The 131,956-nt window shown below is 41.9% G+C and overlaps 4 protein-coding genes across 9 annotated transcripts; 2 read left to right on the plus strand and 2 right to left on the minus strand.

The window, feature by feature from the left end:
- Window positions 1-34,149: 34,149 nt before the first annotated feature.
- GNE (glucosamine (UDP-N-acetyl)-2-epimerase/N-acetylmannosamine kinase) lies at window positions 34,150-68,655 on the plus strand. Of its 4 annotated transcripts, none has more exons than XM_036403969.2 (12): window positions 34,157-34,290; window positions 47,049-47,257; window positions 48,920-49,371; window positions 50,366-50,518; window positions 50,968-51,180; window positions 51,419-51,506; window positions 59,132-59,342; window positions 61,703-61,832; window positions 63,603-63,824; window positions 64,699-64,881; window positions 65,470-65,586; window positions 66,301-68,655. In XM_036403969.2, exons 1-12 carry the CDS (start codon window positions 34,240-34,242, stop codon window positions 66,534-66,536), a joined length of 2,265 nt encoding a protein of 754 aa, XP_036259862.1. In that variant the 5' UTR covers window positions 34,157-34,239; the 3' UTR covers window positions 66,537-68,655. The 4 variants fall into 4 exon arrangements, with proteins under 4 accessions (XP_036259865.1, XP_036259862.1, XP_036259863.1 ...); XM_036403970.2 differs by lacking the exon at window positions 34,157-34,290 and adding an exon at window positions 43,096-43,131; XM_036403971.2 differs by lacking the exon at window positions 34,157-34,290 and adding an exon at window positions 45,465-45,519.
- Window positions 68,656-72,266: 3,611 nt separating this feature from the next.
- Window positions 72,267-86,610, minus strand: CLTA (clathrin light chain A). 3 transcript variants are annotated; one of them, XM_036403973.1, is made up of 7 exons: window positions 86,352-86,610; window positions 79,885-79,922; window positions 77,897-78,014; window positions 76,437-76,548; window positions 74,978-75,031; window positions 73,768-73,803; window positions 72,267-72,710 (listed from the first exon to the last, which is right to left on the minus strand). In XM_036403973.1, exons 1-7 carry the CDS (start codon window positions 86,551-86,553, stop codon window positions 72,539-72,541), a joined length of 732 nt encoding a protein of 243 aa, XP_036259866.1. In that variant the 5' UTR covers window positions 86,554-86,610; the 3' UTR covers window positions 72,267-72,538. The 3 variants fall into 3 exon arrangements, with proteins under 3 accessions (XP_036259866.1, XP_036259867.1, XP_036259868.1); XM_036403974.1 differs by lacking the exon at window positions 73,768-73,803; XM_036403975.1 differs by lacking the exons at window positions 73,768-73,803; window positions 74,978-75,031.
- A 13,370-nt stretch (window positions 86,611-99,980) lies between these two features.
- On the plus strand, window positions 99,981-110,502 carry NANS (N-acetylneuraminate synthase). The gene is made up of 6 exons (XM_036403854.2): window positions 99,981-100,129; window positions 101,415-101,630; window positions 104,699-104,798; window positions 105,051-105,205; window positions 106,236-106,502; window positions 107,576-110,502. Exons 1-6 carry the CDS (start codon window positions 99,998-100,000, stop codon window positions 107,783-107,785), a joined length of 1,080 nt encoding a protein of 359 aa, XP_036259747.1. The 5' UTR covers window positions 99,981-99,997; the 3' UTR covers window positions 107,786-110,502.
- Window positions 110,503-111,670: 1,168 nt separating this feature from the next.
- Window positions 111,671-121,072, minus strand: TRIM14 (tripartite motif containing 14). Its single transcript, XM_036403763.1, is given in 7 exon segments — window positions 111,671-112,206; window positions 113,280-113,374; window positions 114,438-114,598; window positions 115,632-115,865; window positions 116,787-116,882; window positions 120,912-120,964; window positions 120,967-121,072. Coding segments are annotated over 7 exon segments (1,281 nt in total).
- Between the last annotated feature and the right edge of the window lie 10,884 nt (window positions 121,073-131,956).

Genomic DNA, 131,956 nt, shown 5'->3' on the forward strand with positions numbered 1-131,956 from the left:
CTCAGGCCCAGAAGCTCTTCAAAATCTCACTGGACACAGTCCTGGAAAACCTGCTTCCACTGACAGTGCTTAGGCAGAGGTGTTGGAGTGGAAGTGATGTGTGACAGTATAACAGTTCCTGTTATAACAGGTGTTGACTAGAGAAAGTGTACAGAATCTGCCAGGTTAGACTGTAATTTTGTAGAAAGTTGTCCTCCTGCTAGGACATAACAATTTTCTCAAAGTGAAAAGAAAAAGGGACAAAATCTACTGATGATCAGACAGTTTGCAATTTGTGGTTAAATACTTGCCTGCTAATGCAGGATAAGTTGGTCTGTATACAGCATAGTGTCCTCCCCAAGGTTTGCCAAGATGTTCTGGGCAGCTCTCTGGTACATTGCTACAAATTGCCACCATTTCTTTTGCCTCTTGCTGGGGTTATAAACTGTGTACAGCTAGTTTAGAGGTGTTATTTCCTTTGCACACACTCGGTTACTCAGATCTGACCTTTCATCTTCCAGAGATGTTTTGTTCTCATATAGCCTACAGCAGGCACTTGATTCCACAGTTCCCAGGTGACTAAAGAAATTTGTTTCTGACAGTTTTTCTTCAATAGCTGAGAGAGGTCACAAGGAGTTAAAAGAGTTTTTTTGCAGAGCTTGTGAGGTAAATACATCCTATATTTAATGTACCTGTGAATGCACCAAGGGCATGAAGGCAGGCAGATGAAGGTGGAGTTCACCTGGGAAGTGTTTTCCGAATTTACTTAATGTAAATTCGGCCACCGGGTGTCACTGCTACTCCGCCAGAGATGATTGCCTGAGCAGTAACCAGAATTGGTAATTCCAGTCTGGAAATTCAGCTGTGCTCGTGCTGTCACAGTCAAAGAGAACAAGAAACAGGCAGTTCAGGGACTTCTGCACCTGCTGAAAGCAAATACTGCTGCATATCGGCATGCAAAACAGTCCCCACAGAGTGATAAGGCCAGAAACATTTATTAGAAAAGCATCCACTTTTTATAATATTTTTACCATCAGATTAAAATAACATGCCTCTGGATAGCCAATAGAATAAATGATTCAAGTATCAGACCATATCTTTCAAAACAAGAATTTTTTTATAGCTTATTGCAAACTATTGTGGTTCTGTTATATTTTAGAAACTTTGTTGCATCTTTTCCCCAGCTCAGTGGAACAAGCTTCTTTTATTTAACCAAGCAGTCTTTGCTCTTCTATTACTAAGCCTCCTTTGTTTTCTCACCCTATGTATCCCCCCTTTTTATTTATTAATGGTTGTAAAGCCATTACTGTGTGTATAAATTAGCCTTACTCGCTTCAAGTTTTGATTGATAAGCCATTGAATATAAGGAAAGATACATGGCAAACACAACATGATCACCAAAAGAGCTACAGTTTTCCATTATTGCTATGGCAACTACACGTTTAACCTAAGGTCCAAAATTGAAACTTCCCAGCCAAGAAAACAAGCCAAAAGGATCGATCCCATCCCTGGTTTTTCTGCCGTTATCCAGACAGTTCCATCAATTTCTCGATATTTTGTGAATGGATTCAGAATGGTCACTCAGGTTCACACAGCACATTCCCTCAAAGTCTTCACATCTGTGTCCTTGGGCTAACAGCAATAAGCATTGCTGTTCTGTTTTCCAGTGTTTCATGACATACAGACTCAACATCTGTTAACAGTCCTGTTAAAGCATTACTAGTAGCTTTACTCTCCTTTGCAAGCCAATGACCCAGCTTATCAATTGTGCTCAAGGCATGCCACAACTACCAACAGAAGCAACTAAAGAACTAAAAAATCTTTTTGTAGGGTTCCAGAATTTGATCTCAAAGTACAATCAGGGCTAAATGACTCAGCATCACGTTTATTTCACCTATGTCATAGTGTCCAATTAGTTAGAGTTTCGAGACTGGGGTAAAACATGGTTAAATGACTGAAAGAGGGACATGGACCTCCCACTGCTTTCCCTGGAATGCCTTTCCATGCTCCGTCACCACATAATAGAAAAATGTTATCTGGCAGACTTATTGCATTGATTTTCGTGGTGACATGTGAGGGAGCAGTAAAACTACACCAGGCGGAGGCATTATGGTAAATGCCAGTGCCACTTATATTGACTCCTGTGTGGTCTGTGTTTGTACTGTTAGCATAATTGACATAAAAACATAAAGGAGCGTTTATAGAGCTTAGTACAACTAACTCTTAAGGCTGCAGGGTGAGAGCAGGGAAGTTACTTGCTTTTCTCGTGCCTCCATCAGTATTGCCCATATACCATCCCACAGACTGGTCAGCATTAGACTGCCATGATCCCAAATATCATGATGATCTACGCTTACCTGGAGTTGTACAATCATGTGGAACTGTTTGATTGTACAATTTGTCCAATTTGTCCTCCAACATGATGCTAAAGCATCATAGGAAAAACTTTTTTCACTTGCTGTTTTGTTATCAAATCTGGCAATATTTAAGAAATTTAAAACAAATGTTGCTTTGTCCAATTGTTCCTGAGGTGTTATACAAAGGGGATTCCTCCCTTTTTTTCTTTAAAAAGCATATTCTTTAAAAGGGCATGGGTTCATTCCACAACAGCTTGACCTATTGAGGAATGAGGTCTACCAGTTAAGTGATGTATACACCAGCAATGAAAATTTCATTGGTTGTGAAACATATGCTGCACCACTTTCATCAGTTTTCACTACTTTACTTCATCAGTTTGCATCAGTTTTCACTACTTTAAGGACTTTTAAAGTAGCAATAGTTTGCAACATGTGCCAATGACATCTCTTGCCTTTTTCTCTTTATGAGCAGAGGCAACAAAAATTTGGAATATGTGTCAACTGATACATGCACATATTTTAAGGTGCTAAAAGAGGAAATGTGTGTAACATCCATCTGTCAAATTTCATTGGCACCTAATGTTTTTTTGGTTTGTAATTATTGTAGTAGGTAAAGGGTGTTAAGCTAAACAATCAGGGCAGCAATGAACAATTTGTTTAACTTGAAAAAAAGTAAGATTAAATAGTTTACTTAAAGTTTTTGCATTCTGGTGATAAAAGTCATGTGATAACTTTTCTTGTGTAATTTGATTCACAACTGTTGCCATCATCATCAGAATGTCAGCAACTGCGTTGCCTTTCACCAGAGGTCCAGGCAATGACGAGTGAGACCTAAGACGCATAACATAAAAACAGTGAGATCTGCATCAAACAAAATCAAAGTAGATAACAACTTTAAAACATTTATGTTGTGTACTTCTTTTAGAAAGGAATGTTCTATTTGGTTTAAAATATCAACTACATACAAGGAATTTGATATTAAGTGGAAGGGCTCATTTTTGAACAATCTAAAGGCCTCCACAGTAGTTGCTAATTTGACCAGCTGTGTTAATCCTGGCTGAAAAATCACAGAGTTTTCCCAATTCCCTGACAAACCTTTCCAGGCAATAACTGCTTTCTGAGTTTTCTCAGAGCCATTGATGAAAAATGTCTTTACATCAGACAGGGGCTGTGACAATGTTAAAAAATGTGGCAGTAAAGAAAGATCTTTTAAAGATTGCAAAGGTTTATTTTTAGGTAAAGAATTAACAATGTTTCCCAAGAATTCTGTCAGGGCCATCTGTAAAGATAATGACTCTTGGAACATATCCTGAAAAATGTTTGCAGGTAAAGGAATGTGAATGTGAAAAGGATCTTCCCTACATAGGGTCTGGCATCATTTTCATCCAGTGGAAATAAGTCTAACAATCATGTCAAGCAATGTAGTTACTGCTGTTGAAAATGTGTGAGGTAAAAATACCCACTCTATTATCCACAATTGTTGTGTATACAACACTGTGCTGTTACTGTATATAGTTGGAATTCAGCCAGGATTAGAAAAAGCCTGAGTGGTAACTCTCCTTGTTGTCTGGATACAAAAGAGGTCTGAATTGCATTCAGAGTTCCAATGCTTCATGGGCTTCTGCATCCAGCTTGTGAGGAGAGGAGATATTAAATCTGTGCCTCCCTTAAGTAAATTAAACAAGGATGACAAGTCAACAGTGGAGATACCAAGGGTAGGTCTGAGACAATTAATAGTTCCTAATAATTTTTGCAAATCATTTAGTGTTTTAATAGAGATCCACAGCACAATGGGCTGAGGAACAATTTTCCATTCAAATAATAGAAACCCTAGGGATTTCCATGGACAGTTTGAACCTTGTCTGCTGCAATACAAAGACCAAATTTATCAAGAGAAAAACACAAATGGGCAAAACAATTCTGCAGTACTATAGAGTGATCTGCTGCTAGCTTTATATCATCCATACCATGACACAGGAAAAGCTTTGACAAGTGCTGCCACGCCAATTGTAAAACACTCGCTACCACAAACTGACATATTTTAGGACTGTTTTTCATCCTTGTGTAACACAATCCAGTGATACCTTTGCATCGGTTCACTGTTGTTCAAGGATGATAATGAAAAACCAAACAAGGTGCAGCATCAGGGTGCAATGCAATTGTGAGAAAACAATCTTTTAAGGCAATGATTAATAATTCCCATGTTTCAGGGATCATTGCTTGATTAGGAATTCCAGTGCCCATCAAGGCTATTAGTGCACTGATAGCCATATCTTGTAAGAGCCTTCATTTGTCTTTTTTGGAATCACAAATATTGGGGTGTTCCACAGGCTTGTAGAAGGAATTATATTTGCCAGATCAAATCATTCTTTGACCAGTTTTTGTGCTTGTTGCAGTGGCTCCTCTCTGAGGGGCCACTCATCCACCCACAAAGGAGTGTTCTTGTTCCATGTGAGCTTAAGTCTCGGCTGCACATCAGAGGTTCCTTTTAAAAATCTTTTGTCAGTGTCAGTCCCCACTGTGGTAACAGGTCTCTTCCCCACAGTGTGGAGTAGCAGAAAGTACATGTGGTTTGAGCTGTGCTTGTTTCCCTTCTGGCCCATATACTATGAGTTCCTTAGCTAACTGCTGTGGCATCTGCTGACCTCTGATGCCTGTGACAATCGCTGATGGTGTTGACAAGGGCCAGGTAGTGGCCATTCATATTCACTGACGATGGTTCTGTCAGCTCTGGTATCTATTAATCTATTAATCTCATATTAGACTTGCCACCTACAACACAGGTTAGAAAAGGTTGTTGCACTGAAATAAGTTTAGACCAGTAAATGTGAGGAGTGCCTGTGCTCCCAAAACCTCCAGTGTCCCTGTCAGCATTGACAGATGGTATTGATTCGGTATCTGGCAATATAGGAAGTGGGATGAGTTGAGCAATGCATGATCTTGATGGAATAGTAAAAGATGGGTTAGGAGTCAAGCTATGATTTTTATTTCACCCTTAGAATCAGCTTTGATGATTCCCGGTAAAATAGAAAGTCCACTTTTGGATGATGAGGATCTCCCAAGTAACAATGCATGACATTTAAAAGGAAGGGGTCCATTTAAACCTGTAGGTATAAAGTTGTAAGTGAACCAATGTGTCATTTATTGTGGTTTTGGTGGAAACTATCAAGTCCAAGCCAGCAACTGCCTGGGGTTCCCCTGATATAGCTTGAGCTGTGGGGAGTAGCTGTGGCTGGGTCTTTTTGTTGAGGGGTGCAGATTCCCAAGCCACTCTTCGAGTTTCCCTGCTTTGGCAGAGGTCGTCCATCTTGGTCAAATTTAGAACAGCATTGGCTCTACCAGCGATAGCTTTTTTTGCATCTGGGGCATGGCCTGCTAGGTTTTTTATTCCTTTGCGCATTCTTTGGGCACTGCTTTCTCACATCACCTTCCTCTTCACGGTCAAAGCATTTAATTTTTTTAATTGTTGCCCAAGCCACTTGTAGCTGTTGAGCCAAAGCAGCTGCCAACAAATCTGCTCTGTATTTTTCTGCACCAATATGTGCATAGGTTTTGACAAAGTCAGTTATAGTAATATCAGGTTTGTTTCTGATTGGATCAATTGCCTTTTGACAGCCAGTATTAGCATTTTCCTAGACTTAGGATTTCAATAAAGCTTCTGCTGTAGCTGGTAATTCAACTCACCTGTTCACAGCTGTTTGCAAACAATCAATAAAGGTGATGGAAGCCTCTCAGAGTCCTTGCATTATGGTGAAAAAGCCAGGCTCAGTCTTATTAGCATCCAGCACTCTTCTCAGAGCTTTCATAACCAGCCCTCTCACTTGGTTAAATGTTTCTGGGGGCATTCTTAATTGATCCCTTATAGATGCCTGAGGTTCCATCCCTGCCCGATGATCCCTTATGTTATTTCAGCATTGTAAGTGTTCAAATTTGCCAGTGCCTGTTCTTGACATACATCTTGGCATTCAGACCACACACAATTGAATACTCTCCTGGAGTCATAACCAATTTAAATAAAGCTTTCCAATCAGCCGGTAACATTATACAGCTTTCTGCAACAGATTCTGTAAGTCCCATCATATGGGAAGATTGCAGACCTTTTACACTCATAGAGTTTTTTAACTCCTTAGCCATATCATAAGAAATTTGTTCATGACAAGATGCTTGTTGTGATAAATTACAGGCATAGAAGCAGTGAGAAGTTCAACATCCCCTTGATCGATCCACTTGTTTTCAGCAAGTATCTAAAAAGTGTTTTGGCTCAGAGGACAGCAAAGCTTCATTATCCGTCACATAGGGCAGAGGCTTTAATTGCTGTTTTAGCAGCTTTGTGTCACTAGATGGTACTGCAGCCATAGCTTTCGTTGGCTGTGGCTTTACAGTAGGCTGTAAATTACAGTCTTTTAAATTTATGGGATCGCCCTCTGATTCCTCCTCATTAATTCCCTCCTTCATTTGCAAAACTACCGGATCATGACGCGATAGTTGTGGTGTTGATTCAGAAGAAGAATCTGCCAACAGATCTACTGTGAGCTGATCAATTTCATCCAAGTCATGAAAAGACTGTAGGGCAAAATAAACAATTTGCCATGTAATAAATTTATCAGGATTAACCTCATGGTTCTCTGATTGATGAATCTTGATGAGTCTTTAAAGAATCACCCACTCACTTACAGTTTTCAAGGTTATATAATTCCTTTACTTCATACTACAGACAGTTAGCCTTCACCCACATAAGGAGTTGCATAAGCTTTCTTTCTTGAATTCTATAACCTCACTTCCTTATGATACATAATAAACAGGTTTTATGAAGGGTTTCTAATTTACTTGTATTATTCCCCATCCTATATATATATAAATATATATATTAGATATATATATATATATATAGAGAGAGAGAGAGAGAGAGAGAGAAAGAGAGAGAGAGAGAGAAAGAGAGAGAGAGAGAGAGAGGGAGAGAGAGTTTGGAGTTTTGTTTATTTGCTTACTTATTTGTTTGTGATTTTTTGTTTATCTATAAAATTTAATTTTTTCCCCAACAGCTCACAAGGCTGACCTGCAATTTTTCCTTAGCCCACAACAAGAAGGACGTCCTCAACAATTCTCGAAATCCACCCTTTGGTTCAGTTGGGAATAGTCTCAGAAAATTCGGGTCCCTGTTAAGCAGGTGCCATTTTGCAGCATATCAGCACACAAAGAATGGTCCCCAGACAGTGATAAGGCCAGAAATATTTATTGTAAAGCATATACTATTTATAATAGTTTTACCATCAGATTAAAATACATGCCTCTAGACAGCCAATAGAATAAATTATTCGAGCATCAGACCACTTCTTTCAGAAGTGTTTTGTTATAGCGTACTGCAAATTACTGAGGTTCTATCTGTTATATTTTAGAAACTTTGTTACATCTTTTTCCCAGCTTCTTTTATTTAATCAAGCAGTCTTTGTTCTTCTTTTACTAAGCCTCCTTTGTTTTCTCACCCTACAAGATAAAAGGGCTGTGACAGCTTGATGAGAAGTGAAGGTGAATTGGAAAGGATTAAGCCCTTCCAAGAAAAGAGAGCTCCTTATGAACTAGGAATGGGCTAGAGGGATTCCCAGAGAGCACTGGATTTCAAGGTGGGGTAAATGTTAACCCTAGTTTAGAGAATGGGGGTTTCAAGCAGGTCATCAGCAGATAAACTGGAAAGCCAGACACACAGTTTAGGAGACTGCAGCCTTGCTGTCACCATTCCTCAGTTCTGTGTGTGTGCTCACACTTCCCATCACAGCACAGGCTGTGCTGTCTCTCACCCAGACAGGCTGCAGCCATGCCCTTGCTCAGGCTGGCCTCTTGCTCACAGGGACACAGACTGCATCTCCTCAAGCCCAGATCTAGCCACTGTACCAGCCCGTCTAGCCCGTGGAGCAAAAGGTCCAACTTGCTGCCCACAGTCCTGGCATGTCAAGGGACTCTTGCTGAAGGCCTCAAAAGGTGCATCTGACACTCTCAATCCACCATTCCTTGCCCATGACCTACCATCTCCTTTCAATATATCTTTCTTTAACTGTAAAATATCCCCTCCTAACGTATGATAACAAGGGTTCCCAGAATCGTTCCATATTCTTGGGAATTAATGGGCAGCAACATTCTAGAGATGCCCATCACTCAGACAAGAGCAACACTCTGACAAATTAATGCAGGGCACCAACCTTGCAAGCATAATTTTTATTTGTACCAAGCAGATCTCAAAATGGCAATCAGTTAGAGTGATGGTAGAATGGTGAGATGGTGAGATTCATCTCTGTGGTGAATGACCACAAGCCTGAACAAAAGCTGGTTTTGGATTCTGTTATGTGAAAAGTTAAAGGTGGCTGGCAATGGCATGTAGATTCTCTTTTCCTGACAATAGTTTAGTTCCACAGTTTGTAAACCTTATTTTGTAGACCAAAAGCCGTGGGAGATCAGAGGTGACTACTGTACTAAATAACAAAACATAAGGAGGCAGAAGAACCCAAAATATAAGAACGACATTCTTGATGGAATACATGGATCCAAATTGTCACCTAATAGGAGCCAGCCTAGCTTCAGTTTCACAAGTTTGGATCAGCTCAGCCTTTCACTCCAGAGTTTTATTTACCTACAGCTTCTGTCAGTATATATTTGCCTTGTATAACAGAAGTACCTTGCTAAAACCTAGAGCTTTGACAAGTACTTCCATTAGAAATAGAAGGGATGTGGGGAGGAAGGTAACTCAATTTCCAAAGGAGACACAAAGAATATATGAAATAAGAAATGGGAGTGTTAACCAAAATGACTCACATTAGCCAGCTCTTAAACCATATCTCTCTGTTTCTTCTTGCTTCAGGTCCCCCACCCCTATACACCTCCCAAGACAGGACACCATGCACAGTTTCACCTTTCCCACAGCCTGGGTGTGGGTCAGAATATGTCCCCGTCTAGTGTGGATGACACTTTTGTTCCAGTTTTCTGACTCCATCAGGGAGTCCGGCTGTCAGAAGGGTGGTGACCAGAACTGCCTTGAAGCCCAGTCTAGCCATTATGTGGTTTGTTAAAGGCCATGGTCCAAGTAATGTTCAGGGCAGATCTTCAGGATAATGGGAGGATGAAGGGTCTCCTGTCCAGACTCTCTCTTTCATCCACCTTTTCTACAAGAGCAGGAAACCCAAGGAAGGGGGGTATTCTGAACTGGCCTGAGCTGTCTGGTTTCTGTACCTTCTTTGTCTTGGCACACTGTTTTGTTGCACTTCCCCACAGCTGGTGAAAGCTGAACCTGCCTGCTTCTCTTGGCTGCAGAAATAAGGATTTCTTGCTCTTTCTGATTGAAAGCCAAATGAGACATCCCCAGACTCAGTGTGTCAAGGGAGGATTCTAACTCACAGGAACTGAGTCTTACTTTTCCTTCACTGTCTGAAGTGCCTTACACCTCTCCCAGTGTCCTACAAGCTGCTCTGTCCCACCCAGGAGTCTCTTCTCTACAATTTAAAAGTTAATCTACAGACATTTCCTTAGGCTCCCCACCCCAGCTCTCTAATCCTAGTGTTGTTTAATGTTCTCAAATAGCTAACATTCAAAGGGAACAGAAACACCCTTCCCCACCTCAGAACTAAGATACACACACACAGTCCCCTAAAACAACACCATTCATCTGTCTGCAACTGGTTTCACACATAGGGTGAATTTTTAAGAAAATCTCGAGTCCAGTTTGGAGAACAACTCTGCTTTCTCAAAAAAAAAAATTAAAAGAAAGCAAATAAAACAGACAAGATTTGGCACAGCTGACAGTGAAGAGAAAGTTTCTGAGACATCAGAATTAAGTGGGCTGAATGTCCTTTTTGAGCACTCGTCAATAGTTTTTGAAAGGCTGAGGTAGGAGGAACTACAAGTTGTCAGCTGGGCAGGAAGTCAGCTTTCCCAAAAGAAATAGAAAGTTTCAACTTTATCGAAACCAAAAAATATCTTGACTCACAGCAACAAACTGAAAAGGACAAAAACAAATTTGCAAACTGTTCCATTTTGCTAGAATTACCCCTCAAAATATTTTAAGTTCAGTTTATGCATACCTAAACAACCTTCCTAAAGCAAGGAGCAAAGAAATCTCTGAAAATGCTCCCTCTTCCTCTAGTTTACAAAACAGAGGTGCTGACAGCAAATCCCCAGAAGTCCAGCACTTCTCAGATTGAAACCACAACAAACTGATGAACCCCTCAACTTTCAAGGTCTTTGGCCCTGAGCAAGCTCCTTCCATCCCCCACCTGTCCCTATGGCATGGGTTTGTTTATGTGCTCATGATGAGCACATAATGTGGCCCAAATGAGCACCACTCCCTCTAAACCCCACCCCAACATCCAGAAAACCAAAGCAGCATTTAGGCACTTATGCAATTTCCCCATGCTTGCTAAATTGATGTAGGCTTAGATCCCCTCTGACCACCACATCCTCAATGCCTTTCACCCATAGAGAAACATTTTGTGGGCAGTAACCCCCATCTCTGGTGGCACCAGCAGGGTTAAAAAAGACTGACACTGGGTTCAGAGGGTGGCACAGTAAGAAACTCTCTTGTTGGAAGCATCACTGTTTTCTCCTTTCTCCTTATGTAGGAATATTCAGTAGTATGCAGGCTTCCACAGGTCTGCTTCTTCCCTATGGTCACTCTCTTATTTTTATTAGATAAGGAGGGGTTGATGGTATCAATAAAGCCTAATATTTACACTAGGCTCTCGTAGACCAGTTGAGCCAGTTTGATTACAATGACCGCACAGTGCATGTGATACTGCCATACTCTCTGCACACACCTCATGCTTTTATCTTTGTTAGGGCATGCACAAATTACTTGAGGCATTTTCTGCAATATTGAGTACAATTTCATGCCACCTCTGGTCTAAAAAAAACCACCCCCAAATTTCAGTCACATTTCTCAAGCGAATCTATAATAGCAAACAGAGTTGTCTGCTGAGTAGGAGAAATAAACTGCAGAAAGCAAAAAAAGAATAAAGTATCACTGAAAATAAGAAAAAGAAAAATAAAATCATTATCTAATTTTGAAGAAATCTTCCTTTTTAAATATCAGTATTTCATGACACCAGTTTATAAAAAAGTTTAGGCAACAAAGGAGAGCAGATGCTTTGAAAGAATCCCACTACTCCATACAAAAAGAGGAATAACATAAAATCCAATGGAAGTTCAGGGATTTCACTCTCTCAGGACCCCTCAAAAGTAGGTGGTACCTACTGAGTAGGTTGAAATTGTCATGTGACAAGATAACTGTCCATCAAAAAGTGAAATGAGCCTTGTCTGTTTTTCTCACTGGTCCATCTGGATAAAAGCTGGTGTCCTGCCTACAAAGTTTAGCTTTTCTCTGGGCCTGATCTAGATAACCAAATAGTTTCTTGTGCAACTTCTGCCTTGATTAGACATATGAGAAATATGATGCTTTTCTTGGAAAAAAGGAGGAAAATAAATGCTTTTTGGCCCATACACAACCAACTCAGTTTGTGTATCTGAAAATTATTTATGCCTAAGGAGGTGTGGGCTATCAGCCACCATTCCCTGCTATTCACCAAAGAACACCAAGGAACACAGCTGGTTCCCAATAAATCCCCTTCACAGCCTGAAGTCAGATGCCCATGCTGTGATATTATCTCTACTGGATTTAATTTGATCTTCAACCTTTGGACTTTTGTAATCACTTGAAGAAGCCTGCCAGCTCTAGCTTCAACATACAGGTGTCAAACATCAGAAAAAGCTCTGCTAGGGCCAAGTGTGACCATCCAGGACTCGTGGTTATCAGGATCACCCTTGAAAGATGATCCCAGAGTCACTTGAGAAGTACCCAGGCTCTACCAGCTTGACAGACCCATCATCTTTGCATCACTGCCATCATTGTCTAGCCTGCCTGCTTTCAGCTGAACAAGATAACCAATGACAGCCTCATTTTCTACAAGAGTTGGAAATATTATGCTGTGTGCTACTGCATGATATTGTGAATGGATTTTGGCATAAAAAAAAGGAAATATTCATTGCTGTGGACACAGCATAGAAAGAAGGGAAGAAAGAAAAATCAAGCCTTGTTTTAGTGTTTCTTTCCTTACTCAAAGGACTTAGCCTTTCAGGGCTTAAAAATTAAATTCTGTGGTAAGTATATCTTGCAACATGAGACAGTAGTTGCAACCTTGCTGTTATTCTAAGTTATTCTAAGTGCTGTATAATGAAGCATTCCATTGGACCTTCTTTTCTAGGAAAGCAGATGGATTTTCAGGAATACTCTGCTATACTGACTCAGACCTACAACAAAAAGAAAACCTTGGGAAATGCTTGACATTTCATATTTCATACTCATATATTCATCTCAAATTGAGATAAAAGACATCTATTAGAAACCCAATTTATGTTTTTAGTTTCTATGAATTCTAAGCACCTTTCTACAACATTTACCCACTTACTTCTTCAACTGATTTTGGTTAAATTAAACTGAGTCACATGAAAAAACACAGCTTTTAGGAACAATTTTTATTTATATTTGGGGGTTTTTTCAACTAAACTTTATTGAATTTAGTGGATCATTTTACTTCCCTTAAAACTTTATTTCCCAGAGGGTATTACTCCAATGGAAATGTTCCACGAAGTTCTGCTCTGTGGTCTATCAGTAGAAAAAAAGGCCACCAACAAAGGTATCTCATTTCCTACCTAGTGAACATGGTGACATTTTGCTGGAAACCTAGGCCACCAAACATACCAATTTGATTTACAGCAAAATGGATTTCTTCAGGTGCATGTGATTACAGTGGCTTTGGACCCAATCTCGGTTATTCATTGTTATAGCATCCAGTAGAACAATGACAGATTTCTGTTACAAGCTTTCAAAAAATATACTGCAGCATTGGACACATGAAAAAATCTCATTTATGTTTCACTGGACTTGTCTACAAATTTCTCACACACGTTGCAAAGCATTTTGGTGGAAATCCTACTTATCTTCCTGGGAACGGCTCATTCCCACTCCCTGTAAGCTGAGTTTAGAATGAATGAGTTGTCACTGAAGAATGTAGTAAGAATGGAAGACTGAAGTAAATACCAAAGAGCCTAATCCTTCTTCTATAACACCACAAGTCTCTGCCTACCATCCCTACTATGTCTGCAACAACATCGTACCCGGGGGATGATAACAGAGGAATTGCAGGAATGAGACTCAAATTAGAGGAATGGATTCCTCTCCCACCCTGGGTGAAAATGAGTGAGAGAAAGCCAACACTATTCTCCAATTCCACTGCAGATAAATAACAAGGTCAATTCAGCTTTCTCTTCAGTGCTAGGACTGTGTCAGGGTTTGGTTGGTTTTTACCACGGCCAAACAGGAATGTCTGCCCCATACATAAAAAGGAGCACTCCGTGCAGAGTTGCTCAATTTGTGATTTATACAACCAACCTCTGAGGCACATTGCCTTCTGAGCAGATAACTCAGGCCATGCCAGGAGACTGATGTGGAGCCTCAAATGCAGTTGTTACAGTTTGAAGACAGAGGATTCAATTAACTATACTGGCAAGTACTGTGGTTTTGCTTTAAGTCCCAGATAGTGCAGTAATTATCTGACTTCCTCCTTATTAATAAAAAAATTAAGATTCTTGTTTTCAGAGTGGCAGAGAAAATCTTGTAAAATAGGGGCATACAAAAGACTCAAACACCAAAAAAAGACAGTAAGAAGGCAAAATACATTGATTTATGGTTTTAAGTAAATATCAGTAGCTTTTCAATATAAAAAACTGAAAATACTTTTCAAAGCAAAGAATTTAACCCTACTTCACAAAATAACTGATGCTTTCTGAACTCTTAGAGATTAGAGAGACACAGATTTGCCCAATTTCTTTAGTAGGAACTGAAAGTTAACTTATACCAGGAAACTCTGTAAACTGACTCTCAATTTATAGATAAGGGTTTCTAGGCCAAATTTTGCAATACCCTTTGAACAGAACATGATAATAAAGCACTGTTTAAATGCCCTTTTCAGAGTGAAAAGTTTTCCCTCTTCCAAACGACTGACTACAACAGACCCATTCACAAACTCTGAGCAATATAGTACTTTGTGGCACATGCTCTCTGGGTTAATACTGGTAGAGGATGTTTTTGGAGCATCTGACACACAAACCAAAACACTAAAGGATCATAAGCTACACAGAAACTCCTGAGTTAACATACCCCAGGCCTGTCAGAAGGTAAAAAAAACTCTCAAGATAAGATTCCTATTAGGCTTGAAGACATGGGAATTTGGGAGAATGCTGTTAGTGACATAGTGCCCCAGGTTACAAAGGTGTGCTGTTTAGCCAGCACTTGCAGGACTGACTTCTGAGACTGTTGCAAGACTGTACATCTCCTGCAGAATTTCCACTGCAGGAGCAAGAAGCACTTCTTGAAGGAATACCAAGGTGCTTGCTGCACTTTTTAGATATGTCAATAACAGTGGAGCTCCTTTGTGCCTTTGGCACTACCTCCTTCATCATCCTACTCATTCCTTCAATCCACCAGACCATTCCCTCTCTGGAGCAATCACAATGAATCAAGCCATCCTGGTCCACCTAAAAATAAAAAGCCTAGTGTCGTACACATCTATTTTCCCTCAACAATTCCTGGTTGCTAAATGTGAAATTGTAACAGTGCTTAGTCAGGATTTGCCTACAGGAAGAGGAAAGGAAGTCCCATGGGTGTATCCTTGCCCTGTAATAATGTATAATTTTTCCAAACAGACTCAACCACTGGAATGTTCTCTGACCTCCCACTGTCTCACTTGGTAGCTTTTTGTCTTGAACAGAAAATCATATGAAATAACTGCATAGGTTTGGTTGGGTTGATTACACATGATTCTTTTCATTGTTGAGAGACAGCTTTTTATATCACATCACCATCCCTGAATTTACAGAGACTAGAACATAGTTCAACAAGACACTCTTAGATTTGCCATGTCAGGCAGGATTGTAGCAGCTGTTCCCAGAAGGACCTTGTGAATGTTTTCCTTAAGCCCCATCTGAAAAGTCAAATGAAACAAAAATATCTGACTTTTTTCTGAGAAAGGAAAAAAAAATAGTTTGTTCAAATGCAAATCCATATGGTCTGCAAGAAAGAAGTTTTTGTTTTTCTTTCAAGATGTTATAAAAAAATCCACTTTCAGCACTCATTGCTTTAGTTCAGCTGAATATTTAACTAACAAAAATGGAGAGCCATGCTGTGCTTTTGACTGTGCTTTGTCCCAGAAGAAAACTCTTAATGGGAATTGGCTGCTCAGCAAGACAGAAATTTTTATTTGGTCCGTGAGGTGTCAGTCAACATAAAATGGAAACATTTATCAGCTTGGCTTGTATATCAATATAAAAATCTCTGTTGAGTTTTGAGGATGAGTAGTCATTTCACTATGAAATACTCCATTTCTAGTGAAGTCCACAATCCCAGGCCAACTGTGGTGGGTTATATACAAGTCTGCAAGGTAGAAATAAATTTCTTGCTCTGGAATCAGGATTCCAACCTGCTAATTCCCAGAAATACTATGGGAACCTCAAGAACCTGTAGTGACTACAGCGAGAATACAAGTTTGAAAAGACAGTCTGAATAAAAAAATCTCATTAATTGGCAAACCAACCATACAGGAATAGAAGAAATAGATGAAAAGCGCAAATATATGCACGGGAGCTTTAATGATATAGCCTCAGCCAGCTCTGACTAATACCTTACCAAGATGTGATAGAAAATTTCGTGAGTGACTTGATAAACACCTTTTAGTCTCCTTGTTTAAAACAGATGGTGTTCTCAGAACTACTGCAACACATTTATTTTTAACTAAGGGAGTTCAATAATTGACTGCTTTAAGGTGAAGGATAGCAGAGTGGAAAGATTCTTACAGTCACAGTAGCCCCAATAGCTGAACACTGCTCAGAGGCAGGAATGAATGTGCAAAACATAGCATTTTGGAACCCTTTCACATGCTTTCTAAACAACTGACCATTGTCCACATGGCCTCCTGCCAACGTCCATATGTTATTTCATTCTCTTCTCTTCACCTCACATCTGGCGTATCCCTATGACAGCAGCACTAATACTGAATATGATTGCTATCTGAGGTAGCAACAGGGCCCTGAATTTCCTGTCAGTATCCTGCACCACAGGACACCATCATCATCATCTTCAGAAATATGAGGCTAGTAAAACCCAGACTGGAAAACAAATGTAGCTCTACACTTACAAGTGGGATCAACTAATCAATACAAAAAATGTAGAGATAAAGAAACATCTGAGAACATCAAGAAAAACAATTTTTTTGGAGGAGAAAACAATTTTTTTTGCCTTGATGTATTACAGTTTTAGCATGTGCTAAGACTACATATGTCTCCACAGGCTTAGATGGAGATTTTTGTATGAAGCACTCTGCTTTCTTAGAAGGGGGAGTGGCAGTTCCTGTTTGCAAATCTAAGTTACTTATGAGTGCTGAATTTATCACTTACGTATACAGTTCCATTACCGCTTTGCTCATTAACTGTCCTGGAAACAGAAGAAAGATACTGAAGAAAGAATACCAAGCCCATAAGTTCCAAGCACACGTTGTTTCACACTGAAGTGCCCTCCAAGCCCTGAAGTAGTATCACTGAAGTTTTCCTGTTATACATTGCTTGCAGCTGGAGTTGGAACAAAATCTCGGGCTGGCAGATGAAAGGAGCAGTGGTAAAGTGTTTGGGTTAGTCGTCTCTCAGTATGCAAGCCCCATAACAAGCTGCTTCTCTCAGCATACTAGGCTGTGAGTCTCACCATTCTGTCAGTGAATTGTACTCCTGGAGTACATGATGTCTCTTCCATATCAGAGGGGTATACATGAGAGATCCAAAGGTCCAGCACATGGATTTCAATTTTGTCTTGAAGGCTGGCATTTGCTTCAGTCAGGACTGGAAAGTATGGGCAGCAAATGAGGATTTGTCAGCCAGGGATGCAACAGAATAGGATCACAGAAATGCCAATCTGTCTCAGATTGACTTTTGGCTTTTTAAATTATTTCAAGTCTTTTTAGGTCTTACCTTTCCCCTTACCTTCAGAGAAAATTTCTCAAATCCCAGGCCCAAGAGTTATAGATTTATTTTGACACTTTCTTAAAGTCCAAACTCAGATCAAGTACCACGGGACTGGCATTTAGAGCTCTAGCATAGACAATACGATGCACCTCTAGCTTGGCAATACCATGCACCTCTCCTTGGAAGACAACTCACCTAACACAACCCAAAGTTCTCAAATGTGAAAGACTCAGCTTGATTCAGGTAAAGCTGACTGCAGCTTCCCTTGATACCCGGCTTTCTGTCCATAACCTGTCCTCTGATGTTCCAAGGAGGCCATGCTTACCTTGATGTGTCATGACACCCATGTTGGTTTCAAATGCTGTCCTCATTGCAGGGATACCCAGTGGCTGTGGTGAACTCTTCCAGGAAGACTGCATTGGCCTGCACTGACCTGTGCTCAGCCATGTCGAGAAAGAGGTACCCAATTTAAAGGGGTCTGGGCTTTCTCTACTCTTAAAGTCATTTCTTTCTGGTCCCTTCACTGCTGCTATAGATGAATTCTGGACACTTGTGTACAGCTCTCTTCAGTGCTTGCACACAAAGCTTTGCCTTGACTTCTTACATCCTAGCACAGTTTACTTGGTAAGACCTGAATAAATCACACCATGAAGCTTCAGAGAGACACCCCAATGACCCACACAGGTACCTCCCCTGCTGATTTGCACCTGTGGTAGACCACAACATCAGTTGTTTTGACTAGTTCAGAATATTTCATTCTGATACGGAAGTCCCCACCTAAAGTTATCAAACGGCATTTCTCAGAGCAATCTTTTCTGCAAAGGGCCATGGTAAAGGCCTGTGGCCTTCCTCACTGTCTCTAAGCTTAGCTGATTAAGAAATCACTGAAGGACTCCCTTGCTCTTGCAAATGTCTGCATGCAGACTCCTAAGACACAGCACAGATTTTGATAGTCTGCCTAGGTCATAGGGTCCTCACAGTCTCAGGAAATTCACTTTCCAAAGAAGAACAAAGTACAAATGAACTGAAGGAGAGCAGTGGAAAGTGGAGAGAGAGGAGAGAGTCCCAGACACTTTATTTTTATTGTCTTATTCACTAAAAAGACAAAGGAAGATTTTGATGCCATGTATTTCAGATTTTCTTACTTTGATCTGCTTCTTCCTGACTGTTTGAGGCATGCTCTGTAAGCTATTTTTGACTTGTTCTTATCTGTATTTTCAAGAAGGGAAAGACTGGTCTATGTCAGGTATAATATGCCACAGATTTTAGCTAAATACTGGCAGTCTTGAGTTCTTTAGTTCTGGGTATGCCATTCTCACATATGTACTGCAGCTTTCTTCCCTGGCAGCAGACTTTTACCACACAGCTTATTCTCTGCTGCTCCTTCATTGAGAGAATTGTGTGCTCTTGAGTTCTGCAGCTTAAACAGAGACCAAGGAAAGCCCAGTCACACACTGGAAGCAAAAGCACAAATAGACATTTTTATTCCAAGCCATTAAACTGGCTGCAGAACACTCTGCAACAGTTTGCTAAGCAGTGTACTCCTGTGGGACTCCATGCTCCAGAGGGTGGAGTTGTGGCTTGGAGTGAGAACTGTATCTCTTTGTTAAAACAACTATGTAACCTAAAGGGAACAAGGGACCAGAAGACATGCTGTTCACCACGCTCTGCCTCCTGCTGTGCCATGATATGGCACCCTTGGAAGTCCTCTGACACAAAAGAGGCAAGAGCCCACACAGGTTGTGCCAAGTCCCAAAGTCTGGCGAGGCAGGTTTGTAGGTTTGCTAATACTTTCCCTACCTTTGGCCAGCGATGAAGTCGAGAATGAATGCACTCTTAGTTTCTTAACAGCCTCAGAAATTATGTTTCAGGCCACCACTCCTGTTCCAGGAAAAAACTGGACATCACACTGTCAGCTTCTCAAAAACACTGAGGTCCACATATGAGCGGAGGAAGGTGTTGGTCGAGTTAGATCCCAGTTGGCTAGATACTGGAGGGAAAGGAGTTCTGAATCTTATCCCCTTCCAATGCATGTTCAAAATTCCTAGTGGTGTCTTCATATACTTTAAGTGCCAAAGTACCTTTAAAGAGCTGACATTCCTCAGTTAAAATCCAGCAAGCCCTGCCTGCCAAAAGTGGCTTTCAAACTAGACTGAGAAGAGTCCAGCTAGGCCTTTTACAATTTTCAGCACCTCTGACTTTCTTTATTGTAGATAACTTCCTCAAACAAAATCTCTTTCAGCCTGCAATTTTGCACTCTACTCTCTCAGAGGTGATTTATTTTCCTGATTTATGAAGAATTTCAGTTTGGCTTTTTGGGGGTAACTGATGTAGAACATCAGAACAGAGCATTTTCAAAAACCTTTCAGATACCAGCAAGCCAATATACAGATAATTGCAACACATATGAAGCACTAAAACTTTCAATAGGTTTAATGCTAGGAATTTTTTGAACTTGTGCACTCCACACACACTTTCTCGTGCTTTCTAGAAGCATGTGTGACATTTATGAAGATAGACAACCTGAAGCACTGGGAAAAAATTCTGCTTTGAAGGCTTAGAGGGGAATTTGTCTTAAGTTTCTCTGTGCAGAGAGTCTGTACAGAAGTGAATGTCACTGCAGAATTTGTGAAAGAGATATCACTCGCACACTACAACTGTGTTTCCTAAACTCTCCCTTCACAGTAGGTTGCTGGCCTCACCCAAACAAAGGAATATGCTAGGGTCCTCACTTGGAGTAAAAACCCAATTAAAACAAAATGTAAGCTAGAATGTCCTCCAGAGCCTTCCTGTCTCTGTTTTGCTCTTGGAGTAAAAGGATAAAAGTTTATGGCATATTGACTCACAGAACTGCACTGATGCCAAAGCACTTTGCTGGTAGATAGACCATCTCATAATTTGGATGAGCAAAGTGCTGAAGTAAGTAGGGATCTCCTTTATTCATCAGGTAAACTAAAATAAAAACTAGCCTCAGTATGTGAGCAGGATTTTTATTATCTTTGCAGCAGACTGCCAGCTGCACAGCTCATTATAAATACATTTGCCAAGAACAAAAAGTCCTGCCCTGTTCCCTGCTCATCTCAAAGTATGAACTCACCTTCAGGACTGCTCTCACACAGTACAATCTGCGTTTCTCCCCTTGCATTTAGCAAGAACAGTAACTTGCAAGAAGATGGCTCTTTTTGCCTTCCAAGGAAAACTTGCTTAATAAACACTCCTTTGAGTGTGGCTCTATATATTCCCTTCTGTGTGATCCCTCAGATATTTCTACTTTATCCTTTATATATAGGAAATCTGCGTAATTTACATCTTGTTTTCCTACCCCTGGATTTTCAATGATCTGTTGCAGTTGTGAATCCAGCACATTTCAGACCCAACATATTTCAGATCCTCATTTAAACTCTCATGTCAGAATTTGGCCTTTTGGTTCCAGGACAGTAAAAAGTGGTCACACAAGCAAAGATGTCCTGTCAATCATAGTTTGAACCAGGGAGAAAAAGCAAATCAAACAGAGATCTGTATTTCTTCAAGAGAAGAACACAGCAAAATGGTATTATAAGCAGTAACTTTCTGTGATAATTTATCTTACAGTCAGAAACAGGCAGGATGAGATTGCAGGTGATCTGGGATTGAAAACTAGCATGCCTGTACATGCAGCAGCAGTACAATCCTGAAAATTTTCTCTCATCGGTAAAAGGGTTTTTTCTTGCTACTCCAAATGCCAACTGGACTCTAAGCCTAGGTTCTCAACTGAAGGACAGCAGTGACTAAACCTGACTTCTGTCAAAGTCTCCTGATGCAGACCTCTCCAAAAACATGAAGTCCCAAATCCCAAGCACTTGGCTCAGGACCACCCAGACTGTATTCTCCACCTCTGAAGTATCAAGCAGCAAGGTTCAGATCTGTAAGAGTCCTCAGGTTCCCAGATCCTTGCTACCTTGATACTTGAGGTCATATATTTTAAAGTGTCCCATGCCACCACAAATCTAAACAAATATCTGGTCTGACAAAACTGCAAAACAGTAGAATCAAAAACTGACCCAAAAAAAAAGAAAAATCAACTGTAAAAAGTTCATTCCTGGGGAAAAAATACAGGAATGTCTGTAATGCATAATTTCACACCAAACAAGCCAACACCTTTAAGATAAATATGCTCTTCCTCTTCAACAGGATCCACATCCTGCTCCTGCCCATCCACAGATACAACATTGAATGGAATATGTTTACTCTGTGTAAAAGTTACTGCCAAGACACTAAGGAGTAACTCAGGAATTTAAACACAGGCATCTGATGTACTTTAGAGACCTTTAAGTAACCCTTAGTTATCAGCACACACTCTGTAGGAACTTTTATGTCTTTAGTATTTTATGACGTCTATCACAGAATCTTAGAATGGCGGAGGTTGGAAGCAATCTCTGGAGTTCATCTGGTCCAACCACCCTGCTGAAACAAGGCCAGGACTACACTCAGATGACCTCTGAAGATCCTCAAGGCAGGAGAATCCACCACCTTGATCACTCACACAGTAAAAAAGTCTTACCTGATGTTCAGAGGAAAATTCAAGCATTTGAGTTTGTGCTCCTTGTCTGTCACTGGGCATCACCAAAAAGAGTCTGGGTAGTCTGGGTCCTTCTTCTTTTTGCTCTCCTTTCAGATTTTGAAGCACACTGATGAGATTTCCCCATGAGCCTTCTCTGAGAAAAAGTACCAGCTCTCTTGGACTTTCCTCATATGAAAGATGCTCCAGGCCTTTAATCATCTTTGGAGCCCTTCTGGACCCTCCCAGCAGCTCCATATCTCTGCTGTACTGGGAAGCCCAGAGCTCACCACAGCACTCCAGGTGTGACCTTACCAGTACTGAATAGAGGAGAAATATCACTCTCTCAGCCTGCTGGTAGCACTCTTCCTAATGTAGCTCAGGGTACTGTTCAGCTGCATTGGCACAAGGGCATGTTGATGCCTCTTGTTCAACTTGCTGCCCACCAGGACATTGGGTCCTTTCCCACAAAGTTGTTTTGGCCAATTGATCTCCAACAAGTACTAGTTCTGGTTGTTCCTCCCCAGATGCGGGATGTTACACTTCCCTTGGCTGAACTGTATGATGTCAAAATCCCACTAAAGAGCAGAACCACCCTCTGGTGTGTCAGCCATTCCTCCCAGTTTGGTGTCAGCAGTGATCTTGCTGTGGGTGCACTCTGTTCCATCATCCAGATCGTTAACGAAGATGTTTAAAGAGTGTTGGACCCAGTATTGACCCCTGGGGAGCACTACCAGTTACTGGCCTCAAACTTCATGCCGTTGAACTTCAAACTTCATGCCCTCTGGGCCCAGCCTTCAACCAGTTTTCAATCCACCACACTGTCTGCTCATCAAACCCATGTGACAGCAGTTTATCCATTAATTTTATGGGAGTATCCAAAGCCTTACTGAAATCAAGGTAGGCAGTATCTAGTGCTATCCCCTCATATATCAAATTAGTAATTTCATCATGGAAGGTTATTGACTTCAATAAGCAGGACTTCCTCTTTGTATATCCATGCTGCCTAATCCAAATCACCTTCTTTCCAGGAATAAATAGTTTCCAGAAAGTTGCTTCACCATCATGTCAGGAGACAGAGAACCACAGAAAGAGTTGAAAGAGACACTAAGTATCTATTTCCAACCTCCTTGCCATGGGCAGGGACAATTTCCACTAGACCAGATTGCTCAAAGCCCTCTCCAGACTGGCCTGGAACATGCTCAGGGACTGGGCATCAAAAGCTTCTTTGGGCAACCTGTTCCCGTGCTTCACCACTCTGACAGTAAAGAATTTGTTCCTAACATGTAATCTAAACCCACTCTCTAACAATTTGAAGACATTCCCTCTTGTCCTGTCATTACATGCCCTTGTAAAAAGTACCTTTCCATTTTTCTTGTAGGCTCTCTTCAAGCACTATAAGGTCAGAGTTAGGTCATCCCAAAGCCTTCTCTTTTCCAGGCTGAACAATCCCAGTTCTCTCAGTCTTTCCTTATAGGTGAGGGTTTCCCTCTTCCTAGTCATCTTGGTGGCCTCCTCTGGACTCACTCCAACAGTTCCATGACCTCCCTGTGCTGGGGCCCCAGAGCTGGATGCAGGGTTCCAGGTGGGCTCTCCCCAGAGCAGAGCAGAGGGGCAGAATCCCCTCCCTCCCCTGCTGCCCACGCTGCTCTGGATGCAGCCCAGGACACGTTTGGCTCTCTGGGCTGGGAGTGCCCATGGCTGGGTCATGTCCAGCCTCTCACCCACCAGCACCCCCAAGTCCTGCTCACAGGGCTGCTCTCCATCTGTTTGTTCATCCCCAGCCTGTCCCCTGATACTGGAGATTGTCCTGGCCCAGGTGCAGCACCGTGAACTTGGTCTTCTTAAACCTCATGAGATTCCTATATGTCCACTTTTCAACCTTGACCAGCCTCCTCTTGATGACATCCCATCCTTTTAGGAGTGTCAACAGCACCACTCAGCTTGGTATCATCAGCAAGTTTGCTGAGGGTGCACTTCATCCCTCCTACTAATGAGCCAGGATGGGGGTGACTGACCTATAGTTGCCTGGCTATGCTTTCTTGTCCTCTTTGAAGACAAGAAAGATGGGAGTGACATTCTTTTTCCTTCAGGTCTCAGGAACCTCTCCCAGTCACTATGATCAGTACAAGATAATTCAGAGTGGCCTCACAATTATATCTGCCAGCTCCCTCTGCACTCATGGGTACACAACTATCAGGGCCCATGGCCTTAGGTAGTAATTTAGTTAAGTATTCCCTAATTTGAATCTCTTCCAACAAAAAGAGTACTAAATCCTCCTCCCTTCAGACTTCCCCCCACTCTCACTGATATTTAAACTAGTTAATGCCTACAGTGCTTGACAAGCAAGCAGTCATATTGTGGCCAAACCACTCCTTGTAAGCCATGAGGAAGCCATTGTTTACTGATACAGACCAAGGCAGGCAAGGTACAGAGGTGTCTTCTAAGTGGTGGCAATACATGAATGGTGTCTCCAGTCTCCCGTGTCAAATTCTGAGCTCCTTGGTTTGTTATTTGGCACCCAAGTGAGATAGTTTTTATTGTTGCCAAGTGCTGGGAATTGAACAAATACACTAGCATCAATAACACAATTAAACAGCAATAGAAGAATAGGGTTGTTTCTTGTGTGTGCCTGTGTGTACTCAGCATGACACTTTCCAGACAGGGCTTGGGCAGGGTTTATCACTAACTGAGATGACCATTCTTAGAGAAGAGATCCATGTATGGATGTGGATCAGTGCTGTTTTCTGATGGGAGTGTGTTTTTTCTCTTGTCTATCTGCTACTAACCAAAAACCTCTATATTTTGATCCTTAGCTGTCCTCTCCTGCTCTGATAATTTAAGCTGTGGAAGAAAATCTTCAGTTTCCCCTGCTCTGACCAAAGACAGAGGGTGAGCAGTTGTCAGGGTTATATCAGAACAGCTGGCTAAATCTTCCCAGAGCAGCTTTCAAGCCTAGACATATGATGACACACCTCACCTCAGAGTGGGAACAGAGCAATCAGTGCCTCTCATTGCTCTGTCAGGGAAGATATGACAGGTAGCTCTGAGAACACCAGCCAGAGCTCTCTCATGCACCTGATGACAGCGCATCCTTCATAAACAGCCAGCTCTGTGAAGAACCAGGGTTTATTGGAAAGTGCTGAATATTGACTGGTTCCCCTGGTACCTCATCACAGCCCTGAGGTAGAAGGCAGGTAAAGGCATTTTCCCAACATTTGGTTAAGGGCAGAGGCTGTCTAAGGACCATTCTAAGACAGGTATGTTCTGTCCAAAATAAGCAAGTGCTCTTTTCTGTCAAAAGTCAGATCTGACCTGGCCTAACAGTCACGTGGATTTGTTTCCTTAATTAAATCTCATTACTCCTGCATAATGGTCACAGGCCTCCTTAGAAAATTCTAAGATCCACATGACTTTCCTGGAGCTAATCACTCACCTTCCTCAAAATATTTGTTGCTCTCATTTCCCTGCTGGGGCACCAAAACAAGCATCAATCTAATTACAGAATCACAGAATCACAGAATTTCTAGGTTGGAAGAGACCCTTAAGATCATCGACCCATGTTCTAACACCTCAACTAGATCATGGCACCAAGTGCCACATCCAGTCTTTTTTTAAACACATCGAGGAATGGTGACCACCACCTCCCTGGGTAGATCATTCCAGTATTTGACCACTCTTTCTGTGAAAAACTTCCTCCTTAATTCTAGCCTGTATCTCCCTTGGCACAGTTTGAGACTGTGTCCTCTTGTTCTGCCTGTTGTTGCCTGGAGAAAGAGACCGACACCCAGCTCACCACAGTCACCCTTCAGGAAGTTGAAGAGAGTGATAAGGTCACCTCTGAGTCTCCTTTTCTCCAGGCTGAACAACCCCAGCTCCCTCAGTAGTTCTTCATACGGCTTGTGTTCCAAGCCCCTCACCAGCCTCGTTGCTCTCCTTTGGATATGCTCAAGCATCTCGACGTCCCTCCTAAACTGAGGGGCCCAGAACTGGATGCAATACTCAAGGTGTGGCCTCATCAGTGCCAAGTACAGGGGAAGAATCACCTCCCTGCTCCTGCTGGCGACACTATTCCTGACACAGGCCAGGATGCCCTTGGACTTCTTGGCCACCTGGGCACACTGCTGGCTCATGTTCAGCTGTCAACCAGCGCGCCCAGGTCCCTTTCCTCCTGAGCACTGTCCAGCCACACCATCCCCAGCCTATAACGTTGCAGGGGGTTATTGTGGCCAAAGTGCAGGACTCGGCATTTGGACTTATTGAACTTCATCCCATTAGATTCTGCCCATCCATCCAACTGTTCCAAGTCCCTCTGCAAAGCCCTCCGTCCCTCTAACAGATCGACACACGCTCCCAGCTTAGTGTCATCTGCAAATTTGCTAATGAAACACTCTAAACCCTCATGCATGTCATCAAAAAAAATATTGAACAGAACTGGCCCCAGCACAGACCCCTGAGGGACACCCCTGGTGACTGGCCCCAGGTGGATGCAGCACCGTTCACCAGAACTCTCTGGGCCCAGCCATCCAGCCAGTTCCTAACCCAGCAAAGAATGCTCCTGTCCAAGCCACGGGCTGCCAGCTTTTCCAGGAGTGTGCTGTGGGAGACAGTGTCAAAGCCCTTGCTGAAATCCAAATAAACAACATCTACAGCCTTCCCTGCATCAACTAGGTGGGTTACCTGGTCATAAAAGGTGACCAGGTTGGTCAAACATGACCTACCCCTCCTAAACCCATGCTGACTGGGTCTGATACCCTGGCCATCCTGTAAATTCTGTGTGATGGCACTTAATATAAACTGTTGCATTATCTTGCCAGGTACTGAGGTCAGGCTGACTGGTCTATAATTACCAGGATCCTCCTTTGCGCCCTTTTTGTGAATGGGTATCACATTGGCCAGTTTCCAGTCATCCGGAACCTCACCAGTGAGCCAGGACTGTTGGTAAATGATGGAGAGTGGCTTTGCAAGCTCATTTGCCAGCTCTCTCATTACCCTGGGGTGGATCCCATCTGGTCCCATCGATTTATGAACATCCAAGCATTTCAGCATTGACTGCCTCTTCTTGGATAATGGGGGGACCATTCTGCTCCCTGACACCATCAACCATTCCAGGCGGGCAAGTGTCTTGAGGGCAAGTCATCTTCCCACTAAAAACTGAGGCAAAGTAGGCATTAAGCACTTCTGCCTTCTCCTCATCTGCAGATGCTAAGTTCCCTCCCCTGTCCAATAAAGAACAAAGGCTGGTCTGACCCTTCCTTCTAGCATTAAGGTATTTGTAAAAACATTTTTTATTATCCTTTACAGAAGTCACCATTCTAAGTTCAAAATGAGCTTTGCCCTCCCTAAATTTTTTTCTGCATGCTCCAGCAGCCTTCTTGAATACTTCTTTAGAGACCTGACCCTCCTTCCAACGCTGATACATCCTCTTTTTATTCCTAAGTACCTCCAAAACCTCCTTGCCCAGCCAGGCTGGACGTTTACCCCATTGACCGATCTTTCGGCACACAGGGACAGTCTGTTCCTGTGCCCTCAAGATCTCTGTTTTGAGGCATGCCCACCTTTCCTGAACTCCTTTGTTTTTAAGGGCTGTTTCCCAAGGGACGCTTTGAATAAATCTCCTAAACAGGCCAAAGTCTGCCCTCTGGAAGTTCAATGTAAGAGTCTTACTGGTGCTCCTCCTGACTTCACCAAATATTGAGAACTCCTATTATTTCATGATCACTCTGCCCCAAGTGACCTCCAACCACCACATCTCCCACCAGCCCATCTCTATTTGCAAACAGCAGATCTAACATAGCCCCTCCCCTGGTGGGTTCACCCACCAGCTGCAACAGAAAGTTGTCCTCCGTACATTCTAAGAATTTCCTGGACTGCCTCTTTACTGCTGTATTAAGTTTCCAGCAGATGTCTGGTAGGTTGAAGTCACCCACAAGAACAAGGGCTGATGATCTTGAAACATTACCTAGCTGCTTATAGAATAAGTCATCTACCTCTTCTTCCTGGTTGGGTGGATGGTAACAGACTCCCAGTAGGGTGTCAGCCTTGTTGGCCTTCCCCTTAATTCTTACCCATAGACATTCAACTCCATCTTCCTTTGTTTCAATTTCTACGGCATTGAAAGTCTGCTCAATATAAAGGGCCACCCCTCCTCCTCTTGTTCCTTTCCTGTCTCTTCTGAGGAGCTTGTATCCATCCACTGCAGTACTCCAGGTATGTGAGTCATCCCACCATGTTTCCGTGATGGCAACTACATCATAGCTCTGCAGTTGCACCATGGCCTCCAGCTCTTCTTGTTTGTTGCCCAAGCTGTGTGCATTGGTATACATGCACTTCAGCTGGGCTACTGACTTCACCCCTGATTTAGCCTTGCAACCCTTGGGCCTGCTTCCAGATAGCTCAGCTGCTTCCCCTTCCCCCTTCAAACCTAGTTTAAAGCCCTCTCAATGAGGTCTGCCAGTTCAAGAGCTAAAAACCTTTTGCCCTTAACAGAGAGACATACCCCATCTGGTTCTAGCAGAGCAGATGCTGTAAAAGTCTCCCCATGATCAAAGAATCCAAAATTTTGCCGATGACACCAATCCTTAAGCCACTTGTTGATGATGCAGATTCTTCTGTTTCTTTCTTCATTTTCCTCCGCCACCAAAGGGACTGACCAGAACACTACCTGTGCTTCTGCCCTATCAACTACCTGACCCAGTACCCTGAAGTCCTTTCTAATCGCCTTGACACTCCTCTTTTCAGTCTCATCACTGCCAGCCTGGAGTATCAGCAGTGGGTAATAATCAGAGGGCGGAATCAGCCCAGGAAGTCTCTCAGTGATATTTTGTACCCGGGCCCCAGGGAGGCAACAGACCTCCCTGTAGGATGGGTCTGGTCAACATATGGGGCCCTCAGCTCCCTTCAGAAGGGAATCACCTACTACGATTATCCTTCTTTTCTTCTTGATGTTAGAGGTAGTGATCCATCTTACAGATGAATCATAATTGGGGGGTTCACGGGGCAGACAATTTTCTCCTAAATCACCTAGTTGGGTCTGTAGATCCAGGACCCCATACCTATTCTGAAGTGGTACCTGGCTGGATGATGGGGATGGGGAGGAGTTTTTGTTATTAAATCCCTTGTAATTAACCAAGGGATCTGAAATTTTCACAGGTAAAAAGTTGTAAGTAAAATGTGACCTTCTTTAAATACAGGGCACCAGACAGGCCTTTCTTGTTTTCTAGGTAAACACTCCATACCATCTCAAATGAATCCTTCCTTCAGCCTGCTTCCATACATATTAGCTATATAAATCTAGTGTGTCCAGACTCCTGCTTTCAATAAAATGTAGGGATTGCAGTTTATTTTTGCCTGAACAGTCAGAAGATGATCACCATACAAATACTTCACTGCACTCCATTTGTGCAGGATCCTTCAGAGCTTGAAGCTTTTGAAATTAGAAAAGCAGGGGTAAATGTTTTCCTCTAACACCACATAGCTTGTGTACTAAACCTTTACTCTGAGAACTTTGTTACATACAGCCACATTACTGGGATACAGCAGAGGACTTAGTCAAAAACTGGCTAAGGAGTAAGATCTGAATTCACTGCATGTTGTAACAGGCTGTGAACTTGTAACAAATGTGATGTTGCTACTGCTAGCAGAAAGATGCCATTATACTGTGGAGGCTACTGGTTTTATTTTAATGAGTTGTGTTCAACTAAAAGTATTAACTATTTACCATACTGTATGTTACTAGCTATAGAAACTCTCAACATTAACACATTGGACTTTTATGAGTACTGGTCTTTTTATTAAATATCAGTAAGGTCTTTTCATCCTCATCTGTTTGAATCTGTGTAAAATACTGGGTCTTACTAAGTCTGCAAACCTGAGGATTTTCTACACAGAGCTTTTCCATTCACCTCCCTCTTGACACAGAGTCTCGGCTGTTGTGGGTCCAGGATCCACATTCCTCTTCTTTCAGACAGCCTGGTCAGGCACTCATGCAGCAGATGAAAAGGGCAGGGGAAGGGCCCCAGCTCATCTGCCTCATCCACAGTCCCTCGTGGCAGTGGCTGGCAGAAATCACCTATATTTCTGTCATTCTGGAAGTTAGACCTTCCTTTCTCCTTCAGCAACTTTACTGTGCTAATTGTTGTACTGAATTCCTCCAGTGTTTGTGGTGACATTTTCAGCTGAGCCTGCATGAACTATATAACAGTAGTCTGCTTTTTCTTAGTGGATGTTCGTCACATGCTTTTTTACAGGAACAGCCTGGAGGCAAATAAAGGAGGGTAGAGCAAGAAAATGTAGTAAAGCAAGGTTAATTGTTTAATCAGAGATTACTTGAAAAGTTTCTTCTGTCCCTCCTTGCCCTAAAGCAGAGAGAAGTAAGTATATCCTAGAAGGGGTCAGAGGACTTAACATTTGCTCTCAGCTGCAACACCACCTCAGTGCTCTGAATGCCCACAAAAGAGCAGAAAAAAACTTCTACAAATCATCCATGTCCACACTTCAGCTTCCTCCACACTAATACCTCATCACTTGGTCAGGGCGTAAGTCTCCAGACTGTATAAACTGCCAAGAGATCAAGTAAACCTGTAAGATCTTGTTGAAATCCCAGGCAATACTAGCAGGAAAAGGGTGATGCTACCTCCTTTTCAATAGGAAAGGTCAGAAAAGATGTGTGGAAAACAGACATGGCTGTGTGAAGTCATACGAATATGTCTTATGTATGACTATACTCATTTTAATATGACATACAACTTTACAAAGACAAAGCCTTTTTTATTCCCCTTTCACTATCAAGCAGCCAGGCTGCTGTCAGCAATGTGTCAGCTGTCCAGCAGAACGCAATGCAAGTTCCCTGTGCAGTCCCCTCTTCCTCAGAACACTCTGTTCAATGGCGTTATTGCAACTTGCAAGTCACTGGTCTCATCAAAGCAGGGGAAGAGAGGGAGAAATTTAAACTTCTGTCAAATTGATTAAAATTGACCGATATGTTATTTAAAATGTAATATTTCTTTTAGACTGTAGGCAGAGGTGACATTGTGCAACAGCATTTTACCAAGACTTGTTCCTTAAAGGAGAGGCCAGAAGACAAGATAAGGCACTTTAAGGTCTGGTTTTGTGTGAGAAGGCAGGAGCTCAGTTAGGTCCAAGTAGCTTGCACAACCTCAGGTGTCTCGCAAGCCTACTGAAGATTAAGGAGAACACAATCCTCTCCATTAGTCTTGTGTGCAGAGAAGGAGTGGTGGACAGTTGTGGTTTAACCCCAGTTGGCAATGAAGCACCACACAGCTGCTCATTCAGTCCACTCTCTCATCAGGAAGGGGCAGAGAATCAGCAGACTCAGGCTTTACATAAGGACAGTTTAATGGGGACAGAGAGAACATATTAATAATGACGGTGGTGATGATTCATAATAACAAGAACAACAACAACAACAATTATAATAGTAGTTAGAATATATAAAAGAGTGAGTGAAGCACAAAGAAATGCTCACTGTCTGCTCACTGATCCTGCCACTAATTCTGCCACTTCCCAAGCAGCAGACCCCAGACAACTTTCCTCCCCAGTTCATATACTAAGCATGACATCATACGGTATGGAATATCCCTTTGGCCAGTTGGGATCAGCTGTCCTGGCTGTGTCCTCTCCCAGCTTCTTGTGTTCTGTCAGCCTTCTTGATGGCAGGGCAGGAGAAGCTGAAAATTCCCCGACTTAGTATAAACACTACTATAAACTTAGTAACAACTGAAAATATAAGTCTGTTATCAACATTATTCTTATACTAAATCCAGAACGCAACACTATACCACCTACTCAGACGAAAATTAAATTATCCCATCTAAAACTAGGGCACGGACATATTACAGAAATTACCTGTTGCTATTCTAAATCAAGGGATAGTAAGGGAAAACCTCACTATCTCACCTAAAGGTTCGCTTTATGCAGCCCCTGCCATCCCTCCTGAATAAAGCCTTACACTTATGAATTATTGCACCTACACAGGTGTGTCTGTAGAGGGTGGCTGAGAATAACAATCATCTTTCAGCTGGAGAGGCCAGGACAAAGGTTTATAATACTGAGAGCCTCAAACACCTTGGGGATACTTTACTGCACCTCCAAAGACATGATTTTCTGCACACTGGGTAAAACACCAGTACAAATCACATGGCACACGGGACCAGGACAGGAACACTTGACTGCCCCTACAAGCACTCAGGTGTGCTCATTTGTCTGAAGGAGATGGTGAGTTTTCAGAGGAGACTCAATAAAGTCCCAGGTTGACATCCCAGACTCTTGGGCTCCTGCTTTTGCTAAGTTTCAGGAAAAGTAAGAAGTCCTGTAGCACAACAGACACAGTTCCTGGCAGATGAGAATTTCCTGCACTGCTACAGAATACAGTACTAAAGGAAAAAAAATGAGCTAAATAAATGAAGTTGCATTTGTATCAATCCAAAACAAAGGCCCATCTCTAAGGGTACTAATCATCAGAAGAGTAGGAAGAAAAGGTCCCATGCCAAACAAATGATCAGTGACATTTGAAGAAGCAGGATGACAAATGTTTGCAAAAGTGGAAAAGTACAGTAAGAAAGGAATGCTGTTTGGAGAAGCCCAAGGGAATTTGAGCTTTCCTTTTTAGTAGTGTTGTCCCAGAGGAAAAAGAGCCTCAAGTTCTAAATCTAAGGCTCTCTTTTTGTCAACAACAGAGAAATTTTAGAAACCAAGTATCTCACAAAGGGAAATTTCAAAACAATGAGATTGTTTTCTCGCACAACCAGCAAATATATTTAAAACCTATATACCTACATATATGTTTAAGTGTATGCCTACACATATGCATCAGTGTGATGCAGCCCTGGGAGAAGAAAATCAGTTAATAGGATGTTTCAATGCTGAGAAGAAATAAGAGCTGAAAATACATATGTGCAGGATGAGACTTCAGTAGAACACAGTGTAACACTTTGGGTTTCAGATTAGACTAGAGACAGAAAAAAAAAGTATATTTCTGAGACAAAGAAAGAATACAATAGCAAAGAACTCACAATGAAAATATATAGAAAAAAGAACCACACAGATCTGCACACTGTGTAAAATGGGGGGAAAATCCAATGTACAGTTCAGACCGAACTAAGAAAATGACTCCTTTTCCAATTCTACAAATGCCCACCTTTTTAGAGTCTTTTGTGCTGTTTCATTGTCCTTCCTTTTGTTCTGATGTTTTATTTAGTAACTTAACTTGTAGACATCTAACAGATTAAAATAAGCAGCTAGGAAAACATTGTGGCAACAGAATGGCCACTACTGTTGAATTGTTTGTGTACAGGTGTAAATCTGGTCACAGAGAAAAAGCCAGTCAGCAAAATTTACAGTGCTGTGTGCTGACCTGCTTACTAGAGTAAAGTATTATAAATTTATGTGTTGCTTTGAACATCTGTGTTCCAGGAAAAACAAGCAGGAAAGGAGAGAATGGCTGGAGACAAGCAGTTTCTCCACAAACACTAAGGCAGACATCTCAAAAATCAAAAGACATGCACAAAAAAATTGCAAGCACCCCAAGATGACCCAGAAATTTGTGGTCACACAGGTGTCTACAGCAGCTTGGGGCTCTGCATGAGAAGGGTAACTCCAGGGCTCCCTTGGGATAGGGTGGACACATGCAGGCCCCAGGACTTCCAAGGGGCCAGAGGTACAGCTACAAGACACAGCATGCCACTGCCTTGAAGCATTGTCTTGGGACAAGAAGAAACTGGAATCAGGCTTGTGAAGCTCTGGCTGCTGCTGTCTTCCTGTGTTAGGGAAGACTCACTTGACAGGTTCCTTGCCTTGAGACAGCTGCAGATTCCTGTTGTTCTGACCGGATCTGGGTAGTCTTGGTGATGTTAAACACACAAGGTGTCATGGATATTAGCGGGTAGCATCCACAGAGATGCTTGGTAGTAGTAAAGCTGCCTGCATTTCCTCACCGCTGAGTGCTCTGAGGGTACCCAGCAGGGGAGCGGCTCCCCGAGGCACAGGGGAGCGCAAGGAGGTGATACCGGGGAATACCCGGAGTAGGACCCCGCTTCCCACGCCGCCCTGCGGGGATACCGCACGGCCTTAGCGCACGCAGTGCTAAAGCTTCGCACGCCGGGACCACCCCGGAATACGGAGCAGCCTCAGCACAGCCCCTCATCCCTCGACCCTCCAGCGCCTTCCAGCGCACACCCCTCCCGGCGGCGGGCGGAGGGCGGCGCTTGCAGGGCGGTCCCGGCCCCGGCCCCGGCCGCGGGTGTCTCTCGGCTTGGAAGCGGCAGAGCCGGCCCGGCAAAGCGGCGGGGACCGGCGGCCGCCATGGGGACGAACGCGCCGCTGCGCCGGGAGCCGCTGGCCCGCGGCCCCCACGTAAGTCAGGGCTGGGCGCGAAGGGGGCCGCGGGCGGGCCGAGGGCGCTGCGGGGCCGTGCCGCGGCTGAGCCCCGCGGGGCGGCCGGGCAGGCAGCGCTCCGCCGAGCCCTGCGCCGAGCCGGCTCCCGGCACGGGGCGATGCACCCGGGAGGGAGCTGCCTGCCCGCTCGGCGAGGATGTCACCGCAGGCGCCGTCTCCAGGGCCATCGCGGGACCCGCCTCTGTATCTCCGTGTCTTCAGCGGGCACACGGGATTTGGGGCCGTGCCGGCTGATGTTCTGGGCGTTTAGAAGTTCTCGTTAGACCTGTGCTGAATGGTTGCCCTGGGCTGAATTTGTGCCCTTTCTCTCTGGGTTCTTTTCATTACCCAGTCCATAGCAAGCTGTGGGGAGCCAGTGACCTTTTCCAAAGCTAGCACACTGTTCCTTGTAACTGTGACTATCGTTCTTCTATTTGGGAGATGAGAAATTAGATTCACCTACATTAGGTTCACCCATCCTGGAAGGTGGTCTCGGCAAGGGTCTAGAATAATTTTCAGTTTTATTTTGTTGATGTACCTGTGACAATGATGAATGCCTGACCTTCCAGGTGCTATACTAGTACAAGGAAAAAAGACATGCATGCTCCAAGGATTCACTTTCAAGCAGGATGTGGACAGGGTTTGGATGAATACAGGCAGGATAACAAGGGGACTTGAGCTCTGTGGGCTAATTTTTCTGGTAGGTTTTCTCAGAAGGCGTTCAGCCAACAAGTGAAGTCAACACAACATTGAGGAGAAGGCAGAGGAGAGCTGTACAGCAGGGAGGATAGCAAGTGCAGAAAGGCTGGAAATATGGCACTAGAGAGAGGGCCGAGACTCTTGGGAGGGAGGGGTCCAGAATCCTTGCTCTTTCACCAGCAGTGCCACTGCAGGAAGCAGTTCCTGCTTATGCTGTTGCCCCAGGCCATTGACTTTGACACCTGTAGAGCAGGTTTTGTGGCTGACTGACAGCTGGTTTTAACCACTAGGAGCTATAGCTCTCTGCATGCTTGAAGAGTGCAACAGATATCAGAGGTGATATCTGAAAATACAAAACAAAAGGTGTGTGCCTATCATGGAAAGAAGGCCTGTCCCATTTCAATCTGAATGTCCTGCCATGTCAGTTGTTTCTCTGAAGCTTTTCTTTTCCTATTCTCCCTTTCCCCTTGTGTTCCAGTCAGCTTTGACTTCAGATTTGGCACCAGATCTCCCTGAGATCTGGAGGTGTTGAGAAATACCACCTTGGATATTCACCAGTGAAGGTATCCATCTAGGACTCAGATACAGGCTTTAAAGAAACTGATATCCAAAAAGCACTGAAAATATATCTGTTGTATTTATTTTTAAGTAAGAAATTAATTTACATTTTTTGCTGTCTAGTAGCACTGTTTTCCTTTGGTGCTCTGAGTCCAAATCTGAAATCACCATGTCAGCATATCAGATACTGAAGAGTAAACCAACTCAGAGACAAAACTGAAAATTAACAAATCTCCCCATTCATATTAAGGAAATCAAGGGTGCTGATGGAAATTATACAATGTTTGCATATCCCCCAAGATTTTAAATGAGAATGTCAGTACACAGAAACTATGTGGATTGTTTGACTTGGGAGCACTCTTCTACCAGAAGATTTCTCACCTCTGATATGTGTGATGTGCTCTTTAAGCATATCACACTTAACAAGACTACCTGCAGCCTGGAGATTTTTAACTAGTAAGAAGGTTGGGGGCCCAACACTCAGGAACATGAGTCCCATCAACACTGTGCTGCCTGGGGAAGGCAGATTTGTATGGGCTATGTAAAACTGACACTAGGGCAGAGTCAAGGACACCCATAATATTTTCTGCAAATAAGCATGATTTCATGTGGTAGAAGCTAATCACAGGGATTTTTCCACTAAGTACTTAGTACTAAGGATTGTCCTTTCCAAAATTGTGTTCAAATTTTATGCTTTTTCTTACAACTGTAATCAAATTTTAATTCTAATCAAAAGATTGAGTTGGATCATTAGATCTTTGTTTGAGAAAATACAGGCATGACATAATGACACACAATGCCAGTATTTCATAATTGCCTTTCAGAGACACACAAGAGGATTTCAAAAAGCACAGGAAAAGTAAGAGGAAGAGCCTTTCACAACCTGGAGTCTCATTGTCAGATACATTCAGGCTGAATTTTTTATAAATACTGCCTCAGCAGCCAGGCCAGTCAAAAAGTGGTCTGTGTCCACGTGATTCTGAGTAACCTCCTACACCCTGGCACACAGAAGGCCTTGGGAAAAGAGGCTGCTATTCTCTTAATAGTGTATGGTCTTTCCCAGAGGGACTCGGCACAGCCTAAGGACATGGGTGTCTATTAGAACGTCTCTTGTAGACTTGCTCTTTCTGCAAAAATCAAGGAATATTTTAGCAGTTATATATCTCTGTAATTCTGGACAATTTTTCATTAAAACATCTGGTACTAAATCAAAGCTTTAATAAAAGAACATGGATAGCAAATCCAGCTGAGAAAATCAGACTATTCTAGAATAACAGCTGACTCAGGCGCTCTGCATGTGGTTGTTTTTCCAGACTAGTATCAGAAAGCCGGAAGGAAATAAGTAAATGGCAATTTAGCATGTGGGGCTTTTTAGGTTTTTTACTAAATGTCATCCTGAATTCCAAAGATTTACTCTTCATCATCAAGATCTTGATTTACTGTCCAATCAAAGCAAATTTACTGATGGTTTGTTGGTTGATGGCTTTAGAAACAGAACCTCTTTTTAAAATTGTGTGCTTGTTTTTACTTTTCCTTGACTTTTATTTGTTGTTTGGAAAAAACAAACTTTTTCTGGACATTTCTGGTAATGAAAATAAGGCCTACAGATACTTCAAAAAACAAGGAGACTTTATTCTTTATTCCAGAATTAAAATCACAGATGTACTTTTGTGGAATACCTGATACCACTGTGCTTTTGACTGGCACTTAAGCCTTCTGTTGCATCTCTACAAGCTTCTTCAAATGGAAAATCCGAAATTGTTTCAGGGAATTATAGTAGCCATGTAATAGATGAAGATTTAAGATTCCTCTGAGAGTCACATGTTTAAAGGAGACATTTGAATAACTCACCTAATAATACCTAGTGTGTTGAAAGACAGGAGAATCCAGACTTAGTGAAGGGTACCTACTGCTACACCTGTCCATTTTATATTGTCTCACAAAATTTCCTCACCTGTCTTAGTAAATGTAAACTGACTATCTGCTTTGTACTGTAACTTTACAATCTCATTTTCTTCTTTCATCATATTTTTTGTCTTAGTTAATAGCCAAAATCCACAAACTACACATGAAAGAAATTATTTTAATATGGCAGAAAGGGTAGAAATGCATGTTTCCTATTATAATTCTTTAATCCTGATAATGGATCACTTCTTAATGGATTTTTTTTGTAATTATGTAGTAGAATTAGTACTCCTTAAAATTAGAAATTAGCAATTACCAGAGAAGATATAATAATTCAAATATTGGTAATCTAATAGTCACATTGAAAAACACAGTTGCATTCAAGTAGGATGCCAAAGAGCCTCAAAAGGATTAGGAGAGATGAAAAAAAAGAACATAACAGTTGGACAGGAACAGCAAAGAGGAATCTCTAGACCAGTGTGCAACATGGCAGGTATTTATTAATAGCGAGAAGTGGCCAGAGTTTGATTCCTCCTTCCTGCCAGACTTTTAACTTTCTTTCAGCACTTCATGTCAATTTGAAGTGAAAAAAGTAGGCAGTCTTAATGTCAGAACTGGTAAAGCTGAACAGAACTTTCTTTCCAGACTTTCACAAATGAGAGGCATTTACATCTTTGGCTGTTGCAGAGTTGGCTCTTTTTCTTCATGGTTTCCTTGACCAGGTATTTATATATATATCTGAGGTGGAAATTGGGATCTTGTATTTGGCAAAGTTACCCACTGTCTTACCTAGTGATGAGGTAAGCTTCCAATCAAGTTCATTCTGCACTGGATCACATCCAAATATTCTGAGTATGTAGAGCAACTCTACTCATTCCATTTTGAACATACCCCAAGTTGTTTTAAGAGAACCACATTGTCTACTGATCCAGAGGTGTAGATGCACAGCACCACAAGAGGAAGAATTGCACCACAAGAACCACCCCAGCCTAGGCAGCCATCATTGTTCAAGACCAACTGGTTTGAAGCCAGCTTGGGTATGTTGAACTGCATCAGATTTCCCAGTGGATGTCTGATGTGTGTCAAAAAATCACCAGCAGCAATCATTCCAGTAGGACTGAACAAGAAGTGGAGCTTCAGAAGAAACAGACAAGCTGTAACCCTAACAGCATTGGTTACAAGTGAAGAAAACAGACCCATTTGAAGAATTAAACGGATCACATAAGCAGAGTTAGTCACATGATGAAAGCAAAAAGTGGGTCAGTTCCACTATTTTTAGATAGAGTGGGAAGGAAAAGTTTTGTGGTGGTTTTTTTTAGCAGAAGTTAAGATAAACGCTCAAGACATTGAATGAACTGGGAATAAAAACCCCAACTATTGAGGTTTCCAGTACTCTTTCCACTGCTTTACATGGGTTTCACGTGGATATTATCCTAGCCTACACTACACACACACACCGACCTGATCAAGGAATTCTCTACAAAGAGGTTGCTTTTTATGCCATGTATCTATCACATTCCACAACTCTACCTAGTTACAATAAACTTTACTCACATTTTATAGCATATATGCAAATGCCATTGTTTTGTAACACACCAGACACCAAAATATGCCATCTTTCCAATAAGGAAGAAAAAGGTACTGTAATCTATTACAGAACATTGGAAACTCTTGGAAAAAAAAGTATAGAATGTTTTTTACCTAATTCCTAATTACTTCAATGAGATTCACAATTCTGCTTCTTACTTGGGTTTTTGAAGCACCTAATTTTAACACTGACTTGTGGAATATTTAGATTGGAAAAGAACCTTAAGGTCATCAAGTCCATTAATACAGCACTGCCAAATCCAAAATTAAATCATGTTCCTAAGTGCCACATCTATGTGCCTTTTACATAATTCTAGGGATGATAACTCCAGGACTTCCTTGGGCAGTTGCTTATGATGTTTGATAACCCTTTCAGTGAATAAATATTTCTGAATATCCAAGAATAAACCTTCACTGAGGGCACACCCTGAGGTCATTTCCTCTTGTCTGTCATTGTTACTTGGGAAAAGAAACTGATCCCCACCTTGCTACTCATAAGATAGCTCCCTGCACCAGCTTCAATGATTTCTTTGGACAGTATCTTTCCAGAGACAAAGAACAAATTTTCACATAGTTATTGATTTCTTCTCCCTTAGCTGGGAATTCTGTGTCTTACAATGTTAGATGCCCATTTTGTGGGCATAAGACACTGAGCAAAGATGTAAGAGATCTGTGTTGTGATGAGAAAAAAATAAATCTCCAAATTTCCCTCTTAATAGCATCTATGGCATTGTCTTATCCTTGATCTCTTCCCCTCCTCTGGAACATCAGATATGAACTGTGATATGGTTGCCCACAATTGCTGTTAACTGCACACCTCACCTGGTAGTTTTCACCAGGAAGAACAAACAGGAAAATGCAGGAAGGTAAAATTTATTAGGCTTTCCCTACTGTGTGTAACTGTTTATATTCTCCTTATATCATGTAGTGCACGGTACTTGGTCTCTTCCTGCAAGGGATATTTATAATGTAGTGCATTCTCAGTAGCTGAACACTACCATGACAGAATCTTCAGAGGTTATCAGTTTGGCTGTGTCAAAAGGGCCTGCTTTTCTGAAAGCCCTGATCTTTAAAATTCAAGTTGCTTTCAGGTTTTAGGCTGGACAGTACAGAATTGATATGTTCAGCTGCTTTGAAAACCTTAGTGGAAGTTTTTTTACTCTCAGCATGTGTCTTTGACATAAATAAAATGGACATAAATGAAAAATTAAGGAGAAGTAATAAAGATTCACATCATGAAGATGTTGAAAAGTCATAAAGCTCTGCTTTCAGAAGGTAATAAGTAATACACAGTGCTTAGCACCAGTGCAGAAGATCAGAGTGGTACTGATTCTGTCTGTCCACACTATCCATCTCCTGGCCACCGTCATGCACCAACCATCCCAGTTAAGCACCTTTCACCTTTTGCAGATGGGTTTCCAGCAAATTCAAACCAGCTGCAAACCAAACCCACTCTTCTGTTCAGATCTTAAGCAACATGACTTCTCCCAAAATTAGTAAGCTCCTCATCTCCAACATTTCCCAACACTTTGACACTAATGACCATTTAGTCTCTGCAGAGCCTTTACTATTCCTGCAGAGATTTCTAAAGAGGGAAGTGCCAATGAATTTTCTGGATACTGAGACCCTGCTCCTCTAATGAACCCCTTCACAGCCACAGGCCTTGTCAAGGCCTTCTTCACAGTGTCATTGGAGATTTTGAGCAGCAAAGCATAAAACCAACTGGAACAGGCAGATTATGGGCTGAGACTTCTCCTCCCATCTCATCATCTCATCTCATCTCATCTCATCTCATCTCATCTCATCTCATCTCATCTCATCTCATCTCATCTCATCTCTCTGCACAGCATTTGTCTCTCTGCTGAGAAGCCTTGAGGCAGGGCTCACTCAGTAACAAGAAAAATTTAATCTTGTTTATGAAATATGTAAGGTCTGTGAGAAATAACCAAAAGGAACATAAACTTTCTTGTTTCTTCTGCACCTTTTACTGCAACATGCTGAAACACCATTAGAACATTTACAGAAAAAAATCACATGAAGAGATGCACTGATGGTGTTGTAAAGGTAATTAACTCTCAATGTGGTTGCTTCTAGCTGTGTTAGTACTAGTATAAACCGGAGTCTGCCCATATGTTCACACTTCCATACACTCATGCTCAAATATGATTCAGGCTCTTCTTCAGTGTTTCAGTGAAACCAAACATAGATATGCTGGCAAGCTTATCATAACCTGAAAGCATTTACAGCAGACAATTCAAATTTATTTAATATGGCATTTCCAGAATGTACATGGGTTTTTTAGCGATGTGCATAAAGTAAATCTAGTGATGCAGAGAAGAATGAAAATAATTTAAATTGGACATGAATTGAAACTAAGGTGCCTATCAGTTGCTATTACTGCATGTGGTCAGTATTGCAAGCAAAGATGCCTGGTAATTTCAGAAGTGGGTGTGCTGCAATATTCTCAAAACACTGAGTCTTTGCAGAGCTGTGACTCATTGAACCACAGCTGTCTGAGGACTTTCTGAATGTCAGCATAGGATAAGATCCTTTCTACCTCTCTTGGGAAATAGTCAGATCATCACTTTAAATTCCCAAGGGCAAGTCGTTAAGGGTTTTTACTTTAATAATCACTCTTGAAGATATTTTTTCTTTTAGCTGAAAACTTCAGTAATTGTTTCTTAAAATATTTTTAAACAAATATTTGTAACTGCTAGGAAAGTCAACCTTTTTCTCCCTGATAAAGGGCAGAAATGCAGTTATCTCATTCCTTGCACCTACTTTATTCTAAGTATGTCAGACAAGAGTCACTCTTACAGCTAAGAATTTTTCTAAGAATTAAAGGGCAAAGCTAGAAGGGATATGAGACCCCTCAGGTATTATATGGAGAAACAAAGATACAATCTGGACTGAAAAACTGTGGCAAAGTTCAGGTACCAAATAGCTGAATGTTGTACAGGCTTGTTCCAATGTATGGCCCTACCACACTAGACTCAGGTTTCAGCCACACAAATGTGAAATCAGAGAAATAAAAATGGGCAAAGAATTATCCTTTTACTAGGACTGCGTGACACCATTTCAGCTACTGAAATGTTTTAGGTAGTTTCATAGCAGAATATAGTGGGCACAGGTTGCTGATGTTATACATGGTGCCTCAGGTATTGAGCTAGGATCCAAGTCACAGTCACTTCACTAATGTGAGACTTGATCTCGAAACGCCTCCAGCTTGAGAAAACAAACCACATCTCTTTTACAGTCAACTGGAACGCAGATGACAGCAACACCTGGTAGTTGGTTTAACAGCTTTTTTGATTGTGCTGCATGCCAATGAAGTTGTCATTTGGTGACGCCCTGGGCTGAGTTAATGCCAAAATTATAAAATTCTGCCTCACGCCCAGTCACTCTTCATGGGCTACTGGCAGGTGCTCTGACTGGGGGGCTGTAGTTCCTCACAGCCTGCACCATCAGGCTAATGCTTCCATACACCCCTGTAGGCTGTTTGTCCGAACTGTGCATCTCCTACAGCACCCCCACAGCCCCTCGTTCCCTGACAGCCCTCACTTTAAAAGGTCTTAACACGATGGCAGTCGCCACTGAAGCCGTGAGATCATCCAGCGGTTTTAATTAGCTACCTCAGATGTGTATATATGGAGTATTCCATATATAAAACGACACTGAGGTGGGACAGTATGTTCTTATAGACGATATGGCTCCTCTTTAGGAGGAATTTCTTCACAGAAAGCCCGATGAGACATTGGAACGGGCTGCCATTGTAATGGAGTCACCGTCCATTTTTTAAGGAAAGACTGGATGTGGCACTCAGTGCCATGGTGTCGTTGACAGGGAGGTGTTGGCTCCTAAGCTGGACTCGGTGACCTCAGAGGTCTTTTCCAAGCTAATTGGTTCTGTGGTTCTGTGATGGCAAACCCGCACGCGGCCCTACGGGCGTGCCGGGGGCTGCCCGGGCCTCGGGCCAGCGGGGCGCGGCCGGGGCAGACCCCTCCTCTGCGCTCACTTCCTGCGGGGCGGGGCTTGCTGCCTGCGGATGCGAGCGGCCCTGGCGCCGGCAAGGTGACTGTGGGGCGGCCGCGCAGGGCCGGGCCGGGCCCACCTCTCCGCCGCCGATGTGCGGGGAGGCGGCAGCAGCGGGAGCGCGGCGGGGCGGGAGCGCGGCTGTGCCTGGGGGCGGGGCGGGGCGCGTCTCCGCGGAATGCGGGGATCCAGAGCCCCGGAGATGCGGTACGGGTCCCCGGGAAAAGCGGGATCCAGAGCCCCCGCAGGGGAAAGGCGCGCACGGGGACACTGTCCAGAGAAGCAGAGAGAGCGGCGGGCCGCTGGCGTGGCTTGTCCCCGTGGCTTGTGCGGAAGCGGGGGAGTACCAGGACAGCCTTGTGTAACAAGTGAATGGCCTGAAGTGTCAGGGCGGGTTTAGATTGGATATTACGAAAAGGCACTTCAGCCAGAGGATGGCTTGGACGGACTCCCTAAGGAAGTGGTCACAGCACCAGCCTAACAGGGTTCAATGCTCTCGGGCACATGCATGCTTGGGTTGTCCTGTGCAGGAGTAAGAGTTGGACTCAATGATCTTTGTGGTTCCCTTCCAGTTCAGCATTGCAGTAATCATATTCTGTGATTCTTATCAATATTTGGAGAAGCACAGGGGTTGATCCCTTGCACCAGGAAGGGGTCTGTTGGAGACATCAGCCACATTCATGGGGGGAATGGTGGAGAGCATTTTTTGCCTTAAAACATGTGCAGGGCGATGGATGCTTTTCCACCCTCACAGAGGTGTTTGAGGGTGTCATTTGATGTTTGGTCAGCTGCACTCGGCTCTAGGAAGAGGCCCTGGGTGTGTGTGCACACAGGCGATGTAGTAACCGATGGCTCAGCAGATGAGTGGAGAAGGGTGGTGGGAATACACATACTGGTAAACGGTGTGGGAAGAGCTCAGGGTACAATAACCTGTGTGCCACACAGCAAAGCAGTTGGGAAGATGAAATTGCCTTCAACGCATGGGCATACACAGAGTGTAGAGACGGGGTCTTTGATTTTATAAGCCAGTGTTTCAGAGGTGTGAATGTAGAGTATAGAGTATACAGGTGGCGTCATTTGTTTGTGAAACAGTGATCGAGGGGTGTCTCATACTCTGGTGCCTGCTAAGAGAAATAGTATCTGCTTGGCTGCTGTAAAGTCTGGTCAGGAATTTCCCAGTCTCAAAAAGTCCTTGAAGCTGTAATAATCTAAAAGCTTTAGGATGGAATATAGAAGAGCAGCAGACCAAAGCACATGGAGATTAAGTATTTCAAGTAGTCCTTCATGGAAGACTGTTTTATTTCTTTACCCTTCTGCTAAAGATTGCTAGTTCCTGCAAGGTGGAAGAGATAGACCTTGGAACAGGAGGATCCCCAGCTAGAGAGTTCTAAGTAGATCAAACTCAGTATATCGTTAAATGTCTAGAAACTAAGAGGCAAATGGCAGTGATTCATTATTTCATATAATTTTGGTGAACAGTCCTGAAAAGAGATGACTTGCTTGCAAAAGCAAGCAATAATAAATTCTAAAACCACAGTGGTAACAAAATTTTGTAACTTGGGCATCACAGCTATGCTTGAAGGAATTTGCTGTTAATGGCTGAAGGGACTTGGCCATTGCTTTTTGACAGTGAATACTGTCTGAAATTAAGAATTATTTTTCCATTTAGGCTCAGAAAAGTTTGGAGTCAGGATAGAATAATGTCTATTATTAAACTGTGATGTAGCAATATATCAGATGTTTAGGAAACATCCAAGTTATCCTAGAAAACAATAAACCAATTTAATTAGTGGCAAATTTCCACATGCAGTTGATAATTATACTGCATTGTTACCTACTTTATACTAGGGTAAATATTTTGGTTCTTTAGATAAGCAGGTGTTTAAAATTAAAAAGCAATAGAAAACCTGTCTGCGCCAAGGCCAATGTCTGCACTTGGCAGCTTTTTGAAGCTACTGGGTTACAGAGTTTTAAGGCAGTACTGGAAATAATTCTGCTTTGAAATATGTTAACAGAAGTTGAAATGGACAAATATCAGGAATTTCCTTTGATTCTAGTCAATTCAGACAGCTTTGAAGTGTCTCCACATCTACGTCTAAAATTATTTCAAGAGACCATTACTACAGCCAGATACTAACTGTAATTAAATGAGATCTTCATGGCTGGAAAGATATGTGGGCTAGTGATTCAGTCCTGTTGGATCTGTGAAAAAATGGTGGAAAAAGATTTTATTTTTTCTCAACTTACAGACCCTCTGTTTTAGGAGATGGTATGTTCTGTGTCTGGATGGAAGGTTTTTAGAATTTCAGACAATGCTTGAAGAAAAAAAGAAGGACAGAAAACTATTCTGCTTCTTAAAAGACTGTTTTGCATAAATGAAGAGAAACTGCTTTGTCAGAGGGGTCATGGTGGTCCTAGCTCAGACAGGTAACTTGGAGTTAGCAGACTTTGGTTTAGTTTGCTTTGTCACTTCCTTATTTTGCAGTTTTTTACTTTGGCTTCTTGTTTTATATAGTATAGAATATGTATGCAGCAGTGACCAACTTGAAGAGTTTTGTGAGAGGTTTGGCTCTAGTTATACTAATATTGTTCATGCAGTTTCAAAGAACAAGCTTATAGGTGTGTCAAAAGTGGCATTCACATCTTGATCACCATTTTATTTGAATCAGTGGCTAGTTTTACTTAAATAATGACAGGACGTCATGCTCAGAACCACCTCTGAAGAGAGGTTGTTTTAGAAATGAGGAAAAACAGTGGGGTCTGTTAGATCTGAGTCTGGCTGGTGTCACTGCCAGTGATAGTCACTGATAGTTTTCTCTGATAGTTTCCGCTGGTAGTTTTGCAGAGCCGTAATGGATTGCAAGTGGACTAGAGATACTAGGTTGCCTTTGACAACTTGGCACAGATTCCTGATCACCCTGATGTTGCTATTACACCAAAGCATTGTATGGTCATGTGTGATGAAACCTAAACTAATGTCTTAAAAATAGGGAAATCTTGAAATTTTGTAAGTTGAATCTTGATTTTGAAAGTTTCATGAGAGTGTGATATTACAGTAGCCTTTCTTTTAGAACTTTACTGAAAAAATCTGAATGCAGTCTAAAAGGAGCATGGAATTGCTCCTCTTAATATTATCATGTATTGTCACACTTTTCTAGCTGGCAAAATCAGTAGAGAGATTGATACTGCTTTGAGTCAAGGATAAGCAAGCCTTGTCTATTAATCCAGAAGAAGTTGCATCTGCAGAGTGGAGCAAAAATCTGATATAACATCAAATTTATATCAAAAAGATGGTGTTTACTTAAACTCTTGCTAACACCTTAGTAATTTCTGTTTGGGAGGAGAAGAAATTGGGTTATTTTGATGTTTTGTATTATTGATTTTCCTAATGTACTTTGGCCTACAAAAGGGTATGTAGGGTTTTGGAAATAAATGTTTAACTTGCTTTGCCTCACCAAAATGTGTTTAATGGAGATACATAGGCTGTCTTAGTCAAAAACTTCTTATTTTTGTTTACAGAGTCTGTCAGTGGATGCATCTAGGCAATTTATTCCATTCTTTTATTTGGAATACGAGATTTTCTTTCTTTCATTTACTAAGGCAGAATAGTTTTTCTACTTATGCAGAGGTTTCCATCAGAACAGGGAGAAGTAATTTTACTGTTTGATTACAGCTGAACTTCATAACACTTAAATATTGTTAATACAGAATTTTTATATACGTTTTGTAGAAATAGAAGCACTAAAATTGAGTTTTAACTGGAAAAAAAAAGTTTCTATTCTAAATTTTGGAAAGAGATCCCATTTGTTTTGTTAGGTACTAGATGTTCATTATAAGTGTGGTAGTATCCATATTTGGGGCTGCACTTGTGTGTATTGTTCATGAAGTGATTATCATTTGACGTAAGTAAATTACTATTATTAATGACACACTTCTTGTTTTCTCTGTTATGTCAGGAGGTGTACTTCAAGAATCTTTCAAAACAGAAGCAAAAGGAAGTAATGGAGAAGAATGGAAACAATCACAAACTTCGTGTTTGTGTTGCTACTTGCAACCGTGCTGATTATTCAAAATTAGCTCCCATTATGTTTGGTATTAAGGCAGAACCACAGTTTTTTGAGCTTGATGTGGTAGTGCTTGGTTCCCACCTGATTGATGATTATGGGTAAGGTGAATTTTTATCTACCAGTATATTTCTGAGGTGTTAGCATTGATAATATGAACATTATGTAAAACAAACTCTTGGCATCATGAGTGCAGACAACAAAGTTTTACTTTTTTTTTCCAGAATTTTATTTTGCAGCTCCTTATGAGATTGCATATTTTATGCAATCATTTTTTTCAGACAGTCTTTGAATTGTAGAAAGTTTTGTGCAAATGCTGTAACTGAGACCCCAAAAAGAATCACAGGCTGTATGAAGTGAGAAAGTGATGTAGTGGATTTTTCCCTGAAACCTGGTGATTATCAAATGGAAATGTGCTACAGTTTTTTAGTTTTCATAGAGAAAAGAGCCTCCTCAGTCATGTTAAATTGCAGCTCTTCTGCTTTACAGTTATTGGAGAAAGTACATATTGCATATGCCAGGAGGACACTATTAGTTCTTACTTCCAGTGTTGTGGAGGCAGGAAACTGTCGTCAAATGTTTCTGACAAAATGAATGACAAAATTTAATAACAAAATGATAGCTGTATGGTTGTCTGGTCATGTATGGGTAGGTGGGAGAGAACTAGTAAGACAGGATGTTCCACTGGTGACTGTTGTCTCTATGCACATTACAGCACTCTGTTCCTTGCTTTGTACTGGACATTGTTTCCATCCAGTAACATGGCAAGGTGAATTCAACATCACAAAAGTGACCTGATTCAAAAAAAAAAAAAACAGTTTAACTTCTTGACAGGTTAGTATGTTGAATTGCACCCTTTCTGATTGGAGAAATAAAGTAGTTCCATGTCATTTGCCATAAACGACAAACGTGGCCCTGATTTCTCCATATCACATAACCTTTTGCTGTCTGCAAGACTTGTGCAAAGTAGTACAAAATACTACTTTTCCAGTTCCAAGGTGTTTAACATTTGTCTCTGTATTGTGAATGATTTGTAATGCACAAAGCAAACAGTAGAGATTTTGATCTGGCAAACATGAATGCACAGTCTCGCTTGTCTCCTAGATTTTCACCTTTCAAAAAGCAAAGAATACAGAAACAAAGAGAAAAAAAGTTTTCTGAGATGAATGTACATAATCAGGAAGATGGTAGGTCTGTGGAGGATATTTGTAAATGGAGTTGGAAATTTAATGAAATTTATGCTCTATAAATGCGAGCCCTTTTACTCAGTAAAATAAAAAGGATATGCCTTAAAAAAACACAGAATCTGAAATAATATATGCTACCTGCAGAATGTTTTCTTTAAACATACAGGCCTCAGCTTTGCATCACATTGGTTGTTGTATTTATAGAGTTGTCCACAGAAAAGTCAATAAACATACCCTTTCTGACAGGAAGTCATGCTATATCTATTCTCTGTAAGTCTCGGTGGACATATGAACAAAGAGTTTGATTTCTGAGGATTTCCACAATGTGTTCAGCACAGTTCTTCCTTAATGGTGTCTAGAAAAACTGGATGTTTGGAATATTAGGGAGGATCTTCACATAGATGAGAAGATTCTGTTAAAATCTTAAAAGCTGCTTTCCTCAGTGAAGAAGATGTGGAAAGCAAGTATTTTTTCAACCCCAGTACAGCTGTTGTAATTCATGTTTATTTTGTGAAGCAATATTGCTGTAAAATCAAGTTGTATTTACTCTAATAATGCTTTTTCTCTGACCTTCAGTAATACCTATCGTATGATTGAACAAGATGACTTTGATATTCATACAAGACTGCACACCATCGTGAGAGGGGAGGATGAGGCAGCTATGGTGGAGTCAGTGGGCCTTGCATTAGTCAAGTTACCTGATGTCCTCAACCGCCTGAAACCTGACATAATGATAGTTCATGGGGACAGATTCGATGCTTTGGCCCTGGCCACGTCCGCAGCCCTGATGAACATTCGCATTCTTCACATTGAAGGTGGGGAAGTCAGCGGGACCATCGATGACTCCATCAGACATGCCATAACCAAACTGGCCCATTACCACGTGTGCTGCACGAGGAGTGCAGAGCAGCACCTGATAGCCATGTGTGAAGACCATGACCGCATCCTTTTAGCAGGCTGTCCCTCGTATGACAAGCTTCTCTCTGCCAAAAACAAAGACTACATGAGTATTATTAGCATGTGGCTAGGTAAGCGGGCCACTTCTTATGTTTTTCTCACATGCCTTTGAACACTAGACAAACTCAGTAAGTAGGCTATCAGTCAAAAAATAATATATATTTTTAATAGTACTTGGTATTTCTTTCTACATTTACTTTCATTCTGCCACATACAACTGAAAAGCTACAAATCTATTTTACTGAACACTTCCAGACCTTTTGCCAAGTCAAAAAATAATTCTTTAAATGGGTAATTTCTCTGAGCTGAACAATTTAAAAGCAGAACAGTCTTACATGAGCAGTTACTTTGGTGTAGTAGAGTTTTAGTTAAATAGAATCAAAGCTGTTCAGGCCTAATATAAAAAAATCATACAGAATTTGTATTATGAACCTTTTTTTGAGGAATGCACTGCAACAGGACAACATGCACCAAAGGCTTTTGGTGTTTAATACTGACTGACTTAGAAATAATTCCTGTAAACAGTGTGGTTTTATGTTTGCTTTTTATCTTTGACAAAGCAGTGTCCTGTATGGCTACCATGTGTAGAAGCAGGAATCTTTTTCAATCAGTATGTTTTGCAGATAAATGTTTATCAAATGTACTAAGACAAGTGTGACTGCCTGTTTTAAAACAGTGGAAATGAGGTCTTTGCTTGAGAATGGACCACTGACAGAAAATCAGAGCAGCTTTAGGAGTTAGTCCAGATTTATAGTGGTGTGAGAACAGTGTCTTATCTCCTGGTATAGTCTTGGAAAGCTTCAGAAGTAGGCTTGCAAGTTAACAGTTTGTAGACATTTAGGCAGTGGTCTCTAAAATTATGAGACGTGCTTAGGCCAATAACAAGCTAGGCTACCCTGTAAGTCCCTTGATTTTTATTCTAGCATTTTGCCTATGTGTTAGATATATCCCATTTGGTGCCTCAACTTTTCAGGGTTTCACATCTGTAGTTCTAAAAGTATGTCCTTTCTTCCTCTTGCTATTCTACGCCAATGAAAAAACTTCTCTTGCCCTCCATTTGGACAGGTGAAGATGTCAAAACCAGAGATTATATAGTTGCTCTGCAGCATCCTGTAACCACAGATATTAAACATTCCATAAAGATGTTTGAGCTGACACTAGATGCACTCATCTCCTTCAACAAGAGAACACTTGTTCTATTCCCTAATGTGGATGCAGGTGAGTAGAATACCTTCATGACAGAGTGACACATAACAGATTGTCTTCAAAAGAGTGCTTTTATCCCAGGTCCTCCAGCCAGATGGAAATAGCTGGATTGTGTCAGCCTCGTGGGTGCGTCTGCTGCAGCTCTATGTTCACATTGCTAGAGGACATTTCAGTTTTTCAGTGTGGGAAGGAAAATGAGGAGAAACCAGGTGACATGGAGGAGCAATATTAGTGCCTCTTAAATTAGCTTAAAACTACAAAGACACTTTTGCAGTGAATTCTTGTATCAAACTTTGGCATATGTGCTGAGTGAAATGATTTACAGTGTAAGGATAAAAAGAGCAAAAACCTGTTCAGAGCTGGCAACTCAGTGAATGGCTGGCTACTATATTCTTTGTGTGCCTGGACTTTGATTTTAAAAGTAGAACTTAAATCATTTATTGTACTTTGCTTTTCTGTAGGAAGCAAAGAGATGGTTCGTGTGATGAGGAAGAAGGGCATTGAACATCATCCCAATTTTCGGGCAGTGAAGCATGTGCCATTTGACCAGTTCATTCAGCTAGTTGCTCACGCTGGTTGTATGATTGGTAACAGCAGTTGTGGTGTCAGAGAGGTGGGAGCGTTTGGCACACCTGTTATCAACCTGGGGACACGGCAGACAGGAAGAGAAACAGGTACATGTTTGCTTAAATGTGTTTTGTAGTGCAGGACAGTGTCTCAGAGGTGTCACCATTGCTTTAGTGGGAGCAAGGGGAGGCACAGAACTGATGAAGAGTGATGTCAATCTGATGGGCATCTTGCTCTCACAGAGGAAATAAAAACTTTTTTTTTTTTTCATTTCTAAAGCAGCTCATACTCTAATGTAATTTGAGCATCTGATCTGTCCTATTACCTTAATTTTTTGTTGTCTAGGTGAAAATGTTCTTCATGTTCGTGATGCTGATACACAGGATAAGATTCTTCATGCTCTACAGCTGCAGTTTGGGAAGCAATATCCATGGTGAGTACACTTATCTTAATTCATTGAAGGGGATGTTAAAGCAGTAGAGTAAAAGGCATTTAGTCCTAAGGTGTTTCATCATATTTGATTGGAGTGCATTTAAGACACTGATTGGAGGTTACAAATGATTTTTCATTTCAGAACCATAATGTGGTGTCCGGTATGCAGTAGTATTTATACAGCAAAATGTTACTAGTAATGTTTCAATACAAGTTCATTTAACATGTTCATGTTTCAATACGTGTTCATTTAACATCCAACAGAAAGTCAAGAAGACAAAATTTATATTAACCTAGACCAGTGATTAAGAGAGCTTGTTCTTTAGGAGCAGCATGGGGAAGAACATCCTGTCTGCCTACTTTGGCTTGTGCCTTAAAGACACTTTGTGTAGGTACAAATGATACTGAGAGCCAAAAAAAGGCCAGGATCAAGGAAGACTATAAAGCCCTGGTGAGGCACATGAAAAACATCTCTGCCCAAGTCATCTCCTCATGTATCCTACCAGTCAGAGAAATCAGGACAGTCAGAGGCAGACACATTGTGCAGAGCAGCATCTGGGTTTGTGGCTGGTGCTATCAAGAAGGTTTTGGCTTTTATAACAGTGCGTTGTGTTTTTATTATTTTTAGCCTGTTAAAGGGGAATTGGATCCCTTGGCTAAAAAGGGCATAAAAAGGGCAGTGTGTCTTTGGCAGCAGGCTGGCCAGTCTGGTGAGATGGACTTTAAACTGAAGGACCTGGGAGGCAGGGTGCAAATGGCAACGATTGTGCCATTGCTTCCTCCTGGGGACCAGGTCATAGCAACCGCTGCAGAGTCAGATGTACCTTGGCTGCAGCTCAGATTGAAGATCTGTCTCATTTTGAGGAAATTTAAAGAGATGGGCACTCTGAAATGAGTAACTTCCCCCTTGATTCCAACCAATCCCTTTCCACCAATAAGGAACAACACACCAGTAAATGCAAGTGAAAAAATAAGTTTATTAACAAACAGGATGCCTGCAGGTTGGGCGTGGGGGGAGGAAGTAAATAACTGTTAGATACCAAACTGCTAAATCTCACAACCCCATGGGAACAGAGAGAGACCTGAAATGCCGGAAATAAATGTTCCTGAAGTGGTGCCTGCCAGAGGTAGCTGCATGGCTGAAGGACAAAGGGAAACGGGCATCACACCTTTCCCTTCCAAGGTGGTGCCTCCCAGGTGACCACACATTTGCAGGAACAAAGAGGCAAGATGGTGAGAACCCCCACTGGGAAGGCAGAAGTCTGCAGAGCAGTTCTGGAGGCAGATGGAAACTTTCTGGTGGCAGTGGCTGCTGCCACTTCCTGCTGTCCGTGGGCTCTGCCAGCGCTGCTGCTGTGCTCTGCACCATGGTTCTGGGATGGGCTGGTGGGGAAGGAGCAGTCCATCCGCACTGGCACAGGGTGCCTGACCCCAGGAACTTTCTGGCTTATTTGCTGCCAGCAGACCTTGCAAAGTTCCCTTTGAAACAGTTTCTGACTGCAAAATGCAGTTTTTAGAATAGCAAGCCCAAGGCTGCCATAAAAGGGAGAAGCTCTACTCCCATAGTCTTCTCTCCTGGAGCAGCTCAGACTGAGGCGGGGCCAGCCCCTCCCTGCAGCAGCAGGATGGCCCATACGGACTTCGCCCCAGGACAGCCCAGAAACACCAGCTGGAGTCTGTCTGAGGCAAGGTGGATAAACAATCTCCAACCACATTCCAAAGCATCAAAACACAAGAGAAGCAATCAAATAATTACTGTTTTCATTATTCTCTGAGACTTCTCAGCTTCCCAGGTGAAGAAATCCTGGTGAAGGAATTTTTCAGAAAATATGACAGTGACAAGACAGTAATGATTTTTTGGCACAGATAGTTGTGGAATACAGCATTATAGATCACTCCAGGACAGAATCATAGGGCAAAACACATCAAGGGTTTTTATGACTGTGGTGTTCATGACTCTCACACCCCTTCAAGCAGCCTGGTTGTTCGATCTTCTGTGAAGTGCCTGTATACCAATGCACTCAGCAGGTGGTATAAACAAGGTAATCTAATAAACTAGAAATCGCTGTGAGGTTGCAGAGCCATGATCTCATTGGAATTACGGCAACATACCTGGAATGTTGTCATGGATGGCTATGTATAGAGATAAATGTTGTCATGGATGGCTATATCTAGAGAGGACAGGTCAGAGAAGCAAGGTGGTGGACTTGCTCTTCGTGTGAGAGAGCAAGTGGACTGTATCAGGCTCTACTCAGGGACAGATGAACAAGTTGAGAGTTTATGGATGAGAATTAAGTGACAGGCTAATATGGGTGACACTGTTGTGGGTATTTTTGTGTGGGCAACTGAAATAGCGTCACAGGCCCTGATTCTCCTGGGAGATTTGTACCTGATATTTGTTAAGAGTGACAACACAGCTTGGCACACAGTTCAGGAAGTTCCTGCAGATCAGTGACGATAATTTTGATGCAATGGTGGAGAAGCCAGGGAGGAAAGATGTGTTCTGGACCTTTTACTAACAAACCAAGAGGCACTGGTTGAAGATGTGAAGGCTGGGGACAGCATTGGCTGAAGTGACCATTAGAAACTCAGAATCCTCCCCTGGGGAAGCAAAACAGCAAGCAAGATTAGAACCCTAAACTTGCAAAAAGCTAACTTTAACCTCTTCAAGGGCCTATTTGGAGGAATCTGATGGGTTAGGACTCCAGATGAGGAGGGTATCCAAAGAGCTTGTCAGTATTCAAGCATCACTTCCTCTGACCTAAAGACCAGTGCATCCCTATGATCCAGAAATCAGGCAGAGAGGGCTGGAGCCCTAAATAGATGAGATTTTAGTAAAACTCAAACAGAAGAAAGAAATTTACAGGATGTGAAAAAAGGGACAGGCCACATGGGAGGACTCTAGGAACATTGTCACAATATGCAGGGATGTGAGAAGGAAGGCCAGAGGCCACTTGGAATTCAGTCTGGCCAGCAATATAAAGGACAGCAAGAAGGACTTCTACAAATTCATCAGCAGCAACAGGAAGAACAGGGGAAATGTGTGGCTGCTGCTGGATCATATGGGTGTCCTGGTATTGGAGGACACTGAGAAGGCCAAATTATTGAATGCCTTCTTTGCTTCAGTGTTTACTGCTGAGAACAGCCTTCAGGAATCCCAGACATCAGAGGTAAGAAGAAAAGGTTGGAGAATGGAAGACTTGCTTGTAGAGGGTTGGGTTAGAGATCAGCTAGGCAGATTAAACACCCATAAATCTACAGACCTGATGGGATGCACCCATGTGTGCTGTGGGAACTAGCAGATGTTGCTAAGCCAGCCTCCATTATCTTTGAAAAGTCATGGAGTGGTAAAGATGCCTAATAACTGGAGGAAAGCCAGCGATCTTCAAAAAGGGCAACAGAGAAGGGCTGGTGGGAGATATGATTGTTGGGATATATGGCCATTTGGGATACAGTGATCATGAAATAATAGAATTCTCAATAACTGGTGAAACAAGGAGGGGCACCAAGAAAACTTCCACTGGACTTCCAAACTGGACTTCCAGAGGGCAGACTTTGGCCTATTCAAGAAGCTGATTCGGAAAGATCCTTAGGAAGCAGCCCTTAAAAACAAGAGGGTACAGAAAGAAAGTAATCTTGAAAGCACAGGAGCAGGCTGTCCCTATGTGCCGAAAGATGAGCTGTTGGAGAAGATGACTGATCTGGATGAAAAAAGAACTTCTGAAGGAACTAAGGGAGAAAAAGACGATGACCTCTGCAAAAAGGGGCAGGTAATTCAGGAAATATTTAAGGAAGTGGCTAGGTCTAGTAGGAAAAAAAATCTAGGGAGGTAAAAGCCCAATTAAAACTTAATCTGGTCACTTCTATGAAGAATAATAAAAATACTTTTATAAATACATTAATGGCAAAAGGAGAGGCAAGGATAATCTCCATTCATTATTAGATGGGGTATTACAGTATTTAGTAACTAAGGGTGAAGAGGCAGACATACTTAACACCTTCTTTGCCTCAATTTTCAAGAGAAAGACAGGTTGTCCTCAGGACTGTCCTCCTGGGCTGGTAGATGGGGACAGGGAGCAGAATGGTCCCCTGTTATCCAGGAGGAGGCAGTCAGAGACCTGTGGAGCCACTTAGATGCTCACAAGTCTATGGGCCCAGGTAGCCATCCCAGGGGGAGGAGGGAGCTGGCAGATGAGCTTGTGAATCCACTCTCCATCATTTACCAGCAGTCCTGGCTCACTGGGGAGGTCCCAGATGACTGGAAGCTGGTCAATGTGATGTCCATCCACAAAAAGGGCAGGAAGGAAGATCCAGGACACTACAGACCTGTCAGCCTGACCTCTGTGCCTGGCAGGAGAATGGCACAGATCATCCCAAGTGTGGTCACATGGCACCTCCAGGATGGCCCAGGGCTCAGATGCAGCCAGCATGGATTTAGGAGGGGCAGGTCCTGCCTGACCAACCTGATCTCCTTTTATAACCAGGTGACCCACCTGGTGGATGAGGGCAAGGCTGTGGATGTTCTCTACCTGACCTTCAGCAACGCCTTTGACACCATCTCTCCACAGGACTTCCACTCCTGGAAAAAGGTGGCAGCCCAAGGCTTGGACAGGAGCACTCTTTGCTGGGTTCAGAACTGGCTGGATGGCCGGGCCCAGAGAGTGGAGCTGAATTGTGTCACATCCAGTTGGGGGGCAGTCACCAGTGGTGTCCCTCAGGGGTCTGTGCTGGGACCAGTTCTGTTTCATGTCTTCATTGATGATCAGGACAAGGGGATTGAGTTCACCATCAGTAAATTTGCAGATGACATCAAGCTGGGAGCAAGTATTGATCTGTTAGAGGGTAGGAGGGCTCTGCAGAGGGACCTGGACAGGCTGGATAGATGGGCCGAGTCCAAGGATATGAGGTTTAACAAGTCCAAGTCCCAGGTCCCAGACCTGAGTCACTACAATCTGCAGCACCACAGGCTGGGGATGGTGTGGCTGGACAGTGCCCAGGCAGAAAGAGACCCGGGGGTGCTGGTCCACAGCTGACTGAACATGAGCCAGCAGTGTGCCCTGGGGGCCAAGAAGGCCAAGGGCATCCTGGCCTGTATCAGGAACAGTGTGGCCAGCAGGAGCAGGGAGGTGATTCTTCCCCTGTACTCAGCACTGGTGAGGGCACACCTTGAGTGCTGTGTCCAGTTCCTCAATTTAGGAAGGATGCTGAGATGCTTGAATTCATGCAGAGAAGGGCAACAAGGCTGGTGAAGGGCCTGGAATACAGATCCTATGAGGAATGGCTGAGGGAGCTGGGAGTTTAGCCCGGAAAAAAGGAGGCTTAAGGAGACCTTATCACTCTCTACAACTCCTTGACAAGAGGCTGTAGCCAGGTGGAAGTTTAGGCTAGATATTAGAAAGAATTCTTCACAGAAAGAGTGGTTTAGCATTGGAATGTGCTACCCAGGTGTGAAAGACAGTATGAAGTTCCCCTCATTTGCCTCATGACCGTCCCAAGGACAGACATCTGGAACCTGATTGGAATTCTGGCTGCTGGTGGTGGATGAACTTCCAAAAATCCTGAGGCCTCTGAGCAGAGTTCTGGCCTGCCAAGTGATTGTTCACAACTGTGTCTACAGTGACTGCTTCTAGCAGGGCCTGCCAAGGGGCAACGCACCCTATATGCTTGCACCTGCTTCACGACCCTAGCCCAGGAATTCTCCCACCTCTTGGCCAGATGAACTTGCTGGGGCAACTTTGATAGCCCCCCCATGGAAAATCCTTCATCTGCTCCACTACCACCATGATGGACAGAGATTGAAGCCCCCTCTCCCAAGGACTGAGACTGAGACCCCCATAATTCTGATCCAGGGGTCCTGGCCTGACTGAAGCAGGATGCCTGCTAAGTGCTGCCTGCAGATGTGTTCACTGGACCTAGACTGGTTTCCCATAGAAACCAGTGCTGAAACACAATGGGTCCTGCTCACTGCTGACATTGACTTATCCTGCTGAGAACATGGACTGTCTGTACCCTTTTTCAATATCTTTTTCCCCTCAGCCATTTCAATAGACTTACTTCAAGATCTGTTCCCCCTCTCAGCAATGGACTATAGTAGAACCCCGAGATAACCAGGACTTTGAGATCTCCCCGACACAGCAGGCGGATCCTTGGCCGGACTGCAAAGGATTTCCTCTCTACGTTTGGTAGCTATAACCCCCCTGCTTTCTCTCTCCCCCTTTCTCTATATTTTTTCTCTCCCTTAATCCCTCTATCGCATTTGCTGTGGTCATTCAATAAAAGGTGCATTTGTTTTGATTAATACAGAAATCCCCACTGTGTTGTGTTTTGCATTCTGAACCATCACGACTCCTGTTTGTATGAGCGGATCGTGACACCAGGGAGGTGGTTGAGCTGCTGCCCCTGGAGGTGTTTAAAAAAAAGACTCGATGAGGCATTCAGTGCCATGGTTAAGCTGATAATGTTAGGTAACAGGTTGGATTCGATTGTGTCAAAGGTCTTTTCCAGCCTAGTTTATTCTGTGATTCTGTTATTTGGGGTCTGGAGCATCTCTCTTATGAGAAGAGAGAGAATGTGGAAGCTGGCCCTGTCTAGACAAAGACAGGACAACTGAGAGGGGGGATCTCTTCAATACATAACAATGTCTCCAAGGCGGGTGCCCAGAGGATGGTGCCAGACTCCTCTCAGTGGTTCCCAGCAATAGGACAAGGAGTAATGGCCAATAACCAAAACACAAGTTACATCTCAACTTGAAGAAGAGCTTTACATTGCAGGTGGCAGACCCCAGGCAAAGACTGCTCAGGTATGTCGTGGAGTCTCCCTCCTTGGAGACATTAAAATCCCACCTGGATTGAGTTCCTGTCACCTCATCTAGACCTGCCTTGGCCTAGGTGATCTCAAGAGGTCACTTCCAACTCCAGCTATTCTGTGCTTCTGTGACACAATACTCAATAGCTGATTTGACCTCATGATGCATAGAGAGTCCTGAGTGCAAGCTTCCAGGGAAGCTGCAGAATTCTGGCAAGGTGCTTTTCCTTATTCCTCAGCCCTAATGAGTACTGACTCTGATTCCTCTAACATTTTAAGTTCTTATAAAGTTTGATAGATACTTGTTCAACTAAGGACAAGGCTAAAAAGAGTATTTCTTAAGAATCTAAACTGAACAGTAAAACTGAATTCTTTAATACCAAGTATCTGATGCCGTGTATGATATTTTAGAAACAGCCATGTTGAAAACTGACGTGAATGTACGGTTTATTATTACATAGTTGGCATCTGTGCAATAAGTACATCTTACTTGATTTGTAGCACATAAACTGTCCATATTTTTATTTTTGCTTCATTAAACCGAATTTTACAGGGGTTTTGGTATCATTAGTTTCCAGTTTTCTACATTCCAGTTTCATATTCCAAAATGGAGCTAATGCCAGACTTGAAAGATCTGTGTGTGTTCTTTAAACTACTGTCACTATCTACCATGTCTCATGACAGTCTGTCATAGTGTGAGCTGCCAGTGTGAGTAGCCAGATCATAATATTGTAATGATACTGTTACACTCTTCTGCCATACGAAGAACTTTATAGATTCCAGTGTTATTTCAAATTACATGAATTCTTTTTTGTATTATAGCTCAAAAATATATGGAGATGGTAATGCTGTTCCGAGGATTTTGAAGTTCCTTAAATCTATTGACCTCAAAGAACCATTGCAAAAGAAATTCTGTTTTCCTCCTGTCAAAGATAATATCTCTCAAGATATTGACCATATTCTAGAGACACAGAGTGCTCTGGCAGTGGATCTAGGTGGAACAAATCTCCGAGTAGCAATCGTCAGTATGAAGGTAAATATTCTGTTGTGCTTCTAGATATTCTGCCAGCTCCACTGGGCTTTGTGGATACGGGCTTGTGATGCCAAATAGCTCCAAAACAAAGCAGTCTATCAACTTGTGTTGAGGGACAAAGAAGATTTCTCACCTTCTTTCCTGCCTCTCATACAGTCCTGATAAAACTTGCTTATTGCTTTGCTCTTCTAAGACTGATGTTAAACTAGCAATGCCCATTTGCTGGTGCAAGGTTTTAGCTGCTTCTTTGTGGGTTGACTACAGACTTTTGCATGTGTTGGTTCTTCTTAAAAGGTGACTCGGTTCAACCTGCAAGGTTTTGTATGTCAAGCATAACATGGAGGGCTGCAGTATTAGATTTTTTGCTTCCCCACTGCCTTACACTTCCATGTAATCGACACAAGACCATTCTGAGCAACAACCAGCATCTAGCAAATCAATTTACTGAACTCTGCAGCATTTCAAAGATGTTAATAAAATTAATGATGAGAAGTCTTATGCTTTTGTTCTCAACAGTACTGGACAGCTACACCTACAGTTACACTTCATATTTGCAGATAACTAGATCAGTTCAATAATAATTGCCCAGAAGGCAGAATAAGGTGCCTGAAGCATGAAGGGTTATGCAAACTGACCTGACACAGTCTACAATTTTCACATTAAGAGAAAATTTTCATTTCAGAGATGTTTGACAGATCTTCAAGGTCTTTAAAGACAGCTTTTAAAAGTGTAATATTTTTAGAAGCAAAATTGACACCACATTTTTTCCTATGAGTCAACACAGACTGGAAAAAAAATGTAAAAAAATTCTGCCCACTTTACAGATCTTGAAGTTACATTTGTGAAAATTGAAATGCTAGCAAATCAGAGTGAAAACAATCAGACTTCCATAATAAAATTTACACAACAGATGTAAGTATTTAACAGCCAGTGGCAGAATATGAGATTTAATTTTATTTTCACAAAAAAAAGAAGATTTAAAAATTCCTCTTAGGAGGCCTTATGTCTTCTGATAATATTTGCTGCAATCTTGTCTTCCAAAACAAGTTCTCTGATGCACCCTCAAACCTAAAAGTGAAGAAGAAACTAAGCGTCCAAAATCCACAAACTGTCGCTTATGTGATACTGAGATGGTGGGACCCAGTCCTCAAACTCATTATCCGTGTGGAATTTTCCAAGTTCTTTGGCAATAATGACTCAGCCATGTTGTTTATAGACTGTCTTTGTTACTTCTCTTTACTGAGTTGCATTAATTCAGTGCAGTTCACTGAGATACATGGTACAGGGGATTTAACAGGGAGAATAACACTGTTACACAGGATACCTTCAGCAGTCTCCTGGCTTACTCCTGCCATGTAAACATTGAATTAATATCAGTTCCTTAGTACCTATAGATTCCAAGCATGCATCATGAATACTTTCATTACACAGCAGGAATAGGGTTGAAAATAATCTTCATGGCCCCTCCCCACTCTCTCCAAAGTATTTACAAGGGCATATAGTGACAGGAAAAGGGGGAATGCCTTCAGCCTGAAAGAGGGTGGGTTTAGATTAGATATTAGGAAGATGTTCTTTGTTGTGAGGGTGGGGAGGCACTGGAACAGGTTGTCTAGAGAGTCTGGGGTGCTGCATCCCTGGAAGTGTTCAAGGCCAGGTTCGATGGAGCTCTGAGCAACCTGGTTTGGTTCAGTGTCCCTTCCCATGGTAGGAAGTTGGAACTGGATGACCTTTGAGGTCCCTTTGAACCCAGACTATTCTGGGTCCAAGTGTCATGATGTATGACACTTGATGGTACTCTACAGATATTGCAAGTAACTCAGAAGTGTAATCACTTAAAAGATATTTCTGAAAGTATAGTCAATTTTGCCTTGAAATTTCTAGCATTTCTGTCTGATTCTGCTTTTTTGGTGCAGAAACCTTTCATGCAGTCAGATTGGAAAGATTTTATTTTTAAAGCACTGTGAGTTTTCTGTCCTTTTTAAGCAATTGTTACTCTCTTTTTTTAACACAGTGTTGAGCTTAAGTACATTGCTCTGTCATGGTTTATGCCTAACAACAGTTGCAGCAGCTCTGGTGATACTTCCTCACATAAGCTATGTGTTCCTTAAAATGTGTATTTAATTTCAGATGGAAGGTTGATTACAGAAGCAGAATGCAATGCCTAATCTTGCAAACTTAAACTCAAGAGCTGTCAGAACGCTGCCTGCAGGCCCAAAAACTAAAGTATAGCATCTGTGTTTTTTTTTAAAGAGATAAGTTATGGCTCTCTATTTTCAAATTGACCTGTAATTTATATGGAAGAGAAATTTCATCATGACATACATTTCTCTAGGGCATGTTTTGTTGTTTTTAATTTCTAGGGTGAAATAGTTAAGAAGTATACCCAGCTCAACCCTAAAACCTATGAAGACAGACTAGCATTAATTCTAAAGATGTGTGTAGAGGCTGCATCAGAGGCAGTAAATGTAAACTGCAGAATTTTGGGAGTAGGTAAGTTAACAAATACTTTTTACATCTATGTTTTCCAACATGAAATTAAATCACTACTCATTAATTTAAAACACCTCTCTAAAATGGATCTTCTGTACCTCAAGTTCTTACATATTCTTAACAAACAAACATTTCTAAATAGCTAAAAATGAGAAGCTGAGTATAAAGACTGAAGTTTCTACAGTTTGTAACAACCATTAAACAATCTGTTAAGTTATGGTAAACTGTATCTAAAATGTGTTTTTGTAGTACTCTGGATTATGAAGCTCTCTGCTGTCTTGGCCTTGTGAATCAGATGCTCAGTGTTTATCAAAACAGCTCTTTACTGTCTGTAAGCCTTTCTTTAAGGCTAGGATCAACTGTGCAGCAGAATTTTCAGATACACCAAAGCAAACTAAAAAGGCAAGAATGTTAGGAGTAAATTTGTAGCTAACAGAGACAAAAGCAGCCCTTCTGCTGACTTCTAGTTCATTTGCAGTACAGTTCTGTATTAAGCTGTGCTTGTATCAGACAGGGCTTCTTCAGTTTGATGGTGACTAGGAGATTTGGCCTTAAATATTAGTTGTTTATGAAGATGTTGATTAATGTGTCCTGGATTTTTAAGAAGGACATAGAATATTCATTTTAGTTGAGAAATGTTCATAAAGAAAAGTAGTTTGTTCCAGATGAAAACTTACCTGAATCACACACTACAAAGAAAAGTTAACTTGAACTTTAAAAACAATGTTAAGTACACAAAGCTGTAAGGAGAAATGTTAGCCCTTCAAATCTGATCTTTTTTACACCTTTAATGTTCAATTCAGCTGCTTGTTTTGGAGCTTTTATGGCTGCTTTCCATTACAGCATTAACCCTGGAGCCATCTTCATACATGACGCAGTCATATAAGCTCTGTACAAGAAAATATTCAAACTTTATTGTCTAGAGCTACATACCTCCATTATGGACACCTGCTTTTCAGTGGTCCTGAGAGACTCCACCAACTCTGGAAGCCTCTCCAGCTAGGGAAAACTGGGTTGGCCAATAGAGCCTGTTACTGGCCTACTTTGTTCAGCAGACAAATCTCTGAACACAGTTTTGATCTTTCACAAAAACTGTGTGTTTTTAAGGAAAAATCGCTACTCTAGGTCTAGTAATTATTTTTAGTCATTCTGAATCTTGAGAGTAATAGCAGACTTCTGGACACTAATAGAGTTCCAGGGTTTGAATAATTTTTTTTTCTGTTATGTCTTTTCTACACCACTAACAAGAAAGGCAGCTATTAAGTGATTTGCTGCAATCTTGCCTGAAGTAGGAACATTAACTCTCTGACTAACAACCACTACCCATCTAGTTAGTCTAAAGATACTTGGTGCATTGTGATTAGAGGTGTGGCATTCTATGAACTGTCTTCTTTACTTTGAGGGTGACTGAGCACTGAAACACACTGCCTGGAGAGGTTGTGGAGTCGTCTTCTCTGGAGATATTCAAAATCCACACGGACAGAATCCTGTGCCACTTGCTGTAGGTGAACCTGCTTTAGCAGAGAGGTTGGACTAGATTATCTCCAGCAGTCCCTTTCAACCTGAACCATTCAATGATTTTGTGATCTGTACATGTCAAAAGTTAAACTGCCAGTAATACTTCAAAAATTTTTACTTTCATACTCTGCTTCAAAGCCTAATATTAGGGGAAAAAGACCTTGTCATTAGAGAAAGAAAAATAGGTTTTTACTTAAAGTCTGTTACATAGACTTAGTTTTCATTTTTCTCTCCTGTATTTTCGGGACTTAGGTATTTCCACAGGTGGACGGGTAAACCCTCGAGAAGGAGTTGTGCTTCACTCTACAAAACTCATTCAGGAGTGGAGCTCTGTGGATCTCAGAACTCCTATATCTGATGCTTTGCACCTGCCAGTCTGGGTGGACAATGATGGAAACTGTGCTGCTCTAGCAGAGAGGAAGTTTGGTCATGGAAAAGGAATAGAAAATTTTGTAACACTGATTACTGGTACAGGTGGGTATGTTGTAGTTCAGTAACACCCAAAGTCCAGCACCATCACTTAGAAGCTCAGGTGTTCTATAGGCATAAACATTACCACTGTGCCTGGAAAACCAAAAATTATTTTGCTATACTGTTTGTTTGGTTTAGGGTGCTTTTTAATTTATTCCGGCAAATAAAACCACTTCCATAGTTTATAGACTTTTTGATCAAAGAAGTTCTTCTGGTACTGCTACACAGGCGAGTAAGGAAAATCTGAGCAACTTCAACTGGAATAATTTGGCATTTTTCAGCTTTATAGATTAATCCTCTTTCAACTTCAGAAATGCAGAATATGTATCTGGAAGATAAGCAATTGAATATAAGAAAGTATGCTTAAATCTCAAATGCAAATGTGGGGTAACTTTTCTCATTTGTTAAGTATATAGTCCTTTAGATGGTGGCAGTAAGAACTAGTTGATGAATCTACACCCAGTTTGGAGAGGGGCAGCAGAGGCCTGCATATTTATCTGTCCTGGCCCTTTAACACACAAGTTTAACTGTCTAAATACACCATTAGAACTTCTCTTCTGAAGTGCAAAATTTTAAGGCCACTTGGATAATTTTCTACATAAAGAGTATGACTCACAAGCTTAAAAGTTCTGTCATATTTCAGTACCATCCATAGGTTTAAAAAAATTACAAACATTATATACCATTTTGATACATATATGAATAGGAGGGAGCTATGAGCTTGTGTATTAGGAGTGTCAAATCACTGAAGCAAATTATTTAATCTTGTCTACATCAGAATCAGCAAATATCAGTGTTTTGTAGTCTTTAAAAACTGTTGGGGAGCAGGGGCTGTTTGTCTTTTTTTTAAACAAAAGAAGTCTTAATATCTTTGCAGGAATTGGAGGTGGAATCGTTCATCAACATGAATTGATCCATGGCAGTTCTTTCTGTGCTGCTGAGCTTGGGCACATTGTTGTATCCTTAGATGGACCAGAGTGCCTGTGTGGCAGCCAAGGATGTATAGAAGCATATGCCTCAGGAATAGCGTTACAGAGAGAAGCTAAGAAACTGCATGATGGTATCTATTTACTCTGGGTTTGAAAACACTGTTACTAAACTGCAGTATAGGAAGACATTATAAAAGAAGGTATTGAGAAAAAATTAATCTGCCTTCTTTTTCTAGGAGGAGACAAGAATAGGTGCACAGGCAGCATACATAATACAGATCATTTTCAGTAGCAAGGAACATTTGGAACCACTGGTCTCAGAACTCGCAGAAGCACACAGTAGAGCTGGTCTTTTCTTTTTAAGCTTGATGAAAACCCATCTGACAGGCATTCTGTGACATTTGGTTTCACAGTGATAGTCTTTCAGCAAAAGCTTCTAAGTCTTAAATAATTTGAGAATATTTATATTTTATTTATTTTTGGGTCCAATAAGACTAGTGAATTACCACACTCTAACTGTTTGAGTTTGATTCCCTGCTTCTGCAAGTAGTGTCCCGAATAATATGGATATGATTACTTCAGCTAAACTCAGGGTTGAACAGATTGTTCAGGATTCAGTATACAAGTAAAAGAGATGGAAAGATTTTAATTTTTCTTTTTTTTCACCCTCTGACTTGCCACATTACCATGTTTTGCTCTTGGTTTTCTCTCCTTTTCAGATGATCTGCTTTTAGTAGAAGGAATGTCAATGAAGGAGGAGGAGATTGTTAGTGCTGCACACCTTATTCAAGCAGCTAAACTTGGGAATACAAAAGCAGAGAGCATTCTCAGAACAGGTGAGAACATACCCCACAGGGTGAAACACTTTCATGATTGTATTTTAGGGGATACAGAAATGGTAGTGCACTGTAACGCTACAAGCAGCCTGTACATGTTGAGGCCCTCTCAATATAGAAATTACTAATGGTAATGAGATTTTAAATATAAATGTTGGAGAAAATGTCAGCAGAAGTGTTATAAGTATCTGTTCCAGTGGAAAAAAAAAAAAAAAAAGATTAAAAGGCTCTGCTTTAAAAAAGAAGTAAAGTCTCAACATTATCATAAGGGAAAATTCCATTTCATTGTAGACAAGTGAATGGCTGTCGGAGGTAGCAAAGGCAATTTATGTTATGTGCTACTTTACATGGTGGATTTTACTGATTTACTAGTTTTAAGTATAGTCCTTCCTCATACACAGTGGTTAACACTGAGGGGGTAGAGCGATGCTTTCCTATTTTCTCCTTTCTTACAAGCATGCTTAATGCCTTGTTTTGTCTTTTCATATCCATATCGTTGAATAATGCATTATTGTGCAAAAAAAATTGCCTTTTCTTTTTTTACTTTCAAAAGAAAATTTAATAGCAGACACATATTACCTGATAACATAAAACTCTGAACAAAACACTTTACTGGCTTTCCAGTGTTATTTGCTGCTAACAGAACTGTTTCAACTACTGATGCTAGAACTGCTCTGAGTATTCTACTCAATTTCTTTTTACTTCATCTTTCAGCTGGGACAGCGCTGGGCCTTGGTGTTGTGAACATTCTACACACAGTGAACCCGTCTCTCGTGATCCTTTCTGGGGTTCTAGCTAACCACTATGTTAATGCTGTCAAAGATGTGATAAATCGACAGGCACTGTCCTCTGTTAAAACAGTGGATGTGGTGGTCTCAAATCTAGCAGATCCTGCTCTTCTTGGAGCTGCTAGCCTGGTACTGGATTATACCACACGTAGAATATACTAAAGAATTACAGAAGAATTAGAGAATTGGACTATTCAAATTCCTAATGGGTGGAGGGAATACTTTGCCCCAAACTTTTCTTTGATGAGAGCAGCTAATGAATCAAAGTAGTGTTCTGAGTAGTTAGTGACTACTTCAGCATTTCCTAATTGAGGTATTATCTTTTTGTATTTTTCCTAAATTTCAGCTGACTTCATTGGAAGTAATGTGCAATTCTGGTTTTTTAAGCACCTCTGTTGTTAAGCCTATACATTACTTTTGAGCGTGGCTGAATTATTTATGAGCATCTCTTGCTGTATGGGGATAATGTTTATGGTGTGTAAAATTATTATAACTCTTGGGGATCCATATCTCATTTCCCACTTATGTGAAATGAGATGCTTACCAGCTTTTCAGTTTCCAGGATTTCACCCACAGAGTAAAGATGAAGTAATCATCAGTAGCAGGTAGTAATTTAAGTGGGTGGAAACGAGGGCCTCTACAATAAAAAAAGGTTACACCTAGAAGAAATTCCTTTTCATTAAGGACTTGGTAGAGGCAACCAGGTTTATTTATTAGATCATCTCTGAAGGCCAGAGTCCCATTTTAGAAGCTTTGCATATGAAAGAAAAAAAACTACAGTTTAGTGAGCTTACAGCCTGCAGAGGAGTCCAAACAAACTGATAAGAGAGCAGTGAGCATCTTTGTCTTCTGGCTATGGCCAGTATTAAATTGTTTGAATTTTAATCTTGGGGGACTTTTCAAGAGACTTAATCTACTACTTTAAGAGAGCAGGGCTGCTTATTCTTTGGTAGCCAGTTAGCTGAAATTCAGCCAGGTGGCACAGCTGATCATAAAGAACCTTTCACTGCAGAGTGACACAGTGCATCCCCTCAGCCATTCAGGTGGCTGAAGGTGCACTGTTCTTGTCCTGCTTTCACCATCAGCTTTCAGGATGGAGACTCAAATCTGACCCTTATCCTTGCCTTCAGAGCATTCAGAGGCCTAGGAGAAAAGTATGTCAAGTACCAGTGAAGGCTTGCCTAAGTAGGCTGTGGTTTGTATTTCTTTAGTGAGTCCTTGATATACAGTGCTGTCTTTATCCAGCTGCTTTTTTAGCATTCTTTCAAGATGCTGGAGGAATTGAAAAACCAACCTATCTATCAGCTAATCCAGAAAGATAGCTCTGGAGGAACAGCCATAAGACTATCCTGTCCTGAATTTAATGACCTATTTTAACATCTAACTCAACCACTGATATTCTCAGGAGTCCAGTATTGTGTTAGTACAGGGGCTATTTCCACACTTGAACTTCTCCTCCAATCAAAATGAAACAATCTTCTGCAACCATTGCCCTGTCCTATACAATCAACTTGGAATGAATAGCTCCTAGTTCATTTGCTAATTCTGGGATATAATCTATAGAGATTGTCTTTACTTCACCCTCTCTTCCACAAGGAATGCTTACTGGTAACTCACATCTTCAGAGCGGATTTCAGGAATACCACCAGATCTCCCTCCTGACATCTCCAGGAAGAATCCTGCAGCCTCTATACCACTGGCAAATAACTGGTTCTTAACTCTTTGCCACGTTATACTAGGCTTTATGTAACCAAGGAGATTTAGTTCCTTTTCCTACAAGTCTTGGTTCACTTGATGAGTATTGAAGGTAATGGAATTACCTTCAATGCCACAGCATTAGCTCTATGAGCAGGTCAAGGAGAAACTGGCATTTCTCTGCAGTGACAGTAACTCAGATCAGGAGTATTGAGGTTCTAACAGTGAGGAGGCCTGTCATTTGATCTTTCCATCCTCTACTATGACAAGGAATGCCTGGCTGGAATGCCTGGCTAAAAGTGGGACCAGGCTTTTGCTTTCCAGACCCTCTGAAGCTCTGTATTTCTTGTATCTCAGACTCAAAATGTTTTTCCCGAGCAGCTAAAGGGAGGGTGCAGGCACAGAAAAAACACAACAGACTAAAACACAATTGAAAAGTTTTACACCTTTAATGTCATGTTAAGAAAACAGTTCTTTAAATGCTTTTGAAAATGCTTTTTTTCTGTCAATTGGCCAAGAACTTGCTGCATATGTAGAAGCAGTTTATAAAATCAGAAAGAATAAAAAATCATGTTTAATAGTGTAATAGTGGTTTTGTTTGTCTCTACTTCTTTGTCTGTTCAGAAGCATCCTTTGAACTTCAGGTACTTGAATGTGGATCAGAGATTTTATGGATATTAGCCCCCTGTTGTATCCAGTCCCAGAAGGAGCAAACATCAGATGTTCACAGAGTATCTGCAGCAGTGTGCTTACTTGTTGCTGGCCCAGTGTCCTTTAGAATAGCCCATACCATCAAGTTTAGTTATTCAGTATTGTGAATCTTTGATATGCCACCCAGACACTTGGAAATAACAAATTCATTCATTTTCTGGTGCTCTTAAAGCACTGTCCTTCTTCCATTTAATTGTAACAAAATTGTCAAAAACTTGCATGTATTATCAATGGCAATTTTGTATTAAAAAAACACAACACAGAGTAAGGTGCAGACAAATTTTACACTTGGATTCAGTGAAATCTGATCACTGTGTTGATTTCAAATGCCATGACGATACCACTGGCAGTAGGTAAGTATATAACACCTGGGCTGTACACCCGTTGGACCATTCGAGGTAATTAGATCTGGATTAGAACTAGTTCCACAGCACACAGTTCTGCAAAGGAACTTGCCTGCATGACAAGTACTGCTGGGGGAATCCTCTTGGCAATGACTGTAGACACCCATGTTGTCCATTCTGATACACAAGCCAGTAATCTATGTTTGCCTCTTAACTGGCTGCTCAGGAAAAAAAAAAAAAAACCCAGCAGGAAAAAAGATAAGCTGGACCATGATTTTTTATGGCTGCTTAAAACTTAACCATGTTCCACAAGCTAAGAGGATGAATGCATAGTGCTGTTGTTTCCAGGCTCCCTGCTTTCCAATGAACCCATGACCTCTCCATCCCCCTTCTTCTTTACAAATGCTCATTGTAACTTCAGACTGCCTGGCTGCTGGCTGCCACCTGATCAGAAGCTAAACAAAGCAAGTTCTATACCAGGACGTATTCAGCAAGGGTCCACAGCTTCTCTCTCAATACTGCATGAGATCTTCACACACATGCAGCTAGGATTATATCTGCAGGATAGGAAGCGTCCAAGTTTTTTTCCAGATTCCTCTGACTAATGCTATGGAGATAAGCAGCAACAGTGGGAAGTTAAAGCCAGTAAACAGGATTGAGCATGCACAGGAGGCCAGAGGTGTAGCACAATACTGTCACATGAAGTTACAAAAGAAAGTGACAGATACTGACCTCTGAAAAAAACAAGTCAATGTTTAGAAACACAGACAAGGGAGTTGATTTTTCCCAAATAAACCTGAGAATTCCTTTGCTCTGTCTCAAGGTCTAAGTACATAAAACAATTCTCAGGCACAGAAAATGTCCTGACTCCAGGAGTGCTGTGTTTGGTTTTGAGCTCCCCAGTACACGAGAGACATAAGCACACCAGAAAGAGCTCCACAAAGAGCCACAAAGATTATAAAGCAACTACAGCATTTCTCCTGTGAGGAAGGGCTGAGAGCTGGAACTGTTCAATCTGGAAACGAGAAGGCTTAGGGGAATGTTACCAATGTATATAAATACCTGAAACTAGAGCGCAAAGATGGGCTCCTTTCATTTGTGCCATGACAGGAGACACTGGGCACAGACTGAAACACAGGAGACTCCATCTGAACATCAGAAACACTTCTTTACTGTACAGGTATCCAAGCACTGGCAGAGGTTACCCAGAGAGGAAGTAGAATTTCACTTCTTGCAGATCTTCAGAAGCTGTCTGGATATGGTCATGGGCAACAGGCTCAACGTGGTTCTGGTTGAGGAGTTGAACCACATGACCTCTAGAGGTCCCTTCCAACCACAGCCAGTCTATGATTTTGTGACAGCACTGATAAAGGAGACAGTGAGCTAGCATACTTGAATGTAAAATTAAGGCAGAAGAGGTAATCTCTGCACCAGAGTTACTGGAAGTAATCAGAACCCAGAGAGCTGCATTTTAAGTGTTCCAGCAGGATGAAATATGTCAAAAATCTGCAAACACATTCTTAAGCTCTGCAAACCTGGCATATAGAATACTGCTTTAACTTCTGTAACATTGCTTTGGCCTTGAATTCAAGTCTTTGCCCATTTTCTTGGATTGCAGCTCTAAGCCACATTCACAGCCAGATAAAATATTCTGTAAGATAGGAAAATGTAGTGGTCAATACATACCATCATTCAGTGTGCAGGAACCCCTCTAACCTGTTGATCTTTCAAATTTTCTTAAATTCATATTTAATATGAATAATAACACTTTAAAGACTGTATACTTAATGTAGTGAACTTTTCTTTATTAAATTATCAGCTCATTTTGAACACTTTTGTTTTCAGAGCTTTTGAATGTGCAGCAAAAAGGAAATTTTCAGTCAAGGTGAATACGTAACTAGACAAGGCTAGGAATGATTATCAGCATTCTATGGACTTGCTCTGTGCTTCAGTCCTGTTGGGACTCGCCTGCCATGCCCTTGTGCAGTTCAGAAGCTACCTTCTTGCCCTAATCTTCCATGGAATCAAGCTTTCAAACTTGTAGTGTACTATCATTCTCATCACCACCCATCAGTAGTGTGTGAATACACTTGCAAACATGAGAGTAGGTACAGCCATTACAGACAACAGTAAGGTACAGCTTAACTACTGCAGTCCAACTGGAAACCATTTATTGACTACCTTACCCACCAAAGGGACACAGCTGCTGTGCAGTAACATTCTGAGCTTTGGTCCATCATAGTCTTTATCTGCAGCCCTTTTCAAACTACCTGGACTAACCTTCCAGCTTGTACATAAAAGGTATTAAAGCAATTATGCTACACAGTAGTTAAAATACTGTGTCTTTGATAAACATGGTGGAATAACATAGGAGATTGAACAGATTAGTTTTAGAAGATAGACAGCTAAGGTAAGGTTTAACAGAGCAAGGCTAGAATACAGCCCCTGTGACTGCTCGGTGAGCAAAGGAAGCAGAACACAGATTTTCTAGATCACTTTGTTTCTGATTCAACCACCTTGGCAGACAGAGGTCCAACCTAGAGATGAGCAGCAGTAAGAGGAAGTCTTCCCTTCTCTTACTCTCCAACTCTCCAGTTCACCACCCTAGTGGGAGGAAGTGTCTGCAAAGGTCAGGGAGGACAAGCACACAGTTCAAAAACATCCAAACAGCCTCTGCACCACAGATCTTTGATTGATTGAAAACCTAGTGGAACACAATAAGCAGTAGAATACCAAAGGTCTTAACTGCAGTGCCCTCTCCTTTGTGTTGAGCCTCAGATAGACAGCCAGAGTGACAGAAGAAAATTATACACAACTACTTACCTGCAGAAGGCAGCGTCCTCAGTCCCACTGGAACAAGATAAGCCCCTTAACAAGCCTGCTGTTTAAGTTTTCTTGAGCTACTGTCTAGTGTGACAAATTGGATAGTGGAGAAGTTTTTCAACTAAAGCTCTCAAGAGTTTTAAGAAAGCTTAAAGAAACAAGGAGGACAGCCTTGCACAGACCAGAAGCACTGCTGGCTGGAGATTCACCAGCAAGGTGAAATCACTAGCAATCAAGAGAAATGTTTACTCACACTTAATTCAAACACCCTCTGTCAAAAACAAGCAGGAAACTTCTCAATTCATCCAAAGTCAACACATTTTGCTGTTTAACAGATCTTTAATATCAGTAATGTAGGAAGTGACACCTCAGTGCACAACAGCACAGAGACTACAGTTTTGGAGGTTCTCCCATTTCAGACACAGAAAGGAAACATCAGGAAGAACATGCAATCAAACGATGATCAGCTCTAGATACACCATGATGTGGTCCAAAAATACACATTGAAACAATAAATCAAATTACTGCAAACATAGCTTCTCTGAGTAAGGTTAATATATTGCATTTGTAGTGTCTCCATTGAGCTTTGCTTCAGCGAACCAGTGGAGCCTGCTTGAGCGAGATGAGGACTGAACGCATGCGGGACACATCTTTTGCCTGCTTACTAGACTTGGGATTAAAGTCACAGAGCTGAGCCACACGTTCCCACTCAGTGCCAGGAAAAACTTCTTCTGCATCATTCACAAAGGCTTCTTCAGCTGCCCTAAAAGCAATGCAATGCACCTTGTGTTAATGCCCAGCATGTAAGGAACTCCTTCCCTCTTGAAGGATGCAGTTTCTTTCAGCATGTTTCATAAGAAATGTGACCTGACAGCTGCTTGTGGACATTATGGCCACGTAAGCTCCCACTGCCCCAATCCTGGAGATGAAAGTAGACTGCAGTAGTATGCTATGCACAAGCAGTGCAGAGGATTGCAGAGGATTGTGTAAAATGTTGGAATACAGGTGTTTGGTTTTAAGAATACGTATTGAGTCTTTGCCTAAGGAGTAACCACACAAGCTTCCAGGAAGTAAGGTACTTCTTTTGTAGGCATTTTATTTATGGAGAAAGCCCAGGTCTTAAATAGTTAAGCCTCTGCTGCTTGATGGCTTATACTGGACATTTGCCAACTGGAAATTTACAACTGCCTGCAAGCATGTCTTAAACAAATTCTGTTTGAGGATTTAAATCAGCCCCAAGGCCTATAGGCCATCATAAAACTATCTGCTGATGATTCCCAATGCTGTAGTGAAGCAGCATGAATCATAAGGAATTTAAGTCAGAATCCCATGCTTGTGAATGCAATAAACTACAGCGTATCTTGGCAGAGGAGATTACTTGTTTGAGGTCACCTCACAGAACAAATGGATTTCCCCTGCTCTCACCCTAAGGAGACTCTAAGAAGGCTTTGTACATTATGCACATTATGTACACTGTACATTATGTACAGTGGCTTCCCAGCTGTATTATTTTGGCTTTTCTATGCTGCCAATAGCATTGCTTCAATGCAGGGATAGCACTCCAGCATCTAGTTTACATGATGTGGGGCCCTGGTAGCTGCCTGAGTGCAGAAGCAGTAAGCATCAAGAGATCAAACCAAATCCATCTACTCCAACAAGCAGTACAGAGAAAGCAGTGAAAATGACTCTCCCATGAGGGTTCAGCACTATTCACAAGGATGATAAGGTTACAGACACCACTGAAGACAAGGATCACTACAACACTGCTACTTTATGTGACATGACACTTTTAAAGGGCAGTGAAGATTTTTTTACTTAACTGTTCTAGGCTGTAGCAAGGATGATTTATGTTTGTGCTTAAAGGTGAAGAGAAGAAAAGAAACAAGGAGAGAAAGTTTAAGTCAGATATAGAAAATGAGAATGAGTTTAATGCAGATGATTAGCTGGCTGAACATGCACTAGTAGCTTAGCCTACATTCAGGAAACAGGCAGCCAGTTTTATTATGCAGCACTTACACTGCACATTTGCATTGGACATATAACAATAATGGTTTTATTGTAAAAATCTAACAAAATCAACTCCAGGAAATTTCAGAAAAGTTAAACACCACCTGTAAATCCATCATTTCACAAGTCTTGGTTTACATCTACCTACAGTTAGCTGTCAATTTCACACCAAATCTTCAATATTAATGCACTCAAAGCCAGAACACGGCTCACCAATACACCTTCTAAAGGTGTCACCTTAGAATCTGTGACATGTCCATCTTTCAATTCAAGTCTACAAATTAAGGGAAGAAATTAAAATACATGAACAAGCCAATGAACATTGCAATCCTTCTACCCCTCAGAAACTAGCATACTCACTGGGGCTTGAAAGTCCCAGCTCTATTTTCACTGACCTATTAGGCTGGCAAAACATCTACACTACTCCTAAATGTCTTCCCAGCAGTTTACACTGATTTCTCAATGCCACCTTCTTGTACTTTCTATCTGTTCTCTAATAGCCTCCTATTTCTACATGCATGCACATTTTCTGCCCTGATTCATGTCAGACAATTCCCTTCCACCTTCCTTGGCTTCCCTGTGAACCTTTATGTGCAAGTATTGCTTGAATATTTTTCAGATATGTAGGCAAAGCAGGTGGTCACTGCCTATTACAGAATTAAACACTGCTTCTCTGTGGAAGGACTAAATACAGCACCCATGTGAAACTGCAGGCACTAACTCACATCCCCAGCAAAGCATCTTGCTAAGCAATGTTCACTGGCCTGGAAACAACTGTAAACCCTTAGGTCTAAAGAGTACTCCAGTCATTACCATAATTCCAGGGCTATGTACACTACATGACTTAATCTGAAAGTGCTAGGATTTGTGCACTGCATACAGGAGAACTGCACTTAATACTGCAGACCAGAAGTGGTCCAAAAAGTAAATATTCAGAAGGCACCTTCAGACATTCAGCACTATTTTTGATCCTGCTTATTATCGTGTAGACTAGCAAGCAGAATTAGTAGTTAAGCAACATACACATAACCAATCACGTCAGCGAAGGGTTGTTTGTAGAAAGCTTCATCTGCCACCCTAGGTAGCAAGTAGTCCAACAGGCAGGCAAGCAGGCAGGAGAAAAGAGATAAGGATGAGAAGTACGGAACACAGCTGGAGGCAGTTTTAACAAGCATATTAACCTTGCATCACCTAGACTTACGGTAACAGGAAAGCAGTTACCACATGGAATGGATCAATTAAGCATTGGTCAGAGGGGCAACACAGAAATTCTTCCACATCCTAGAAGTTTAGATCAGCTAGTTGAGGACTAGAGCCCCAATGTTAGCATTAGACTACTCACAGAGGACAGAAACTACCAGCAGGCAAGAGATCTCACCAGGGTGATGAGAATGCCAAACACTTCTGTGCAACACCTGTTTAATGTGCCCTGCTCCAGACTCCGTATCCTGCACTCAAACACTGGCCATAATAAAGCCATGAGGGTATTATGAACTCTGGCCACCAACTAGGACAGTACTAATCCTGTTTCCCTTTCTTCACTCAACCAAAAGGTGGTGAATTCCTCAGTGAATGTTATGGAAGTGGCAAATCCATAATTCTGAAGGCAGTGTAGGCCTCCTTTCTTCCTTTAGAAAGAAGAGTAGTCTAGCTAGGACTTTATTTAATAAAGACAAACCTGATGGCTATTTTGATAAGAAAAGCAGTATTTCAAAAAAATAAACTAACAAAATAAAACAAAATTAACAAAACAGCAGTTTCGAACAGCAGTTTTGAACCCTGTGAGTTCCCAAAATATAAAGCAGTCTTGATGATTACCTAGAATGAAGTAGAGATTTAAGAGGCATTAAGTCAGTTCTATCACTTTTACCGTCATGTACCTTGAAGTCAAAATTCCACAGGGAACTTCTAAGAAAGTGTAAGAGCTTACTATTCCAGCAACCAAGTCATCACTTTCTACCACAGGACCCATAATTAGACAATTCAAACCACTACAGACACAATCAGCATTTAGTTTTTCACTAGTAGAACTGAGTCATGTAATTTCTGAACTGCTTCCAAAAAGAGCAGCAAAAGATTTTAAGATATTTAATGAAATTACCTGTAGCAAAGATTAACTAGAATGCCATTTCCATATGTTCTAAAGTAAGCAAGTAAGAATGCTAGTCTCAGGGTAGGTAACTGCAGACATTGAAGGCCTGTGCAGCTGGGAGCATGACAAGAAGTGGGTAGAATAAAATATTTTCTGGCCATGTTAAAGCTTCGTGTCCTAAGGAATCTTCAGTAATACCTGATCATCATCTTAATGCTTCCTGGATATTTAATCTAGATTATCTAAGAAAACTTAAAAACGTAGGTCGTAGGAGTGTTTAATGATCTGAAGGACTATTGCCTTAGGACACAGAAGAAGTATTCTCACCTCGCTTCCTAATTATTTTCATAACTAGAACCATAACTCCCCTGATGACTGGAAAAACTTTACCTGTTACTGGCTTTTGTTTTCTCGAGCTTTTCATCTTGCCTTGCATACCACTCTTCCAACTCTTTTATTGCTTTCTCTTTCCATTCTGCTTCCTGCTTTCGTGAGTTTGCATCTGAAGATTTAAGAATTGCTTTGTCAGTCACGTTTGTATTCAAATGCATCTCACAAACATTTCAACTTATGGTTCAGGGTGCACTCTAGTGCAGACACTTGCTTCACCAACTCAGGTAAGGGTTAGGAGATTTCCTGATTTAGTCTTAGGAGAACTCTAAATACTACAAACATTCAAAGGATTAGCTGAACAGAACTCCTGTCCTGCGTAACTGGGACAGTCCACTTCAGTTTAGGATAGGCACTTTGCAGAGTAGCTCAGATTCAGTCAATCTGTTGGTCTGCAAACTGCTCAAACCAGAAACAGACACCTTGCTATGCCAGTGCTAGAACAAACCTTAGTAAAACCTCTATGCTTAGACAAAGTGAAGGAACCTGGCACTCCACATACTTTTACACACAGCCCACAGTTCAGGACAACCTCACCTGCTGTAACTAATACAAAAGAGGAGTGAAACTGTCAGCTTTATCCAGAATTACATCTTACAGAAGGTCTTGTCCTAACAATTTCAAGCAAAGGCTCCTCCACCATGTAAGTGGGAAGCACATCAGTTTGTAGTCTCTTAGACACTGTCCATGGGTAGGTACCACTGCATTTGATAGCTGTATTTAGTTTAATTAATAATCCATTATTTTCTTAATTTAGTTATTAGATTAAGATCCATGTGACAAAAGATGGCCTCAGCTATTACAAAATGAATAATCTTTATCCTTTGAAATAAACTACTAATGCCTGTAGTATTTATTACCACCAAAGCTTAAAAAAGCTTTTCATTTTCTGTCAGCTCATCTCTAAGTAAAGGTTGAGAGAGCCACTTGCTTGCTGACTCCCACACCAGTCTTAAGTCTGCTTACTAGAAGACTCATCCAGGAAGCATGTTAAGACTCTGAAGAAGCACTGCTATGGTTCAGAATTCTATTGCTTAAGAATCATAGAATGGCTTGATTTGGAAGTCGCCTTTAAGATCATCTAGTTACACCTCCTCTGCTGTGGGCAGAGACACCTTTCATTAGACCAGACTGCTCAAAAACCCCATTCAGCCCAGGATGGAGCATTCTCAGCTTCTCTGGGCAGCCTGTGCCAGTGCCTGACCACCCTCACCACAAAGAATTTTTTTCCTAATGAGTAATCCAAATCTACCCTCTTTCTGTTTAAAGCCATTCCTCCTTGTAAACTACACAATGCTCTCTTGTAAAAATTCCCCCTCCAGTTTTTCTGTAGGGCCCCTTTAGGTACTGGAGGGCTGCTCTAAGGTGACCCCAGAGCCTTCTCTTCTCCAGGTAGAACACCCCCACCTCTCAGCCTGAGAGGAGCTGACATTAGGTTACTCAACAAATACCACGCTTACCAAGTTGCTCCAGACGCTCCTTTTGCTCCTCTCTCCACTTACGAATACTTTCTGGTTCTGACTGCAGTCGATCTACTTGGGAGATGGCAGCATAGCAGTCCGTGGGACCATTACTCTCCTTGGAGGAAAGGAACAGTAAAGTCATTTGTGTAGAACAAGTGATTTGGGATAACTGCCTGCCAGCTATATAAAATTATACTCTATTTGAACTGAGCCAATAACACATTCATTTGATGTTGTAACACATTTCCACCATTAAAAACATCTTGCTACAAATCACAGCAGAATCAAAGGAAATTAACACAGAGATTCCTCCGGAAATCAGGGATCAAACAAAGATTCAACACAACTGGAAATACAAGTGCCACAAACACTTAGTGCCAGAGCACTAAGCCTGCAGAATGCAGAAGACAATGCCTAGCACCTCACTACACAGTTGCAGGCCATATATTCTCTGAGTTCATCTCACCTTAAATATTTGTTGTGAAATAATTTTCTTTATGGTTTTGTGCACAGCAGTACAAAACATTCTTTGCAGCTTATTTGTCTACTTCAAGAGACATCTGCATATCACATTACAAAATCTGGATTGCTGTATGCAGCTTATAACCCAAGAGGCATTTTAATATTTAATCATCAGAACAGTGAGAGTACTAGCATCCTTTTCACAATGTAACATCTCAAAGACTCGAAATGAATAGGGCTAACATTAATACACCAGATTTACAAAGCTAATGAATATTGTGGTATTTGCTACAGAAGATACTCTAAGTTTAATGACTTTTATTGCTTCATCCTACCCCTAGCAGAGTTAAGGAATACCACTCCTATGAGTACCAGGTCGACTGCAGCTGACCACAGATTTGGCTTGCTCCTCTCTGGACTTCTTGTAGCCCTCAATGAAGGAATAATGCAAAGAGAAGACACTAGGCTGGTGCAACACCACCAGGCTTCACATTTCATCCAAAGCAAAATAAACTGGGCAGCTGCAGGGCCAGCTAGTTACAGGTAGCTAAAACTGAAGTTATGTATAGCCCATTCAGTCTCTTCTTTCTGATTAAGAGGAAACTCTGTCAGCCAAAGCAACTGATCTCTTAGAATTTCAAACACAAAATCAAGGTACCTAAAAAGGGAAATCTACCTTCTCTTGTACAAGGAAGAGCAAAGGGCCTGTGAAATACAGGTTGTCCCATCAATCTCACAGTAATGCTGAGGATATAAGAATGTCAGCAGCAGTGAAAGCTGTTTGTCTCCACAAAGCTCAGCATTCACTTAAAACTCTAAGGAGAAGTACATCGCTTAAGTTGCTTCTTTCCCAAGCATTCATTTAATCAGGCTAACGAGTCAACTGTGACACCAGGCAATGACCATGCCGTGAAATTCAGTTACGACAAAGTGATTGCCTTAGCGTGCCTCCTTCCTCCCTGACACCAATTAAGCAGGTATCTCCTTCTTTTGTCATTATCATGGCTGTCTAACATGCTTTCATACTGTGATTGAGCTTTTTAGCCAGAAGCTTAATTTCATGCATCTTCATGTCACTAAGAAATGTATAATGTTTTCAGTCCGTTCCTTGTAAGACTATTTTGATAATAAGACAACTAGGATGCATGAATTATCTTTAAAGAGCAAGCAAATCTGAAAACTCTACTTTAAACTAGGTAATCAGAGCACACTTTCAGCTTAGCAGCCAGTGTAAGTCAATGTAAAGTCATATCACTGAGCCTAACAGTCTGCTTTACAGTGCTTACATACTGTTAAGCCACATTTCAAAATGAACTGCTGTTTTATGTGGCCTCTAAGTTCAGAGGACAGGCATAATTAGGAAGACTGACAACTCCACGAGATGAGCTACCAGTACAGAAGACCCTCCTCAGATATGAGACAAATTTACTTTAAAGACAAGAAATAGGAAGTATTAGTCTACATTAAGGTAAAGTTCTCACAGTAGAACAGCACATTCTAAGTACAGAATACTTCTATCTTACCTGATAGACATGCCCGTTAGCCACTCCATCAACGGCATCTGTAAAGAGGTGACTTGTTTAGTCATTTGAGAAAGATAGAACAGCCAGATTTACTGATTTCTGTAACTTGTATGGAAAGCTTTACTAAAGTAGGTAATGTGGAAGTTGTGAAAGGGAATGTTACTTGATACCCTGCAGGGACACTTCCTTCTTCCTGCACTTTTCTGGACAGGCATGAAAAACCAAGTGAGCCACTGTTCTGCAGAACCAGAAATACAAGGTCATTTCTTCATCATGAGATCCTGCTTTTAACAACACAAAAAGCAGAGCTGATACTGGTGAGAATCTGCTACAGACTGTGTTCTAAAGCTACTAACACTTTGTCATCCCTCTCTTAGAAGCTGACTACTATACATCTGTTCTTAAGTTAAGAAGGATGACTACCAGTTTTTTAGTGTCTACCTGGAAGATTAACAATGCTGCAGCCAACAATTGGTAATTCTTATCCTACTTCTTATCTCCTAATTGGCTCAGAGATAAAGCTGACATTCCTAGGAAAGTCACCTTTCCGCTACCATCTGTGATGACATGCTTGATAGCTCCTAATTCAGTTGCAGCATTATTATCTCTGAAGTGACAGTGGCAACACAGCCGTAGGGAACAAATACCAGGTGTGAGTCAAACCTTTAAGTTTTTGAAACTATTTAAATCTCTGGACTATACAAAATACACCAAGATTTTCAGAAACTGCTAAGTATCAGCAGGGCATCTCTCTGGAGCAGCGCTACATAACATCTGTCAGCGTGCTATACCAAGTACTCATGTTACTCTCATATCACCATGGATAAATCTATCACACAAAAGTGTGTCCACAACCCTCAGTGAAAGAAGTGACTATACCAAAAAGTAAGCAGAAAAATCACGTTATTTTGCACCACCGTCTTAAAAACAGATAGCTGACTGACCTAAAACTATGCAAGTTATGCTGCTGTGTCCTCTTGTTTGCAGCTAGGTATGCACCAGTTTCATTGTTCTAGTGAATGGCACACAGGAATTTCTTCATACTCCTTTATCAGTGAACTGAAGAGCAATCATAAACTGTGTTATGTAGAGGACTGTAAATTCATTAGTTCAAGAATGGCAGTTAAGTTGGAGAATACTAGTCCCCAAGAACATAGTTAATAACTTTTGCAGGGGAAGACTCAATTAAGAAAAAATAGCTTTTCAGTTATGAGAAACTATATTGTATAACTAGACTCCCATAACTGAGAGATGGTTGCTACTTTGTTGGATTGCTACTCCTCTGGAAGGTACAGGAGGCCTTTAAAAAGACTACAGTCACCAGCTGGGTGAGAGGGCTCATAAATCTTGAGGATGCTTCCAAGAACAGTGATAATATGTTTTTCTTGTCACACCAAAAAACATTCATTACAGTCTTCACTACTCAGGCTGGCAGGCAAAAGGAACAACATCATTGTTTAAGGCTGTGCCTAAGATGAAACACATAGGTTTGCCTAAGGGCCATTTTTGTTCTGCACAGAAACAGCCACTAACAGAAACTGAACTAAGTGTTTCCAGAGGGCACCCAAGTTAAAAGTATTAGCAGTATTAGAACAAATTTCCCATCTGTTCTGAGCTCCCTAGAACTTGCAATTAAGCTGCAGAGTCAGCATGCTGACTGAGCTAATCACAAGCAGAAGAGGAAACAGAAATGTACCAGCATGCTGTCATATGCCAATACAAGTGTGCTAACTGCAACAATACCAATAGTCAAACATTCCTTCATTTCAGCTCTCCAGTCTTCACGCTTGTATAATTAAGTATAAAGTACAGAAAAACTGTCTGTCTGCCAGCCTTCACATCAGTAACCAATGCTAGTTGTGTATCAGATTTTTCTGTTCACAGAAACATGCAATTTCATAAGCTTCCCACAGAAAAAGCCTAAATACTGCTAGTGCCATCATAACATTTTCAGCAGCCATAAACAACAAGACTCCTCTACTGGCTTCAGAGTCCATCCAATTCTATCATAGTATTGTATCTCCTGAAGTTAAAATCCACATATTTAGAACCATCTCAGTTACCAATGATCCACACTCCTTGTTGTTTGCTTTTGAACTTAAGATAAACTTTTACTTTTAAGGCACTGTTGCAATGAACACATATAAACATATAAACATCTACAGTTCTGCAACACATGCTGACAGCATGGTAATAATGAACATTCATACAGCAACACAGATACCTTTTAGAGTGTGAAAAAGTCTGGAGAGGATAAGTCATATCAGCTGCCTTGCATTCCCAGGAGATACAACACCCAAGCTTGCCAGAAATAGAAAGCTAGCATTAATGCCCTCCACATTTACTACAGCTTACAAAAGAAAAGGCTGGGGAGTTTGAAGATAAATACAAAAAGCATTTTGTCACTTCTGTCCTAGAAGTCAATATATGGCCTCAGAGATTTATCACAATGATGATTAACTATTCTGAAGGCTGCTACTATAATTATTACCGCTCAGGATCACTTGGCCTGAAAGGAAGTTAGCTTAGCCTTGTTCACCAGCCTCTCTAAAGTCTTATTCTCAATGCAAAAGTGGACTGTTACCTGAAACATTAGAGGCAGGGCTTTGCAGTACACTGAAACATTTTTCTCACACTCTTTTAAAATAGAAGTATTTTTTATGAGTTACCTGCAGCATCTCTTTTAAACAATAAGTACTCTAAGTGCTGCTACTTTCAATAGGTTAGCAGCTCTAGTTAAAGAACAGAAGAACATAAAGTTTAATATATTCTGACATCAGGTTAAGTAACTTCACCACTCAAGGTCTAGTTTACCATCCTTTTTTCTTTTAGGCACAGTCATGCTTTAATTTTACCTACTTCTAACCCATAACATGATAAGAAAGAAGGATCATTTACAAAACTTTTGTTTACATAGTTATGAAAGAACCTGGAGAAGAAATAATTTTTCTAGCCATAACTCATCCTCATGCCTATGTGCAAAACAAAGACAAGCAGCTCAGGAAGAGTGCTTCTTTCCAGTGTTTAAGTTTAATCTGCTGTCCTATCAAAACCCATGAGTTCCCTCATTTTCGATATAATCAATAGGCTAGAATTAAAACACATCTGCAATAACACTGTGCTGTAACAGCTTCTATAATTTTCCAATCTAACAGCTTCTGTAATTTCCACCTTCTGTACATTTCCACTAGTATTCTCTTGAAAACAAAACAAAACGAAAAAAGATTTTTCTGTCCTGACTTCGTAATAATGCAGCATTACTAACACAAGCTAGACAGATACCATTCCTTTCTCATACCTTTATCAGTGCTGTCTTATGGGGCTCTGAAGCCTCAGACGCTGATTGCATAGCAAAACCCAGATCAATGGCTGTTCAAACAATTAAGAAAAAAATCAACAGCCAGACAAGAACTCTTTCTGTTTGTGGTGCTAACTACAGAGACAGGAGGAATCAATTCTTTCCTAAACAATTTCGAAGCAAATTGATACTCAGCTCCTGAAAGGCTATTGAATGAAATACCTAGAGAAACCACCAGACACAATTAATTTTCTTAATTGCTAGAGGCTCACGAACATCTTTCGAAGATAAGAGAAACATAGTTCAGTCAAGTTCATATAAAACTTACAGGTGTGAAAATGTAAAAGCAATGTCTGAGACTAGTCAGCCTACGTTAAAATTATGTATTTGCATGATTTTCAACATATATAACTGCTCGTCTTTGAATGAAATTGCCCATAAGAAGCTACTTGCCAAACTGCCAGGATGATTTGTATTGGCATACAGGATGTAGAAACCACACATTTCCCCTTGAACTCTCTCTCTCTCTTGCTCTTGAACCAATACAACCTCAAGATGCACTATTGAGAGAATCTCACTGCAAATACATGGACATTGATTCATCACTGAAAAATAAATGTCCTAAGATATCATGTTACCCATACCTAAGCAACAGCATTGCATTACTTGATTTATACAGTACTCTCTGCGTTCTGGAGCAGGGATTATGCTTCACCTTCCAAGGGAAATAAGATTAGGTTTTTGCATGCTCAGGCAGCTTGAATGGCATAGCTATTTACATAATGAATAGCCTACTGGATCAGGCCTGGATCAGTATTCCAACCCTGATCATGGCAACATGAAATGATACTGTGTGAGACACACGAGCCTGGCAGCATTCCGCCATTCCCACCATACTCACCCAGTATCCACCACTACGACAATTAACAGAATTCCCAATGATGATATTTACAATTCATGAAGCTCACTTCTGTCTATGTATTTGTCTAACTATTTACCAAGAGACTGAAAGTGAAAGACTGTTGATGAGAAACTATGATTCTTAAAACTGTTATTTCAAGAAGCTGATGACTGCTTGTGACTGTATCGGAAGTTAAGATCTTCAAACTTCAGTTGAGAGCTGCCCAAGTTATTAGTTTTGGCCCAGTGTTTATAAAGAACTTATCCAAGAGACCTGTAAATAAGGAGTTCAAGAAAGGTTATGGTTAAAAAAAGTAAATCCACAAATCCCTGGTCATTATGCTTAAGGATTTACGTAAGAAATTGCATTGTTTCAAGGAGAAATTTGCATTCACCTACTCAATTACAGAAGAGTTTAATGAGCTAATATGCCAGAGACTACAACTGTCTGATATTTATTAAGGTACTGATCAGATGATAAGAAATGTCTAACACAAATGGCAAAAGAAGTCATTAGATCATTTGTCACCATGCCTGAACCAGTACATTTTGCATGGCTGAAGTCTGTTCTTTTTAACATGGAGCGAGCAAGTACAGGCTCTGACAGACAACAGAGATCAATATTCTGTTAAAAAACAGGGCCACCACAAGTCCACAAGCATCGTCTACCATGCCTATTTAACACGCCAGAGCATAAATGCAATCCCAGGGCATAAAAGGAAGCAAGATGACATACAGTTCCTGCCTAGGGTTCCCAGATCCTTGGATCATATTATCATATTTATTATTTTATTAACTTATTCCTAAAGTTCTCCAATAACCCTTTTGCATTTTATGACAAGTCAACTTACATGACTTCAGAAAAAGTGCTTAAAAGGCAGTTTAAGAACTACTTCTTAATAAGAAACTAATCTAGAAGCATTAAACAAATCAACTTTTTGACAAGGAAACACTTTGCAATAGTCATCATTACATGTATGTAGAGAACATACTCTTCTAGTTGTTCTAGTATATTGTGGGCAAGGTCAATGATAGATTTTTTTTTCAACTACAATAGCTTTCACTTGAATGTTCCAGAGTCTGTTTGGAACATAAAGCCCATGTAAGGCATGATGTTTGTTTAAGGCTTCTGAAAGTAAGAAGGGAAGTGACCATTGTGTCTGTTTCTGCACTATACATAGAATACGGAAGTCAAATTATGTATGGTACCAAAACAGGATGGTGTTCTGATAACAATTATCCTCAAGTTCTTGTACTGGAACAAAATAGTCCCCAGTAAATACCTTTTTTTTCAGGAGTATGTAATCCATATATTTTGGAACTTATGAGTGAGCTGACGTTAAGAGCAGTGCTACCTCCAGATAAGCACTGGAAGGTCTCCATTACGCAGTTTATCTAGATGAGCTTTATTGACTGAAATACTACAAACGTGCCCCCTCATACATAAGATACCTCAGTAATATCTGATATCAGGTTGCAAAATGAAGACTTAATTCTAAAGATGTTCCAACAATGAACTGGGGAGCATTTATTCAACTCAGTCTGAAGGAGAGTGGCATCCTACTGCAGTGACAAAGGGAAGTCACATGAGAGCAAATATGTCTCCAGTATGTATTTGGCCCTGGTGGTAAGTAGAAGCAAAGTCTTCTGAGAGTGTTGCAACATCAACCCCTTTCCACTCGGGCTTCGGTTAAAACCTTTCAAAAGGAGAAGTGTTTATTTTGGGCTGCTTTAGCCACCATTAGACTATAATCCATACTTCTCAACACTCAGTTCCCACCCTTCTCCAAACGCGGGTTCTGCAGTGTCGGGCTTGCTACATTCAGTACAAAGGTTACCAAGGAACAAAGGCTAAAGGTTTAGTAAAATTAAACATTAGCTTAACTCCTCTTATGCTTTAAGACTAAGATCACCCCCGCTGAAGCCAGAAATGCAAGTGGCGGATTTATTCAGCTTTCAGAAGCCTTCCTTCAGACAGGCTCCTGGATTAGACGAGATCAGCACCGTTCTCATTAGGACACAGGCACGGCTTAGGCATCTTCAGGTGATACAAACTACAACCTGGGAGCAGGGAGGTAGCTCACCTTGCGGCGCAGCGCACCCAGGACGGCCCCGACCCACCCTCGGACCAGCCCCGGGCAGCGGGCCCCGCTCGGGGCACAGCGAGGGTCCCGCCGGCGCCGCCCCCGCCCGGCCGCGCCGCCCCGAGGGACGAGGGGACCCGGGACCCCTCAGCCCCCGCCCCACCCGCGGCCCCCGCAGGGCGTACCCGCGCCGAGGCCCTCGGGACCCTGCAGCGCCTCGGGCACCTCGCCGTTCTCCAGGATGCCGTAGCCCTCGTCGTTCTCGATGCCCGCGATCTCGTTCTCCTGCTGCGCCAGGAAAGCGGCGGCGGGATCCTCCTCGCCACCGTCGGGCATCCCGTTCCCAGCGGGTGGCTGCTGCGGCTGCTGGGCACTGAAGAGCTCCATGTCGGCCAGGGGTGAAGGCGGACAAGCAGCTGCGGCTCCGCACCGCGCCTACGCCGGGCAGCAGCGCGGAAAGGGCGGGATCCCCCCGCCTGCGCCAATGAGCGGCGAGCATCGCCGGCTCCGCCCAATCAGCGAGCGGCCGTGGCGGGGCCTGCGGAACGCGAGCCAATCAGTGCCCAGAGAGCAGCGGGTGGGCGGGGCGGGGCGGAGCGCGGCCCCCGTGCCCGAAGAGCCGGGTGGTACCGGCGGGCTCCGCTCCATTGGGATCCGCTCCATCGGGATCCGCTCCTTCAGGCTGTAGCCGGTCCAGAGTCGCCTCTGCCAGCCTGCCAAAGCACAGGCGCTCCGCTGGGACAAGACACGGGTCCATCGACAACTTGGAGACAAATTCGAACCCCCAGAATACGTCCAAAACATCGGTTGTGTCAAACATCTTTCGTGTTATTGGGTGTCTTCTCTCTGACATAGGGAAGCTTAAGTCACAGAAACACAGAAGATGTTGGTAGGGACCACACTGGGTCATCTGTTCAACCCCCCTGCTTAAGCAGGGTTATCCCAGAGCATTTGGCACGGGATTGTGTCTATATGGTTCTTGAATATCTCCAGTGAGGGAGAGTTCACACCCTCTCTGTTCCAATACTCAATCACCCACACAGTAAAGCTCTTTCTTATGTTTAAGTGGAATTTACTGTGCATCAGTTTTTGACAGTAGTCTCGTGTACGAGTGGTTGGCACCACCAAGAAGAGCCTGGCTCCCTGCTCTTTACACCCCTGCCTTTAGACATTTATAGACATTGATGAGATCAAACCAGTGTAAATTCAGGAAGCATGTGTTCTATTGAAAAAATGTTCATCAGAAGGGCAGTGATTTCTTATACAATTTTTTGGACAGTTACTTTGATCATGTTCTTGTATCTGGGTATTATAACACAGATGGAATCATACAATTGTAGAATGTGAAGGGATTAGAATGGACTAAAAGATCATCTATTCCAAACCCCTGCTGCCTTGGGCAGGGACACCTTCCACTAGAGCAGCTTATTTTAGGCCTTATCCAATCTGGCCTTCAACACGGCCAGGGTTGGGACATCCACAACCTCCCTAGGCCACCTCTTCCAGTCTCTCCCCAGAAGACTAAAGAATTTCTTCTTAATGTCTAACCTAAATTTCCCCCGTTTCAGTTTGTACCCATTACCCCTTGCCCTGTTACTACAGTTCCTGACACTAACTCCCTCTCCAGTTTTCCTGTAGTACCCTTCAGATAGTGGGAGGTTGCACAACCTTCTCTTCTCCAGGATGAACAGACCCAACTTCCTCAGTCTGTCTTTGTAGGGGAGGTGCTCCAGTCCTCTCACTAACATTGTGGCCTCCTCTGGACTTGCTCCAGCAGTTCCATGTCCTTCTTATGCTGAGGGCATGGGAACTGTGTGCTGTAGTCCAGGTGGGGTCTCACGTGAGCAGAATGAGGGACAATCACCTCCTTTGACCTGCTGGCCACGTATGTAATTTACTGGCATAGCAGAGAGGAAGGGGAAAATATTTATGTAAGAAAGGAGAAAATTATGCTGGCTGCCCTCAAGCTGCTTAATGTACCTGCTTAATTCTGCTTACATGTTGCCTATAAGTCTGTGTGTACATTTCATGAAATATTAGAGGTAATGCCATCCAGGCTTATGTTATAGTCCCAAAAAAGGGTTCAGACATATTTCACAAGGAGGCCAAATTCAGAGAAAAATTTAACTCTGAAAGATAGTTGTAAATGTGAATTTAATGGGTGAGATCAACCACATGCTCAGTTACACTTTTTCCCCCCATCAATATCATTTACTAGAGAAAAAAAGCACAAGTAAATTCTTGTAGTATGACAGAGAGCTCCCTTCACCTCATTTAGTCAAATAAAAGATGTGCCTAGTTTTTCCTTTGAAAACTCAGAATCTGGTATGGCAGGAGGCTAGACTTTCCTGAATTTCATCTCTCATAGAAAAACAGCAAGGTTATTTATTTTAAATAATCTCCAGCTGCCATGGGAAAGCTAAAGAATTAAAAACAATAGCAGTAAGTGGGCCCATAACTTATAACAGGACATGATAAAAATGAAATGCCATCGTGAAATATATGCCACACTCTAACAGAAACTTGCTGACTTTGTTTCCACAAGTTCTTCTAAAAAGATACTCCCACATTCATTTTCATCACTCCTCTTTCCTTATACGTAAATAAAGGAATATTGCACTGCTTCCCTTAAACTATGACTACTGAATGTTGCATGACTGTCCAGCTATTCCTCTTTTGCTTTACCACTGCCTCTTAGCCCTCTGGGGGATTTCTGATGGCACAAACACAAGTAGGACATTGTGATTTAAAATGAAAAGCAAATCCGGTTACTTGCTTGTCTAAAAATTGCAGAATAGGGATTAAGGAATTTGAAATATAAGCAGAATTGCAATTTTTCAAATAGCCCAAGAAAATTATTTTCTGTGTTCTATTGAAATGAGTAACTGAATGTTATTGCTTTAGATGCAAGGGAGCCATTAGATCTGTTTTGATGATGAATTCAAAAATTTGTATGTCATCTATCATTCAGATGCACTATGAAGTGTTCTTGCACTGAAAAAGCTATTATTACTTTCCTGCTTTCTTACCCTGTATAAGAAGTCAAGATATCTCCTTTTCTAAAGGCAGGTGTTACTCCTTAGAGAGTAGTACAAAGCATAAGGGTAGCATACCCTTTGTTATTCATCCATTGTGGTTTGTTGATGTGTCACACTGGGGAGAAGAGTTTATTACAGAAATATTAGATGAATAAACCCTTATGGAATTATGAAAAGGCAAATAGACTACAAAGGAGTGTCAGGATTGTTCCGTTTCTCTCCATTCTTTGCAAGATGATAAAATTTAATTCTAGTTTCTATATGTACTGAGATTTTGTTTAGAAGTAGCTTAAAAATATGTTTTTGAGCATTTATGAAAATATGGGTTTGCAACTCAGCACTTCCAACATTAAGAAAGGCATTGCAACAGAAAGGCATTGCAATCCCACAATAGTGGGATTTCTCTGACTCTTTCACAATGTTTTTTATTTAAAAAAATAAATAATTAGTAGAACAGAGGTTTCAAGAGAAAAAAAAATAAATGGAAGCCCTTACAATACTCTGTAAGTATGCAAATGAGAAAGGCATTGCACAGCTGACATCTGGACATGAATCACTTCTCAGGAAATCTTTCTAACTAGAAGTGCCCTGCACAAGAGCCCGCAGTTGGTGAGAGAACACAATGACTAGGACTTGGTCCAGTTCCATTGAAACCAGTTAAGAGGTTCCCTCAAACTGCTGATGACTAGCGACTTACAAGCTACAGACAGAGGTTAGAAAAACCTCCCAACTTTTAACTTATGAGAACCTCGTATTTTATAACTAGACTCCTGTACCAGAAAGATGGTGCCTACTTGGGGTCAGATTACCACTCCTTTGCAAGGTACAAAAACCAAAAAGAACTGGTTTGAGAGGCACATAAAGCTACCAGCATCAGCCTGCTCCACAGCAACTACCCTGCACATCACTTCACATCAATCTGGAAGCTCCCTCAAAGCAGATTTTTAAAGGTCACCACACATACACTGACTTAGGCACTTAAAGCTACAATTAACAGTTCTACTAAATGGGTTTATGAAGACTAAAGCCCACAAGGAAAATATTTGTACACGTCACTGCCATTCAGCTCAAGCCCATCTGCACTACAGAGTCATGCTGCAGCTGTTCACCTTGTTTTGAGGGGGCTGGATTTAAAGCCAAGCCAGGGTCTATAACACATATTGATAGTAGCAGCTTAAATAAGCCATCTGCCCACTGACTACCTAGGATGACCACAGAGCAATTCTCCTATTCAGACAATCAAACTGGAGACATGTTTATTGCTACAATGTGCAAGAGAAGCCAGTCTTTAAATATATGTAGTTCTCATCCCCAGAAGAAAGGCAGTTTTTTTCATGAGTGTCTCAAGTCACCTGCAAGGCAAGAGGATAAAGTGGCCCACCCTTACTTCACATGTATATTGACAAACAGGTTCTCTGCTACAAGATCTCCAGTGCCACAGCAAGACACACTGCTTTCAGTTTATCAAGCTGATTTGCTGCCATGAGAATTTAATTAGATGGGGGCACAAAGAAACACTGCTGGTAGTGTCCACACTGTTAAACACAAACATCCCAAGATAAGAGGCATAGCTACTTTCCAAGGAACAGCCAGTAGTCAGTAAAATAAGGAATATACCTACAACTAATAAACACATAAAAACTAATAAAAACTATGCTGCTTTTTTGTTGCTCTGACAGCTGTATCTAATCATCACAGCTGTGCATGGTATTCAAACAGAATCTGAGTAAGCAGAGAATAGGCATGGTTCCCTGCCTAAGGGAAGCAGAGAGCTGCACAAAGATGAGCAGAGTGGACAGTTAGACTGCCAGAGCAGAACAGTAGTAAGTATGTAAGTAATATGACAAGACTACTATAAAGAGGATGGTTTGCAAATACAGGGTCAAGATACTTGAAATTACATGATTATGAATTATAGAGTAAGCAATACCAGGAAGGCAAAGTCTTTGTATGGATATAGTGGGCCTCTCCTTAACACAAAAGTACTTCAGTCCTTTAATAATCTTTGTTGTCTTGCCCTGGATTCACTCCAGTATGTCCATGTCTTTCTTGTTCTGTGGGCTCAAAACTGGATTCAGCATTCCAAATGTGCTGAATGCAGAGGAAGGATCACTTTCTTTCACATGCTAGCAGTGCTCTTCCTTGTGCAGCCCAGGATGCTGTTGGCCTTTTTTATTGTAAGGGCATATTGCTGGTAGATGATAAGCTTCTTGTTCCCAAAGACCCCAAGGCCCTTCATTGCCAAGGTATACTCCATTCCCCAGAATGTACTGATGGCTGGAATCATTCTTCTCCCAGTGTAAGACTTCGCATCTCTCATTCTTGAGCTCTATGAGATTCCCCTCTGCCCAATTCTCCAGCCTACCAAGGTCCCTCTCAGTCCCTCTGATGTAACAGTCACTCCTCCTGGTTTTGTATAATATGTGAACTTGCTGTAAAAGCACTCTGCTCCACCATCCAGGTTGTTAATGAAGAACCTCAACAGTACTGGCCCCACTATCATGCCCTGAAGTATAATGCTAGTGAACTTGCTTTCAGCTTGATTTTGTGCCATATATCACAACCTCTGGACCTGATTGTTCAGATAATCTTCAATTCACCTCACTATCCATTTATTTATCCCACACTTTGCCAGCTTGTCTTGTTAGAACATTGTGAAAGACAGCATTAAAACCCTATTACAGCCAAGGTAAACAATGTCTCATTGCTCTCCATTCATGCAGCAGGCAAGGCAACTCTCTGTGGAAGTTTATCAAGTTGGTTAAGCATAACTTTCCCTCCATATGTGCATGGTGGCTACTTCTGATGACTTTTGTCCTTCCTGAGACTGAAAATGGTATCCAGGATTAGTTGCTCTGTCATCTTTCCAGGGGCTCACATGAAGCTGGTTGGCTTGTTGTTGCATTGCTGGTGTTCTTTTTCGACTTTCTGGAAGATAGGTGTGACACTTCCTCTCTTCCAGTCTTGAGGGACATCCCCAGTTGCCATGGCCTTTCAAAGACTATCAAGGGTGGACTCCCAAAGACATCTGTCAGCTTTGTCATTGGTGGAGTATGTAAGGCCTATTTGTTTATGTGCTCCTTAAACTGGTCCCTCTCCACCTAGGGAAAGTTTCTTAGCTCCAGACATTTTCTCTGGTTCAGCCTATTTGTCTGGTACAGAGTCCCAAGATTCTTGAAGGTTAGGATTGTTTTGTTTCAAGAGACCTAAGAAGGTGCTCCAAATTTACTCATAATCCAAGGTGGAAAGTTTGATTTAGGTGCATACAAATCCAGTGTAGAGAAAGGTGTCTTTCTGATAGTTGAAACGGTAGTCTGTGGCCCCCCATGGATCATCACTTCCTCAGAAACAAAAGAAAAACTGGAACTAGGTTTTTGATGCCTTACCATTTGTTTTCTTAAGAGCATTGGCTTTGCTAAAAGGAGCCAGAGGAAATGCACAGGAAAAACTGTTATAGCATGTTGCATTTCCAGAAAGATGGTGAAGTCAACATTTTTGTGGTGTTCTGAGAGATGTATGAAATAAGGAAGAATGTGCTTGAAGGGCTCTGTTTAGTTCTTCATACAAAACTCATTAATTGTCAGGATGAAAAAGCCCTATGTAGGGGCAGAAGAAAAAAGTACCTATTTGCAGGTATTTCTGGAGCAAATTTTCAAGCCAGGTCATTGATTCTCCTTCTCAGGATAAAGGCTTATTACCAAAAACAAACAAACAAACAAACAAAAAAATCACATCAAAAACAAAAACACTTACAATGTAGAACTGCTGAAGCCTGCAAGAAGCCTCAAATTCCTGCCTTATTAAATTTGCTTAATCTACTCTTGTCTGGCATCCATGCCAACAAAAAAGATGATTGATGGCATTGTGAGGCCACTCAATCATCTTTGAAATGCCATTTAGGAGGATTCCTTAGGCCTGAATAAGGGCAATTACTATTCATATCTTAAAGAACAAGTTCACAGAAAAACATTTTGAATTCCTCACTAGTGAAAGATGAAACAGAATCTCTGATTCCACAAAGCAATGACATGTCATTTGACTTCACAGTTTCTTGTTGTTTTAGAATGTGCTGCATGTGAAGTTCTTACATGCAAAGGAAGACTTGTCAGCCTACCTGACAGAACTGTCCTGAGAGAAAAATTCATTTTCCACAGATAATAGCTTCCTAGCCTGTCTGACCAAACTGATTGCAAGTGTGTAGGCAATAAGCATCTTTCTGTCCTTTAATCTCACTCTCACCTTCTCTGACATAACTAAAGAGACCTATTTAATTTACCGCAGGAATTGTAAATTCCCCTACCATCAGAAGTATTCAGTGAAAAATTTTACTTCAGTAGTATATTTGAAAATGTATTGAGTAAATTAGTTTCCAGTCAAGTTTTCTGGACAATCTGTATTGCATTTTTGTTCTACAGTTTGGATTCACAAGGCTACTTCACAATACATTGTCTTAATATTTTAGTATCACCTCTGATTGTGGAACTTCTGCAATTCCTAAGGTAGTAAAACTAATTGAAATATTAGCAAATAATCTACCACTTCTTTCATGTATTACAGTCCTGTTGGCTTCCTTAGAAACAATGAAGTGGTGGCCTTTTCTGGATTTGATTTACAGACACAAAAGCATTCCATGAGATGCAGAATGAGTTTTTTAACTTGCCCAAACCCAACACAGGTCACAAAATGCTGAGAAGAACCTAGCTGCAAAAAAACAACTCATGCAAAGAAGTATAAATAAAGGTAACTCTTTAATTCTATTTCTGCTGTAAACTGCTTTTCAGTGTGTATGGGGTTTTGGGTTTTTTTGTTTGTTTGTTTTTAATGATTTAATTGAACCTTAAATAAATGACAGACACTTGAAATACAGGGATTGTTGAAATACATACTGAGTAGAAATCACAATTTATTGCAGACTGTTGCAAGGTAAGGAAATTAAGAAGGCTCTGGTAGAAGGGAAAAGCCATTCTGACAGAGGGGATTTTTAACTTTTTAATTAAATTTTAGAAGAACTTTGAAAGGGAGTTTGACTGTATGGAAAATTGGGTTGCCAAGAGCTTTTGAAGCTCTTTTGAAGCTCTTGGATCTGCCCGAATCTTCTCATTTCCCTCCTAAAACAGCAACAGGTTTGTGACTGAATTCCATACAGAAGGTGAGGTATTGCACCACTTTCCCCTGTTTAAGTGTCAAAGTAATCTACATTCTGAACACATAGAAAGCACCCATTCAGCTGCCTTATCACAAAATGCATTAACTTGACTTTTTTTCCCTGGGTAATCAAGGCAGTAGCATCTATGTGAATGCTTATTTTTCCAGTCAGAGTTCAGTTTTCTTTCTAATACTTGGAAGTGTTAGAGATCTATCTCCTTGCAACAGCAATGCTGGGCTCTGATCTGCTGGAGGAAATCAACTGGAACCAGATGCAAGATGTGACTCTTGAAGAGGGAACTTGTGACTAACATGTACAAACCAGCTGAGAATGGGTTTGGCTATGATCTCAGCCCACAGACTTTAGTGAGGAGCAGGTCAATGATGAGCGATGTCATGCAGGCAGGCCAGAAGCTGATGTAGACTCGCACTCCTACAGCACCACTGAGGCAGGACTGACAGCCCCGAGCTAAGCTGACAAACAAACATTCTGTTTATTCTCAGTGTTTTGCGTGTCACGGGTTTCTGCATCACACACTTTTCAACTGTTCCTCTGACAACAGATGTATTATTTCTGTCATTATGCCTTTTTCAATCACACGGAGGCTTCTTAAAGTAATAATTTACATTTACACACCTCTCAGAAAAGTGAGAGTATTAGTCCTCTCCCTCTCTGCCCTCAAAGTACAAAGAGTGTACTCTCCTCTCTCCTCTGCTCCTGCAGAGTAGAACTGAAATACAACCAGATTAGACTGGATGGTGTCCTTATTCCAAATGTCAATTCAGAGATGCCAAAGACCAGGTATTTTATATAGGTATTGTGTTAGTTCAGCACATTTCTCATACTAAATTGTAGCTGTAAGAATTCGACAGATCTGTAAACTAAACAGAAATGCCTTGGATAAGCCATCTATAAGAATTCAGTTTGACAATTGGATATGAAAAGCTTATTTTAGTGATTAACCCAGTATCATCCAGCAATTTGATAGCAAAAACAGTGACTCAGAACTGGCTGATTTAGGGACCAGCTTTCTCTTCCCTAAAGCTTTGGTCAATGTTTCCCTGCTGTCTCATAAAACACAGGATATATAGACTAGGAGAGTCACCTCCAGTACATCTGGTACAGTCTAGGGCAAGATTGCTCTTGAGGGGGGTATTTTAATGACTGTTCACTAAGTATGCTGAAAGAGGCAAAAATGATGACTGAAAAATCTTAAAACTAGCAGCCTCTATCATTTGAGGGTTATATTACCTTAAACATGTGCTTTGTGTCATAGCCCTGATCATGTATCTTGTGAAGTCAAAAATTGCAAGCCAGTGCACCCCGGCGATACACACAGGGTTGAAACATAGAGATCTCTGTTCCTTTGGCCCAAGAAATAACTGAAGGAGAGAAGACAGATGTGCAGAAGGAGGGAGAAAATATACTCTAGGTAGGCCTCTAACTAAATTCTAAATCTTTACCAATTTTGAATATGTTCTAATGGATCATAGTCCTTTACTTGTGATTTTTTAGGGGAAAAAAGATGATGTTTAACATCATCTGTCTTCTTCTCATGCAGACCCCTTATTTATAGCCCAATTCGTCTCATATTACTCACAGCACTAGGGATAGGCTCTGATTTTCATGACTCAGTCCCCTCAGCAGTATTTCTAATGAAACCAGTATCCTTCAAGTTCCCCTGTCTCCCAACTTGCAGTCCAGCCTCCTTTACTCCTCAGATTTTTGGGCTTCACAGCATTCTCAGCAATCCACTGGCCCAGTATCAGCCAGTATCACTTTATTCTGTCACTCTTCCTTAGTTTCTCCTTATATCTTTTCCCTTCTGAATCCCTTCCTGCCTCTGTAGTCCTTAATCACTGTCAGTAAGAGTTCTCTCATTCACATCATCCCAGCCACCCCGCTCAAATATTGTATGCAGTCTCCATCTCTCACTTCTTCCTGTGGAAGTTGTTTCAAATTACTTAAACTCCACAAGATCTGGTGAAAGGACAAGTCAATCCATTACTGTAATTTGCTAAACCATTAGCACATCTGGACGCATTCACAGTACACAGGGCTGTTCTCAAAGTTGCATAAGAAAGCTGGTCAGAGCAAAAGGGAAACATGCCGGTCTTTTTAGCTTGTTGGAACTTGTGTGGAAACTAAAATTCAAATGTCAGGCTGAAATAAAGAAAATCTGCGGAAATCAAATTCTTGCTGTCACCACAAGGAGATGTACTGCCTGTCACCTATGCCCTGGATGGCCCAATAAAAAAACTATACTGTCATTGCTAGTAAGAAAATTAATGCTAGCATTGCAAGGCTACAAGAACTGTTGGGCTGTTAGATTTCTTATTAGTTTGAATGAATTTATTCGGTACAAACTGAAATTGGGTGTCAAGTGTCTTTTGTTATGATGTAGAATTTAAGTGTGGGATAATACCAGAGACCTTGAAAATATGTGCACAGGCTAAAAACAGAGGCCACAAGACTATAAACATCTCACTGGCAGTCAGCTTCTGGTTCTGGACGATTATAATCTTAAGTGCTGAGAACACTTCTTTAGACATAACAAGGAGGAAGCAATCAAACAACAAGTGCATGTACTTTATGCACTGTTTATGAATAAGACAAATAGATTATGTGGCCATGGGAAGTTAACACCCCCAGAATTGGAGAATGTATCATCCAAGGAAAAGGAGACCAGAGAATTAAAATTCAGACAGTCAAGCTTTTTTGAAATGTACTAGATCTTGATATTTGAAAGGAATTGCTGCTTGCAAATGGTTGTCATCGCTGGATTATCATGGAATTTTCTTCCTAAAAACTATATCAAAGGTGCAAGCACATTTCAAGGACCAAGGCTCTTCAAATATATTTTATCATGCCAGTCAAGTGCTAGGGCTGTGTAGAAGTATGTGTCTGAGTACACAAACTACATGCACTTGTTGTCTCAAACTCTGCAATTCCTGAATAAAGCATTACTGCATGAAAATTCAGTTTGCCTAGTGTGATAACTATCAGTGTGACAACCATCAACTGACAAGCCATGAAATGGTCAAGCAATTGCACTAAACTATCATTGTAGGTCCCTTCCAGCTGGAAGTATTCCACTGTATTCTCTGTGTGCTTCTCATTATTGTCTGCAAATACATCCATCAAATCCTCAGTGTGAGTTGGCTCTCCCACTGAAATAAAAGACAAACCTGCAACAGAACCAGGGTTTTAGACACCACAGAGGAACACAGTTTCACAGAATACAAAGTTAGAATTATTGCAGCCAGACATTTATTAGGAAGTGTTAGGAAGTGTAAGACTGCCTGGGTTGGAATGGTTCACAGTTTCTGTACTATTATTATTTGTTTCTGTATTAGTTCTTACTTTAGTGCTTTACATTAAAAATATTTATACATATATATATATCACTGCATGTCATCTTATGTTCCATTCTACTGCTTTAATGCTGAATAATTAAAAGCACAGAGACTGAACCTTCTGTTATTTTTAGGCTATAACATGCAAAATGTTATGATGTCATTGCTGAATTATTCCAGAAGTTAATTATTTATGTTCTGGAGGCATTTTTTTTCCTGCTTCTTTACCTGATGACTGAACAAGAAACTTGCCCCAGGAAAGAAGGGTGTGTCTGTGCTGTGGAGGTGGTGGTAAATGTTAATGCAGGAAGAACCTAGAGTACCTAAGGAACTACAAGAACAAACTTTTGGCCTCAAGCCATGTAGTTTAGTTGGAGAAATGTCTCATGGGGTAGGTGGTATATTACAGTGTAAACTAAAATTCAGTGAAACATAGCACATTAGAGGCCTGCTTCAGATACTACAATTAAGAAACACTTTAGAGCTGCTTTTTCAATCAGCAAACTTTTGGGGTAAACTTCATTATAATTATTCTCAGTGTTTGTATGCATGCAGTATTAAAGTTACATTCACAAATTGTTTTGCATAGCCAATATTGAGTATCAGGTGTTTTCATAAATCATTAATTTTTAGTATCCTAAAGTTCAACAGACTATGGTATGGCTTTCAACTCCATGTAATTCCTGAAATTATACTGTTTTAGCCCATATGGGGTACATCAGTATTATATATATACCTGCAGTATAGTTTCAACCTTCTATTTTTTTCTCTGGAAAATTTTCATAAAAACATTAAGTATGTATAACCCAATGCACAAATGCAAGAGATCTGAGTCAAATACAGTCCCTTTTTTATAGGGACTGTATTTGACTCAGATCTCTTTCTGTAACAGTCATTCAGGACCCCTAAGAAAGCTACAGCTGCATTTGTATCCACCTGTGACTGTAGTCAAAGTAATTGACCAGTAGAAATTGTTAGTGTGAGTTCTGTTGTCAGGAAACTTTCTCATGTATGAGACAGCCTCAGGCAACTGACCTGTTTCTAGAGAACTGGCTGGTTTTATACAGATACAAACATTCTAGATACTGCAATTCTTGGTTACACAAAGAGAAAAAAATTGTATTTATACAGTGTTCTCATCATAATTTACAAAAGTCAATTCTTTGTAAAAGACAACATCCTTTTCAAGAGCCGCTGGCATATTGCAGTGTATCACTCATCAAGGCCATTTCTGATTTTAAACTGAGGCAATTTCTTAGGCTATCTCTCATGTAGTAGTACACAGCTTAGAGCCTGCTGGTTGTGTTTGATCAGTCACTGCAGTCTGTCAGAAGGATGCAGTTCTCCTTGGGGAACAATCAATACCGGCAAAGAGAACTACTGTGCTGTAACTGTGGTACTAACATTGTGCGTCAATGGGACGCAACTCCACTTCATGTCACTCACCAAGACAAAACAAACCAGATAAAGCAAACAAACACCAGACACGTACCATAAAATCATAACAATCAAAATTATTGATTTTCAGTTCTATTAAAAACCTCAAAGATAGGCCCAGAATGTCACAAGTGTATCTGCATTTCAGTCAGAGAACGATTTTGGAGTAAAATAATCTCAGAAGTGGCCTTAGCTATTGCATCACATTTTACCATTTATTTCCATATATCATGGAAAGTTTTGTCTGAACCAAGTCTCTACAGCTCCTGAAAGGAGTGTGTAGTGAGGTGGGGGTCGGTGTGGTCTGCCGGGCCTGCACTGAGAGGACAAGAGGAAATGGCCTTGATCTGAGACACGGGAGATTCAGATTAGGTATTAGAAAAAAAATTTGTCACTCTCAGGGTGGTCAGGCACTGGAATATGTTTCCCGGGAGGTGGTGGAGTCACCATCCCTGGAAGATTTTAAAGGTCTCTTGGGTGAAGCACCCAGCTGGTGCGTGCTTCCCGGGAAGCCGCTGCAGTGGCGGCAGCGCCCGTGTCCCTGCGGGAAGCGCTGAGGGCGCGGTGCCGCTGCGCCCCCTGCCGGCCCTGGGGAAGAGAGTCCGCGCCCACCGGCGGCGCCGCTTGCTGCGCCCGGGAGAAGGCGCGGCCGGACCGGGAATGGCGGCGCCCATTGGTGCGACCGGGAGAAGGCGTGGCCGGACCGGGAATGGCGGCGCCCATTGGCGCGGCCGGGAGAAGGCGCGGCCAGACAGGGAATGGCGGCGCCCATTGGTGCGGATGGAAAGAGGCGCGGCGGCGCCGGCAGCGGCGGCGCAGTCGCGGGCGAGCCTTGGGGCTGTCGCCATCTCGCCATGGCTCGCGAGTTCGAGTTGTGCCCCGGGCGGCGCGTCGGCGGCGACCAGCCCTGCTTCATCATCGCCGAGATCGGGCAGAACCACCAGGGCGACCTGGACATCGCCAAGCGCATGATCCGCATGGTCAAGGTGCGAGGGGGGGAGGCGGGTGAGGGAGAGCGCCGGGCCGCGGCCTGGGTTTATTCCAGACACAGATTGTCTGCAGGGAGACCCTTGCATTTGACTTTGATGAAGGGTCTCGAGTGCTTGTCCAGTGAGGAGCGGCTGAGGGAGCTGTGGTTCTTCAGCCTGGAGAAGAGGAGGCTCAGGGGTGATATGATCACTCTTTACAACTTCCTGAGAGGAGAGTGTGGCCAGGTGGGGCTCGGCCTCTTCTGTCAGGCTGCTAGTGACAGGATGAGAGGACGTGGCCTCAAGCTGTGCCACAGAGGTTAAGGCTGGCCATCAGGAAGAATTTCTTCACGGAGAGGCCGAACAGACGTCGCAGCGGGCTGCCCAGGGAGGTGGTGGAGTCGCTGTCCGTGGAGGTGTTTAAAGAAAGACTGGACGTGGCACTTGGTGCCATGGTCTGTTTGACAAGGTGGAGCTCAGTCACCTCAAGGACTCGATGATCTCAGAGGTCTTTTCCCACTAATTCATCTGTGATCTTTTGTTATGGCTGCAGCCCCGCAGCTGGGGCATGAGCTTACGGGGAATTTAGGAAGTATCTGAACCATTAAGCTGCTGAACCATCTCTCATGAACCTCCAGTTTGACTTGGTTGACATCAGGGCTTTATTGCAGTAAAGCTTGTGTCATCCAGTAAGACAGTCAAACTGCTTTCAAATTTGATGTTATATCCATTAGATAGAAAACCACACATCATCACAGCTCAGGACATGGTGTATTCAGTTATGTGACTGGGCTGAAAGTGGAGACCAGCCTAATGAGGATTTGTCTTTACTGTGTGACTTCATATGAATTATTATTCCTTCAAATGTATTATTATTCCTAGAGGTGTTCAAGAATGTCTGGTGCTGGTGACATGATCTAGGGATAACTGTGGTGATGCTGGGTGGATGGTTGGACTGGATGATCTTAAAAGTTTCTTCCAGCTTTGATGATGCTATGAATTTCAGTTTCATACTCCTTGTTCCATAGAATCCTGTGTCCTTTTTAATGTAGCATTATCAGTGACAGCTGATCTGGTGAAAACACCACAGAAGTCAACTCTTCGAATAAGCAACATGCATAGCTAAGTAGTTTTGTAGGTTTAATATGGTTTCTCTGAACTGCTGCTCTACTAAGTGTATCAGGACTCTGAAATAAAAGGGTTCACACGTGTGTAGGTCCACAGTCACTCTGTGTTCATTACCATTTCTGTGAGTGCAGGTTCACTTGCAGTTCCACTCAGTGTGCACCAGCTTGTTTTGCAGGACTGCGGAGCAGACTGTGCTAAGTTCCAGAAGAGTGAACTGGAGTACAAATTCAACAAGAAAGCCTTAGAAAGGCCCTACACCTCTAAACACTCCTGGGGAAAGACTTATGGGGAACACAAGCGCCACTTGGAGTTCAGTCATGACCAATATAGAGAGCTAAAGAAGTATGCAGAGGAGATTGGCATTTTCTTCACAGCTTCTGGCATGGATGAGGTATGTAAGCCATACTGGAATGACAAGGGGAGTCTGGCTGTTGTGTCTGTTGGGTATTACTTAGGTGTGATAGTTTTTACAAAAAAAGAATATACAGAAAATCAATTTCTTAACTGAGACACCTAGAGTAATTTGCCAGTTCACCTGTGTTCCTATAATGGTTGGCTGAATATTTTGGAAGACTTGCCACATGTTGAGATACTTTTCAGAGTAATTAGTATTAGGGACAAGGCTTCATTTTGACCTTCATGAACAATTGAGCCTTTGAGAGTATAGATCAAGATAGCAATCAGACTGCTCTCCAGTGTTGTCTGGTATGTTGGTTTCAAGCATATCAAACTTCTTTCTATATTTAAACCAGATTCCTTTCTTGATCTAATCCCCATTATTTCCCTCTTTTTTTCCACCCTCCTTGTTGTTTACTAGACCCTTGTGGTGTTTCTAAGCAGTAGGAGTTTTATGCCCCTATTTCTTTTACTAATCTCATGGAGTGGCTCACACCTTGTCCTGTTACTGCTGAATCATTTACTGATTTTTGCCAGTGGGCTCTTGAACAGTCAGTCACCAGCTTCACAACTCCATGAAACTCCTGCTGCTGTTCCCCCTTAGACATGTATACTTGTAGCTGTTGCGTGTCATTTGCCTCAGGATAATGGTAGTGACAGTATTAACAAATGCAACATACAGTTCATATGTGTAAGCTGTAAAGGTCAGGTAACACTTGAACTTCAGTATAGATGAGAGATTACAGATTTATTTTTCTTTGTGGCCTAGAAAAGACAGAGAACCAAATGGAAAGTAAGTACCAGAAGTAAGCTAGCCACTCTTGCATATGGCCAGCAGAACCATGTCCGTGGCTTTCTGGAAGTAGACATACCCAGGATAGGACAAGGAAGTGATTTACTTAATGTTTTAAGGCAATCTATTCTGTGTCTCTCTCTTGCAATCAGAGACAATTCCTGATACATGAGTGTTATTTCTTACAATTTGTCTCTCTCTTCATCTGATGATAGACAAATATGCTATGTGTATATGGCAATAACTCAGTGCCATGGATTCAGAAATAGATCTGTGAAAAGAGAGTGTGGTGATGTTTCTTTTATTGCTCTCTTCACATCTAGAAGACCTGCTGAACAACATGCATTCCTTTAAGAAAGGAGAACACAGGAATCTCGGAGTTCTGTATCTGGGATCTTAAAAAACCCACGTGCCTTTGGGGAGAAGAAAACCCGCACATTCCTTCTTTGATGTTGAAACCTCTAGTCTCTAAAGGCTGTAGTACAACACAGAACGCCTTTTATAGGCAGCAACTAAGATCACTTTCTGCTGCTCGGATCCCTCTTCTTTTCTGCTGTGCTCTTTATCAGCTAATTAACAGAAGTGATACATGTTTGTGCCTTCTTTTTGAGCAGTAATTACATTACACCCTAATATTTCTGGTGGCATTTCTGTAAGACAGGGGTTTGGAACTTAAAATATTTCATAAATTGACATAAAAACTCTTTAAGAATGCATTAACTTCTGAAAGTTTTTATACATTAACTTCTGTAAATTTAACATAATCTCCGGAGGTCCAGATACATCAAAGAGGTTAAATTGTGTGTTTAACTATATGAGGAAATTATTTAAGTGATGTGTGAAATAAATAAAAAAGCCTTTGAATAACTTTTTTATTTATTCTGTTCTGGTGTGTACTGGAGACAAACCAGGATCTCATTGAACCACTCCCTTTGATGTCATTTCTGTTATTTGAAATTACTTCCTGGTTCTTGAATCTCTTAAAGAAGAGCTGCTAATTTTCAAGAGATATTTACCAAATGAAGAGTGGCCTTAGATGCAAGGTCTACCTGTCATATTTAATTTTTTGCCATCTCCTGAGATAAGATCTGTGTCTTTTTAATATAGATTACTCATTGTCTTTATGCACAATACATCTGAATAAACTGTATTAAATAGTGAACAGAGATGTTATACATAGCAGGTACAAGAAATTTAATCTCCATCATACTGATGGTAGCAAAATTAGACTGAATAAGGCGTTATTATCTTTGTGGACATTAGCATTCTTTCTCTGGTGTTAAGTAAATGTAACTGCAACAAGAAAAGAGCTGAAGCAATTAAAAGTGTTTGTGGGTGGTTGACAAGGGGCAAAGGTAACTGTTTTATTATTTTTCCCAGAGGTGAATGAAGGATTTAAATACCTCTTGCCTGCGATAGATTTGGAATTTAAATTTTCTTCCAATAAAGTACTAATTTTTAAAAGGCCACTTACTTACCCATTTTCAGGAAGTCTCTAATAATTCTGGAATTGTTGGGCATATTTTTAGAGAAAGGCAGAGTATAATTAGCATTTAAATAAAGAGTTTTATAGTCTTTGCTTTGGCATATTTTTTTGTCTAGTATCTTTCCTAAAAGGAAACTAATTTTGAATTTCCCTTCTTGGGCACTTTTGGGTTTTTTTCCTGGTGCTTATTTAATATGCCCATACAAGTTTTCAGTATGATGAATCTGTTCTACTATCTGTAGTTTTAAACACTCTGTAGCTTGATCTTTCTGATCTGCAAGACACGTGTGGCAGGAAAACTCGGTGCATGCTTGTATCACATTTCTTCTTCAACAGGCAGACTTCCATCTGCAGGTAGTTGCTCTCTCTGGTAGTGTTTAAAAAAAAGAGAGAAAAAAGCAAGAATGTTGTGATACACAGGTTCATCTGCAAGCTGAGATGGAGCTCTGCTTGCTTGTACTAAGCAGCAGACTGTAGAGCTGGTGAGACCAGAGACTGCCTTGAGACAGTGATCCCAGTCAAAACTTCGCACTAAAACAGAAGTATGAAAGAAGGCATCGTAATTATACTCCACCTGGAGGGAAATCAGAAACTAATATTGTCAAGATAGCAAATGCTACTTCAGGAGCAGTGTTTTTTGTGTATAATACTGTATAAAACCCACCTGTTTAATTAAGCTTTGGGTTTGTTGTGTCAAACAGTTGTTTATTTCCAAGCACAGTAGTTCTTGATCCCTTGCTCCAGCTGAAACGGAGTGTTAAAACATTATTTCTTTTCCTTGTAGATGGCTGTGGAATTTCTACATGAACTGGATGTTCCATTTTTCAAAGTAGGATCAGGAGATACAAATAATTTTCCATATTTGGAAAAGACTGCAAAGAAAGGTAAGCATTTTCTTTGAGCCATCTTGGTGAACATCACAATTTCTCAGTAGCTCAGTTATTACATTTTTCCTCCAGTTGATTTTTGGGAAGAAAATCTGAAGTTTCTTTATATTTCAGACTTTGAAAAAAAAGTTTTACCCAGAGTTCTTTTCTAGTTTTACTGAATTAATTTACTTTAAAGAATTTAATTTAATCTTGGGTAGCTTTCTTGTTGACATAGGACAAAACTTGTGCATATTTTCTAATGGCTAGGTCGCCCAATGGTGATTTCCAGTGGGATGCAGTCGATGAGCACAATGCATCAGGTTTATCAGATTGTGAAGCCCATAAATCCAAACTTCTGCTTCCTGCAGTGCACCAGCGCGTACCCGCTTCAGCCAGAGGACGTCAATCTCCGTGTTATATCGGTCAGTGAGTAACCCCCAGAGCGTGCTGCGGGTAGGGTGGCAGAGAAGGGTTGTGTGCTTTTACTGAGATACACTTCCAGGTCTTAAGGTGTGCTGGAATTTGCTTCTGAGAAGTTACAGGATGTGTCACCTTCCTCTAATTCACACTGAAGTTGAAAGATCCACTGGGTCCTTTTTTAGCAGAACTCATCTTTGAGGAATATGATAAAGGATATTGCTGGAGTATTCACAGTTCAACAGAGGAAAACATGACATGGTTATCAGGTTAACCCTGTGCTTTATAGTGCTAAGAAAAATCATGTAGACTGTTATCATTAAGAAGGTGCATGAAGTGAGAATGTAATTCTAAATAGGGAGTTAGACCAGAAACTTTGTTAAAAAAGTTTCATGTGACTATCAGAGCCATGAGGAAAATTGATTCGACCCTACTATAGTTTCCTTCATTTGAAATGTTACTTGTATATGCCAAATAGTGATGTGAGAAAGTTTTCCCAAACTGGCCAGTGTTCAAGCACTACCTTAGATCTATGCACACATAATATATTATTTTTAATAGAATGACACATGGCTGCATTTAAGTGCTTTTAGGACTTGGTGACTGTTCTCTGTGCTTGGATTAAAAGGTTGCTTCAGATTTTAAATACAATGTTGAAGAAATCTGTTTTGGATACAGATTAAGTTTAACCAATCCACTGGGTTCTTGGATAAAAATAGGATACTATTACTGTTACTTAGGCTGATAGAGGCCTTGAAGACCTTGAATAGTAGAAGTGTATTAAAAGGAGAAATGTAAGTTGTAGAAGAGAATATGCTTCCTTTTTCTTGTCAGTATTGATAATATTAGTCAGATTTGGAATGTGGTGATTGGTAATGCAGTGTAACTTGTTGAATTTAAAACGTTGCATTCTCTGCATATCCAACTGCTTGTTTTATGGCACAGTATTTGTCCACTGCAGTTATCACTGTTAAATTTGCTTTGTTTTTGAAACTGCTGCCTTGGTAATTCAGACCAACTCTGTCATGATTCAAGGCATATCAGTCAGCTTTTCCTGATATCCCCATTGGCTATTCGGGGCATGAAACTGGCATAGCCATTTCAGTGGCAGCAGTTGCTATGGGTGCTAAAGTACTGGAACGCCACGTGACTCTCGACAAAACATGGAAAGGAAGCGACCACCAAGCATCTCTGGAGCCAAATGAGCTGGCAGACTTAGTGAAAGCCATCCGTACTGTGGAAAAAGCAATGGGTTCTCCAATCAAACAGCTCTTGCCCTGTGAAATGGCTTGCAATGAAAAGGTAACTTTTGATTTTAGTTTGTGTAAACCTGCAACTAATTTAGACCTATAGCTAATAACTCTGTATTCAGAAAAATAGGTTGTGAATTGTTTATTGCAGTAGCATTTCTGCCTCTGCACTTAGAAAATTTCACACTGCATAATGTTGGCAGTTTTGATTATAATAGAGTTATATGTTTATCATCCAGTGGTTACCTAAGTTGAGTAACAGCCTGGAATCATTTAGGTTGGAAAAGACTCATGAGGTCATTTAGTCCAACTTAACACTGCCAAGCCCAACCACTAATGTATGTTCCTAAGTGCCATGTCTATGCATTTTAAATAACTCCAGGAATCATGTCTCAACTGCTTCCATGTTGTAGACTGTTTGAGTGCTTGATCACCCTTTTAGAGAAGAAATTTTTCCTAATATCTAGTCTAACCCTCCCCTGGCACAGCTTGAGGCCATTTCCTCTTGTTCTGTCATTTGCTGCCTGGGAGAAGAGACCACTCAGCTGACTACAGCCTCCTTTCATGGAGTTATAGACAGTGATAAGGCCCCCTCTGAGCTTCCTTTTCTCCAGGCTAAACACCCCCCAGCTCCCTCAGCCACTTTTCAAAGGACTTGTGCTCCAGACCTTTCACCAGCTTTGTGGCCCTTCTTTGGATTCACTCCAGCATTTCAATGTCCTTCTTGTAGTAAGGGGCCCAGAACTGGACATGGGATTTGAGTTGTGGCCTCACAGTGCCAGGTACTTGCCAATAGTAATAGGAATATTACCTCTATGATTTTATATTAACTGCTTTTACACTAAACTAAAATACCTGTCATTCTAATCAGATTCCCTCCATTGTGACTTGAAAAATTCCAGTGAGCTACTGTCCAGTTTCAGAAAACATCCGCATGTTCCTGGCAGCCTAGTTAGAGTGAGAGTAACCATGCTAAATTAATCTTCATTTGGAATAAGTAATGGAGAAGGCAGTTCTACACAACCTAAGTTCTAAAATAACTGCAGAACATTTTTTATCCTTTTATGTTAAACTAAGCTAGCAATGTATTTAACTTCAACATTGTTTTTTTCCCCCTCCCTGTAGCTGGGAAAGTCGGTAGTAGCAAAAGTGGCAATTCCTGAAGGTGCAGTATTGACACTTGACATGCTGACGGTGAAGGTGGGAGAGCCAAAGGGATTTCCTCCAGAATGCATCTTTGACCTCGTGGGCCAGAAGGTTAAAAGAAGTATTGAAGAAGATGAAACCATCACTGAGCAAGCAGTGGAAAATCACGTAAAAAAAGTGAAGTGCTAAACCAAAGCACTCCATTCCATATTTCTCAATGTACTACCATGCAATGTGGTTGAGAATAGCAGCATGGTAGATTAGAAGAAAGTGGTGTAATTATGAGGGTACAAACAGGATAGAATTTTCAGGGTCTTGTTACCAGGAAGTTTCAGAAGCAAAGGGGATATAAATTATGAAGATTTTATTAGAAACTGTATAGCATTGTGCCTAGGAAATGCCATGATCCTCTCTTCTCCATTTCACTTAATCTAGATTAATTTGGAGTTCTGCCAAATAAAAGACCACAGTCTGCTGCTTTCCAGCTTCCCTTTTCTGTTAAGAATACAGTAAATTATGAGAATTTTGTCTACACTTTGAATTGCTCTAGCCCTGTGTTATGGTTTGACACTGGCACAATGCCAGTGCCCTTATGAGAATACCCTCTCCCTGGTTTCTGCAGTGAGATGTGACCAGGAATAAGCAAAGCAGGTTCTCACTTAGGAAAAAAAAATTTATTAATTAAACTACAAGGGAAAGGAAAAAAAAAAAAGGAAACAAGGAAAATGAAAACTTCACAAACACATCTCCTCTTCCTCTCCACTAAATTCTCAATACAGTACATTCTCAAATCATCAACTCTCAGTCCGGCACTACCTTTTAGAATACTCAGTCTTCAGTTTATCAAGAGAAGGAGTCTTTCTTGTGCCAATGGTGACTTCTTTTCATGTCCAGCACTCTCACTACTGAACACGGACCAGAGCTGCTTCTAGGGTCGACTTTTAAGGATGCTTCGTTCCACTCTAAAAAGGCACAGTCTCAACTTTGGGACATCTGTTCCCCCCATATTTTTCACCCTCTGGGGCCGAGGAGCACCAACACTGAACCCTCTTGGTCCTGAGGCATTGCCTCCCCCTAGAATGCAGTCCCTGTATCACAAGGAACATGGTTCTGTCCATGGCTGTACAAAAAGAGTCCAGCAAAAGCCACTCCATCATCTCTTCCCACGAGGATTCTTCTCTACTCTTCCACTATCTCTCACTCGCCCAGACCTCTCTCACACTTGCACATTTCTTTCTTCATCTTCTACTCTATCTTTCTTCTAGGAAAGGTTATTGTTCTGTAAAGTTTTCATTGACTGAAAAGAGGTTAAAAGCTCCTACACGCGGCCAGCTGCACCCCCCCTTCTTCTCCGTCCCAGCCGTGCTGCCGGCACAGGCCCATGTTTATCAAGTCTCAAGGTTACAGTCCCAGGCAGCGGCTCTCTCTCTCTCTCTGTCTCCCAGGGGGGGCTGCCCGATGGCTCCCCGTGTCTCTCTCTCTCTCTCTCTTCCACCCCCGGGGTCAGGCCTACCTCTCCCGGCCACATGGCTTTTCCCCTCCCCTGGCCGGGGGAGAGACCTGAACTCTTTCCCACCGGAAACCCAAGAGGACCCTCCCAGGGGAGAGCTCTGGTTTTAACCCCGTGTTCTCAGAGGTGGATCCATGTCCTAATGGCCACATTAAGTGCCAGTATTAAAATCTAAGCACCAATTAGCCTCACCACAGCATCCCAGAAAACATATTTCCTGTCAAACCACCACACCCTGTATCTTTCGATATGCCTCTCTTTTCTGCCATTTGCCTCACCTGTGTGATAGCAGGACTCTGGTTGGAGTTGAATACAGATAAGTGAAGGTTTACAGTGAACAGAAAACTTAAATGCAACCTGGATGGATTTTTTTTTAAGATGAAAGTCTTAAAAGTGTCATGATAAAGCATTGGGTTGCAGCAATCTGTATTCTGTGGGAAAATGGGCTTCATGAGAAAGCTAATTTCTCAAGAGACAGTACCAGGAAAGGAAGCATAGGGGTATTTAGAAAGGTCCCATTTAAGGAGCAAGAGAGCCTTTTTTGAACTGAAAGGCCAAAAGGCATGCCAGAGAGATTGAGGAGGGAAGAAAAGTAGATCTGAGATGAATCAGTGGAAATAAGTTTAACTTATGCTTCAGAAAATCTGAAAAGCATCTATGGCAAGTTGAGTGAAGTCTGGAATATTAAGTCGATTCTGCAGAGCAGAATCGGGGTGGGGGCAACTTCTCAGGTAGGAAGCCAAATGCTGGTGAAATTTGAGCAGCTTTTTTTTTTTCTGTCCTAGCCAGAATCCTGTACATTGGGATTTTTCTCCCAAAACGTGTGTGAGATCGCTGAGGCTGACTGCCTGACTACATCACACCATTATGCTTCAGCATGATGGCCAGTACATGATTTGTGTGGTCTGCTCTTGCATCCCAGCTTCTCACTTGAAAAGTGAGAAATGCAATTCCACTCCTATTGCCTGCTGCTTTTCCCTTTGACCAGAAGGGAGCTGTATAGCTGCAGCTGCAAGCCATTAATTCTTCAAGTACCTTGCTTAGGACAGAACTGCTTTGCAAAAATTAATCTTTTTTCTGTGGTGGAATCATTTACTAGTGATGGTTACTTGGAACTTGCTACCTTTTTGTCATGAGTTGGTGGAGTATCTTGAATTTGGTGGTGAGTGGTTTTGTACCTATAAACTGTTTACTTTCAAAATGTGCAATTCTGAGGAAACTGTATTCATATCTTTATAAGGGGAAGCAGAGGTTGAGTCATATACTTGACCATATATGGTCAAGTGATCTGTGACTGATGCAGTATGCTTGCCTTACATTAAAAAACTACTTAATTGTTAAAAGATTTTTTTTTTTTCATTTCAAATTTGAAAAATAAATTTAGCTTATAAAACAAGCTCTTGTTTCTGCATTTCAGCCTATGGTCAGACCTTGCCTTTGCCAGCACTGGTGATGCAGTATTATAATACCCTTTAGTATTTGAACACTGTAACATTACCTGACCAGTTTCAAATAGCAGTGGTTTTTCCCTCTGGGCTGGTCCTGGAGACAGCTGCAAGCAAAAGCTCCAGAAATGTCCAGGACTTTAATAATGTATTGGTGGGGGGGAAACATGCATATACAGAAAATTGCAAGCTGTGTCCCGTAGTTTTATGTGAATGTTGCAAATGGGACGCAAAGATAAATGGGCCACAAATGCACCTCTGGCCTGGTGTTTTCATTCCACCTGTGAGCCCTGCAGATATTTCATCCTCTTAGGGGTTGTACACAGCTTCTTCTCATGCTGTCACTCAGTGGAAGGAATAGGGCCACCCAAAAGTCCGATTCAGAGCTTCTGTCACATGTAAGACCAGCTAGTGACTATTAAATGTGGCCACAGAAGCTCCAGTTCCAGAAGGGACCTTTCCAAGAGTCAGTGCCAGACTTTGATTTTTCCAAGATGACACTTAAATATGAGCTAATTCACTTAGTGCATTTATTATTCAAATCTGACCTTGTTAATGATAACAATATGCAGTATAAAATCTTGAAGCTTGAACCAAACTAAACCTGTTGCCATACACAATTGCAGCCTCTCCAGGCTGATAAGGGGAGGGAGTTCATTAAAAAAAATTTCAAAAAGTCAATATCCATGTTCCAGTATGAGTTGTAATATGTATCTTTCAACCTGACTTCTTCCATTTTGCAAGTTGAAAAATACTACATACGGCACTTCAGGTAGTACAGCAACACCATTTATAAATCAAATCATCTTTCCCCATTGAAAAACACATATACATTTAAAAAATACAGTTGATTTTCTTGAACTTACTGTTACAAGTTGAAAAAAGTACAACAATAGTATATACTGCACTTTGAGTGGTATATCGACATCATTTAAAAAAGTGAGGTCACCTTCCCTCACTGAAAAAAAAATACACATTAAAAATCACAGTTGGTTTTCCTAAACTTAGTTACCTTCTAAAAGCATCATAATTACAACTTTGATACAACAGAGATGAATTAATGTAGAAAATTGCTGAAGTGGCATTAGCAGAAAAAGCATGAACTAGTAGGCTTATTTCTTACGTTAGTTTGCATGTTCTAATGGACCCTTCCCAGAGTCTCAGGGCTGGATAAACTGGTTCTGTGAATTTGCAGCAGAAGGTGTGCAAATGAGCCATGCCATCGCTAACGTTGTAGAATGAAAGGATTCCTGCTTCATAATCTAGAAAAATGCCAATGCAATCAGGATCATCTTCTACCAGGATGGGGATTCTCTCTCCCTTGTGAAATGCCCAGTATTCAAAATCAAACTTGTTAAGGCACCAAGATGCTCTATTCCAGCCCAGTCGACAGGCTTCAGAGTCTCCTTTCCTGCCAATGGTCAGGTAGGCTGCGCCAATCCACCGCCTCTCTCCAGCACAAAGCAGGTCAACTTCCCAGTAATAGCTCCCAGAAAGGAATGCGTCTCTGCTTAGCACTTGCCATAATTTATTAGATCTCTGGGGACTACAGGGGCAAAGTATTCTCCTCCAGCTACAGCTTACTTCAAGGTGGTCTTCTGACAATTTCAGTTTTGGGTGAATGCTGTCATATTCCCAGGTTGGTGATCTTGCATCTGCAGTAAAAGCCATAATCATACTTGCTACATTTCTCATGACCCTTGGAAAAAGTCCAGGTTATAGAACACCTGCAAAGGAGCTCACAGTTTGAAGTGCCTTGGGACAGTCAGAAAGCCTGCAGTCCCGGGAACATGGGCTGGAAAAGGCATGCCGAGGCAGTCAGAGCAGGCCACTAATATTGCTGCCTCCACACCTTTTGTGATCTGGGCCAACCATGGTGATGGGGACCTCAGCCACAGCACCAAGGTTGCTTTACATTTTGAGTTAGGGCTCAGCCAGAAAGCCCACAGGTCCAAGGACACTGGGTCTGGAAAAGGCGTTCCAGTCAGAGCAAGACAGGGACCCAACATTGCTAGGGATGGGATTCAGCTAGCCACAAAGCCTACATCTCCAGGGACACTGGGGCTGGAAAATTTATGCTAAGTGCATAAAGCAGTGAACCAACACTGCTGTCCCCACACCTTTCTAACGTAGGGCACCAGCGTGATGCGCACCTCGGCCACAGCACTAAGCTGCCATTTGGGCTAAGGTCAGGATTTCAGGGAGCCACAGAGCCCACAGCTCCAGAGACACTGCAAAAGGCATGCCAAGGGAATCACAGCAGGGCACCAACACTGGTGCCTCCACACATTTCTAATCTGGATCACTCATGGTGATGGGATAAGGAGAAGCCATACACAGAGTGTTACAGTCCTGTGGTCTGTTCAGCCTGGAGGAGACTAAAGGGAGACCTCACTGTAATTTACATCTTCCTTGTGAGGGGGAGAGAAGGGGCAGGCACTGATCTCTTCTCTGTGGTGACAATGACAGGACCTGAGGGAATGAAAATTCTGTCAAGCAGGGCTGAGGTTAGGAAGAGGTTAGGAAAGGTTCCCCAGAGGGTGTTTGGGCACTGGAACAGGCTCCCCAGGGAAGTGATCACAGCACCAACCCTGACAGAGCTCAAGAAGCGCTTGGACAACGCTCTCAGATATGTGGTACTGTGCAGGCCCAGGAGTTGGACCCTAGTGATTTTTGTGGGTCCATTCCAGCTCAGGAGATTCTAGGACTCTAGCATAATCATACTAACGTTTTAAGAAAAGCAACCGATCAAGAGGAGTCAAGGTTTTCAGCACTGTCCCAGGCTCCTTCTTTGCAGTGAGATTAAGGCTACTGAAAACATCTGGGCAAAGATGAAAAGGGACAGCTTAGGGAGTCTGCCAGTTTTTCAACAATCATTTTCCAACTTCATGGACAAACTATGTTACTAACTATGTTACTTTTTCTGGGGAGGGGCTACTCATTCTATGCTTTCAGCATTATGCTCTTTGTATAGCATAGAGATGCTGGACTAGTGTTCCCACAGAAATACACAATTGAGCACAACACCAAGTAATCAGACCTGATTCCTTTAAAACTGGCCCTTATCAGATGAAAATAGGCAGCTGAAGATAGCTGCAGGTGCTTGCTGCAGAGCACCTCTATGATGCTTTCTAGCAGTCCTACACACATCCTGCAGTCTTTCAGATCAGATCCGACTATTTGCCCCAGCAACCTGCTACTGTCTTTTCGGTGGCAATTCTCTGATAAAGGCTTAAAAGGCAGCTGGGTGAAATGTGATGGCCAGTGTTGCCTGCTCACTCAAAGAGCAGCAGGATTTTCCCATGGTTATTTAGCTTTGTGCCTCTGTGCCCCATTAGGAAAAACTGCTTGCCTTCATTATGCCAAAGGTCATTGAAGGATGAACTAATAGCTCAAAGATAAAAAGATTTCTAAATAGAACATGTCAGTTCAGCTTTACAGTACTAAAAATCGTCAATTTTTTTCAGACTGAGGCAGATCACCAGGTACATCAATTAAAAAAAGCTTTCAAATTTTAGAGGTACTCCAATGCCAGAGCACTTGCATTCAATTGTAACTGAGAGAATAGATACATTCTATAGGTGTGATGGTCTACATTAAATTGTATTGAAATACCTGATGGAACTGGGAGGGGGAAAAAGCAACAGACAAACCAAAGATCATCTTCAGAGTTGGAAGAGAAATCTCTTAGTTCCTAAATCACCACTCTATCACCTAAATCACCTATGACAGCATTACACTCATGCTGACAGAAAGCAGTACCCATGCCTGAAACACTGCTGTTTCTCCAGATGATTTGGTAAAAAGTCCTGTTCTTACTTAAAAAGTACACTTTATTTGCAAAGAGAGCAGAAGAAAGCAAAATTCAGAGCTCTCCCAGGTTCCTTCTTTAAGCTGGGCTTCCAATGGTTTCTGTAGAATGGACTGCAGAGCTCTGATGAAGTGTTTATAATGGTTAAGTAAGTGTTCAAACAAGAGCAGTATTGGATGCCACTTTTCTAATGGGTGTCTGGATTCCTTAATTTCCTTCTCAATTTCTGTGTACTTCTGAGAGCAGAAAGCCAAACACTACAATTAGCAGAGACTGTGACATGAAAGGACTCTTCCATCCCAGCTCCCATACACCACAGAGCAAGAACAGCTCCAACATGAGGTAAACCTATGGGCCATAACAGGCAAACTTTGCTGAGATCAGCCTGCCTTTTAGCTCATTAGCCTGCCCATTACCTCCTCCTGCCAGTGGAGCCATCCCAGACATGGAGAACGCAACAGCCACAGTTAAAGAGATCCCTCCAAGATGGAAATGAGTTTAGCCTAGCCAGGACCCTTTGTGGGAAATCCCATCAATGGCAAAATCAAACTATTAAGTTTTAAAAACAATTTGAAGAATAAAATCCAACTTCCCCACAAGAAAATCTCCACAAAATCACAAAGAGCAGCTCCTGTGTGTAGGTGTGTTGCTAGCACACACAGCAGAATGCCAGGGCCATATCACAGCAATGGAAACTCCAGTCTGACACATTGCAAGGATGCAAAAATGCTCCAGAGGCATCATCCTGTAAGAAACTGCATCTTTTGTCTTGTGTCAGGGCATAAGCACATGGCAACATAATCTTTCCAAGGAAGGTGAAGATTATTGCCTGTAGGAAAAAAGAACAGCATTGCTCCCTCCAGTGAAGTGGAGGCTTACAGTGATTAGGATTTCTTGCAATTAAGGAATTTACAGATTTTAACTTCCCTCCTGAGGTTGCCTGAAGACTGGCTTTTCTCATATCTTTATATTACACTGGACAAGGAAAGACTTGATACAGCATTTGTCTTCAAGATTAAGAGACATGTCTTTTCCATCTATGCTTAAAATTAACATGAATTTCATACAGACCTGAAATCAATGCCACAGCAGGAAGACCTGCTCAAAAATCAGGAACCAAATTTGTTCACCAAAACAGCAACACAAAGCAAATTAAAAAGCACTTAGGAAGATGCTGCTTACAAACAGAAGGATCTATAGAAGACATCACTAGAGAAATTTACCAAGGACTGTCAGGGTAAGAGGTAGAAAGAGACCATACAATATCACCTCCAGAAAATTAATATGATCACTGTCCTGTTGTATTTGTCTGATTCAATGTGTGAAGGTCTCGAGAGCTTCAAGCTGTTCTTCACAGGACCTCAAATGCTGATCATATGTTCCCAGAGCTTGCTGAGTCTTTTCATCAATGAAGATTTTTGCCAGACTCTCTTCCTCCCAAAGAAGTAACTGAAGCTCAGTAATTTTTTCTGACAGCTGCTGTATAATCATATCAGCATGTGCCTATGGATAAAGCAGAAGAATGTCTCCTCCCTGCTCAACAGACCATAAACATTTCAGACATTGCTCTTTCAGGCTTATAGTGCTATATTTTGGTTGAATTTTACTGATTTTCTCCATCTCTTCAGAAACATGTCTCTACCCCTTAAGGGAGCACAGATATGTTCTACCTGCTGATGTCTGGATGGAAAAGAGTGAGAGAAGATTCCAAAAGAAGATTTATGTCAAAAAATCTGGTTTCAGCTGGAATTAACAGGTTACCATTTGTAACAAGAAACAGATCTTTTCCTTCAGTAGCAAGACTTTGACTGCTTTTAAAGCAAGCCAGAGACAAGTAAGTGGTAGGAAGAGAAAGCCTCCAAAAGAAAGTAGCATCAGGCCAAGTCTCTAAAGCCCCCTCAAGCTCTTACTGACATTTCTGTAACAGAAGTGCCTAGTGATGCTCCTTAGAGCAGAAGTAATTTCATGCTCTATAAATGAGGTGCAGCTTAGCATACATTCCCATTCTTAAGACAGAATCAACAGAACTGTTCCAGTGTTTACTCAACTCTGAATCCAGAAAATTCAATAATGCAGTTCAGTCCATATCATACAAGTTCAGTGCATATCATACAAGATACATAAGTGTAGCCAGAATAACATAGGCAGCTGGGGCTGCCTACTATTCCTCTGCATAAAAATTTTACCCTTGGTCTCCCAGAGATGTTCAGCTGATCAAGGAATGAGGATCAGGTCTTTGGAGACTCTCCCTCTTCCCTCTCTTTGGTAGTGTAATATATTGTGATGAATACAGGGAAAACACTCTTCTCCTGGGAAGTAGAGTAGCCACCCTATAGATGGCTGGGTCTTAGAATAGCTACAGAGAACACAAAATGTCTCCCCTTGGAAAATGACCATCCAGTGGAGAACGAAATCACACTTTACTTTCACATCATTTACAGCCTGCTCTATGCTCCTTCTGTTGCCATCTTCTTCCTCTTTTCTCCCTTCTAGATTCTTCAAGCACAATGCCATGAGTTCCTATACAACAATGAAACAAAATAAAATGCTGTTTTGTAACACCTGTAAAAACCAGAAACAACTATCCAGCTTGATTTTCATATAGGGGGGTACTGAAATACACTGTTTCAGAATTGGAATATTCTGAATTGGAAGGTGAAACTCTTAAATGAAAGGCCTTCTATGAGGCTTATTAAGGCCAGTATAGTGATGAACCATAAGGATTTCAGCATTTCACCTGGTGGTTACACTGGTAAGGTTTAGACAGCTGGGCAAATTAGCACCACCTTCTTAAGGCACAGGGAAACCCAAAGTGAAAAAAACATATCCATCTTTAATCTATGGTGCTGTGTATTTCCATTACGTGCTAATGCATTTAGCAGCTGAAGGGCAACTAAGTACTTTTATTTAGAGGATAAGTGGAAGGCTCCACATATCTAAAAATCCAGTGAATGTTCAGGATGCTTCCCAGTGTACAAATGACCAATCAGTTACCTCACTATTGCCACAGTGATGCTGTAGTCTGAACGTCTGCAACAGCTAATAGTGTCAGCATGGCTAGTAATCAGTCACAGTATCTGTGACACTTCTCAGATTATGGTGTGCCCAGCACAGCATAATCAATGTTCTGCTTATATCTTGCTCCATTTTCTCACCTGCAGCCCTCTGAAACTGGCTGCCCTCTGCCCAGGAGGTTGAACAATCTTGATATGCCTGCTCATGTATTTTTGACATTAGTAACAGGAAGGATACAGGCAATGCTGCCGCACAGTTCTCTCAGTGCACTGGTGCTAAAACAGGCCCTCAGTAAATACCAGGTAAGCTAGTGCCGCCTGTAGCTGCTATCAGTGTCCTCTTCTGCAGCTGAGACCCAGTCAAGAACACCTGCATGCACATCTAGCAGGTCACTGCAACAGCCCCAGGGCACCACAGCATTTAAACTCTGCAGCATGGACAAACAGAGCATGAAGTGTTGCTTCATGAGCAACAGTTTGCATTTCTGACATGTCTCCTTAGAAAACACCTGCAGTTCGTCATTTGAGTATGACAGAGTCAGAAGAAAATGGGCTCCCAGCAAAAGCCAGAGACTCTGCATCTAGAAGGCCCTTGGCACAGACACATCCATGCAAGCAGGTAAATGTTCTTGCATAGAGCAAGACACTAATGCTATTTATTCCAGCCACAGTTTTCTAGTCTTGTCCCTGAACAACCAGAAGAGTTCTACACCACTAGAGGATTCAGGAATTCTACCAGGTACCAGCCTTCCTTAGTTTATTTTGCAGCCTAGACCTCATTCCTTTCCTCAAAGACTGACAAAGACCACAGAGAAAAACCCAATCTTCCTTCTTTGCTAGGAACACACATCACTTTGTGTACTCACAACAGTGACCATATGCAAATACTTATATTAATCAGAAGCATTTCTGGTTAAGCATTACTTTCTTTACAGAGATACATGAAAGAGCTGCTTCCTACCAAATGAGGACTGTGCCAGCAACCCAAGTCATTCACCCTTAGGAATCGACTCTGAAAATCTTCCTTTAGGGATTGCCTGGGTTTTTTAACTCATTCAAATGAAAACACTGTAAAAGCAAGGATTTCTGAGATGACACTCAAAGCTCCAGTCAAGCTCACAGGACACATATCAAGTGCAAAGAATGCTGATCCTGTGTGCTGCATTCAGGAGCACAGGGAATATCCTTTTCAATGATTTTAAACAATCTCTGCTCCAAGGATGAAGCAGCTGATGGATCTCTCACAGTGATTTTCATGTCTTCTTAGCACTCACAGCTAGGATCTGCTGAAAGAGCTGTGGAAGATTCTCAGTGCAAGAAGTGCTGCCTGGCTGATGTCACACCACAAGGGCTGTACTGAATAACTGCTCACAGCAAACAAAATCACTAGTCAAAATACCATCACTTACGCTAAAGCTATTGATAGTTTGTGCCTAAAATCTCTGCAGCCCTAAGCCAGTAGATGTCAGCAGATACTTCCTAGGGACAGAGGGTCACACGGGAGTACAAGTTTCTACCCCACTCACTTCCTGATTTAGCAGAAACAAGTCTTTATCAACAGCACATGCTTCCTTCCCTCTGTCCATCAGACCCCCAGGGAAGCAGCACAATTTGTAGATTTGTGCACTTTGCCTCAGATCAGGTTGCCGCTGCACAATACGTGCATCACTCACCCACTGCCACCCTGTCGTGAAGGGAACGCAAACACTTTAGTGAGTTCCCACCTGGAAGAGGGACACTTTGGATGAAAGCAGACCAGCAGGCAGGTGCAGTGTGCTGCATTGCTCAGATGTCTTGAATAGTTTTACCTCTGTGCTGCTGTTTGCACAGCCCTCTTCCCTTGTAATGCTCTGTAACATGAAGTGCAATGGAACTCTCCAAGAGTTTATCATGACCTGTATACCAGCTCACAATCTGTGTGAACTTCCAAGCAGGAAGTTCTGTAGGAACTGTTTCTTCCTAGTGTTTTCTGCAGGAAACCTCCTCATAGCACTCCTATATCACACAAGGAGTGAGAAGAAACTTTCTGAAGTTAGGGGGAAAAAAAGGAAAAAAGAAAAAAGGAAAAGAAAAGAAAAAAAGAAAAGAAAAGAAAAGAAAAGAAAGAAAAGAAAAGAAAAGAAAAGAAAAGAAAAGAAAAGAAAAGAAAAGAAAAGAAAAGAAAAGAAAAGAAAAGAAAAGAAAAGAAAAGAAAAGAGAAAAGAAAAAAGAAAATAAATAAAATAGAAAAGAGAAAAGAAAAAGAAAAGAAAGAAGAGAAGCTTCTGAACATCAAACTTCTGTGTTACAGTATTTTAAGTCTCCCAAGGTTAGCACCACAGCATGCAGGCCTTAGTAAGCCTCCTCGCAGGGTTTCCAAGTAAAACAGCACATGCAGGAGTATTGGCAAGCTAGCAAAACTTCCTGAGGGTATTTGGTGGACAGCTACACTGGCATAAAGAAAAAAATCTTAGGGAAGAATCCCTGGGCTGGCTGTGGCTGGGATTGAGTTTATTTTCCTCATAGCAACCCTTGTGGTGCTGTGTTTCAGATGTGACTATTCTGTGAGTGCACAGAAGACTAGAAAGGGAAACAAGCAGGACATGACCCCTACTAATCAAAGAGTAGTACCATATAACATCATGTTCTGCAAACTGGAAGAGGGGTGTTTAGGTGGGCTAGCTGCCTTTTGCTCAGGAACTGTATGGTGAGGGTCTGCCTTTGCATCACTTTTGTTCTTTTTCTCTTCCCTCCACTTCTTCTCTTATTAAACTTATTTTTATCTCAATCCATGAATTTTCTTGGTTTTAATGTTTCTCTTCCCCTGTCCCACTGGGCAAGGAAGCAGAATAAGCAGGCAGCTGTGTTGTGCTTATCTGCCTACTGGGGTTAACCTACAACATCCCAGCGGAGTTATTAGAGAACTGTGAATGGGCAGTCGTGATCTAACCAGCTACAATGGTGGGGCCAGGGAACCTTACCCTGAGGCATCTATGCTTTGGTCAAAGGTTGTTCTAGCCTGTCAATAAAAACAAATTTCCTGGGACAACCACATTGATTCCACATACAAGGTCTGAGGATAAAATGCTGCTGCATGTGATCTAACAGTGAAAGTCACTTCCTCCTTGCCTCTTAATTTATATACCTGTTTTGTGGATGCTTGGGTGTGACTGATTGACTCTTTCCTTTTCGTACACAACCCACATCCTTGTGCAGTGGCATCAGGCTGACCTTGTCTGTATGGGGTCTACAAAGTACTTGCTGAACTACAGAAAATACAGAAACTTTGTTCTTAGTTAACACAGTCTACAAACCTTGAACTCCACAAGGCGTTGATGAGGCGAGCAAAGTACGGCTAAAGGCTGAAGATCGGCTTAGTTCTGTGGCACTGCACTAGTACTCACAGATACCACCATGACACTCTAGCCAAAGAAAACCCAGAGGCACGCGTTTCAGAAACGAGGGGACAACCGGCAAGACATGGAATGAGGAAGGTCTTGTCTCAGCTCCAGTTTCAGCCCCGCTCCGCGGCACAGCGGCCCCGGCCGGCACTCACCGGCGTGCGGCGGGCGGCCTGCGGCAGGAGGCAGGCGCGGTTCCCGCGGTGCGGCCCAGCGCCGGGCACAGCGCGCACACGCAGCACCCGCAGTCCTCGCAGAACAGCTCCAGCGGCCGCCCGGCATGGGCCCCGCACAGCCGCGGCTCCCCCTGCGCCATGCCGGAGGGCGGGGAGGAGAAGGATGCGGAGCCGGCAGCTGAGGGAGAGGCGGATACGGGGCAGGAGGGGGCAGGGAGAGGGGGATGCGTGGCCGGCGTGTGGAGGGTGTGCGCAGCGAGCGGCGGTGCCGCCCTTCGGGCAGGCGAGCTGTGACCGTGGCCGTGGCCGTGGCCGTGACTGTGGCCGTGGCCGTGACGGCGGAGGGCGGCCGGGCCCCGCCGTGCCTCCTGCCCGGCTCACTCGCCGCCGGAGCGGGGACCCGCAGCCAGTGCCGGCAGGAGCGGAGACCCGCAGCGGGACAGCCGGTGCCCTGGGAACTGCCTCCGTCCGGAGCCCAGGCTGGAAAACTGACCGATTTGTGGAATTTCAGCAGCGTCGGTGTGGGGTAGGCTTCAGTGTTATGGCTGAGCAAAACACTTACCTGATACAAAATGCGGGGGGAAAATTGTCTTCAGGGTATGTTTTGTCAGTTTCTAATTTTCAATTAGAACTTTGTGCTTTGAATGGTCTCATTTACAGAAATCAAAATAGAGCGCTCATGCTCTTACAGAGCTTGCACACTTACCTTCATTGGCTGTTAACTCTACATTCAACCAAATTCATACTAGTTTTTTAACATGCTTTGTTCTTCCTGTGAATAAAAGCAGTAGAGAGTATTCACACACACACAACACATGATGTGAAAAAATAGGAAGATATTGTAAAACTGAGCATTTTGGTGCAACATGTGGGAGTCAGAATACGTATTAGTACATAAGAATGTGGAGTACTGAGGAACAAGGGCAGTCTTGCTGAAATTCTTGCATCAGGCAGAATTTCATGCCTGCGAAGACGCTGCTAACATAACCAATAATTTAGAAAGTGCCTTTTGTACATACAAAAGTCAGGGTTTTTTTCTTGGAAAGTGTTTCATTCTGACCCCAGGATAGAGTCATGGAATCTTAGGGATCATTATGGATATCTGTAGATTGTTTGCTCTTGTTCTACACACACAAAGAAAAGTGCTAATGCCTGCTTTAATAAAATAAGAGTTTCAGGTGCAGTTTCACCTGCTCTGGTGCTTGACCAAACTCAGAAAGAAAGGTTTTCCTACTGTCACTCAACATTTTTCTCATTACAAATGGAGCCATGTTGTTTCACTGTGCTTTTCCAAGGGAAAATCTCTCTTTTAATCTCATCTTCTCAATCTACGCCCATAGAGGAGCTGTAGACAGTGCTGAATTCTCTGACAGAGGCTGAACAATTCCAGTTCTTTGCCTGTGTGTTTTGAAATGCCAAGCTTCAGTTCCACTACTATGTTTGCAGCTCCTGCAGGAGGGTTTTCCTGATGCAGTCTGTGCCCTGTCCAGAGGAACGTGTGTGTTAAGTAAAGGATCCCATCTGGCCATTCAGGAGCACTCTGTCAGTCACAGCACCAGAGACTGTCACTGCTGGGACTGAGGCCCCTTCACAGGGCTCTCTCCAGTGAGCCAAAGGGTCCCTGCCTGACTCCTACTCACACAGTCAGACAAGGCTTCCCTAAGAGTTCAACCCCAGCTTTCCAGCAGCAGCATCTCAGACCTCTGGATCTCTGAAGAGATTTATTTATGGTTTGGTAACAGAGTAACACCTCCAGCTGGTGCCTCAAGTAGGAATCCTGAACAAAGGATTACCTGGATTTTTATACCCTCACAGAAAGTCTGGGCTCTTCCTGCCGAGTCCTTGGCTCCCACAGTGCTTCAGTGTCCAGTCACCTGGCTGGGTCACAGGCCCCTGTGTCCTTTGCCTTTCCAAATGTTGGCAACTCCTGACCTCTTGCCTCAGGCTCCCAGCCAGAGCTCAACCTGCAGCTCCCACTGCAGCTGCACCCCGAGCTACCTTCACAGAATGTTCATCCCTTTTTTTGGATTGAGCATATCTGCTAATATATTAAAAGGGGAAAAGAAAGCTTTTGCAGCATTTTACACTGCCCTTACTTACAACATTATTACAAGTAACAGAATTAAGGCTAACATTGTTGTCATAGGGTAGAAATTATTATCAAAACAAGATCATGAAAGATTCTTGAAACTCATTTATTCTCCAACTTGTTAATAATTCACTACCTGTTGGATATGAGGCTGATGTATCAGTTTTCTTAACACAAAATTTTAACAGCAAAATAAGAACACAGAAAGACAGCATATGGTCCCTCCCATTAGATTCTAGTTTGATTTTTTTGTGAGATTATCTTGTTAAGCACTACATCTGCAGGTTGTGTATCATTTGCTTCTATTGCAAGTGGGCTGGGCTGATACTATTGCGCATACTTTCTCCATTCCTCGAACCCTTTCTGTATTTTATATATAAAATACTGGGTCATGCATTCTTTTCCATCCAGAAGGCTGGTGTTAGCTGGAATACAAGCTCCTGACATAGCTGAGTGGCTTCCAAAGAAACTTTCTGCCTGTGCTACGGGTTGTGACGGAACATTCCAAACATTCCACAGCGCTAAATTTAAGGTTTGTGGCCATTTTTGTTGAAAAGGCTTCTGCCCAGCCTGATAGCTGATCTGCTATCACTGGCAAATGCTTATACGCAGCCGTAGGAGTCCACAGAGTCTATCTGTAGTCACTGAAAAGGGAAGTAGGCTCAGTTAGTCATCCTATCTCTGAGCTTGGTCTCATACTTGAGAACTTCTGGTAGGCTGTAGGGAAGCTGTCTGTGATCCTTCTTGCAGTGGTATAAATTCCTGGAGCTACCCATTTTTTCTTCTTTTTTTATTTGGCTAGCTGTTGCCTCTGCCTCTCCACCTACTTTATTGTGAAACCTTCTAACCACACAGATTAAATATCTCTTGGGAAGAGTTGGCTTCCCCTCTGTAGACCACATTCCATCATAATCTTGTGTCGCCTCCCACTTTTCCCACTGTTTCTTTTCTTCTCTTGAGCAGTCCTCCTCATACATGGTCTCAGAGTCTCTCAAATTTCGCCAACTGGAGCCACAACAGCACATTCTCTATCATAGGTAGAGGCATTAGGCTCACTGGATTCAAGGTGTTACATCTCTTTTGTATTATCTGCCATTGTGAAGATCAGCTCATATCTATGTGCCCATTGCATGTTAGTGCTTGGGCTGCAGACTGTCACATCCCACTGCTCCACATCATGTGGGATATGAACTGTTTCAGGATAAGGGGAACAACTAATTTCTAATATTTTTGCTGTTGTTGCCACTGACTTAGGCTGGTGCTTCTGCTGCAAATGAAGCTAATTTAACTGAGTAATATGCAACTGGTCTCTGATGGGGTCCTGAATTATGCTTTACCGCTCCATGGGTTATTCCTTTACATTCTTGAGCATACAGATTGAAGGGTTTTGTATAATCTAGGAGCCCAAGACCAGAGGCAGACACCAGAGCTCCTTTTACTGCTGTGTAAACTTATTCTTTCTCCAGGGCCGATGCAATAGACTTTATGTCTTTGTTCTTGGTTTCCTCAGTTAGAGGCTTAGTCAATTCCTCTACCGCAGGAATCTATGGCAAACAAAATCCCACATGTCTGAGCAAACCTGGTACATGATTTTATGACTGGATGTGGGAGCCTAATTATGGCCTCTATTCTTTTTTGACCTGTCGTTCATCATCCCTTTCCAAAGTAAAGTGTAAATATTTAACTTCTTCTCTGGCACAGCTGAAGTTTGGATGGAGATGCAGGCTGTTCCCTCTTTTGGCAGTACATAAATGCATACTGTCTAATATATAAACACTCTTGTCACAATTAGGCAATGACACATCATCTACATATTGTAAAAGAACCAATGCCCAGTAACTTTATAACTTTATTGCAGTGTGTTAAGTCCCAAAATTCTCTGCAGATTCAATGGGTCTAACCTTCTATATCCTGAAGACCATAACAGAACTTTCAAGCATTTTCATGTTTACAAGGTTTGTTTGGTTGTTTTTAATAAACACAGAATTATCACCATTACAAGCAAGTACTAGTCCAGAGGAAATCTCATATATGTACAAAAAATAATGCAGTGTTTCCAGCTGACCTAAACTTTCTGGAGAACCTGCTCTTGGTATTTCAAGTTTACACCACAACAATCAATTCAAATAGTTACAACAACACACAGTTTGAAGATGAACATTCCTTTACATGCAGATCTCCCTGAATCCCCCATTTTGGAGACACCATGTGCACATAATAGCAACAGAGGGTGAACTATTTTATATAATGTTTTGTGCGCTCTCCAAAGACATGTTTTGTCTGTGCAGGAATTGCCTCAAAAAAGAACTGTAAGGTGATGCACGGATCGCCTTGGAGATCTGCTGTGGATATGGATACAGCCCAGCACAGACTGACACTCCGTCCCAAAAAAATGGGAAAAACCCATTTTGTTTCCCTGCCCAAAAAAATGGCTGTGGGCAGTGAGAGCTCACTGGGTGCTGTCAGAGCTCTCCTCAGAGCTCCTGATCAGTTGTGCTACTGCACTGGGTTCCCCAGGACAGGCATCTCCACCAGTCTGGATGCAGGGATCTGAACCCAGCACCTGACTGATTGGTGGAGGGCAGGGCAGTCATTGCTCATTCATTCGGAATGGCGCTTGCCTGTCACTCCAGAGGGTTTCAGCCAGGTCTCTGGTTACAAGTAATTTAATCCTGGTGTAGCAAGAGAGTAAGGGTTCGAGCTGATGCCCCGAGGAGAAACCCTGAACAAAGGATTACCTGGGCTTTTATACCCTCACAGTTTGTATGCCAGAAAGTTTGGGGTCTTCAGCTGAGTCTTTGGCTCCTGCTGTGTCTCAGTGTCCAGTCCCCAGGCTGGTGCCACAGGTCCCTGTGCCCTTTGCTGTGCCAAGGGTTGGCAGTTCCTGGTCTCCTGCCTCAGGCTCCCATCCAGAGCTCAGCGTACAGCTCTCATTGCAACTGCACCCTGAGCTACCTGCACTGAATATGCTCCTCAACACATGGCTGGTCTTCATCACCACAAAACCACACAATGGTGATGGAAGATACTCAGCTCAGGACCCTGGGTCCTTTTCTGGCAAAGTTAATCTCCAGTATTAATTGTTGCAGAGTCACTCCATGGGTTGGATAAGCCCAGACATATCTTGATTGTTGTGAAGGTCATGCTTGTGCTTTCTGCAGCACCTCACAGTCCCTCAGAAGACTGGCTCTGCCTGCCACTTAATCTTTCCTCATCCTCTGTTTCATACCCTCCTTGTTTGTAATGACAGCAAACTCTGAGGGCATATTCCATCCTCTTGCCCTGGTTGCTGATAAGAACATTAGGGCACATTGGGCTCATCTTCTGTCCCAGAGGAATGGCACTAGTACCCAGTACAGGTGTTGTAGTCTATCTATCCAAACTCAAACATAAGGTTGGCTGTAAGGACATTTCAAGGCCTATTACTTGCAGCATTAGAATTTGCAAGTTATTAGTACCTAGGGCACTTCCCATTACAAATTACCTCATTGAGAACTAGATTCCCTGTGCTTTCAAGCATTTAAAATTGTTTACAGTGGAGAAGAGAGTTGTGATGAAACTAAATAATGCTTGCATAAACACTACTGGACAACCCAGTGCTGCTATAATGCACCAAAATAAGATGTAATTGCTCCCCAGTACTTTACTAACAGTGGGGGGGGGGGGGGGGGGAAGTGCTCTTCCACTGTTGTTGTGAGAGGTCTGAAGATTCTCTTTTCATCCAACTCCCACATTCATCTCTCTGGAGGGAATACCTTTAGTCTTTCAAAACAGGTTTTAAATGTCTCAGAGTGTGCCTCATGCTGGTTTTGGCAAGAAGAATTATCCTCCAGTACAGACAGCGGAGAGAAGAGTTAAATCATAAGAAAACAGGAAGTAATAATGTTTTCCTCATTCAGCACAGTCTCAATGTGAAAGCCAGCTGAGGAAGAGTGGGTGGAGTGTGTTGATAGGGTCAGAATGGGCCCAAGTCTTCATCTGTTAGTTTTGAGGTGAAATGATACTTTCCTTCTGCCGACTTGGACCTAATATAAGCCTTCTGCAAAATAGGGGTGCATTTCTGCAAGATTTTCTGCAAAGTGTTTCTGCAAGCTGGCAGCATACAATACACAGAGACCAAGCTTTTGTTTAAGTGTAGCATCCTCTACTTCTTTGTACAGAAAATTTCTAATACAAGCTCTGATTCCATCTTCATGGAATCAGTTTGTGTGAAGTATGGGGAGGGTAAAGGAGGAAAAGGGTGGGTAAAGGGGTAAAGGAGAGAAGTCTGTTTGAGCATACAATTTACAGATCTTGGTGCAGATCTGGACATCTTTGCAGCCATCTACAAAAAACCAACCAACTAACCAACTCAAAACCAAGCGGAATCACCACTTCAGCAAAGACATTGAGGACTGTAATTTGCATGGCACTAATACACCATCTGTACACACTGAAGAGCCCTTAGTCCCTGCCACACAGGGGCTGAATGTTAAATAAACCTGAACTGAAGAATCCTCCATCAAAGTGGTCTGTTTTCAATAGAAGTCACCCTTTCCACTGGCTTAAGAAGAGAAATATTTTTTTCTGCAGAAATCAGAGTTTGTATTGGTTTTGTTTGCCTCATTGCTACCCATTTCCAGAGGGACCACACAGGGAAGATCTATTTTATTCTGAGTCAAGAGAACCTTCTGGAAACATATGCATACATGTGTGTATTTTAAGCATTTTAATTGTACGGTTAGTAAAATGTTTTATCAGTGCTGTGTGAGTTCAGTTTTCATGTTCAAATATGTTTTTTTCCTGAAAAATAAGTACAATTTTGAAACTCCTAATTTTACTGGCACTGGATGCTCTCTCTTTCGGCATTTTCATTAAGAAACTAAATGAAAGTAAGAATTCTTCTGTGGCTTAGCTATCCACTATTTCATTTAAAAAGACAGAAGATCATTTTAGGCTATCAAAAAAATCAATGTATATCTTTATTTCTAATTTTTAGCAGAATATATTTTCAAACTCATACTTTTCCAAGTACACTTGCTGCAAGAAAGTGCAAAGATTTGTGCAAAGATAGTATGCATTTCGTTCAAACCGACACGAAATTTTTGTCTTTCCCTGTAGTATCACTGAGTTGGCTGTGTACTGGCAAGCCCTTTCAACACACACATTTTAAAGCACTGAAAAGTATCCCAGGTAAACAGAGGTAAAGAAAAAGTGCATGTTTTTAATGTCTCAGTTTTTCATAGTGACAACAAACCTTGTGTTGCCTGGTCCTCAGAACTGGGACAACCATGTCAGTGGGAAGTGACTTCCCATTTGTAGGTACTGAAGTTGTGAGGGACCAGTTGTACCAGTTGACAGATTGTAGGTGTTTTGTGCCCACACTGGTTCCATCCCAGAAAGATGAAGGAGGTGGTGGATGTCCCAGCAGGACCCCTCTCATCACCTACTAAGTTCTTGGGAGTCTGGAGAGGTGCCTGCTGAGTGGCACTAGTCAGTGTTATCACAGCTCACAAGGCCATGAAGGATGACCCAGGGAACTACAGACCTCTTAGTCTAACTTCAGTACCTGAAAAAACTTTGGGGAAGAACCTACTGGGTGCTGTTGAAAGGCATTTAAAGGATAATGCAATCATCAGGCACAGCCAGCATAGATTGACAAATGGAGAGTCCTGTTTAATTAATGTGCTATCCTTCTATGATGATGTCACCAGCTAAACTAGGGGATGAAGGGAAGGCAATGGATGTAGTTCTTCTGGATTTTAGTGAGGCCCACTGTCCCTCACAGCATCCTTTTGAATCTGACTGTGAGATGATCAGGTACCCCCTCAGGGGTCTGTGCTGGGAGAATGCTGTTCAGCATTGGTTTTTGATTTTTACTGCAAACCCCCTGTGCCATGTCGGTTTTTACACTCTGAGATCACTCAACGAACCATCATGAAACCCTTTCCTAAGGACAGATAGTGACACCAGTCCCAGAGAGGATCAAGGCTGCATATCCAGCATGGAGATGCTCAGATCAAGGAAGATTTCATGTGGTTTCATGTGGTTTAGTTGAAAGAAAACAGCTAGGAAGGGACAGCAAGTTTCAATGTAAACACACAGTCTGGATATGCAGCTGGGAAAGGGATTGCCACTTAAGGAAAGGAAATGTAGAATTTCTGCTTGGCATTCTTATCTATGCATCCTACATGACCACTCACCCTATTTTGTACTGACTTAATTTTATTTTCTTCTTTTCTCTTATTTTTTCTCTTACTTCAGCCATGGATTCTTTCCGTGACATCCTGTTTGCTACAGAGAATGCTCTAACTGGCAACAAGGCAAAGATCTTTTTTTTCCCTGTGTTATCTTTTCCCATCTTCCTCTATTTATGACAACATTCTGATTTCACTTTGTATTTTTTCTATTTTGCTTGTTCACGAGGTTATTGATGAACAGTAGCATTCAAAAACACTCTCCTAGGACAGCCCAGCAAAGATAGCACTGAAATCCATCTGCATTCATTGGGAACTGAAATTTTCTTACAATACGTGTTCTCTCTGCTTACCCATATTATCCTGGTGATCAGTTCTTTGTTAATACTTGCTCAACACTGCCAATTGCAGAGCAGGTGCTTCTTGCCTGAGTAACAGATGGTTGACTTTCAGAGGCCAGAGTACAGCAGCTGAAGTTCCTACCCAAAAGGCATGTAACACATCTCCCCAGAAAATTTCCAGGGAAATAGAAACAGGTCCACCAAGCTGTGGCAGATAACAACTGCAGATTTTTGGAAAAAGAGTCCAGGAATATCAGCAGCTATGTAGGTACCATTTATGTACTATCTGAGGTGCAAGAGGTGAGTTACTATGTAAAAATTGAATTATTTTATAATAATAATGTAATTATTACTGTGAAATAATGGTAGCCACAGCTGCATATACATATTTAGTCCTGCCTCACTTGTATTCAAAACCAAACCAATCTGCCATAATTTAGATGTCCTGTCAATGAAATTATGCCATTTATGAATGGAAACCACCCTTTCAAAATGAAATATGCTCCTACACATCACTTTCCTTTTCACAGAGTCTGGCTTTCATGGAAAATGTTGGTACCTACAGGACAGAAAGCATGCCAAGCAGAGCACTCCCTGTTTGAGGACTGTGCCTTACACACTCTGCTTGCTGTCAGTTTGCAGCCCATTTTTGCACAGTGACCCTGTCCCTCTGCACAGCCCACTGAGGAGAAAAGCACTGCCAGTCTCATTCACCTAACAGCAATGCCAGCAATATCTCTGAGGTGGAAAGGTATTACCTAATAAAACAATGTCATGGCCGTGCCACAGAGCTTCAGCAGAGCTTCACTGTAAAAGATTCAACACTTTCTGCAACATCCACAGCACTCTCCATAGCATCTAAGAAAGAGCTTAGAGACTGGTTTCCCCCAGCAGTACCATGTGGCAGCAAGGCTGAGCTGTCTGCGCAGCTCACAAGGAGCTTTGTCACATTGGCAGCAATATTGTCCTTTGCTCTGCAATATTGTCCTCTGTTCTGCGCTGTCATTGTCACAACGGGCAGGAAACTGGTTCAGCTTGGCAATAAACCATGATTCTTCCCACTACTGAAGGGGAAACACCATGTGAGGAGGTTGGGGAAGACAAAAGAGAAGGAGGACGACTGGGAATTGTAGAACTCGCGCTGTGTTTCAACATTTTGTGTTCTGAAACTGCAGCTCTGAGACACAGCTAGATGCACAGGGCAGTGGCGGCAATGAGAAAGAATTAGTTGTTGAATTGCTGCCATCTGCAGTTCCTAGGGAGACTGGAAGCCTTCTGCTGGTGTATGCATTTTGCCTCATCCAACGGGCACAGAGCAGCAGGGGCTTCTTGTGCCTGGGTACAGTCTTCTCAATCTCTCTTTGGCTCGTTTTTTCCTCCAGGTCCCAAAACAAGAACTAAATGGAAGTTTATCTTTCCATTTCCACTCTCCTACAGAGCCACCTACCTAACAGTCCATAAAATGAGGGCAGAAATTCTACCTGACAGACTCAGCAGTGTTTCTGAAGCTCAGGGATGCTATGATCTGTGACACTTGATGCTGAGATTCCCCCTGACGCCAGGGGTCTTGCAAAATCCATCATAAGCAAAATTATGGGCTCACTAAGACAATCCCCAGGAAGACCAGAGCCCAGGGGCATTTGGTATAAGTGGTTTCCCAAGGAATAGTCTTCTTAATCAGCAAATAATATCCTTAATTCAGCAAATCTTGTCTGTGTTCTGAATGTCTCATACCCTGAAAAAGATTTACCAAAGCAGATCACTGTTTCTTTTCTAAATGGATTCAGACAGATTATACCTTCCACTTCAGGTATGGAGTTCTGTCAAAATAGCACTCCTACCTGCTACTTCAGGATGAATTTGGCAGCTAATCATCCCACATGACCTTTAGTTAACCTGAAGGCTTTTGCTTCTGGCTCTTATCCCTAGCTCCTGCCCTGCGGTAAACTGAAGTCACACAACGATCCTTTATCTGCTCCACTCTTCTTCTACTAGTAAACTGATGAAACTTGACTTGTTGAGGACATTACACAAAAATGAGGATACACAGAATTATATGACCATACAGATTCATTACTGTGATTGTGTTCCCTCATCATCTGGTATTGATATTTGTCAGTAAATGTCAAACCCTACAGAAGTTGTATGGTTTCCTGTCCTTTCGTGCACACTGAATGATTGTGCATTATAGAAGCACATTAATTTGTTGAATGAGACACCCTATTAATAACAGACAGATGGTCTGGTCATAGAATTCATTTTAGCTTGTGAGTGAGCAACCATCCAAGACCAAAACTGACATCCTTATTTTTTGACGCTGTGTCATTTGTAGTATTCAACTGCATTTACTCCTTTTGTGGCAAACTGATCATTCTTCATGCTGAAGTCTGAAAGACGAAGTGCAATAATTTCTTTTCA

This window comes from Molothrus ater, chromosome Z (assembly GCF_012460135.2).
Source record: "Molothrus ater isolate BHLD 08-10-18 breed brown headed cowbird chromosome Z, BPBGC_Mater_1.1, whole genome shotgun sequence".
Taxonomy (NCBI): Eukaryota; Metazoa; Chordata; class Aves; order Passeriformes; family Icteridae; genus Molothrus; species Molothrus ater.

Bases quoted from the DNA above. Each gene is read 5' to 3' on its own strand.
- GNE (XM_036403969.2), top strand. From the start codon at position 34,240: ATGGGGACGAACGCGCCGCTGCGCCGGGAGCCGCTGGCCCGCGGCCCC. The intron at 50,519-50,967 runs GTGAGTAGAATA...GCTTTTCTGTAG, and splicing joins ATTCCCTAATGTGGATGCAG to GAAGCAAAGAGATGGTTCGT. The intron at 63,825-64,698 runs GTGGGTATGTTG...ATATCTTTGCAG, and splicing joins AACACTGATTACTGGTACAG to GAATTGGAGGTGGAATCGTT.
- CLTA (XM_036403973.1), bottom strand. From the start codon at position 86,553: ATGGAGCTCTTCAGTGCCCAGCAGCCGCAGCAGCCACCCGCTGGGAAC. The intron at 79,923-86,351 runs GTACGCCCTGCG...ACCTCTTTACAG, and splicing joins TCCCGAGGGCCTCGGCGCGG to ATGCCGTTGATGGAGTGGCT. The intron at 76,549-77,896 runs GTAAGCGTGGTA...TTAAATCTTCAG, and splicing joins GGAGCGTCTGGAGCAACTTG to ATGCAAACTCACGAAAGCAG.
- NANS (XM_036403854.2), top strand. From the start codon at position 99,998: ATGGCTCGCGAGTTCGAGTTGTGCCCCGGGCGGCGCGTCGGCGGCGAC. The intron at 100,130-101,414 runs GTGCGAGGGGGG...CTTGTTTTGCAG, and splicing joins GCATGATCCGCATGGTCAAG to GACTGCGGAGCAGACTGTGC. The intron at 101,631-104,698 runs GTATGTAAGCCA...TTTTCCTTGTAG, and splicing joins CAGCTTCTGGCATGGATGAG to ATGGCTGTGGAATTTCTACA.